We start from the raw sequence: 125,013 nt of genomic DNA, 5'->3' as shown, positions 1-125,013 counted from the left end.
GACAGCTACGGAACATAGTAGCATTAGATTATATTTAAGCTGTGAAAGTGGGCGGGGCTTAGGTTAAAGGTACGGTAGGGAGAGCTCTCCCTCCACTGCCTGGCAGTGCCTGCCTGACGTGGAGAGAGAAAAATCGTTGTGCGCTTGCGCGAGAACTCTTGGTTGTTAGAAACAGTGTTAAAGATCCGACTTCGCGAGTAGCGCGTTGGAAAATTCAATTGCACGAGTATAACTAAGTATACCGTTGTTTATAAAACAGGAAAAACAAATTCCAATGCAGACGCGCTCTCGCAAAATCCAGTGCTCCTACCTGCTCTTAACTGCCCCGAATACACCTCCCAGGAGATTATAATTGATAGAGCTTTTTATATAGACACCACAAAAACAAACCTTTCTGATATTCCCTCCAATAAAATTAGGCTTAATACACACATTGACGAAGCGATCCCCGCAGAAACAGACCCCCTAGAAACAGAAAGACACACAGATTACGAACTAATACGCATGAACAATGGACTAGGATCTATTCTCGCCCGTACAGTGGCGCCATTGGGTTCGGAAGGCCTGCCGAATCCGGTGCTGGTGTGCAAGACATCACCGAAGTCTAGTCCGCAACACCAGCTTAGAAAAAGTAGAGAAATAGGGAGCACCTGTGCTGATGGTTTGCCCCTGGTACTCAAGCTGGCACAGGTAGAAGCTCAAGAAATAAATGGAGCCTGGGAGCCCACAAAGGAACAGGGATCGCGTCTGAAGAAGCAAGAAACAATAAGAGACAAGAAAATCTTAAGTGTTGCGGGCAGACGATAGGTGGTAAGAAGGTGAGAATCGACGACGATAGGCATGACGATAGGGACGAAAGTGAAAAGCAAGTTTTGGTAATTGAGAATATTTAGTTTTCGAGAGATTAGTTGCTTATGCATTGTTTAAGCATATTGTTTATTATATCTTAACAATCAAAGACAACTTGACGAAATACTCAGACGCCCTCCCTTTACCTGATGCCACCACCGAAACAGTGGCCACCCACTTTGCCCTGGAATTTATTTGCCGATTTGGATGCCCTAAGATAATAAAGACAGGTCAAGGATCGAATTTCCAAAGTCAATCAATGCTAAGATTGACCAAGGTATTCAAAATTAAACAATTCTAATCCACAGCGTTTCGATCTCAAGTAAGCCCTCTTCAAACACGCCAAGAGGAAAACAGGTAAACGAAGTTTAATTCTTTTCTCCCCCGCCCCCCCCAGGATGAGCCTTCCTCTGAGTTCTCCTCCACCTATTATTGAAGCTGCTGCTCTGCACCGAGGGGCTGCCCACTTAGTACTCTCACCAATGAGAACAAAAGATTTCATTGGAGAAGCAAAAGAGAATCAGAGAGTATTAAAGAGAAGCTCAAGAATTTCAAATAGATGTGATTGGTAAGATCTCATAGAAAATCGCAAGAGTGGAACTGATAGTATAAGAGAACTACGGAGTATATGTGAGAGAATTAGGAGTAGCAAAGAGAAGTCGTGAGCAGAGCGAGAGTGAGGTGAGTTAGCGACAGTAGAGCGAGCGCTCGAGAAAATAAAGTTTCATGGTGTGGGAAAGCAGAAACTGTAGCTAGTCTCTTTCGTCACAGGCTTAGTTCTCTCTGTACTCTTTCTCTACTCCCAGCTTCTCTCTAAAACTCGCAGCTTCTCTCTATAGCACTCCCAATTTTTTCTGATTCTTCGAACTATTCTTCTACATCCTCTTTAAATTGACTTATATGCTAGTTTATAATATATGTTTATCGGTATACAATATTAAATGCTGTTTAGAGAGTAGTGAATGTACACAAATGATAATTATATTGCAATAAAATCTATAAAATAATTTTTTATTACATCAGACTATATGATTTGAATTACACTGAAATTAGCATAAAATATAGGTTGTATACTATGTATCAAAATTATAATTTATTCATTTCTTTGACAATATTCTAAAAGAGAGAATGTGTAGTTTTAAAAAGTGAACAAACTAAAAACGCAGGTATAAATGAATTACAAAAATTAATGAACACAAACAGATCCAAAAAAATTTTTAATTTTTCGAACGTCATATCTTTACTCTAATTTTTTTTAAAAACTCGTTTTTTAATGTTTAATTCGTAAAGTTTGATGAAAAAAAATTTTTAACTAGTTGAAATATTGATTTTCATTTCTTTGTTACTGAAAATAGTTTCATTTAATATGGCAGTCATAGTTGTGTTTAAAAATAAAATTGTATTTCTTACAATAAGCTTGTGCACGATATATACCAGTATAATACCCACATGTTATATATCTACAGTTAGACGTGATTTTGAATGGTTACTAAAATAAAATTGTCCAGATAAATAATTATTTAAATTGTAAAAAAAACAAATTTTAAATGTTATACTTACAATAGAATTCCCTGCATACATATGCACGCGAGCTTGAACACACACACACTTGTTTTAAATATTTTGATATTTTTCAGCAACGACAAGTATATGCAGAAGCATCTATTTTTTTAGTTTGAACCAAATAAGCCTCATCTCGAAGGCGTGCCCCAAAAAAAGTTTTTATTAAAATAATTGAAGACATATTTCGAATATTGCAAATTTGTTTTTGTTAATCTACTTATATATATATGTATATATATTTGATAAGCATATACTACAAAAGATATGTCTTAAGAAAAAATTTTTATTATTTAATTTATTTATCATTCATGCATATTTCAACAAAACTTGAAACGACTTGAAATAAAATTTAACGAGCTTATTTAAAGATTAACGATGCACTGTGGCAAAAAAAATTTAATTTTACGTTGTATTGTATACCTTTACATTGTTTGTACGTACATTCATACATAAGGATTATTAAGAAAAAAGATGTAATACGGAAAAATACTTTGACTTTTATTTAACTTTTACTTAATACATTTTAACAATCAATACTTTTTAGGACTCAATGTTCTTGTTATTAAGAGAGTATTTTCTTTGATATTCTTTGAAGGGGACTCTTTATTAATGGACTTTTTAACTTTCTTTCTTTTCTCCAATACTTCTTCTTCCACTCCTTCTTCGCTTACTTCTTCTACTTCTCTGTCTTTAGTTTCTGTGGATACAGATTCCGAGACAGATCCGTCGTTTTGAGCTACTTTTTCAGATAATTCACCATCAGTTGTCTTACTTTTTTTGTTTGTTTTAGATGATTTTAAACGAGAAAGCTTCCGTTTTTTGGATGTGTCAGTATGGTTGATAAGGTGTCTTTTAAAATTGTGAAGATTCCAAGAAATTCTCTGTTTAACTAATTTTATCTTGCGATTGCATATTGGACAAACGACATCAGCCATAGTCACGTTATCTTTTCGCGAAACTTCAACTATCACAGAATCTAGCAGGTCTTTTAATGTGGTCTCACTAAAATCTTTTTGCCTTTTACTAATAAACGATTTTATTTTATTAACTTCAGCGTCTTCGTCTATTTCTGGATTTAGTTGCAAGTTTTTTAGTTTTTTGGCTTTCCAAAATTTTATCGGCTTAGAGCTTACGAATTTTTTTACATGATTAATCAGATGTTTATCGCCAATTGTAAACTCAAATTCATTAACGCGTTTAAAATATATGCCGTAATATTGTCGTAAGACTTCTTCATTAGCATCATCTGGCATTTGAGTTCGATAAACATCTGATTTAACAAGTTTCGTAAGCTCTACGAAATCTTCTTTTACAAAATTTGTCAAACTGATGAAATTATCAAGAGTAGCAACTTCAAGAATTTTTTTTACATGACTGAGTATACTAACACACAAATTTTTCTCAATCAACGTCCAAAAAACAGAAGAGTCATTGTTTCTTGAATTCTCGCTCATTTTTCATGTAACTGTTCTCAGCTAAAACATTTTATGTGCATTGTAACTGACTCATATTCTTACGTATTCAAAAAATTCAGAATATCATTATCAATGAACCGCAGACTGGCAGCTGGGGTTACGGACTGGCTAGAGTCTAAAAGGTGGTGATACTATGCCCCATGACTAAACGAAACAAATATTTTTAGAGCCAGAGTTATAAACTACGTAAATCGCTAAAATATCGATTTTCCGTAAAAAACGTTTATAACTCGGCTAAGCACGATCCCGAACACACTGATTGTGACACACATACTGTTTATAAGCAGATACTAATTCTAACACGAAAAAATAGTTATGACAAAACATACAAACGAATTGAGTAGACAAAATACCGCTAGCGAATTTCCGTCTGAAGTTTTGAGCGCTCGCCCAGAGCCTTTTTGAGATTTGAAAAGATAATTTATTTTTAAAATAACGTTAAATACAACAAAATAATAACCACAGAATATAAATTAACACTAACAAATAAAATATTTAATGTATTATACAATTATGACTCAAGCGTAGCTAACCGTTAGGTGCGATTGTGTAATAAGATGGTCGATCAATTTTCAAAAAATTGGTTTCAAACCAATCACTTAATATTTAATAATATTATCAAGATTTTTTAATAAACGTGTCAATATTCCAACTAATATGCATCAAAAAAATTTGTTAGCAACAACCAGAAAACCGACTTTTTGCAATTTTTTCTTCAATTCTTGTTATGTAACTTAAAAACAATTACTCCTTTCCCTTTTTTTTTTGGTGCACAACATTATTCTAATGTTGAGAATAAAATATCATGATTTCAGCATATTTGGAGTTAAGGAAAAAATTTGGCAGTCGAAAGAGTTTCAATAGTTTAAGAAAAATAGTTTTTTCGGTGTTTTAGGTTGTGCGCAGATCTTTGAATATAACTTTGTATAAAAATCATTACAACAATAATGTGCAAAAAAATTAAAGGGGGAAGGAGTTTTTTCTACAGAGTTATATGCAAAGATCTGCGCACAACTGCTAAACACCAAAAAAAACACATTCCTTACGAAATATATATATATTCTTTCAAATGCCAAATTTTTTTCTTGTCTTACTAATATATAAAGCAAAGTCACTAAAACCGTTGTAATCGCTAACCACGAAAACTACTGAACCGATTTTGCTGAAATTTTGCACACTGATTCATGATACTTCCTAGATGGTTTTAGTATAGTTTTTATCCTAAAAAATTTCATAACAATAGCAATAAATGAGCTCGAAGTTTTGCCAAAATGCGTCAGCTTTTCACTTGAGTTCAGTAAAATCCGCTAGGTGGCGTCGACATAAAATCAAGGCTACCTGCAACAGAATTAAAAAAGTGTGATTATGATACGCTGGAGCGTCTCGATAGTAATGTAGTCGTGCTTCGGCAGTCAACGAGCTGCATAGTGAATGCTGATGATAGTCTCGCGGCTGGATATCCTGGTTACGGACGACACTCTTCTGTAAGGGGGACGGGACCTAGGTTTCCATTCACCCTGAATCTCGACGAGTGCAATCAAAAAAAAATTCAATTCAACCGATGACGTCTCTGGCATAATACCAGGAGACATATCTAGCCAGAGCACAATCTGCTCCAACTCTTCAGAGTTGTGTGGCAGTCCCACCATCCTGCCTGGTGCAGATAAAGAATTTTTGGCTACAAATGTAAGCCAGGGAAAACAGCTCTGACGGGCACGGGCATCCACAACGGCTACCTTCTTAGTTGTCGCGTCCCCAACGCGCTTACCCACATGTTCCCGTCTAACAATGAGCGGTTGGTTATCCGGGGAGTAACCCGAAGACAAGATTTTCTTTGGTCAGCAGCGTACCTCCTTCCATCACAGTCTCCGTACATCGAGACTCCCAGGGTAAGAATCAAGCTACCCGTAGCCAGCTCTTCATCATCAGGAATAATAATAAAGAATAGCCTGGAAGTTTCACCACTGGCGCTTTTTAGAGCCATTATAAGTATTTACGTTCCCTACTTAACCATCAATTTCATCAGTTCTTTTTAGGGGCCACCTAAGTGTAAACTACTTTGCCAACAAATACATTTTTACTACCATTTCCGGAAGCGATTCGTCGACTAAAAGACTGTATTAACTAAAGACGGGCACTATTAAACCAAGTCAGCCATTCACTAGCAGACGTCACCTGCGGAGTTGTTCTTCGCAAGGCTGGAAAATCCGGTGACCGACAACCCTATATTACCCTCTCGACTCTAAGCATTCAACAAGGAATCACTGATCATCTCCAAGGTCTGTGCTGGGCAAACCTATAACAGCTATGAAGGAAAAAAAACTTGAGCCAACGGGACAGCCTCCACTGAACAAGTATCACTAACCAATCTCCCCATCCAAGATCACCAAAACAACTGAATCTGCAAATAAAAAAGGTTCTTCAGACCCCAACGTCTTTGACGTTATACCGGAAGACGTTGGGAAAGAGCACTACAACTAGCCCCAAAGCTACGGACTTTGTAATTTTTCTCCCGATCAGTCTGGGTTTTCAACAGCAGGCCAGAGAAGATCACCCTGAGGTATCCAGGCAGTCACAATTGCTGTTAACTGCAGTCAAGAAAAAGTTAACTTAAGAAGCTCACTGGTCTTTTTTAGGGCCATCGGACGTCGAACTACCTTGCCAACAAATATATTAGAACTTAACAAAGTTGACAGAAAACAGCCTTTAGGGGTCACAAAAATTTTAAGCATGCCAAAAGTCGCAAGAGGGTGAATTGGAAAAAAAACTTCAAATGTATTTATTAAATACAATTTTACTTAGGCGTCAAGAAACTGACGCAGAAAATTTATCGAGATTGGAACCGCAGCGTAAAAATCGACAACTAAAGAGTCCATTACGTGAGAGATCAGCTTTTCATTGTACCCTCACAGCAATCTCTGAAATCTTTAAAGATCCTTCTTCAGATTTTTAAATAAAAAGAAAATGTATTTGCGTTTTTGTGGCAATAAAAATGTAGGGTTTAAGGTCCAGGACTCTGTTGCTCTGGAAATAAAGTTGTGAGATATGAGAAAAAAAATTTTTTTTTAATATAAATTTTTTGGAAGTTTAAAATCTTAACAGCTTTAAAAAATAGCCTTTTTCGTGAATTACACAAAAGAAACTGTAAATCAACAACTTCTTATAGCCATCGATTATTTTATGGCATAAATAACGCACGGTACTTTTCAACATAATTATTTTTTTGAATTCTTACACCTTATTATTTGACCAAATAAACTTTATAGATTCCGAAAAAATATGTTTTCAATAAGAAGATTTTTGTTCTGAGATGTGTCAGGAATATGTGTAAAATTTCTAATTGAAAACGTTTCACATTAAGTACATGTCAACACACTACGGTGTTTTATTTAGTAAGTCTCGGGCGAAGCCGAGATGGGGGGCTGCTAGTCTCTAAATATGCTAAAGTCATAATATTTTCGTGGTTAGCGATTACAACGGTTTTAGTGACTTTGCTTTATATATTAGTAAGACAAGGAAAAAATTTGGCAGTCGCAAGAATATATATATTTCGTAAGGAATGTGTTTTTTTTGGTGTTTAGCAGTTGTGCGCAGATCTTTGCATATAACTTCATAAAAAAAACTCCGTCCCCCTTTAATTTTTTTGCACATTATTATTGCAATGATTTTTATACAAAGTTATATTCAATGATCTGCGCACAATCTAAAACACCGAAAAAACCATTTTTCTTAAACTATTAAAACTCTTTCGACTGCCAAATTTTTTCCTTAAATATGCTGAAATCATGATATTTTATTCTCAACATTAAAAATAATGTTGTGCTTAAAAAATAAAGGGGAAAGGAATAATTGTTTTTTTTTAAGTTATATTACAAGAATTAAAGAAAAAATTGCAAAAAGTCGGTTTTCTGGTTGTTGCTAACAAATTTTTTGATGCATATTAGTTGGAATATTGACACGTTCATTGAAAAATCTTGATAATATTATTAAATATTAAGTGATTGGTTTGAAACTAACTTTTTGAAAATTGATCGACCATCTTATCACACAATAACAATTTTGCTCTGGCAAAACTATAAGGCACTCCTGAGTATTAGTCGTGCCTAATGAATAATAGTAATGGCATGTACTATTCTTCGTCGAAGAGTAATCGAGTGTACGATTTTTTGTCTGAAAGTAGTTGAGTGTATGATTCTTCGTTGGAAAGTAGTTGAGTATACGATTATTCGTAGGGAAGTAGTCAAGTGCACGATACTTCTTTTAAAAGTAGTTGAGTGTACCATTCTTCGTCGGAAAATAATTAAGTGTATGATTCTTCTTTGGAAAGTTGTTGAGTGTATGATTCTTTGTCGGAAAGTAGTTGAGTTGTCCGATTATTCTTTGGAAATTAGTTAAGTGTACGATTCTTTGTCAGAAAGTAGTTGAGTGTACGAGTTTTCGTCGCAAAGTAGTTGAGTGTACGATTTTTCGTCTGAAAGTAGTAGTGTGTACGTTTGTTCGTTGGAAAGTAGTTATACGATTCTTCGTTGGAAACCTCGAGCTGTACGATTCTTCGTTGGAACCTCTGGTGTACGTTTCTTCGTCAGAAGCATCGGACTATGGCATACCCAGTGAAGACAAAATGTGAAGCAGGACGTTGTTTGGACAATTTTGTGACAAGCGCACGAAACCTGTTGGGTTTTGATGCAAAAATATGCTATCTTCGAACTGATCAAGGCATGGAGTTTACAGGAGGCCAAACGGTAGAAGTTCTCCAGAGGTTGGAAGCAGAACTTCAGTTGGCCTGTCTAGACACCCCTCAGCACAATGGAGTCTCAGAACTGATTAATCGTACCTTGAAAAACAAGGTGCGAGCCTACATGTACGACTCCGGGTTCAGGGAGAGCATGTGGGACTTAGCCCTAGGCAGTGCAGTATATGCCTACAATCAGACATCTCACCGGTCTAACGATATAATAAGCCCCTTTAGAAAAGTTTGCACCCAATCTGAGGATAGACATAACCCAAATCAGAAGATTTGGTTGCGTCGCTTTTATCAAGATACAAAGAAACACTGGAACTAAATTCGGTCCACAAGGGATACGAGTCGTGCTGGTTGGTTGTACCCCTACTAGCTATTCTTTCTTAAGACCTGAAGATGGAAAATTTTATGAGAGTCGAGATGTAAAATTCCAAGAAAGACTCGTGTTCAGAGATATCTGGGGAAAGGACAAAATAGCAAACTGGGGAAACCACAAGACAGATATTAAACAAGATGAACGGTTCGTCAAGTTTGATAAGACTAGCCCTAAAGAGTCATTGGAAACGGAGGGAGAACCAGTAGTCAAGAGAAAGCGCGGTTGGCCCAAGAAAGTTGGAGATTTTGGTCGAGAAAGCCCTAAGCAACCCACTAGATTAAATGATACGAGCTTTGCAGGAGCCATCGACACAAACAAGTTAAATAAACTGCTTCAATCGAAGGGCGATGTTGACTGTTTGATCGCAGAAATTGATGATGAAATGTCACATGCCCTGATTTCTGGACTGAACAAAGATCCCGCAAACTACAAAGAAGCTGTCGCATCTCCGGATCGCGATAAATGGCTCAGAGCAATTGATAAAGTACTGGAATCAATGCGGAAAAACCAAGTGTGGAAACTTGTAGAAAGACCAACCGTGAACGCTGAAGGTGGCAAGCCCAACATCATCGACTCTAGGTGGGTTTTGAAGAGAAAAATAGATAAAGATGGAAACACGAAGTTCAAAGCGAGGTTGGTGATTTGCGGCTTCAAAGATAGGAACAAGTACGATCTGCAAGAAACCTATGCCCCGGTGTCTGGGCTAGCCCTGGTAAGATCAGTAATATCAATAATAAATAGATATACAATCTGGAGACTTGCCAACTTGATGTCAAGACAGCTTTCTTAAATGGATCTATCAAAGAAGGGATATATATGGAGATTCCTAAAGGCCTGCTTGATGGCGACAGTTTCAAGAAAGCTAAGGTTTGTAAATTGGAGATAGCCCTTTATGGACTTAAGATCAGCCCAAAAAGATGAAATGAGCGGTTTCGCGAGACTGCATCTAAATTGGGACTACGGTCACATACGAGCGAGCCCTGTCTCTATACATGGAGAGAAGCCGATAACTTTCTAGTCTTAATCCTATACTTGGATGATATGATGATAGCCAGCAATTGTATAGGCAAAATGAATGAAATTAAGACTGGTCTGCAATCTGAGTTTGAGATGTCAGATCTTGGCGAGGTTGGCACATTTCTAAGCATCAAAGTGGAAATAGATAGAAAACATCATACAATTTCACTAACACAAACACCATACATAGATAAAATGTTAGAAAGATTTGGATTCAACGAGTCAAAACCCCAAAGAACACCAATGGTGACAAATCAAGTTTTAAAACGGCAAAGAAAAGATAGAGAAGAGTCTGAAGATGCTGGAGAGTTAAGCACAACAATAACGAGAGAAAATGTGCCATACAGAGAAGCAGTCGGTAGCTTGCTGTATTTGGCCAATACAATTAGACCAGACATTTCATACTCGGTGAATGAATGTTCTGAGTAGACATTAAATTGGCCCAACTGAAGATGATTGGAAAACGGTCAAACGGGTATTTCGATATTTACAACACACAAGAACCCTAGGATTAACTTACAGAGGTTGTAAAGATGGATTAGAAGCCTATTTAGATGCGAGTTTGGTAGACTGTAAAGGCTCAATAACAACAGGTGGATATCTCCTAAGGTTGTATGGGTATACAGTTGCTTGGAAAACAAGAAAACAGAATTATGTTGCTATTCCAACCTGCGAAGCAGAATATGTGGTAATGTGTGACACAAGTCAAGAATTGATTGGACTAGAGCACTCTATAAGTATTATATTGTCTCGCACTTTATTTCCCACAGATCTATGGTGTGACAACAAACCCTACTGAAAAGCATTTTGTAGTTACATTTGTAATTACATTTGTAATTAAACTTGTCAAGCCATTTGTAATTCCACTTGGAATTACACATGGGGTTTTAGAATGGAAATTCCAAGTGAAATGCCAAGTGTACTTCCAAGTAGAATTACAAATAACGATTGGAGATTAATTTTTTTTTCTTTTTTAAATAGTTTATAATAGAATTGTGCACAGCGTAATGGCCATTACAGGTGTTATTATCCGTATAGTAGACCAAAACAGGGCGATTAAAGTATTTTTTCACGAACTTAGAGAAAATAGAATTTTCTATTTTTTTTTAAGTTTTCTTAAAATGAACTGAATCCCCCTGTTTTGGTGTTATTATACTGATGGTCACACCAATTATGGCCATTACGCTGCGTACGATTCTATTTTAAACTATTTTAAAAAGAAAAAAAATTCATCTCTAATTGTTATTTGTAATTCTACTTGGAATAACACTTGGCATTTCACTTGGAATTTCCATTCCAAAACCCTACGTGTAATTCCAAGTGGAATTTCAAGTAGCACTACAAATGGCTTGACAAGTGTAATTACAAATGTAATTACAATTGTAATTACAAAATATTCTTCAATAGGGAAAGCCGCCGGAGCAAGTGCTCAGATGGATGGTGGCAAAAGACTAAGACACATGACCGAGATAAAGGCTCACTACGTTAAGGAATGTGTATCCAGAGGAAAAATTATTGTTAAATGGATTCCATCCAAGGAACAACTAATAGATATTTTTACAAAACCACTACCGTTTGAACTGCATGAAAGACTAACGAAAGAAATTTTGAATGTTAGTTAGCGTAAATTGCATAATAATTAAATTTGAACTTGAGATAGTAGAATTAATAAATTGATAATAGATGGATGATTATAGTAGACATGCCGATTAATGTATTTTCTGTGTATTTTTTAGCTCGTCGCAATCAACCACAATGAGTGATCCAGAAGCCCAAGAGCTCCACATCATTAGCTGATTAGTAATAATTCATTTATACTCAATGTTAATGTTCAAATATATCTTTTCTTTTCATTTTAATAAATTCAGATACGAACGGGAGAGAGTGTTGGATGTATTGTTGGCGCTCGTAACTGAATTATTACGCATACGCAACAGCAAGAAGACGAGACGCCGTGACGCTGCACTTCAGCGTCAAGTAACTACGGTTTCGTTCACTCTCGCACAGTCAGCCAGTCTGTTCACACACGCTGTAACGAGGCAAATTGAGCCTCCCGGCTCATGTCACTCTCGCTGCCGCAACGCGTATGACATCACCGGCAAAGACTTACCTTCCCGGAATTCTTCTTTTGTTTTGGCTCCCGGAAAAGAAGAAGAAGAGGACGATGTGACGACGGGACACAGTAGCAACAGCGGCGAGAAGAATACACGTGAGCGCGCGCACGACTGTTCGGGTCGCGGCGGCGGCCCTCGGGTATGAGAGAGAGAAAGAAGGAAAGTAAAATTCGAGAGGTACGGGCTGTAGTTGCAAGGGAACGGAGAGTTAGTCTCGAGTCGAGAGCCTTCGCGTGCGTATTAGCCAGATTTGTGAGCGAGAGAGAGAGAGAGAGAGAGAGAAAGTGCGAGAGAAAGTTGTGGCAAATCAAGAGATAGAGAGAGAGAAGAGGAAGCTGCTGTGTCCCCGTCGTCGGAGATCATCACCACGAGGAGAAGACCCAGGACAAGAAGCAGAGCGACTGCAGGACGAGAGAGAGAGAGAGAAGACGAGAAGCAGAGCGGCTACAGGACGAGATAGAGGGAGTAGGACCGCCATCGTCAGCTTCACAGACTCACCAGCAGCCCGAGGCCCAGCCGGACGCCATACGCCGTTGTCGCGAGTCAGAGAGCCGAAAGGTAGCGTATTTTTCCTCCGTTCTTTTTGTGCGTCGTGCTAGGGCTCGCGAGCGCCGGTAGACCTCCGGGACTAAGTCCCGGAGTATACAGAGGACTGAGAGAGAGAGAGAGAGAGAGAGAGCCAGGTTACGGGAAGTCGCGGGTGCATGCTCGGGAGTGCCGAATCTTGGGGGTGTTCGCGCGTTTTCCGCTCTAGGTGTGCAGAAAGGACGAGAGAGAGAGAGAGAGAGATGACCGGGACTAGGGACTGAGGGGGATAAGGAGCAGGTTAACGAGGGACTGTGATAGTGTGAGAGAGAGAGAGAAAGACAGGGTGAGAAAGGTTGCCAAGGGACGAGAAGAAACGGGCGCGATAGTAGAGAGCAGGTGTGTAGTGGGCGGGGAGAAGGACAGGGACGATAGGTTACGTGTGAGGGTGCGCGTGTGTAGGCGTGCGTGATGTGGCTGGGAGCGGTAGGGCAGCGGCCCCTCCTGGTCTCAGGACCCCGAACGTGCGCTCGCGGTTCGCGCGGCGAGGCGGAACCGCTATAGCGCCGTCGAGGAGTTGTATAGAGCCGTGTGGAGAGTGCAATAAACAATTTCCTTACTTGACATGGTAGCATTTCCCAAAATTATTTCCTCTCGGTAGAACGAGAGGAGAAATCCCGTACAAACTCCCCTTTTCAGGAGCAGAATCCAAGAAGACGAGGGACCCGGAGGACGTACGAGACGAGGCAATCCACTTCCTGCGTACCCCCCCCCCTTTTTATTTCCAGGTACAAAGGCAGTGTGACAAAATGGCATCCCAGTGTGGGGACCGGTGCGGGACTTGGTGATTTCTCCCCATAGGAAGTGCTTCCCCCAAGCGTGCGGCAGGTGGCGCGAGTGAGTGATATAGTGGGAGCGTAGTGTAGGACGTAGATAGGGAAGTGTGCTAGTGGACTAGGTGTCACAGGCGACGGTGAGCGAGCCCTACAATTTTTAGTAAAAATAATTAAGCGACAGTGCGACCCTAGTAAGTAGTAACTAAATTTTTATAAATATATATAATAATAATAATATACAGACTAGTAGTAATAATCGCGTAGTTGCGCATTAGTGCGGGCAGCTGCACAATCGGGACGGTGAGCTCGGTCGATAACGCGATAGAGTCGCGAACGACCTTGTAGCTCCCAAGTGAGAAGCTGATAGTGGACACTATTGCGGACAATCAAACTATCCTTAGTGTTGTGACATCCCCGGACTAGTGAGAAGAGAACAGGACGTATGCGAGCCGGGTTGATCTCGCGGAGGAATCGCGGATCCCCGAGTCTCCGTACACGGACTTACGTGAGCCGTGCGACTGTGCTATCGCAGCTGGTCCACCGAGTCTCCGTAAGGCCGGTAATTATTAGACGGAAGGACGCTAGATGGCGACACAAGGTCAAGGCATGGACGAATTTGTGAGAAGATCTAGGGAGGGCCGGTTTATAAGGCGCACGATCCAGAATATCTCTATTCTGGAGGTTCAACGCGAACTGCGTGCACGAAGACTCACGGGCCGTGGGGACGAGGACGCCGTGCGAGATCGCCTACTGAGGCACCGGCTATTCGAGTTGTACCCACACAGCGAGGAAATCCCGATCTACTTCGGGGACCTCATGATGTCGCAACAGCTAGATGGCAACACCGAGGAGGAAAATGAGTCCCTACCTCGTGAGGAAGACTCCAGCCACACCAGCCTACAAAGTCCGGTCCGGAGGAACAGAAGTCAGCATACCGGACACTCTCCCCCAGGGATCGAGGACATAGGTTTTGAGGACGAAAGGGGTAATGTACCTCTGGGTGGAGGCACCCCTAGAAGTTTGAGGGATCCCTCAGGATCCAGGACAAGACGCCTTCCACCAAGCCTAGGCTTACCGGGATGGGAAGAGCCCGCCCGGGGACAGGGCCTACGCGAAGAAATAAGCGGGAGGGAGCTGCAGGGCCAACACCACGTCCGAGGGGAGTACCCCCCGACAGGGACCATAACCTCGTGCGCGACGTCTACCGCCACGACGACGACATACACTATGACCAGGCCAGTCACAACTCCTTCCCAAGGAGGACAGCAGATAGGCTCGTTCGGAGACCTTCTCAAACCCCCGGACACTCACTCTACACCGTACCCCAAACCTCGGGTGATCGGAGACCAGTTCCTGGTCCCTCCCCGGATGGAATATTATTCAATGCAGCACCTAAACACCGTGATGCAGAACACTGGGATCCCTGGATTGGTGGGCTCCCAGTTCAAGGCCCAGATATCGGTATATGCTGGAAGCGCGGCCTTTCTGTTGGATCCGCGTGCCCCACCAAAAGGAGTTCCGGACGTACCCGTGGGAGGGACAAGTGCGCGGATCTCTAAGGACGAACCAAATAGACCTACTCCCATGCCACGCCGGAAGATGGACATCGGACTGAGGGACTCGCGCCCCAAACTCAGGGAGCAACAGCCCAGGGATTTGTCTGAGGAGGAGTCGGAACAAGAGGACTTCCGGACAGCTAGAAACTGGAGTAAGTTTAACCGGGACTCCCGATCTAGAGCGGACCCGAGGCCACCCACGAAGTCCAAGGTGACCTGGCAGGACTTCCAGGCCGAAAGGACGCGGGTTATGGAGGACAGCCTACCAGCGGACCCACGTAACCCCAAGGAGGAAAATTATGGTGAGGAGAGCGACACTTCCAGCCGAATAAGTCTACCCCCAGTGGATCGCTTGCGGGGTAGCCATATGGGGTGGAACCCTAACCTCAGCTACCACGACAACCGCAGGGGTCCCGAAGTAGCAAGGAAGGAACGGTACCCCGAACCCCTTTGGCCCACTCCGGGTGGGGAACGCCGGAGCCGATCCCCTCCGCGACAACCGCAAAATCAAGGACCAAGGTACGCCAGTATCTTTCCAAAACATCCAGCTGACCTAGGCATGGATCCGAAAAGACCCTTACCCCAGGCTGGTAATCGTGAGGACCAAACGCGGCATGGTGACTGCAGAGAGGAAGCCACCCAAGCCAAGGCCGTCAAAGCCCTGCAGAATTGGGGACTGCGTTATACGGGCGAAGAACGCGCGGAGGACCCCGAGGAATTTCTGGACCGTTTAGAGGACTGTCGGGCAAGTGTGGGAATAAGCGACCGCGCTCTCTTAGGAGCGCTACCGTGCGTTCTGCTTAAGCGAGCAGCGCGCTGGTTCAGGACGAACCGACGAGACTTTGCGACCTGGGAGGTATTCTGCGAGTCGTTTAAGATGCAGTTTGGTGGGGAATACCAGGAGGAGGATTTACTCCAGGATTTGTACGCCCGGACCCAAGGAAAGACGGAGAGGATCTCTGTATTCTTGACCAATTTCCGATATATTGCCTCCAAGCTAAAAATCCCCCTGTCGGAACGGACTCTGGCCGACAGGGCCTATCGGAACCTCTTACCGGAGTACCGAAGAGCCATGGCAGACAAAGTGATCTGCCATCTGGAGGACATAGAAAACTACGGACGGCGTTGGGAAAGTCAGAAGGACTTGGATGGATGATACCGCCCGCCCCCGGGCATGGAAACCATGCACGTCCAGGGGGCGGCTTATCTGAACCCAACGCCACGGACCAGGATATCGGAAATAACTGAAGTGACTGAACGACTGGAGGGGTTGAATCGAACTCCACCTAGCGGTAACATTGAGAACGAGGACTATCAGGGGAGTATTCCCCTGAATTCAGAACAGGACGCGCTTTTGGCCACCGTATTACTCAACCCGGTTGATGAAGACGCCTATGCGCAATTGGCTGCTCTAAGGGCCCAAGCCCATGCCAACCGCCAACGACAATCCCCAGGACTATTCCCTAGAACGACCAAGCCGGATGGGAGTAACAAGCCTGCGTGGAGGCCAGCGATAAGCCCCGCGACGGGAACGGCCGCGCAATCCGGCGCCAAGGAATCCGATAGCTCGTTTCTTGGAGCATGCTTCCTATGTCGTGGAGTAGGACACCGCTATGCCCAGTGCCCCCTGGTGCAATGTTTTATATGCAGCGAGAAGGGTCATTTGGCCCGCCAATGCCCAACAAGGATTATCGGGACCTCGGACAGCTGTCAGAACTGCGACACCCCCGGGTACACGTTTAAGACGTGTCCGAATTGCGAGGAGTCCAGGAAGAAATTGGGAAACGGGAAGACGGGGGACTCGATTCGATAGACGCATCCACGTCCCCCGCAGTACTGTTAAAGGAGTTGTTAGGGGACTTGATCGGGACGGACGAGGACAAGGACCACTATATCCAGCACATCGGAGGGCTAACTCAGTCTGGAGATACATCCGATGCCGAGAGCTCCGGCTCTACATCGGGCAGCGAGCTGGAGGGCTTATCGGACGAATACAGGGAAGAGGCGGTACGTGTAATCCGCGTAGAGGACATAAGAGCCGAGGCCAGGAACTATATGATCGTCGTGCTCGGAGGACAAACATTTCGAGCGCTGTTTGACAGTGGCGCGCAATCTTCTATTGGCGGAAGCCGCCTAGCGAAGTTATTCCAGTCACGGTTAGTTGCAACTAATTTGGCGACCGAAAATGTGAATGGTGGTATTACCCCCATATGCGGACTGCTAGAACTCAACGTGGAGTTAGCCGGGGTGTCCAAACCCCTTATCCTGCGTGTAGTGGACAACATCAAAGAGGACATGATCCTAGGAATGGACTTTATACGGGCGTTTGAACTTGAAACTCGACTGGCCCAAGAACATTGGAGACTAATGGACGGGGTATGGTATGAATTCGAGGGAGAATCACGGACAAGGCTACCCGAAGTCGTAGCTGAATGTGCTGGCATCCACGAGCTGAATCTCAAGGAACGAGAAAGGGTAGACCAGCTTGTCTCGCACACATTGGCAAAATTCCCGGACGAGGTGGGACGGACTTCCTTGACGGAGCACATCATAGACGTAGAGGATCCAACACCCATAAGACACCGACTTCGCCGCATGTCCCCAAAAATGCTGGAGATAGCGACTCTCGAGGTTGATCGCTTGGCCCGGGAAGGAATAATCGAGAGATCTTCAAGCGATTACTCTAGTGCCCCGGTGATGATAAGGAAACCGGACGGCACGTACAGATTCTGCATAGACTACCGGGACCTGAATGAGGTGACTAAACGGGACGCCTATCCACTCCCAAGCATGGACTCAATACTGGACAGGCTGCGGAAGGCCAAGTACTTGTCGAAGATCGATCTGAAGCAAGCTTACTACCAGGTTCCCGTGGCTAAGTCGAGCCAACGGTATACGGCCTTTGCCATGCCTGGTTCGGGACTCTGGCACTTTACTAGGATGCCCTTTGGACTTACAAATGCCCCGATGACGTTTCAACGTCTTATTGATGCACTCTTTGGCCCAGAGTTGCAACCCCACATTTTTGGGTACCTGGACGACATTATTATTGGTACTGACTCCTTTGACGAGCATCTCCATTACTTGGAGCTAGTGCTTACTAAATTACGACAGGCCGAACTAGAGGTAAAACCTAGCAAGTGTGAATTCTGTGTGTCGGAAATAACCTATTTGGGATTTTTACTGGACAAAAACGGACTAAGGACAGACCCGGACAAGGTAGCGCCCATTCTCGAGTACCCTCCGCCTGTCAACGTGAAACAGTTACGGCGATTCTTAGGAATGGTGGGCTGGTACTCGAGATTCATAGATAAGGACTCAAACTTGAAGGTCCCGCTATCTCGCCTACTGCGCAAAGGACAAGAATGGACATGGGGGGACGAACAGCAAGAGGCTTTTGAGGGACTGAGAGTGGCCTTGACCACAGCGCCCGTGTTGGCTCGCCCGGACTTTAACAAACCCTTCACTCTACAAACGGACGCTAGTGACTATGCTCTCGGAGCCGTCTTAACCCAAGAAGGGGAAGACGGCGAACATCCCGTGGTGTACGCGAGTCGCGCCCTGACTTCGCCAGAGAAGAATTACTCCACCACGGAGAAGGAGTGTCTGGCAGTGGTATGGGCCATTAAAAAACTAAGGCCCTACCTGGAAGGTTATGAGTTCACCGTTATAACGGACCATAGCTCGTTAAGATGGCTATTCGGCTTGGCTGAGCCCTCAGGACGAGTGGCTCGCTGGGTGATGGAGCTACAACAATGGACATTCAGGGTGATCCATCGGAAGGGAGCGCTGAACCACGTGCCAGACGCCCTTTCCAGACTATATGAGGACCCAGAAGAGGTGGTGGGAGCCATAAGCTCCACCACTCTCGAGGATCCGTGGTATACTCGGATGTTGGGGGATGTGGCCCAAACCCCGGAGAAGTTCCCGGACTGGCGAGTTGAGGACGGACGGCTCTACCGGTTCCGGAAGGACCCTTTACTGGACTCAATAATCTTCCGGGAAGAAAGTTGGCGACTAGTCGTGCCGAAGGACTATCAGGAGCAAGTGCTGGAAGAATCTCATTGCACGCCCTCCACCGGACATCTCGGGATTGAAAAGACTTACGATCGAGTCGCCCGCGAGTACTACTGGAAGGGGATGTATCACGACGTGCACACCTTTGTGCGCCGTTGCGATACGTGCCAGCGAAATAAGGTGCTGCAATCCGGACCCCAGGGACTAATGGAAACCCGTATAGTGGAGCGTCCATGGGCTGTAGTGGCAGCCGACTGCATGGAGTTCCCTCCAAGCAAGCAGGGATTCAAGTACGTAGTGCTGTTTCACGACCTCTTCACTAGGTGGATAGAGGTCAAACCCCTGCGTAAGATTGATGGGAAGTCGATCGCCCGTGCGTTCAAAGAGCTAGTCCTCTTTCGCTGGGAAGCCCCGGACTATCTATTAACGGACAATGGACGTGAATTTGAAAATGACTTGCTAAATAAGACTCTGGCGGACTATGGGGTAAAACATGTTACCACCCCCCCGTATCATCCTCAAGAAGACGGACGAACGAAGCATCCGGACGTTCAAATCGATTATCTCCGCTTTTGTCGGCAAGGACCATCGTAATTGGGACACCCACTTACCCGAATTCAGACACGCCATGAACACAGCCGTGCAAGCAACCACCAAGGTTTCGCCGGCCTTTCTGAACTACGGACGACACCCTAAGCCTGTAAACAGTCTGCGCAACCAGGCCGAGGGACCGAGGCTGGTGAAAAGGGCCGATCCAAAGGACTGGGAGGACCGCATGAAACGACTTGACGCGTTGCGCGACTTGGTGTCGAGACATATCGATCGGGCCCGGGAAAAACAGGAGAGGCAGTACAATAAGGACAAAAAGGACATACATTTTCCTTTAGGAACGCTAGTTCTGCGACGCACCCATCCCCTTTCGGATGCGGCTAAAAGGTTCTCCGCAAAACTCGCGCCCAAGTATGAGGGACCGTATACCATTGTCGAGATCAAGTCTCCGACGGTGTACATTTTAGGCGATGATCAAGGACCCACTAGAAAAGTTAACAAGGCTCATGTCTCTGAGTTGAAGCGATACATTCCCCCTAGGGGAGTGTCCCCAAGACCTGGACCGGGGGGGAGGGACCCTACTTAGTCATCAGACTAATCTTCTTTTTTTAGTTTCAGGTATTGAAGCCGAAGGACCACCCTCAACGGACATGGCCGCCAAGGAGGCAAGGACATCTGATCCCTTTTTCCTGGAAGGGGATGCTTCGAAAGGTATCGTTTTCCTGGAGGTAGAGGTCCCAAGGCACGAGCTGATCGAGGTGCCTTCCGATGGTCAGTGCGGGCTTCACGCGCTGCGGGAGTCAGCGAGGAGCCTAGGCGTGGACGCGGTTATCGGGGGTACCTTGCAGCGTCTGGGCTGGACCAACGTACCCCGACAGCGGCAATGGACGGACGACGCTCTGGGAGCCATCGCCTGTACCGTGGGAGTTCAGCTCGTCATTTTTGACGTAACGGCTGGGACCGCGGTTAGTTATGGTTCCCTTGATGCCGTGACCACGATTTTTGTGCACTACGTTGGAAAGCGACTGCGGGGCCACTACCGGGGTGTCAGGCCCCTGGAGGGAGGATCGGGTTTGACCCTCAACTCGGCCCACACGACCTTCGTCGACCCCGAAACAGCCATGGCCAGCATGGCCGGGCTGACTCTTCCCCCAAGACGTTGCCGCAAGGAACTACCCCCGAGCCCTACCGTTACCTCATCGCCGAAGGACCGCCCCTTGGTACCCAGAGCCGCTCCCCAGGACCCGATTCCCCTGTCAAAGGAGGATGAACTGCTCCAGTCAGACAGTGAGGACGAGCTCTGGACCCTGGGGGAATTGGAGCTCACGGAGATCGAGGAGATGGCGACGGACGAGCTGGAGAAGCCTTCCCTCGAACCCACATTTAAGGTACCTCTACCCTGGACTACTAAGGACACCCTCATTCCCACTCAAGCTCTCTCAGGTCTGACGCTAAGAGAGGGGGTTGAGCGCCTGGTAGAGATCCCCATGGAGGTAGAATCTCCCGGTGCGCACTTACCTCTTTTGGCAGACGTGGAGATGCCGGGACGGACCGAAGGAGCCAACCACCTGCCTTCTCTTCGAGGAGATCGATGGAGAGAGGAGGTGAGACGATTGGAGGAGAGAGAGAAGCGTCAAGAAACCCTAAGGAAGGCAGAACTTCAAGGACGGCTGGATGCGGAGCTGATCCGCCGTCGCCTTGGGAACCGCGAGGACCCAGAGATGGTTGGCGAGAGGACCCCCATTACTGGATCCTGGGGCGCCGCCGGTAGCCGCACCAGCCCTGATGACCAGATGGTCCAGCCGCTGGCTTCTCGACAGCGATACGTACCCATCCAGAGCTCGTGGAACCCCCAGACTACAACCAGCCTGGGAGGCCCTGAAGGTCAAGCGGGGTGTGCCGCTGGTCGAGGAAGCTCCTCTGAGGAGAACCATGAGCCTGGAGACAATGGCGTGGGAGGAGGACGCCCAAAGAAGGCCCGACGGCTGCGCCGGGGAGGCCGCACCCACCCCAACAAACGACCCCCAAATCCCAGTGGGAGAATCTTGCGACTGGAGGACTACGTGGCGGCAACTCCAGAAGCTGATTTCGTAGATCATCAGTCGGAGGCGGGTGCCCCAATCCGGCCCAAGGACAACCCGGTCACGTCGCAACAGGCGCATCCCGCCCCCGAAGGTGAACGCCGGCCTCGCACCACGCGGGTGTTGTTCTCGGGATTGCGACCCATCCAAACTGACCCCGCTCTAGACCCCCCTCCTCGAGCCTGTTTTAACTGTTGGCAGCCGGGACATCGAGCCAAGGCGTGTCCCAAGCCCAAAGCCAACACCCACTGCATTAACTGCGGTAGATTGGGCTTGAGCGCGCCCGAATGTCCTCGCTGCGACACCGGCTATGTGCGGTACCGGGAAAGGCAACGGGACTCCGCCCCCTCGCCCAGAGCCGAGGACCTATGGGGGAGAACCTCTACCCCGATTGGAGATCCAAAGGATCGCCTGCCCCAAAACCATGGACGGAACATTTGGAGCCAGGCGACGAACCTCCGAGATCGCTCCGTCGAGGACGCACGAGACCTCTTGCGGGGGGCCCCATGGCATGGAGCCCTACACCGCAATACCAGAGAGGGGCGACACCGGGATGTAGCTCTGGTGTCTACCACCGTGCAGCTCTCTCAGGTGATATCCCCGAGCCGCCCGCTTGCTGAACGTCAGCTGGAAAGGGATAGGGCGCAACGGGCTCAGGACCACCCTAGCTGGCCTCGGGAGCGGGTGAATCAAGTAGAGCGCGTCTGGGGGAGTCTTCAAGACTATTCTCAGGACTTGCGGGAGCTGGTGCTCCGTAGGGTGTTCCAAGCGGAACGCGATGAGTAGGCCTGGGGCCTCCACCCGGACGAAACGGACAACGGACTGGGACAGGGGGGAGAGGACAAAGGACTAAGGGAGTAGATGGCAGGATAGGAGTAGGACCACCGGACGCGAATTGGGGTTAAACCCCCCAGGACTCACTCAAGGACCAAGGACTAGCGGACAACTACCATTGAAGATCATCCAGTGGGGGGGAGAGGACACCATGGACCAGAGAGGGACCACCCAGGAAGAGGCCACCGCTACGGAGCATCTGGACTCTGGGCCGCAAGGCCAACGTAAGTATTTTTCCATCTTCTTTCCATTTTTATAGTACTGCGTCAGAGAGAGAGACAGAGCGAATCAGATCGGCTTTCGAGCAGCTGGAAGTGCTCTAGCCTAGGGGGGGAGGGTTTGTAACGAGGCAAATTGAGCCTCCCGGCTCATGTCGCTCTCGCTGCCGCAACGCGTATGACATCACCGGCAAAGACTTACCTTCCCGGAATTCTTCTTTTGTTTTGGCTCCCGGAAAAGAAGAAGAAGAGGACGATGCGACGACGGGACACAGTAGCAACAGCGGCGGCCCTCGGGTATGAGAGAGAGAAAGAAGGAAAGTAAAAGTCGAGAGGTATGGGCTGTAGTTGCAAGGGAACGGAGAGTTAGTCTCGAGTCGAGAGCCTTCGCGCGCGTATTAGCCAGATTTGTGAGCGAGAGAGAGAGAGAGAGAGAGAGAAAGTGCGAGAGAAAGTTGTGGCAGATCAAGAGATAGAGAGAGAGAAGAGGAAGCTGCTGTGTCCCCGTCGTCGGAGATCATCACCACGAGGAGAAGACCCAGGACAAGAAGCAGAGCGACTGCAGGACGAGAGAGAGAGAGAGAAGACGAGAAGCAGAGCGGCTACAGGACGAGATAGAGGGAGTAGGACCGCCATCGTCAGCTTCACAGACTCACCAGCAGCCCGAGGCCCAGCCGGACGCCATACGCCGTTGTCGCGAGTCAGAGAGCCGAAAGGTAGCGTATTTTTCCTCCGTTCTTTTTGTGCGTCGTGCTAGGGCTCGCGAGCACCGGTAGACCTCCGGGACTAAGTCTCGGAGTACACAGAGGAATGAGAGAGATTAGATTAGATTAGATTAGATATATTTATTGGGCCATGGGGTAAAACCCTATCTGGCCAGTATCAAAATTACATTTGTCGAGTATTCCAATAACAATATTTCATAGTATTCATTAATACATCATGTAAATTTGATTTAAGGTTAAGAAGTTTAGTATAATAATATAATATAATTCTCTCTACAACAATAGTGACATGACAGCTGAAAAATATCACTCCATAGGTGAGCTGTTAAAAAGTGGCTTATTACAACTGACAGTATGGCGCTTTTAATAAGTAACAGTTTGGAATATACTAATAGTCGCTAAACAATAATACTCAGAATAATTATTTTGATATACGTCATTATCACTATATTTACAATTTTTCTAATTTTTTAATTTTTTAATTGATGATTAAAGATTAAAGATTAAAGATTGTGTGAACTATGAGCTGTCAAGCAGTATTACCTTCAGTGAAAAACATAAACATAATATGTAGCTATAAAGGATTTTTAATGTATAGGTATATTAAGCAAGCTAATATAATGTAAGACAGTATGGAATAAAAGCAAAATAAAATAAAACAAAATAAATATGCACGCGACAGTGTGACCAGTCAGAGTGTCACAGCCCGATTTTCCCACTCGCCAGTGTCACGGCGTAGAAGTTCTTGAGAGATATCACTTTTGTATTTAGGAAGGCCGTCAGGCGCAAAGTCAGGGCAAGGTAAGCCATTCATGAGGTAAGCTGCAGCGACAACAAAAGAGTTTGTCCAAGCCTGAGTACGATGGTTACCAATGTAGAAGATTTCATTTTGCCGTCTAGCGGAGTGGCGCAAATCAATTTCCGACCGAAGAGTAAAGCGCCGAGCGAGCGTCTCTGGATTTTGGTGAGTAGGTTCGGAGCGAATTAGATGTAGGTTACAAGAGTTGATGGCATTAGCTAGATAATTTGAATCCTGTGAAATTGAAGACATGTCTACATTGAAATCACCTACAACTACAGAGAGAGAGTAGAGGGCAAGGTGTTCAGTAAGCACATTAAAGAATTGAATAGGGTAAGCAGATTTTGGGCGTCGGTAGATAGTTGCAAATAATAATTTAATGGCACCCTGCGAAATCTCGATTATAAGGTATTCAGGTGTATTGTCGTAGACAACATCTGACCTTGCCAGGACTCGAACCTTCATAGCATCGTTAACATAGATAGCCACGCCCCCACCCTCTTTTCCCTCCCTATCAGTGCGATAAATCGAATAGCCGTCAATGGAAACTATGGAATCATTATCAAGATGGTTTAAAAAGGTTTCTGAGACACCAAGGGCTATATACTGACTGTTTAATAGTTTGTTTTCAAGCAGTGAAAAGTTTGTTTTTAGTCTATTGATATTAATATGGCCTATTTTGACGTTCGAAGAGCAACTAGATGATAGTGGACGGGATAGTGGATTTCATTGCGTATTAGTTGTGGCTGAATAGACAGGAAGTGTGGCAAGATCGGCCTCGGTTCGTACATAAATATGAGCAGATCTTTTTGTCTGCCGCATGAAGACCTTATAGTCACGAACTATTGGACGAGCATAGTTAAGGTTTTTTGCTGCTGCAGTTGCCTTTGACAATAGTTGATGCAAAGGCTTTGGCCATATAGTGCGCAAACTCAATTTACCCATGCCGCCAGATCCAAAAACGGTAGTGTTATTTGCTGCAGCAAGATGATAAGCCTGGGACAACAAACGATTCCTAGCAACCGGAGAAGATAACTCTAGCACAATGGCCCTTGAAGAAGATGTGGCTGCTTGAGTTGAGGATGCACTAGTCCGCTTATAGGCCCAATCACGTGTAAAAGTGATCAAAGGCAACATATGCTGCAAGTCAATGGCTTTTAATAAACATTTGACAATATCTTGGTGTGATAATGTTAAAATCTGTGAAATGCCTGAGAGTAAAACCTCACAACGATCGGTGGTCACCATAGACCCGTCCTGCAATGAGACAGTAGCAGTGGAAGTATTATCAGCATATGCCTTTTTTATAGGTTCCAAGCGCTGAGAGATCTCGGTCAGACAATTTTCAGCCGCCGTAATACGCCCGTCCAAAGACTTCTGCATCTCCTTGATCTCCCTCATATCAGCAGCATAGGTCACCATATATTGCTGAAACCATAGTGGTGGATCAGCCATATTTTCAGCAGAAAACTCTGCGACAGGACAAACGTCCGAGACAACCGTAGGTGATGTGTCAACGCGTGCTGCTTTGGTTGACTGCTCCGATGATGGTGACGGCGGAGATCTGAGTCGCTTGTTGAACACCGATGATGGGGTTAAAACAGGACGATTTAAATTTTTCAGCTCCGAGTGAGCTGAGGCGTTTGGTACAGGGCAATGCTTTGAACAACCAAGAAAAGAATAATCAGTGGGGTTATATGTATCAAGACAGCTCGTGTGGAATCTCTTTTGACAGACTGAGCACACTACGTCGGATTCACAGTCGCGCTTTAAAACTCTTTTACAACGTAAACAACTGCTTGACATACTCACACACCATTTACTACACTAAGCCCCATCTATAGACGTCATTGAAAGCTACGTAATTAAAGTAAACAGAGCAACACAGTAAGGCACTCTGTCGATAAAGCAGACCAACTTAAATGTATATTGTAGCCCAGAGGAAGGTGCACCACGTAGCCGCTCAGCCGAAAAACAGGGCACCACCAGACTTCCTGCAGGTTTGAATGGGCTGTAGGCAAACTAAGCACAGTGCGTGGCAAAGGTCGTCGATAGTCGTCCTGGCACAGCAACAGCCTCAAAGTAGCAGAGTTGAGGTTATGGAAACAGCAGTCAGCACGAAAACGGAGTTACCAGTCCCCAGGAGGCCGATATTATCCAAGAGTATTAGGTGAGTGCCTTCCTGGCTCCTGGTTTGACTCACCGCAGGAGAGAGAGAGAGAGAGAGAGAGAGAGAGAGAGAGAGAGAGCCAGGTTACGGGAAGTCGCGGGTGCATGCTCGGGAGTGCCGAATCTTGGGGGTGTTCGCGCGTTTTCCGCTCTAGGTGTGCAGAAAGGACGAGAGAGAGAGAGAGAGGACCGGGACTAGGGACTGAGGGGGATAAGAAGCAGGTTAACGAGGGACTGTGATAGTGTGAGAGAGAGAGAGAAAGACAGGGTGAGAAAGGTTGCCAAGGGACGAGAAGAAACGGGCGCGATAGTAGAGAGCAGGTGTGTAGTGGGCGGGGAGAAGGACAGGGACGATAGGTTACGTGTGAGGGTGCGCGTGTGTAGGCGTGCGTGACGTGGCTGGGAGCGTTAGGGCAGCGGCCCCTCCTGGTCTCAGGACCCCGAACGTGCGCTCGCGGTTCGCGCGGCGAGGCGGAACCGCTGTAGCGCCGTCGAGGAGTTGTGTAGAGCCGTGTGGAGAGTGCAATAAACAATTTCCTTACTTGACACGGTAGCATTTCCCAAAATTATTTCCTCTCGGTAGAACGAGAGGAGAAATCCCGTACAAACTCCCCTTTTCAGGAGCAGAATCCAAGAAGACGAGGGACCCGGAGGACGTACGAGACGAGGCAATCCACTTCCTGCGTACCCCCCCCCCTTTTTATTTCCAGGTACAAAGGCAGTGTGACAACGCATTCTTTGTCTTCGCATTTCCTTTATAATTCATCCTACCTTTTCTGTTCGTTTAGCTACTGTAATTAAGATAGTAAAGTATTAAGATAGTTCAACCTAAAGATAGTGTAAATAAACGTGTCCAAGTTTAATTCTATATTTTGAGTGTTGTAATGTTATTCGCCAAGTCACCTACTCAATCCCATACTGCTAACAATGACAAATTAACTCTACTATTAAATAATATTTTAAAGGGATTATTACTTATGTACAACAATAGTTAAAAAATCACAGAGCTTTTAATGTTTTAAAGGCTATTGTATTCAGTGAGGCTTTAAGCTGTACTTTTCTTTTAGTTGCACATCCAAGATAACTACATGAGATTAAATTATTTCTTGGATAAAAAAAAATCCTGTAAAAAAATACAGTGTCTCCTGTACGTATATGGAGTCAAATTTTTTTGTTATAACAGCTGATTTGAATAAAAAAAATTTATTTGTATCACCAGGGACGATTAAGTATTCTGGCTTTTTCTCGTAACTGTCTTGAGTGAAATCTACAGAGCATACCCTACCTACGATAGAAAAATGTTTGACTGTTTATTCATTCGTGTGAAAATATTTATATATAAGTGAACACGCTGGCATATTGTAAATATTAATTTATTATACCACTCGAGTTCTCAAGTAAGTGTCATGAGTGCATGTATATCTGAGAGTAAACAATGCAGACTACACAATTCCAATATGTCGGAATTACGGATGTGAGCAGGAACAGTCTCAATTTGAATCGGTTGGGTTACACACCTTATTTACTTACATCATGCCGCGTAACCATTTGAGCCCATGAGAGTGAGAGAGAGGTAAAGTACGCGAACCTCTCTCTCAGTCTATCACTTTTATGGAGTTTAAATGGTTACGCGGTACGCGTTACGCTCTTCATGTAACCGAGGCTTAAGGTGTGGCGTTGCGCATCCATTTTGATTGACCAATCAGGAACGCTTCCATTGCACCGCCATGTCTGTCTCTGAATTTCAAAAGCTTTTAAAATATAAAGCATATTAACATCCAGAAACTTGTAAAACAATGTATATTTTTTATTTCAATATTTTCATTCCAGTTGTTTCAGTGACTAAAAGTACAATTCATCAATATTTACACAGAAAAAACTGACTAGATAGTTAATCATTCATCAATTTGCGTACATGTATATTCATACGTACGTCTATATCTATATATATGTCTCACTTCGAGGTGGATGCGGGAAATAGGTTCTGATTTTAACTTTGGCCACTTCGTTTTATTTTATAGGCTCTTCGGCGCTGTAGTAGTCACATCTCCCTCAAATATGGCGTCGCGATGGAAGGCGCAGAACAGTACGAAAATGAGACCTCGGAACGCCACACCTTACATTCTTACATCATGGTTACGCCCGTATTTTTGTACCCATGTGACCCATGTGCACGACGACAAATTTTTTCGTGCTTTTACGCCTTTTCTGTGACCACAAAAGTGGCGTATCCTTAACCTTCCTTACTTATGCGATACGCGATACGCTTTACACTTTACGCGGTTTATGTGCCCGAGCCCTTAATGAACACGCAAACACAGAACGCAACCACACAATTTGTACAGGTACTTACACGACACGATAGTGCGATACACAAGCAGTGGAGTAGAATGGAATCCACTGCCACAGTGCCACGGGTGTAATGTAATCTGTAATCGCCACCAGCCAGGGTGTGTTCCAGTAACGCTCTCCGACAACTAAGTGACAACTTAATTATGTCTTACGATATCTTGCGTCATGTTTAAGTTGTTGGTAAGTTGTCGGAGAGCACCAGCAGTTACATATGTGTGTTATGACCATAGAGGTATAAGAATAGAGGGGAAAAGCGCTATACTGACCCATTAGCGGCAGCGACAGCATAACTAAGTGTAACGGGGCATCTGTCCTTGTTGCCAAAGCCACGTTATTGGCTACTTCTTCGTTCTGAATCCTACAGTTGATTCAATCTCATGTATGACTCGACCAATAACACAACTGCCAGACAAAGACAGATGCCCCGTTACGTAGCGAATTCTGCTGTCGCATATCACGCCCCCTTTTCTCCTCTATTCTTATACCTCTATGGTTATGACCAGGCTTACGGTCATAGACTACGGAGACATAGATAGCGCTCTCCATCCTCTGGCTTATTCCGGGTAGTGAGTCTGTTACCTGGTTAGGCACGGATATACTAGGACTACTAGGTCAATCGGATATTCCTAGGTCGGTCGCTGAATACCTGGGTCCTCGGTAATTGAAACGAGTAGAATCCTGATGTGGTAAACACCGAGTTTATCCCATAAGATGATGTTTGGGTATCCTGAACACACTAAGGAACGCGATTACTTACTTGGACTACCCTGATCGATCGCGAAACAACTACAGGGAAAATACTCGCCGTAGGTTTTAAGAGGAAGGCGCCAAAATAGAGCATCGAAAGCTCTGCCTGGAACAGAATCTCAATTCCAACTAACTACTGCATGAAAATCCAATGCTTTTCATACGCTGTAAGTCGTGTCAAAAGTCACGTAGGCCACTTGTTTGTCCTAGTTTGTTCTTGAATTTCTCTGATTAAAGCTGTTGTTTTGAAAATCCCTTCAAAGGTATGAATGGCAGTAGACTCAATGCCAAGCTTGTTTTAGTTGAAGTGAGTCATGCTGGTAGTCACGCAAGCCACTTGTTTACTCTAAAGGCCCATTATTTTGAGGGTCAGGCTTGTTTGTGCTGGGATGAATCATGCCATCAGTCACGCAAGCCACTTGTTTACGTTAAGAGCCTAATATTTTGAATGCCAAGCCCGTTTATGCCTGAAATAAAAGAAAATCGATTCAAGAATTCTCGGAAAGCTTAAAAAAATCTGGGAAGGTTCTTTTCTTATTGTTATTCATGATTTTTTAAGCTTGATCATCGCAATAGTTATAAACTTTATCATTTTTCTATAAAATAGGTTTTAGTTTTGCGCCAGGCTGAGACAGAGCGCTAGTGTTGCTTATATCTGTATGGATACAGCGTTGGGTAAAGAGGATTCCCGCAGTGAAAATTACGGTCAGTAACATAAAAGTTACTGTCACTAACATACCAATCTATAGAGTGTTGGAGAAGCGAATACGCACAGAAGGAGGGGGCATTCAAGAGGTTCTCACCGGAGCTCCCAAATGTGACTGGCAAACATGTGAAAAATAACACAAGCGCCAATCCCCACACAACTCGGAGCGCTTACTGGTCCCTTTATTTATTTAAGATAAATATAATGATAACACAAGCACCAATCCCCACACAACCCGGAGCGCTTACTGGTCCCTTTATTTATTTTTAATGAATCTAATGATAAGACAAGCGCCAATCCCCACACAACCTGGAGTGCTTACTGGTCCCTTCATTTTTTTTAAATAAATATAATGATAAGACAAGCGCCAATCCCCACACAACCCGGAGCGCTTACAGGTCCCCTAACAGTAGCTCGTCGCGTGAGCGCGGCAGCTCACCTGGTGTCTGTTTCTACCATCGTAAATACAAATCTCGTGCTTATCGTTGCGAGGGACCGTGTGCTTGGAGCTTCGCGTCGAGAAACTCGAAAGCTTCGCCTACAAGGGAGCAATAGGTGAAGTACGCAGTTCAAAAAGGCTCCACGTTAAGGATCGCGTCTCCAACTTAATATTTTTAATTGACACGGGGGCAGAAATTTCTCTGCTGCCTAAGAACAATAAAACTGAAGTGTCTGTGCCTTCGGAGATCGGTTTAGTCGCGGCTAATAACACACCAATCAAGGCTTATGGTAAAGTTGAGTTAACAATTGATTTGGGGTTGGGCAGAGCACTCAGATAGAAATTCTGCATTGCCGACGTCCCTTATCCTATTTTGGGCGCGGATTTTTTAGACCATTTTGATTTGCTGGTGGATATCAGAAACAGCCGAGTGGTCTGCCCGGCCGAACAAAAATGCGCGTACGGTTTTATGAAGGGGATCAATAAATTGCTCAAGTATTAACTCATTAGCTTCTAAGGACGTTTCAGATTTACTGAAGCGGTTCCCGGAAGTTATCGGCGAAGCTTCCCCGAAACCAATAACAAAGCCTGAAGTTTTTCATCATATCATTACAAACGAACCGCCTGTTTCTGAACGTACACGTCGGCTTGATGGTGAAAAATACAACGCCGCGAAAAAAGAGATCGAAAAATTAGTAAATGATGGGTATTGCCGACATTCGAGTAGTCCTTGGGCCAGCCCATTGCTACTTAGGAAAAAAAAGGATGGAACCTGGCGGTTGTGCGGGGACTATAGAAAGCTAAGCAGTGCAACAGTGCCCGACAAATACCCGTTACCTCACTTGCACGATTTTTCTGTGGCACTACACCGATGCACTATTTTTACCACGCTTGACTTGTGCCGCGCTTATCATCAAATACCTGTTGCATCGGAAGACGTACCTAAAACGGCCATAACCACGCCTTTCGGGTTATTTGAATTTGTACGTACCCCATTTGGGCTGAGAAATGCTTGCCAGACGTTCCAGCGATACATTAACCGTGCGCTCAGCGGTCTTAACTTTGTTTATGTGTATTTAGATGACATTCTAATTTTCCAAAAACCGCAACGAGCATGTTAGTCATTTTAAAAGTGTCCTGGAACGTCTTAAATCATACGGCTTGCAATTAAATGTTAAAAAGTGCAAGTTTGCCAGCCCGGAGGTTTCTTTTTTAGGTTTCACAATAAACGGCCAGGGTTCCAAGCCTTCTCAGGAGAGCATAGCTGCGGTGGTCAATTTCCCTAAACCAAAAACAGTGGTTCAAATGAGAAGATTTTTGGGTCTGTTAAACGCTTATCGCCGTTGCATTCCGCACGCGGTGGAGAACTACGCCCTTTTAAATGAATACACCTGCGGCAAAGTAAAAAAGAACGACACTCCTACGATACAGTGGAGCGAGGCGGCCAGTTCGGCGTTCGAAAAAGCGAAAAGGGATCTTGCAGACGTGGCGACTATATCTCATCCCTCTGGCAGTTCTGAAATGCGGTTAGTGACTGACGCGTCGGACTTTGCGATGGGCGCAGTAGTCGATCAACACCTCGACGGTGAATAGAGACTGCTTGGTTTTTTTTCGTGCAAATTTTCCCCGGCTCAGTCGCGATACAGTACTTACGACAAATAGTTGACAGCGATTTACGAATCGATTAAATATTTCAGACACATGCTCGAGGGACGGGATTTTTATATATTGACCGATCAGAAACCTCTGATATACGCATTCGATCAAAAATTGGAAAAAGCGTCACCCAGACAGAGTAGGCAACTCTTTTATCTCTCAGTTCACCACTTCGATCAAACACATATCAGGTATCGAAAACCAAGTCGCGGATTCACTTTCACGGATTGACCTCATTCGATTGCCCGTGGAGTTTAACTTGTTGGAATTGTCAAATTTGCAAAGGGCAGATCCCGGATTGGCCGAGTTGTTGGCAAACCCGAGCAAACATTCTCTGAATCTTAAAGGCATCGAATGGAGTCAAGATCATCACCAAGTATATTGTGATTTTTCCGTTAACGCGCTCCGACCGTTCATACCAAAATTATTACGAAGACGTGTTTTCGAATTGTTTCATCGACCTGCCCACCCAGCTGCGCGTGTGACCGATCCAGTTATACGACAACGCTACGTGTGGCCCTCAATGCACACCGACATCAAATCCTGGTGCAGAAATTGCGTAGATTGCCAGGCCTCAAAGATTGCGCGTCATACGAAAAACATGCCCCGGGAAATCGTCGCCCCCGACACACGTTTTTCCCATGTACATATCGATATCGTGGGGCCGTTGCCTAACTGCGATGGTTATATTTATCTCTTGACAATGATCGATAGATTTTCCCGTTGGCCGGAGGCAATCCCTTTAAAAGACATCTCGGCCAGGACCATAATGCGTGCATTCATGGAGCATTGGGTTTCACGTTTCGGCACTCCTCAGACGCTGACCAGCGATCGATAAGGGTCTCAGTTTGAATCGCAGTTGTTTAAAGCACTACTGAGTATGCTCGGTACCCAGCAAATTCGGACTGCGGCTTATCACCCAGCTGCAAATGGTATGATCGAGAGGTGGCATCGCGAATTAAAAAAAGCGTTAATGTGCCACAACGACAAAAACTGGTTGCGCCAGTTGCCGATTGTATTGTTAGGATTGCGCACAGCCGTGCGACTGGACACCGGGGGCTCGCCTGCCGAGTACCTCTACGGAACCATCTTACGTGTACCTGGAGAATTCGTCCTCCACGATGATTTTACCCCCGATCCAAAGTGCTTTCTGGAGGAATTTCGGGAGAGTATGCGGGGGGTTAGACCGGTTCCGGTCGCGCAAAAATATAAAAAACGCGCCTTTTACTATGCAGATTTGCGCACATTCGAGTACGTTTTTATGCGCACCAATCTAAATAAAAGAGCTCTCGAAAGGCCCTACTCGGGACCCTACAAAGTACTTGAGTGTCTGTCCTAGGTGAATTTTAAAATCGATGTAAATGGCCCGCCTAAGGTCGTGACCACAGAATTGTTAAAACCTGCGCACTTTGTATTCGAAAATTCGCAGTGGCAACCATTGCCGGACGAAATTAAGGTACCGAACCTACCCCCAACTATACGCCATGTACTCAAAACTTATTCAGAAAAAAACCTGCAATTAGTCAGAATAAAAAAGTGACTTTTAGCGAGGCGAGTGCAGATGGCTAGCGAACTTATGTAAAAAGTTGTACATATGCGTGCGTAATGTTTGTATGGTGATTAGGTTTAAAAGCGAAAAATCAACATCCGTATGTAAATATCGTTTCTGTCAGGCGTCATCCGAATTTACAGTGTTCAGCAATCTTGATTAGCCCGTATAAGCGTTTAAGCGCTTCAAAAAGAATTCATCGATTTTTTTTACTGGATTACCGGATGGTCGCCTCGGCAGGGACTATTTGCTAGTTAAATGTAAGCGGCCGAGTGAGCAGAAAGTTTTTGATTGTCGTATTGGTACTCAATCTTGTAAATTAATGTTTAAGTTGTTAAGAGCGAAAAAATTGCATTTAAATGTATTGTAAAAAAGTTTGTACTTACAACTACTCTCTCCTCTCAGTTAACATGGTAAATGTATAAAAATTTAAGTTAAATGGTTGGTACAGTATAAGTTTTAAATTACGTTAAAACTTGAAGGGGGCTGTATAGGGACTCCCCCCTACCACATAGCTCAGGGTAGGCTAGAATCACGAGTCTAGCAGAGGAGAGAGAGAGTGGGTTACACACTTGTAGTCAGTCTAACTGCGCCTACCGACTTGAACAGTCGGACCACAGTTCAATAAACGGGAGTACAGCACACGCAATAACGTCTATTTCTTTTGCCCAGGTCATCTCTCCCTTCCTCTCGAGCCAGCGCTCGGAGACAAAATATTTTTTCCGAGGATGCAAGGTTTAAGTTGGTAGCACCTTGCATCTCCGATTCCAGTTCCCAAGTCCAAACCGCTCCCATTCTAAAGCGCGAGAATTTGAATTACAATTTATAGACACTTGAAAAAAAAAAAATGTATAATCATAGGGAAGCCAGTGCAAATTGCATAAGAGAGCAGTAATGTATAATTTATAAATATATTTGTATTATTACTAATACATAACCTAATATTTGATTTCAATGAGGCTCTTTTACCGTCAAGCTTGAATCAGATGAAATCAGACATATTTATATTGTTACCTACGAGGTTGTATCAAAGTTATTGTTGATTCTGTTAATTTCAAGTAATATTTTTATACTTTGGTGTAAAATATTTTCCCTTTACTCAAAAAAACCCAACTTGTAGCGATTAATTTAAAACTTATGTGTGTTTTATAACCACACTTGTTTTCTTGGATGACAAATGGATTGATTGTACGTTTGTATATTAAAGCATATATATTTTTGTTATCAGTACAACAGTCACTGTACCAAATTATACGAAAAATTAAATAGCACAGCATGAAATTTTTATCAGATGTGAAACAAAAACCAAAATCATAAGTAAAGTGGTGTAAAATTTATTTTAAAAAAATATATACATATATAAATATTAGACTGTTACAGGATACGTATTCATGACAAACTGTATCGATTGTAGAACTTAATTGGTTTTAAAATTTTGCAAAGACTACTTGTGTTACTAAAGATGTACATCATTTTGGAGCAAAAAAACAAATTGCACCAAATCTTACATGTAACGACATACTTTTCAAAGAGTCTAACAATACAATTCAATTATATGACATAGAAAATCACATATTCTGTGTTACAAAAAAAAATATATACATATATTAAGTACATCGATCTGTACCGATTTAGTTCTCTTATATTTACATACTATACAAGTCACGCACAACGGGTAAAACGTAAAATGTCCATTTTTGGCAACGTAGTCAACAACATTGGGAGACCACTGCCTTGAAAATATCAAAAAAAATCGGATGCTGGGTCGACATTAAATCTACAAAATCCGGCTTATTGATGATATTCTTCGCATTAGTCGCGATAAACCGAATAGCCCTGTGCCTCAACCTGTCGACGTTGTGTCTATCCGCGAGGATCATGTACTCGACAACGTTGTCGGCGCTCACTTTTTTCACGAGTTTGTCCACACACATCTTTTTCAGCTGCTCGATCTGGTACTTGTCCGCCGCGTACAAAAGGTCAACGGCCACGTCACCCAAACCCTTGACCTCCCCGGTGTACATGAACCGCAGCATTTCCCGCAGAGTTTTGTACTCAATGTCATCGACGTGGATGGTGCTCGTCTTCTGCTCCACCATCAAAGTGCGGAACATACTGGCAAACACCGGACTCTTCACCGCCAGGACGCACCGGTGGGCGTACATCATTTTACCACCAGCCACGACAACCACGTCGCTGAACTGCTCGTTGTCCAGGAGCATCTTGTAGTCGTCGAACGCCTTGGCTTTTTGCCGCAACAGAGCGTACTTCTTCGGGTGTTCGTCCAACTCCTCCCAGTCGCTTCCCGAATCGTCGTCCTCCTCGACATCCGTCGTCAGATAAACGTCGACCTTGTGGAACCAAAACTCCACCATGAACACCTGTGGCCCGGCCCTCGTGTCGAAGCAATCGCACTCCAGCATCGTGGACTCGCTCGACCATTCGGTCCGTGAGAATTGGAAGCTCCGCGTGCCCGTGTTGTTGAGGAACCGCACTTCCACGTCGCCCTCGATTTTTTCCTCGTTTTTCAAATTACAATGCAATATCTGTTCGTATTCCGTTTTTTCGGAAGACTGTGCAAACGGGAACGATTGGGTGGTCAGTTGAAGCTGCCACTTGTAGCCCAGACAAGGGTCCTTGAACACTGGCGACACTACTCTCCCGTTTTGGCTGATGTCGCTCAGGAATACCGTCCACCGGTAGTGGTTCAGTTTCTGACCGATCACGCCGGACGTGCAATCGGTGTCCAAGTTGAATGATGCCATTTTTTTTCTTGTATTGAAGTCGCACTGCACAACCAGTCCTTGGTCAACTGTTTGTTTTGGTATTCTTTGACTGATGCCTTTGCGATGATTTTCAAAAAGTGAATATTCGAGGTGATACTCGTGGAACAGAAAACTATTCTTTGACACTAACTTATTGTGGAGAACATAAGCTACGACTGATGCCTTTGCAATGATTTTCAACGTACAAATGTAACGAAGTGAAAATGGATATTTATCATCGTTCATTTAGTTGGTCGTTAATAGCCAAGTCGGTCTTGGGATTGGTCAGCTACCTGATAAGCGCTTAATGAATTTGGCCCCGGGGCCTTTCTTTTAGACCTCCGCGTGCGCTTTCGCTATGAGGTGGCGTACAAACTTCATGCCATAAATTACGTCAACTGTTAGTCCGAATTCGCTTCTCGACTTTCTAAGCGTTCATCGACAACTTTCTTCATGGCTATACTGATAAATGCACATACTATGCAATCAGCCCAATCGTTATATAAATATAACCCAAATATAGCCCAATATTTGTCACTACTTAATGCAGTTGCTGGCAGGTATAAAAGGCATCCATTAATACTTAAAATAGTGAAAAGAAGTTTTTAAGTTAATATTTAAAATAAATATTGGTAATAAGTTAACGACACAATTTCAATAAATTACATAAACATATTTTTCGGTGTTTAAATGTCTAAATAAAGAGAAGCAGTACAAGTCGTTACTCATCGCTACTTTTGATCCGAGATTACTTAGTATTCAATATTAGGCAGCAACGTAGTGACGTAAAATGAAATGACTCATGGCTTGTTATAGACCACTGACGTTGTTAACACGTAGGAGAAGAAATCGATTTTTAATTTTAATTGTGTTTAACTGTGGTTACATGTAAAACGTATTTCAAGAAAAAAAAATTTCTTAAAAATATTTATGACAAGCCGTTAGAGGGGTTTTTATTAATTGTTGACAGCATCAATTTTATAATTGTAATACATTTATTTTAAATAAGTACAACCTATTTTTTTTAACACACGCACAATTTGGTTTGTGATGTTGTGGCTTGTTAAAAATTCAATGAAAATTATCGACTCACTGATTTGATTTTCTCAGTAAGTTATAAATGGAATATGATACTTTCAAAATCTGCAAACAAAAATGTAATCATGAATTTTATAAATCGAACAATATTGGTAAATACTACGGATGATTTAATTACGGAAATATAAGAAACGAGTGTCAAATGTATTAGGGGACCGCATTTTATTACAATGGGTTTGGCAGCACGCATCATAACTAATACAACACTTTTACGTGAAGAAGTGCTTAGATTTATCCACTTTGTATTACATATGGAACCTTGAAAATTCATACTCTGCAAGATAAAACAACAATCATCACTAAACATTTAACAGGATGGCACTTGCATTTTATAAGAAAAGTATTTAAATTTTATTTTACCATTGCAAACAATAAATTGACAATTTTTTTTTTTTCGTTTGATTCATTAATTTTTTTCTGAATAGTTCCCCCATGACATAAAAAAAGAAAAAAAAAAAAAAAAACTAAATTTATAAAATTTACGACAGAAAAGTAAAACAATTACTTTTTCCTTCATTTTATTTGGAAGAACGAAAAATGCATCCTAACCAGTCAAGAAAGCACATAAACAGAGTAATTAAGAATTATTAATTAATATTTTATCTTTAAGAAGTAGTTTTTAAATTGCAATTCAATAACACGATGTAAAACATATACTAGCCGCTCTATAAACTTCATTCAGTAAATGGCTCTAGGGCTAAACTGCCTAAAGCCTTTATGGTCCTTATAAGCTTGCACATTGGTAAAACTCTAGTTTATATTAATATCTTTTTCCATAAAAACTTTGTAGTGTTTCCTACAAGTAACCAGACCAATCTTTTGTCGACTACTCCATCAGTTGTACCAAGTTTTGCTAAAACAATTGACAAATAAAGGCCGTCAGATTCAATATTCTTGCGAAAAGTTTCAAATATTGGTAAATACAAGATATTCGAAGATAGGCGCATTGGGCTGTTTGCATAGTATGTGCATTTATCAGTATAGACATGAAGAAAGTTGTCGATGAACGCTTAGAAAGTCGAGAAGCGAATTCGGACTAACAGTTGACGTAATTTATGGCATGAAGTTTGTACGCCACCTCATAGCGAAAGCGCACGCGGAGGTCTAAAAGAAAGGCCCCGGGGCCAAATTCATTAAGCGCTTATCAGGTAGCTGACCAATCCCAAGACCGACTTGGCTATTAACGACCAACTAAATGAACGATGATAAATATCCATTTTCACTTCGTTACATTTGTACGTTGAAAATCATTGCAAAGGCATCAGTCGTAGCTTATGTTCTCCACAATAAGTTAGTGTCAAAGAATAGTTTTCTGTTCCACGAGTATCACCTCGAATATTCACTTTTTGAAAATCATCGCAAAGGCATCAGTCAAAGAATACCAAAACAAACAGTTGACCAAGGACTGGTTGTGCAGTGTGACTTCAATACAAGAAAAAAAATGGCATCATTCAACTTGGACACCGATTGCACGTCCGGCGTGATCGGTCAGAAACTGAACCACTACCGGTGGACGGTATTCCTGAGCGACATCAGCCAAAACGGGAGAGTAGTGTCGCCAGTGTTCAAGGACCCTTGTCTGGGCTACAAGTGGCAGCTTCAACTGACCACCCAATCGTTCCCGTTTGCACAGTCTTCCGAAAAAACGGAATACGAACAGATATTGCATTGTAATTTGAAAAACGAGGAAAAAATCGAGGGCGACGTGGAAGTGCGGTTCCTCAACAACACGGGCACGCGGAGCTTCCAATTCTCACGGACCGAATGGTCGAGCGAGTCCACGATGCTGGAGTGCGATTGCTTCGACACGAGGGCCGGGCCACAGGTGTTCATGGTGGAGTTTTGGTTCCACAAGGTCGACGCTTATCTGACGACGGATGTCGAGGAGGACGACGATTCGGGAAGCGACTGGGAGGAGTTGGACGAACACCCGAAGAAGTACGCTCTGTTGCGGCAAAAAGCCAAGGCGTTCGACGACTACAAGATGCTCCTGGACAACGAGCAGTTCAGCGACGTGGTTGTCGTGGCTGGTGGTAAAATGATGTACGCCCACCGGTGCGTCCTGGCGGTGAAGAGTCCGGTGTTTGCCAGTATGTTCCGCACTTTGATGGTGGAGCAGAAGACGAGCACCATCCACGTCGATGACATTGAGTACAAAACTCTGCGGGAAATGCTGCGGTTCATGTACACCGGGGAGGTCAAGGGTTTGGGTGACGTGGCCGTTGACCTTTTGTACGCGGCGGACAAGTACCAGATCGAGCAGCTGAAAAAGATGTGTGTGGACAAACTCGTGAAAAAAGTGAGCGCCGACAACGTTGTCGAGTACATGGTCCTCGCGGATAGACACGACGTCGACAGGTTGAGGCACAGGGCTCTTCGGTTTATCGCGACTAATGCGAAGAATATCATCAATAAGCCGGATTTTGTAGATTTAATGTCGACCCATCATCCGATTTTTTTTGATATTTTCAAGGCAGTGGTCTCCCAATGTTGTTGACCACGTTGCCAAAAATGGACATTTTATGTTTTACCCGTTGTGCGTGACTTGTATAGTATGTAAATATAAGAGAACTAAATCGGTACAGATCGATGTACTTAATATATGTATATATTTTTTTTTGTAAAACAGAATATGTGATTTTCTATGTCATATAATTGAATTGTATTGTAAGACTCTTTGAAAAGTATATCGTTACATGTAAGATTTGGTGCAATTTGTTTTTTGCTCCAAAATGATGTACATCTTTAGTAACACAAGTAGTCTTTGCAAAATTTTAAAACCAACTAAGTTCTACAATCGATACAGTTTGTCATGAATACGTATCCTGTAACAGTCTAATATTTATATATGTATATATTTTTTTAAAATAAATTTTACACCACTTTACTTATGATTTTGGTTTTTGTTTCACATCTGATAAAAATTTCATGCTGTGCTATTTAATTTTTCGTATAATTTGGTACAGTGACTGTTGTACTAATAACAAAAATATATATGCTTTAATATACAAACGTACAATCAATCCATTTGTCATCCAAGAAAACAAGTGTGGTTATAAAACACACATAAGTTTTAAATTAATCGCTACAAGTTGGGTTCTTTTGAGTAAAGGCAAAATATTTTACACCAAAGTATAAAAATATTACTTGAAATTAACAGAATCAACAATAACTTTGATACAACCTCGTAGGTAACAATATAAATATATCTGATTTCATCTGATTCAAGCTTGACGGTAAAAGAGCCTCATTGAAATCAAATATTAGGTTATGTATTAGTAATAATACAAATATATTTATAAATTATACATTACTGCTCTCTTATGCAATTTGCACTGGCTTCCCTATGATTATACATTTTTTTTTTTTTCAAGTGTCTATAAATTGTAATTCAAATTCTCGCGCTTTAGAATGGGAGCGGTTTGGACTTGGGAACTGGAATCGGAGATGCAAGGTGCTACCAACTTAAACCTTGCATCCTCGGAAAAAATATTTTGTCTCCGAGCGCTGTCTCGAGCACGCTTGCCCTACAATCTCTGAGTTCTAACGTCATCTATCGTCACTGTCATGCAAGCCGGAGCTGAAGACTTCCGTCTTGATACTCGTAGCTCGTAGACTCGGCCCGATTGTATTGATCGTTTGCTCCAAATTCGCGTCCGCGCTACTCTTACCAGAATTGAGGAACTTATTGATTCGTGGAGATCCGAAATATTTTGGTCATATTTTATAGTGGTAAAGAGTAAGTTATGTGCTAATTATAGCTGTCGTTCATACCTCAGCGAGGTCAGAACCTTTAAAAAAAAAAAAAAAGAAAGAAAATTATAGCTGTGCCATTTAATTTTTTTAATTGACCAGCCGCAACGTACACTAATGAATAAAAATAAAAAGTGGTGAATTAAAAGTGCCAATTGCGGCAAGATCAGAATGTATCTTGTACCCGAAAATCGATCTTCAAAAATATAGACCCTCTACCCGATCTTATCTATGATACTTGTCTAAGATCATAGATGAGACATTATAGATAACATTATAGATAATAATACTTTATCTTTACTTTTGGAGGTCGATTTTTGTGAAAAAAATGGATCATAATCTTGCCACAAATGACACCTCCAGTTGACTACTTTCCACTTTCTATCCATTGATGTAAGTTGCGGCTGGTCAATGAAAAAGATTGTATGGCACAACTATAATTACCACATAACTCTTTACCAAAATGAAATATGATCAAAATATTTCGAACCGCTACGAATTATGAGGTTCCTTAATTCTGGTGAATGTGGCGGCTGGTTAAAATTTTGACTACCCTTTGGCCACAGCTCTTGGTCCCACAGCGCTTTACCCTTTACGCGGTTCCATGTGCCCGAGCCCTAACTTTGGTCGATTCACCAGCAGACGATCACGATGAGTCTTGTTCTTTTGTGTTTTGCAATTTTGCGTTTTGTATCGGAGTATTCGGAGTTCGTCGACTGTAGACCCACGGGTTACTGGGTATACATGACATGAGGCATGAGGTCAATGAGGTGTATCAGTCAGCGTGCTCTGTGCATAGTTCGGATTAGGATTCTGTTTCATAGAGCACTAAGGACTTGATTGTTGCAGTTAAACAGTTGTTACTTGTTACACGAATGATTTTTTAAGTTCAAAGGATAAAGTACGCATAAACAAAAAAAGTTCAAGAGACTCATTTAAGGGAAAGTGACAATTGTACCAAAGTAATTAAGTTTACAGTCGTAGAGCGCATACTTGAACGTGTGCTACAAACCGTTGAACACTAACTGTAACAGAGATTAAAAAGCTATAACTGCAACCCTAAAGTAAGTGTCAATCGCCAATCTTGTCCCATGAAGATTAAACATGAAGCTGAGATGGTCACGGATAGCGCGCGGAATGCTGACGAAGCCTGGAGCGCCTTGGGGGTGCCTACAGTCATAGCTAAGGCTCTACTAGAGCAAGGCTTCCGCGAGCCAACGACGATTCAAACTCTAGCCCTGCCGCCGGCTATCCTGGGTCGTAGGGATGTGCTAGGCGCAGCGGAGACCGGCAGTGGCAAAACCCTGGCCTTCGGCATACCCATACTACACGGTATCATCGAACTCAAAAGGAGGCAAGGTAAGCTGGTCCCTAGTGCCAGTGGAAAATTCAGAGAGCGGAGCTTGGACGAGCGCGAGTCTTCGAGTGATGAGGAGGATAGAGAACAGATGAGCGACCGCGGCAGCTCTGGTTTGCGTGAAAAATTGCCAGATTTGCGGAAGAGAGGAATCGGCTTGGTCAAGGTTATCGACAACGTCAGCATCGAGGGGTTTGAGGATGACGCCCCGAAGCCGACGAAACCCTTGTACGCTCTTATTTTGACCCCCACCAGGGAGCTAGCCATCCAGATCAAAGATCATTTGACCAAGGCAGCAAAATATACGGATATCAAGGTGGGCTCATTGACTTGTTTATCCTTGCTTATCTACTCACCTTCTTTTCTAACTTGTTCGTTTTTACATTCAATGGTAAGATTGCTGTTATTGTTGGCGGTATGGCAGCAGTCAAACAGGAAAGAATACTAAGCCATGGCCCTGAAATCGTTATTGCGACTCCTGGTCGACTGTGGGAACTGATAGATGAAAGAAATCCTCATCTTAGTCAAATTAACTCAATCCGGTCAGTGTATACAGGTTAAGAACAGCAAAACTTTGCTGTTGGTTCTCATTTCTTGCATTATCTTATTTTTCAGATTCCTTGTCATCGACGAAACTGACAGAATGTTAGAGAAAGGACACTTTCAGGAGCTGCACAGTATTATAGAAAGGGTAAATTCTAAAGATTCCGGTAAACGACAGACGTTTGTTTTTTCTGCCACACTGACATTGGTGCACGAGCTTCCTGATTATTTGCAAAGGAAGAAAATTCGTAACTCTAGAAGTAAAATTTACAAATTGACGCCTGGCCAGAAGCTTCAGAAAGTCATTGAAATGCTACAAATTAAAAATCCAAAAGTAATTGATGTTACCAAGGGCACTGGTAAAAAAAATTTTTTTTCTTGTATTTTTCTTTGGTTGTTCGGTATAAAATGGAATTGTCATTCAGTTTCCATTTGTTACAATTTATCTAGGTACTGCCGATAATTTGACAGAGTGTCGCATAGCGTGTACCATAGATCACAAAGATTATTATTTGTATTATTTTTTAAAGCGACATACTGGACGTACACTAGTTTTTTGTAACAGTATAGGATGTGTAAAAAGATTAGCAACTTTATTTGGTATTTTGAATTGCGAACCCTTACCTCTTCATGCTAGCATGCCACAAAGACAAAGGTTGAAGAATCTTGAGAGGTGAGGAAATAACAAATTATGCACTATCATTACAAAATATTTCATTTAAGGCAATTAAAAAGTTTATTGATTACTTGTATTGATGCTTTTTAAAATTTAAAGGTTCCAAGCCAACAACAATGGGCTATTGATAGCAACAGATGTAGCTGCTAGGGGATTAGACATACCTAGTATTGAGCACGTTATACATTACCAAGTCCCTAGAACTTCTGAGGTAAATGTAGAAACCAGACACATTTAATTGAAGAATTGAATGGAATAATACTAATTATCTTATTTCAGGCTTATGTACATAGAAGTGGTAGAACAGCGAGAGCGCAGAAAGAAGGCATCACTGTATTAATGATGGAACCTTCTGAAAAGCACCATTATAGCAACCTTTGCAAGACATTGAACAGAAGTAAGTAAACACTTTTAGTATTAATGTGGTCACATTGTTTGAGTATTCAAATTTATGTGAAGCGTAAGTTGTACAGTGAAAAAAACATTATGACTCATTAGAAATTGCTCTTTTTACATTGTTTTTGTGCTCACACCTTTAACAGAGTGAACGAAATAAATTTTCAAACAATTTTGTAATTCACTACATATACTTTTTAAATTTTAGCTGAAGATTTGCCAACTTTTCCTGTCATCGATCGCTTATTGATTGCTGTTAAAGAACGTGTAAATATTGCAAGAGAAATCGATAAACTGGAACTGACATGTCGTAGAGATAATACCAAGAAGAGCTGGTTGCAAAAGGCAGCGAAGGAAATGGATCTCTTACTTGATGATGATGAGTTGTAAGCAGAAGCTTTTCAAACTTTTTTATTGGTAAACGTACTTACTAAAGTAAATTTTAATTTTTAGCGATCATCCTATGGAAGAGATGGAAACAGCTGATACAAAACGACAGTTGAAAGCTAGAAGACATCAGTTGGAAAAACTTCTGAAAAAGCCGTTTTTCCCAAAAAACTTTTCTGGGAAATATTTGGATTCCTCCTTGCAAATATCGCTAGAACAAAATTCTCATAAAGCAATTGACATTATGAAACAAGCCATCGAAGAACGTCCCTCTTTGAAGAAAAAAGTTACTACTAGTGTTTCCAAAAGAAAAAATATCGCAACAAGGAAGGGATTAAGAATGGTTAAAAAAAGACGTGAAATAAATTTATAATGAATTTTCAACCAGTTGTCTGGTTTCCTTTATTTCATTAAATGCGACTATCGTCATGTTTTTCTCGTTATCTTACCTATATTGTTACAGATAGTAGAAATTAATATCTTTTGTTACTTCAACGTGGTTAGTTTGTATTACATAAAACAACGTCCAAGTATGTACAAAGCAGTACAGCACCACTTTGGTGTTAAAGAACGCGCTCTGACTATATCGTTTTACATTTGCATTTTACATTCGTCGCATAAATAGCAAGGACAAATCTGGCACATCACATTATGGATAAAGTACTCTAAAATATATCGTTACTCTCTTAAACTCGGATCAACTAAGAATTACTAGTACCATGTACATAATTACACCGGCGCTCCATCATGCAGGTAGATGAGAGGCGTCGCTTCCTTAAAATATTTTTCGAGCTATCGTCCCCCTTTGGGCGTCGCACAGTCAATCCACATGTCACAACTGGACGGAGCAAACGACCGTGGCCCAGAAGGGCAGGATAGCGCGAGCAATCGAATCACAACGAAAGAGAAGTCTTGGATACTCGAGTTTCGAAATTTTTGGCAAAAACGAAAAAAATAATAGTAATAACAACGATAGTCGAAAAGCCCAGCAACGACGGGTCGCTAGCGAGACGGACGACGGTCTGGGTCAGAAGACCGTGTTGTAAATAGCCTCGCTGTCGTTCTGATGCACGCTGGCGTCGTTGCGGTCGGCGGGGGACTCCGGACTGCTCCGCACGAATATCTTGATGCGGTCGACCGCCGGCTGGAGCTCGAGGGACTGTTGCTCGCGCGGCTGCTCGTCCCGCACGAGGATCTTGACGCGGGCCATGACGTGGCTGCCGGGACATTGGCGGCCCACCACAGCCGGGCTCTCGCAGATCTCGGCGTAGATGTCGTCACCGGCGTGCCGGCGCTCGAGGGACTCGTGGTCCGGCGGGGCCGGGGTAGGCTGGGGTGCTCCCGCCAGGCTGTCCCGGACCCGCGAGTAGTTGGGCTGGAGCTCCACGGATGGCACCTCGAGGACCGACGTGGACACGGATCGTTGTACGGGCGACTTGCCAGGGGTCGGCTGTTTGGGATGCTGGAGGGGTTCGGATGGTTCGAGGCTTGAGTACTTCTGGGCTTGGACGGTCTTCATGGCGATTTCGGGGCGTACCGCGAAGGTGAAGGAGGCCGACTTCTTGGCGGGGTTGCGGCTGCGGCCGGCCTTGCGGAGTTTGTTGATGCGTTCGAGGATGCCGGCACCGGGGGTGGGGCCGGGACCGGCGCTGGCGCTGCGTGGCCGGGCCTCCGAGTCTGGGCGGCCGACCGCCGCTGTTGGCGGGCCTGGCTTCTTTAGCTGCTCCAAACCCTCGCGTAGACTTTGCAGGATGGGTTTGCTCTCGGGCTTGGGTTTGATCTTTTTCAGGTGCATTTCCTTTAGGTTCTCATCCTCGGAGTGTAGCTTTTGCGGGGCCACCCGCGGTTCCGTCGCGCGATCGCCCATCGCTCTACTGAAAGAAAGCATAATGTTTCGTTGTTATCATTTTCATATTTTATTATTCAGTAAGTTAACATGTACCATACTTCTTACTACATACAATAAAATTTATTCATATTTTTTTCTTACATGTTCTTTTATCTTTTCAAACGGTATCAAATTATGCGTGTGCAATTTTTTATGTAAATACAAACAAAAACAATTAAAAAATTTTTTTTAGTAAACATAATCATGTTTATACGTTGTATATTAAGGGCAATATTAAATAATAACTGTTCATAGATTTTAAACAGAGTTTTTTGCCTTCAGCCGTTTCTTGTAAAAAGATAAACAAGTATAATCAAATACTATCACTGTAAATTATTTTAATGGAATATTGTAACTATTAAATGCATCTAAACTTTTGAAAACACTAGTAAACAAACCACGTTAAAAAAAAAAGACTTCAGTTACGGGATCATTTACCTTTTTAATATAAATATAATTCACGGCAATGACAGCTATCATGATAATTTATTCAAAAATATTATGATGCATGCCTACGGAGTTTTACTCCCTGAGTTGATGAAAAATTTTAACTTTTCTGATGCTAACGCTTCTGTGACATTAAAGACGGCAATACCTGAATACAAATCAAAAGTATTCAAAGCATGGGCAGAGGACAGGGTAACACTGACATCGTAGATACGCGATGTTCCCTTTCACTAAGTGTGGATCTAAAATCGGTCTATAAGCTCGGTCTAAGCCATTACGCATCCTTGAGCTCTTGCGTTTTACGGATGTAATAGGTGGTAGGCAGTCGAATACAAAAAAATTTGTATTACCATTATGTCAATCAAATGAATCATTTAAAACGACACGAGACATAAAGTAATATTTTTGATTAATGAAAGGAACCACCCAATCTTTAAACGAGCGGATGAATGTATGAAAAACATTATTCGTCTTGCATTTAAAGTATGACCAATCTACGGATAACCAGAGCAAAAGTAACAATTTAAAGGATTTCTTTAGAGACCACTTTTACAGCCCAATATCATACCCAAAGAAGTTTGATATTTTGTTATGTATCTTATGAAGAAAAAATTACAAGTTAAAAAATCTGTAAGTTTTGTGATAAACACTTTCTCCGCAAAGGATACGCTAAACAGTTATAATATGCTTAAAAAACGATTTTTCAGATGTTTTAGTACAATTTATTTGTTTAAATTATTAGGATGACCATAGACGAAAATTGTCGCAGCAGAAAATGTATACTTTTATGAGGTCTCCAACTTTTATACTTAACACTTTTGCCCACAAACGTAATGTAAAAAAGTTTGATGCTGTATATAACAAACTTTCGGCCTTTTTGAAACGAATTATACCGTTTAGAGTGTCAAGATGATATTATGGAGAGGAATTTACTAAACGATAAAGCTTTATTTTCATGAATTCTAGAACTTTCGTATGGAAAACTTTATTGCAAAATTTTGATTCCTGTCTTTCGTGGGAAAAAATGATTTCTTCCCTATTTTTGTACCTACTTTGCATTACAGAGCACCTGTATTGCGATACAGAAAGTTGTACTTTATTTTGATTTCAAAATACTTCTATCTAAAACTTTGTATTTGAACGCGAACATGTTGAATGTATATGCAAAAGTATAGTTATCGCAAAAAACTGGTTTTTTTCGTAAAAATATAAAAATGCCGGCATAATTTCTTTATCCCAATGTATGTGCCATCGAATTTGCATTGATATCAAACCGACATAATAACTTACAAAAATTTGAGCCTATCCAGGTTATAATAATACATGAGTTAGACAAAAAACTTTATTACAAAAAAGAAATAGGCAATATTTGAAAGAGTTTAAATACTCTGAAATACTTTATTTCAGCTTTAATTCAAGTTATCCAAATATTCAATTACTTTATTTAAATTAAATATCTGAACTACATATTGTAATACAATTATATTTGAAATAGTAGTTCAAATCAAATACATAAAGAAATATTTTATTTGAAATCAAATATTTCAATTGTTATTAAAAATTGTTAAAAAAATATTTAGTATTTTTATTTAAAATAAAGTATTTAGATTTAAAAAATTTTGTTTTCGTATTCAAAATATTTTAGTTAAATCATCATCAGTATTTTCTAAAATAATTTCATATACTGTAATTAAAATCTCAAGTAAATAGTACTTTATTTTTCAAAAAATTTTATTTTATTTATAAAACAGTTATTTTTCATTAAATAAAAAAGTATATTTTTTCATCTATCAAATACGACTTTTCCCAAGCTGTGTGCATGTATATATGTGTGTACGTATAGTATAGACTCGGGCAAAGTCGTATTTATTATATGAAAAAAGTTACTTCTTTATTTGGAAAAAGGCAGGCTTATTAATAAAATTAAACTTTTATTAAAATAAAGTAACAATTATTTAAAATTTAATTAGAGTATTTAAAATAATTCTAACAAATGCAGCTGGTGTTGTAATTAAAATATTTCAAATACGATAAACAAAATTTTTTTTAAATCTAAATGCTTTATTTTAAATTGATTTCAAATAATAAGTTTTGAATACAAAAACTTTAAATACAATTGTATTTGGTCAATGAATTTTAAATAACGTATTTAAACTAAAAATGTATTTAATAGAAGTATTTAAAGTATTATTTAATCAAATATAAATGTATTTCAAATAATTGACTCCAAAAACAATTGTATTAAAAATTTTCGAATTGAAATACTTAGTCAATTAATTGTACATCAAGTATTTTATATTAAATATTTTACTAAATAAATTTTGTATTTGATAAAGTAATGGAAATAATTGAGTCGAATACAAGTATATTTTTTTAAATCCCTGGTAGAAACGTAAAAATGTTACTATATAAACTGGCTAGAAACTCGTCAACATGTTATAAGCCCATTTACGCATGTACGTTAACGAGTTTCTAGCCAGTTTATGTAGTAATTTTCTACCAGGGCGTCTTTGAATTAAAAAAGTAGTGGTCCACGACAAAGAGCGTTACCATAAAATTCAAAATTTACATTTTTTATTTTATTCTATGGCCATATATACATACAACATATAATATTTTAAAGCAAAATCAGCACTATCATGTATTATCATGTCTATTGGTATTACCCAAACCCAACCATATAAAATTTTTGTAAAAGAACACAAGGTGAATTTCTCGTGCAAAAAGCAGCTGCTACAAGATATATGTTGTACATATGAATACAAACGTGTATATATACACATTAATTTTAGGTTCCAAGTCCTGAGAATGAATATTGATAATTTTTTATTTTTACATTCAATTTTTGTCTTGAAAGCATTATAAGGAGTTTTTAAGCCGAAAATTGGATGGCGCTACTTCTAGTCCTGGAGCTTTTGTATTAAAAAAAAAAAAAAAACTCGTACCTGGTGAGCAACCATTCAGTTAAAAAACATTTCATCAACCTCAGTGCTTGTGTACATACATTTATATTGTTGAAATTATACAGGGAGCCGCTACGCATACCGAGAGAAGGTATTGTGAGTAAGGAAATCACTCGAGAACAACCCATACTCATGCGGTTCCGAAACGCTTTGATTTCATACATTCGTATTTGAAATACAATATTTAAATATATTTTGTAATACCATTGTAGTTTATCAAAGTATTTTAAATAATTAAATAAAATACAAGTTTATTTAAGCAAATTATTTCAAAAACTTCATCAAATACAATTTCACCTGAAACAATGTATTTCAAATAATAATGCATTTCGTATAATTAAAAGGAAATACTACTTTCTGCTCTTGTATTGTATTTAACATTTATCGTACAAACGTATTTAATGATTTTATTTAAAAAAAAAAAAATAGTTTAATTAGTAGATTTCAAATAAAAATAATAAATATTCTTTTAAATATTTTTTAATGACTGAACTATTTTATTTGAAATGAAATGTTAACTTAAGTATTATATTTGAATTACTTTTTTAAATATAATTATAAGTAGAGTATTTACTTCAGATATTAATTTAAACAAAGTAATTGAGTATTTGGAGAACCTGAATTAAAGCTGAAATCAAGTATTTCAGAGTATTTCAACTCTATCGAATACTGCCCGTCTCTGCATTACCAACTCGGATCACCTTCATACTGAGCTTGAAATTTGTTCAACATCAAAACTAGACGATTTATAAGTGGTTAAACGTTTTGCTCTAACGAACGTATTCAGCACTTCCATAGATTGGTCAAGCCAATGCAAAATAAAAAATAAAAATCCACGTCACTTTTTCAGGGGGGTAGGGAGTAAATTCTATGAATTTGATTGTCAACGTGGGAGTTAGGGGGGGGAGAGAGGGGCGTGTTGAAACGGGTAAACGAGCAATAGATTGTTTTTATTGGTAAATTGTGATTGATTGGTGTAATATTGAAATTTTTTTATATCCCTCGCCATCATCGGTCTTCAGTGAACAGGCGGACATAAATAAAAAAAAAAAAAAAAAAGGACAAATGATCCAGGAGAGGAAAACTATTTACATTCTTATATTTGTATACCATATACTATGTACCTGCAGGCGGTGAGGAGCCGTTGCATCTTGGGAGAGGCAAGAAGGCGAGCCTCGGAGGGGTAGCCCAGCCTCGCCCGGCGAACCCTAGGAGCGCCACTGCCCGCCACCAGAAGCTCGAGCATCTCCGGATTGTAGACCGGCGTCTCGGGCACGAGGCAGCCGAGAACTATGGGCCCCCGCGTTGACAACTCGAGCTGCATCAGGCCTCCGTACTCCCGCGGTAGTGGCACCGGCAGCGGACCGGCTATCAGGCGCACACGCAGCGGTAGTTGCCGCCTCGCAAGCTGGTGCACCTGTACACGAACAGTGTGAAATCTTAGTTGATTCAGCAATTAATACTGTAGCTGCAATCCATTTTTTCTTTTAATCAGTTGATTTTTATATTCATTTCGAACGTATGTGGCATGTGCGTTGAAAGTACGATCAACGTCAACATTCACTTTGCATTTGATCCCGCAACACCGTGTACATTATTTAATCCGATGCACGTCGACGTATATCAAGCTTAATTGGAAAGTGAACTGTATGATGCGCTAAGCCCTCGAGTGCGACGTTAAATTGTTTGATAAAAAGGGGAGAAAAAAAAAGAGAAACAATACAATAATACGAGATGGATGGCATAGTGATTGTTATAACGGGTCACGACACCGGCTTTTGTTGTTTCCTCAACACGGGTGTATCAAGGCTTCCATTCTCCGTTCATTCCAATAAGCTTTAAATTGCCCGTACAGGTCGAAACAATGGAGACAAGTGAAGGCGGTTACCAACCGTCAGGGCACGATGGTTGGCAAAAGGAGGCCCATTATCGATAGGAAGAATTGTTTATCAGCTTATATTCGGCATTCGTGCAGGTTTAACCGTGCTCAGGGCTTGGGGCTGTTGTAGGTGTTGTTGAAACCATTAGTATTTGTTACCAGTGAAATTTGAACAGGAAAACGAATCGTTCGACGAAATTAATATCAAATTCGAAAACAAGCGAGTCAAGCAATAGGAAATCGTTTTAGAAAGTAATTACTCTCAAATTATATCGCGCCCAACTCCAATTTTCCACCGTGAGTTTATAAAGTGTCTTGTCAATGCTATGAGCACTACCTACTGTGTATTTTGATAAGCGATAATTAAATTTTGAACACAACATGTTACCACGGTACGTATACACCAAACTGATCCCTGGTTTTTTCTCCATTGTCTCGGTAGTCATAAAAAGTTTTGTAAAATATTTAAAAGACAATATTGCACATCGATCTTACGGATTTGAATGGTTTTTCACTCTTCGTATATTACTTATGATTCGTCAACGAAAAACTAAATTAAACTTGTTGAGAGTAAATATAATTTTAATCTATTTAATTATTATGTTACATACAGCAGGATATTATTTATCAAAGTATATAATGTACTTATTTTTTCATAATTTGTTGCACAAGTTGTAATTTTATTTAATGTTACACTAACTTACGTGGATAAATCTAAATCGCTTTTTTTTCGTTACGTAGAAGTGGTATTTTTCAAGAATTCCTTGATTCATTTCGATTGATTTTTCTACATTTTGATTTTATAGTTGGATCAATTTTATATTTCATAATGAAGATGACAACGCTTTTTACGTTAACGAAAATTGAGCAACTTGATGTGACGCTGGTATACCTAAAAATCAATGTACAGGACTTGAAATTTTTGCTCTATTGAAAATAGAGGAAATACTTTAAAATGTATAAAGTGTTCGATAAACAGTTGGTTCTTGTTGGTTTGAAAATCAAAGATTTTCTCGTACCCCGAAAATTGGAGAAGGGCGAGAAGCACAAACCTTGTAGAGAAGAGCGTCACTGCTAGTGTCGAGGTTGCCGCCGGCAGAGCCATCACCGAGGCAGACGGCATAAAACTCGCCCCGGGCGGACAATGGTGCAAACACTTCTCGGCCGTGGGCGTCAAGGCATTGGGCGTACTGGTCGCGCTCCGAGAAACCACCCGTTATGTTGAAGGCCACCGAGCTACCGCGCCTCATGTCTTGGAAAACCGCCAGTAGCCGCAGCACTTCGCCAGCTCGGATCGTCGTTTTCGTGTAGTGAGCCCGCAAATTGCCATTTTCTGCAACAGTAGTAATGTAGCATGTAAGTCTATTTTCAGACTTGGCCAAAGTCGTATTAATTATTTAAAAAAAAAAAAAAAAAAACTATTTCATTTGGAAAAAAATAACCGTTTTATTAATTCAATGAAATTTTTTTTCAAAATAAAGTAACAATTACTTGATACTTTAATTACAATATTTAGAATTATTTTAATAAATACTGATGGTGTTGTAATTCAAATATTTTAAATACATTAAACAAAATTTAAAAAATCTAAATACTTTATTTTAAATAGATTTCAAATTATATGTTTTGAATACAAAAAAGTTGAAGTACAATTATATTTGGTCAATGGATTTCTAATAACGAAATACAAATGTATTTGATGAAAGTATTTTAGTTTATTTGTTGAAAAACATTTGTATTTAAAATCATTCACAACAAATAAAGTTGTATTTAAAATTTTTTATTTTGAAATACTTCATCAATTAATTGTATTTCAAATATTTAAATTAAATACTTGACTAACTATATTTGTATTTAATAAAGTAATTGAAATAATTGAGTCAAATAAAAGTATAATTTTTGAACGTGTTTGATTAATTTTCCACGACAAAGTGCGTTACCATGAAATTCAAAATTTAAATTTTTTGTATTATTGTATGGCCATATCTAAACATAATACACAATGTTTCAAAGCAAAATCAGCACTATCATGTATTATCATGTCTATTGGTATTACCCAAACCCAACCATATACAAATTTTGTAAATTCATAAAAATTTTTAATTTGTTTATGAAAACTTTGTTTTAAAACCATTATACAGCGTTTTTAAGCCGAAAACTGGATATAACTGTACGTATAGTTTGAGAGCTTTTGTGTTTTGTAAAAAAACATTCTGGTACCTGGTGAGACATTTAAAAATCTCTATCAACCTCTGCAGCGCTTGTACATACATACATTACTGAAATTATATAGGGAGCCACTACGCATTTGCTAGATGAATGTATTGTAAGTGGGAAATCAATCATTCGGGAAAAACCCATACTGATGCTGTCCCGAAACGATTTGATTTCATACATTAGTATTTGAAATACAATATTTAAATATATATTGTAATACCATTGCAGTTTATCAAAGCATTTTAAATAACTAAATAAAATACAAGTTTATTTAAGCAAATTATTTCGAATATTTTATCAAATACAAGTGTATCTGAAACAATGTGTTTTAAATAAAAATGTATTTGGTACAATTTATTTGAAATAAAGTGTTTAAACTACCTTCTATTTAAATGTTTTATTCATTATTTATTATATTTAAATACAAGTTCCTATTTCAAATAAAATAGTTTAATTACAGTGTTTTAAATAAAAATAATAAGTTTTTTTTAAACATTTTTTAACGACTGAACTACTTTATTTGAAATGAAATATTAATTTAAGTATTTTATTTGAATTACTATTTTAAATACAATTGTAAGAAGAGTATTTAGTTGAGATATTTTATTATAGTAAATTAATTAAATTGTTGGAAAACTTGAATTACAGCTGAAATAAAAAGTATTTCAGAGTAATTCAACTCTGTCAAATACTGCGTACCTCTGTGTATTTTTATGCACGTATGCAGGGTTTCCCAATTTGTCTTTGTGTGTCACCTTTAGTTCATACTTTATGCTTGTATAAGATCACAAAATACCCATTACAGTAATGAACATGCTTACAATCAAAGTAAGTGGTACACGTGTATATTCACGCGCAGGTAGGCATATGAACCGTATATGCAGATGCTATAAGGGCTTAACAAGCATTATTCATTCATTATTAAAAAAAAAAAATCGCCTCATACCATGATGGATTGTTCACGTTGTACCGATATGAAAATCTACAAGCTTACATGTCATAGCGAATGCTCAAAACATTTGCAAAATTATATGCATTGTTCTAACGTAATTATAATTCTTAACTTTTGTACCTTCACCGTTTATTTGAGTCTACTGAAGCTTAGCAAAAGATGATTGTAAGTCTTACTGACTTAACAGTGCTCAAATTGGCTTCACATTCTCAAATATTTTAAAGGTCCATTCTTATCAAATTTTACGTCTTTTCGGAAAGAGATTAACCTCAAACAAACTGGTATATAACGATTTATAACTTTTTTCAAAGGTCCACTATTTTAAGATTTTTTTTTTTGTTCGTCAAATTTTATTACAATGAGTTTGCCGTAACGCACATTACGTTTAATCATTATTTAGTTAACAATTTAATTTTATCAATTTAAAAATAAATCCTTGAAATGTTAAATTCTTTATGTGATATCTTTACTTATTAAATTTTTATAGTCTATTAATTTTTTTCAATTTTGTATCCTATCCAGCCCTTTTTTTCACGACACTCCTTCTGTTATGAGTTTTTTATGCTATACAGCGTTTTACCGTGTATGCTTAAGATCACGATACATTGATAAACCTGTATATGAGTAATGTCCACACAAAACTTGATTATCATATTCTTCTCCCAGATGAGGAAGGTCATCAACTATCTCACTGATTTAAAATAAAAGAGTTTAATGTTTGACGATTGTTAAGTAATTTGTGTTAGTTCTTTGACCGAGGCATCGGTATAATGTTATCACAAGAAATAAAGCAAAAACAAGCAAACGATTTTTGATTGCCACTGTTGAAGTACGCAAAGTTTTGTGCGGAAAAGCTAAAAATTTCGAGATTTTTTTTTTTTTTATTATAATTAATGTTCCGTCGGATACCTTTAAACAAAATATTTCGACAAGAATTATGTGTCTTTGGAAAGCTCATAATGATTTTTATGCGATTCTAAAAAAACTATGACCTCTAGATCATTATTTGAAGAAGTCTATGCAATATTTTTTGGACTTAATAAATTGCGATCGAACAAGTGAATCTTGCATGCTTTGTAAATGTGATCGATGCATACGTAAATTTAATAAAATTAAAAACGTATAGTGCCTTATTTGTTTACCTACAATTTATTTTTAATCAGATTCGAGCCCAGTCTTCGTAAAGTTAAAAAAAAAGCACGTTGATAGACAGTATACTTAAGCTGTTCGTCTTAAAAAATTTCAGTTTAGGAAAAGTTTGACAAGTTGTACACAGGATGAAGTCGTGAGTATCATTGCAGTCATCTCTAGTTAATCGTGAAAAAAATCTCAGCGGATCAATACAGTGTGAGGTAGGGTAAAAATTTATAATGAGAAACGGGAAGAACGAGCGATGACAGGAGAAACTTTTTGGTCAGATTTCTATCTAGGTACTATAGGTTTTGTGGCAAGCAGATAGGCAGCTCATATACTAATAATAAATGCTGAAAGGGCCGGTGGGCAGAGGAGCGAAAGGATAACAGATAAATAATGCGCGAGCCGGGAGCCTTTGTTCGAGACTTCAACGCCTGAATTTGTATTACCTTGCATATACCGTAAATCACGTGCCCATGCACTGCTGAAGTAATCATACAGCTGAGCTAACAGGGTGCGATGGAGCTTGCGTGATTAAATGCACGATGTCTGTGTAATACGTGTGGAAGAGTACTATTGATGATGGCAGCAGTGGCTGAATGGACTTACCCATTTTCGAATGTGTAAGGCTGTACGCCCTGAGTGGGGCGGCTAGTAGGAACGCCGGTACTCCGGCTCGTACCAACGTTTCGACCCTCCGGTAAACTCTGGCTCCTGCTGCCGTCCCGTTTCCAGATATCACTGAGAACCATCCTGAAACATGTGCAACATAGCAATACGTCAGTCAGTAACAGAATTTCAATAATTTTAGTCATAAGATTAACAGTTGGTGGTTAAAATTATTAATATTGTACTTGTTGATTGACGTTGTACTTAAAATTTTAATGGTAATATTAACAGTTTGGATATCATTTATGGTTTCATACTTCTATGTATAGGAATAGCTTTAATGACACTTAGTGGTTAAAGTGCTGTAGCCTTGTACCAGCCGAAGGAACTTGAGGAGTCAACAGCTTAGATTCGGTAGAAAAATATCCGAGTTTACCTAACTATCTAATCCTGATGATTATCAGTAAATTTTTCCGGTGCTAACATCATGAGGAAGGAAGCTATATTATGTCGGGCCAAATAGTCTCTAAAATCACAATGGATATTTAAAAGGCCCGTACGGTGGGTTAGATGGTTCATTAGGTGGTAGAGACGTGGGATAGCATACGTAAGAATCTAGCAAAGCGTATTGCACCAGCTTCTCTATGCTTACACGTTGTGGTGTGATTCCAAAGTTTCGAGAGAAGGTTCTCAAGGGCCGATCCCAATAATTCATGGAATCTCATGTTATTCGTCATGAGACGCAAGAAAGAGGTTTTAGTTCCAGTTATTGCCACATGATGCTTTTTTACATTGTAGAATGTGTTTCCATCGTGCCGCCATGTCTGTCTACAAATTTCAAAAGCTTTTAAATTATAAAGAATATTAACATCAAGAAACTCGTGAAACTATTTAAATATTTTCATTCCAGTTGTTTCAGGGACAAACGTACAATTCGTGAATATTTACACGGAAAAACTGACTAGATAGGTAATCATTCATCAATTGACGTAATTGTATATTCATACGTATGTCTATATATATATATATATATATATATATATACGTCTCACTTTGAGGTGAATGGGGGAAATAGGTTTTGATTTCAACTTTGGCAACTTCATTTCATTGTATAGGCTCTTCGGCGCTGTAGTAGTCACATCTCCCTCAAATATGGCGTCGCGATGGAAGGCGCAGAACGGCACGAAAATGAGACCTGGGAACGCCACACCTTATATTCTTACATCATGGTAGAGGTTTTAGTTTCAACTTCAGCCACTTTATTTACTTTTCTAAGGACTCTCCGGTGCTATTAGTCGCGTCTCATTTCGAATACACTGAAATATTTTTATGCGCCATTATTATCGATAAAAAAAATTCTCAACTTTTTTAAAGAGTACTATGTTAGATGTTCAAAGCTTTTGATTCGTTAAATGTAAAATAAAATGAAAAACAAACGTCTTGCAAATACTAACTAAGTATGGGAAAATAAAAAAATAAAAACGTTAGGTACTTTTAATCCACAACTCGTGGTGGTTAAATACAAAATCCTTATTTTCAACCGTTATTAACTATTGAAGTGGTCATTGGCAATTCAGTTTTAATCTTTAATTACTAGTGTGGTAATTTGCGGTTAAAATTATATATTTATTAATCATCAATAATAAGTTGAAATAAAAAAAAATTTTTGAAACTAGCATTTATAACTCATTAGTACGAGGCAGACAACCAACTTCCTACGTAGTTCAAAATTATTTGAATCAAATACTCAAATATATATTTTTTCAATGCCAATTTGTTCAGGGTTGCATAAGCTTTTCTCTGTTATTTCTTGCATTTCAGATAAAAGTAAAAGTATCCCTATCCCACAAAGAACATAAAAGATTCACTGCTTTTCGTACAAGTTTTTTTGTGGGTTTGCATGCCAGCCCAGTATAAAATTTCTCGTAAAATTTTTCTTGGTAGTAAGGCCTGTATACTTTAACAAGTTCCACATTATCCACAAGACCTATGGCTCACTGCACCTAAAAAAATTACCTGTTGTATCTAAAAGCATTAAAAATCTATTGAAGTAAGATAAGGATGTTTATTTTTGCCATTGTATGTTTGTGTATCAATGTACGACGAGAATGAAAAGGCAATGCATATTTCGGAAAAAATGCAAATCTGCATCAAAACCAAAAGTCAGATCACCAAGTCATGTGGTGGTGACAAAAAAGGAGGCCAGTGTTTCTCATTGATAAAGATGTTTTCTTCGATGATTGGACTTTTCAAGGATGAGGTGTTCTCCCGAGTCATCCCATGCTTTGCAGGCTCTCGATCTTTTCTTGATAAAAGCGAGTGAGACGATCGTGCTCCGAAAAGAAAGTGCAAAAAGAGGACGCTCCAAGCTGTACTCATGGTTGTGTAACTGAAGCAGCGAACGGGGTGCCCGAACAAGAAGAAGAAAAGCTGACATCTTAAAAAGTGCAAGTATTCCGAGTGGCGGTATAGAAGAACCGAAGGTCGCCCGCTTCCTTTACGTCAGAGCTAATTCATTGGCCTGTAAAGATGCAGCGAGATATGGTCGTTTCTGGATGACAAGTGGTACACGCATACATATTGTGGTGGATGAGCTTGGGCTTTGCGAAAAAAATCTTTAAAGCATCAGCAACGCACCATTAAATCTGCTGGGAATGTATTTTTATGTGCTGCTGCTGGTGCATTGCAGCAACATGACAAGCTTTTCACCTGTTCTCTCAGCTTACAACTGCTTCTACGGGAATGTTCGCCGGTTTAGTTGTTTCTTTATTTATACTTTTTTCATCTCTTTTTTTTCTTTATCTCTTAATACATGTAATTTTATGAGTGAATGAACGAGGGAAACGCAATTTGGAGGTAAAGATCATCGGGTATTTAGATAAGAATGCAAAAACCTTAAAGCAAACCTTATTAATTTTAGTATAAGATTATACCAATAACAGTCTGACTCCGCGTTAAATTATGAAATTTTGGATGTTACAAATATACATACCTAATAGCTCTTATTCAAATTAAACGAATATTTAATTTTTTGCGTGTGGCTTGGGTGGGTGTCTTTTTTCCGAAAAGTTATAACTCCGAACCGGTCATTTTTTAGAATTGTATAATAATGATAAAAATTTTATAGAAATGTCAAGTGTCAGAACACTTCATGTAAGATAATCTTTATTTTTATATGTGTATTTAAAATAATATATTATCATAATTTATATTTAATGAATTGTTGAAGTTAAAAAAATTATTATTTAAACAACTATTTTGGCAGAAATGCTATAATTTTGAAATTTTTCATTCACAATACTTATTCTTAGAAGGTTTATATTTAAGAAAAAAAATTTTTATGGTAAGTGCAATCAAAGAATACGTATACGTATACGTATCATTAATCGTATACGCGACTAATTGTAAGAATGAGTGTGTCTGTGTATGTACCTGACAATGTTTTGAAACAATAGGAAGACTCGATGGAAGCGAGCACTCTTGTACTGGCAGTACGTCATGCCATGGTTAAACTCTAGACTTTGTACATAATATCGTTTTATAAGAGGTATATCTATACTTATACATTGTCTGCCATAGAATGTTTTAGAAGTATAACTTCATTATTGTGTGCCCAAGAACCCACTGTTTACTGGTTTCTGTGAATTAGTGTGAATCTTAACGTATACTTTACATATTAAGCAGACTTGAGTGCGTCAAGAAACAAAAACAGATTTTGGTTTGATTTGTAAAACACCACATTATAATTTTAATGAAAAGATGTGCGACTGCATATGAGAAATGATGAAAATTGAGTCCACATTGTTGGTGTAAATAGCGAGACGTGTATAACAGTCATCAACAATTTCGGGGTGTAAAAAACAACTCCAAAACATTTTATTTTAATTTCTCCTTTCTCAGACTCTTTACTCTTTTATTTAAGATTTTAAACCATGAACTCTAACCCAAACAGAATGTGCATCCTCTAATGTGTGTTGTAGGTAGCCACTCTTTTAATCGCAATATGGAGACTTATACAGTTTAAAATCAACATGGAAATTAACCAGTTTATACTTTATATTAAGCTTAGAAATTAATCGAGAAGTCAGACATTTTGCATAGAAACTGAAAATAAATAAGGTATAGGGTCTTAAAGTACAAAGATTTTCGATGCACAAGTTGTTTTCAACTCGTATGGAGTCAAGTTTTCAGAGCAGTCCTGATGGAGAGCCACGAAGAATCTTCCAGTTAAAGTCGCTATATTTTTTGTATCTCTGTGTCGAGTAAGGGGTAAATGTATAAAAGTTGCGGAGTCTTTGCGAGGATGATCAGCCAGACCCTCTAATTAATGGCACAGTTGTGCCATCGCCACTTGTACTCGTTGAAAACTGGGTAGCAGGGCACAGTCAGATGCACCTCAGTACAAGTATACCAGGTAAGTAAAAGTGTAGGTTGATGTATTACCTCACGACTCACGACTAGTGGCATGCATCTCGGTGCGTACATATTCTACTTGAAAATGCACTCTTTTCTCACACCTTCACTAGGTGCCTATAGGTATATGTACAGTTACCTATCCGGCCGTACGAAACAGAGGAAGAAATCACACGGTGCAGGGCAGTTCACGCAATCGATGTATCAACAGTCCCCAAGCCGGCTTCCCATATTGTTCTCTCTCGAGTATACGTGGGTATACAATTACGCGCTTCTCGCTTGTTAACACGCCGAGATGTAATTGCGCGCATCCTTCCACGCTTTTGCCATCATACTCTCACTCTGTTATACAACGGATTTCAGAGCTGCAGCCGTGACTGCGTAATACATTTTGTACAGTGCGGGTGATTATGAGGATTCTTTTGTCTTTGGCGGAACCCGAGACTTAAAATCCCATAAGTGGGTCTGTAAATCTATATACATAAACGCACGCACGCACCTGTACCAACTTTTTGCACGCAGACTCACTGGCGTATAAATATAAATATACAGACGTTACCAGTGTAGCTTTGGCTTGGGTATCTATATGGCGTTTGGCATGTAACACGTACAACACACGCGTAGGTACCCAAGTAATGAGAAAATGTTTCAGTGGTTTGTGTGAGGCATTATGCCTTGAATTCTTCTCACTCGTTAGTCTGCTTTCCTACTTGCATAAGCCTTTTGTTACTTCTGAACGATGCTTCTCATTCAGTTTCCTGGAAAAAGTTAATTTTTAACTTGCTTTTACGGAATATTTGTCTTTAAAGTTATCATAGTCATTCTTGTTTCAAGCGATGGTAAGTAAGTCACCAAATCATGTTTTTTTTTTTTTGTTTGAAGCATCTTGTATGCTATTTTGGGACAAAGAAAGTGAGATGCTCGTAATACCATAAATTAATTACATTGTAAAATCACTCTATTGTCACAGTTTTTAAATCTGCCAATAAGTGGGTAAATCTAATGAAGATAAAAATTCTTTGTCACTTTGGTATGTAACTATTATGCCGCTGCCTAAAAGAAAGCACACCCACTTGATCACGCTTTCGAGCTGAATTGACACTATTAAACTTTTTTTTAAAAAAGCGTAAAATTTTTTGGCGCGTCAGAATATAAAAATAATTTACGTGTTTTACGGGTATGCTCATACATCATTTGATTGAGCAGAAATCAGTGTCTGTCTATATTTTTATACAGTTATAAGCAAGGCAAAATGGGAAAAAAAAACAACATCGTTTTCTTCAAATGACACAATTTTTATGCGCTGTACGAATAAAAACTCGATCAGCCGGTTTAGCATACTACAAGAGCTCACTTGAGAACCACGACGAGGAGGAAGGAGAATTGGTAGTGTAGGGGTCTTACGGGGGGGGGGGGCTCATGAAATTCCACGAAATCAATTTTCCTGCAGTCTGCGTTGGTTCTAATATTGAAATTTGGAGATACAAGTAGAGTAACTGCTTGCACGGCGAATCAACAAAAAATGCATAATGAGAACACGCAAGAAAACCACGTATTATCGATTACTCAATTGGGGGAACATGGTATCACTAGTTTTATTTTACAAGCTTATTTCACAGAGCAACAAAAGTCGTACACGCGCGTGCGACCAAACATATGCAAGGAGATAGAGAGAGAGAGAGAAAGAATGAAACTAATTTCAATCATCGACTGCGAAATCGTGGTCCAATTTTTCGAAACAGCCCAAGTATAGATTAAAGACGTAGTACATCATATTATCGACGAGTCAATACAAAACAGGATATTATTAATTGGGTAACAAAAATTTAGGATGATAAGAAATTGAGAAAAAATTAAATTAAATTTGTTCAAGGAGTAAACTATACATGGATTCCACTTGAATAGTCGAGATGTAATTGTACGGTAACCCATGGAAAAAGAGAGAAAGGGAAGCCGAGGGAAAGCGGGAGAGACAAAGACTCATTGTGCATAATACGTACATCAGGGATCACTCAAATGTCAAAAAATTATATGAGATCCACCGGCTTTCAAAACACGTGGAAATGAAAGAGCTGCTACTTAGAATTTTCCCAGGTGATCCGTCCCAATCAACTCCCAGTTTGATCTATGTCATCGAGGCATGCCTTGCTTGGTATCGGTTGCGACGCGACGTGATCAGCGTCGCACGCAAGCTAGTCTCCCTTTCTATTTTTCTTCTCCTTGTTTTTTTTTTCTTGCTTTCTCATCCGCACTTGTCAGCCTTGCAGGTAATTAATAGCTGCTCTGTTTGGGTGCTGACCAACTCTTGAACTGGTAGCTCTACAATTCGAGCTCAAGCTCAAGGCTGGACTCTTCCAAATCGGGGGAGTGATACGAGTAGGTATACGTGATTGAAATCTCCAAAAATCGTGAGATGGAGGGGAAAAAGTTTTGAAAAACTAAATTTTACACTATCTTTTTTCTCTGAAAATAAAAATACGATGAGAAATCGGCAACATAAAAAAAAAATTTACTATTTCAGATTTTGCAAACTCTGATTTTCTGATTCAGACAAGAGATAGGGGTGAATTTTAGTTAAAACAGAATTCGTATTATAGATTGTGTTTTATATTTATTCCAAAGTGATTGACACACTTTTATTACTGTACTCAGTAGAAGAAAATAATTTTAATACGGTGCATAATTACACTAATGCCATAAATGTTGATTAGCAATATACTTTTAAATATTTTGGAGCGATTCATTACAATAAGGCTCGGAGTTATGTTTTTAATCATGATCGTCTTTCAGAATGGAGCATTAAACGTTTTGTGGGGTTGAAATATGGATTTTTTCGTACTTAAAGTACATAACAAAAAAATGTAAGCAATGATTGACAGTTTTGTTCTATTGATATTCGATATCATTTTTATCAAGGAGGTTTGGGAGTATCATTAAGGGTGCGTATACATGGGAGTCCCGAAGTCCCGAGACTGACAGACTAAAGCTCGAGAAATCCCGTTGGCGGTAAAATGTAAAAAGTATAAGGTGCCTCTTTGATTTCATTCTCTGTTTGTATACATAATGAGCTGTTCCTTATGAAATTTAAGTTTGAAGCGTAATAACAGTTGAAATAAAATTATTGTGTTACACACCTTGAATAAAAATGAGCAATAGTATCATATCAGTAAGTACAGTAATGTAGTTAAGTCAATTAAATTAATTAAAATTATGTTAAATATAAAGTCATAACAACATAACCATTCCATCAAAAAGTTCTTTAACTTGTTCATTGTAAATTGAGAATATGAATGTTTTATTTTAGTCACTAACCTGTAAATACTGCAATGAATCTCTAAACATTGCAAACAATGATTGGAATCACAGGTGTTTCAAGAAACTATCATCAAGTGAATATGTCTTGGTATCAAGTGATAAATATAAAGTTTTTCCAAGTAAGTTGTAGTATATTAAAACAATTAAAGGACCACTTATGCTACTTCTTGAAGTATATATGTTTTATAACGATTTAAGCCTTAACGTCAAATCTGAAAGCTGCTGAAGATGCTGAGACCAATACAACAGATGAGTTATCGGACTCTCCTGTAAATAATGATTCAAGTAACAAAGGAAGTGAGAAAATAAGCCAAAATAATCAAGACTCATTTGATGAGTCATTGATTGTAGCAGTTCAAAAAAGACGACCCCTGTGGGATCACAAAAATATTCCTCCAGAGGAAAGAACCCATTTAAAGAAAAACATACATTGGCTAGCAGTTTGCAAAATGATCTCAACATAAGCCAAGTGGAGCAGCTGCTTCGGGCAAAAAGCACCCATCCGAAACATTTAAGTTTTATGCACTTATGCAGTTTTTGAATGATTCTACAGATCCTGTTCCGTAAGTAATAACTATTATGTACATAATGACACATAAGAGGCATATTAGTCTATAAAATATTTGTCTTGAATATAGTACGATTTCATCAATGGATTCAACAGCAAACACAACGATGTTTGACTTAACTGATAATGAAGTAGCTGGTCCTCAAGAACCAATCATTCCAGATTTTTACAAAAAAAAGTCTAGAAAACGTACGTAATAGTATATAACTAAAATACCTTAACAATACCTTGAAAAGTTATTTTTACGGCTTACTAAAATCATTGCAGGTCAAATGGCTGAGGTTAATGACTTCGATACCCAAATTTTGTCATGTCTTAAAGACAATAAAACTTTAGACGGTGTTGATGGTTTCTTAATTCAAGTCGGAGAAATTATTCGCCATCAAGTACCCGAAGAATCAAGGCTGCAATTGCAGATTGAAGTTTTAGTGTTTTTAAACGAAAAAAAAAGAATTAAGTTCATAATTTATTTTTTCTTAAAGTTGTGTACATTATAGATAATTATAAAAAATCAAAAAAGATTGTGATTGAATACATAGAAGACTGCGTTATAGAGATTGTACGTACTATTATTATTAAGTATAAAAATACTAAAAATACTTAAGTACTGTCACGTTACAATGATATAAATGTATTAAAAAGGATCATATAGAATATTTTAAAGTGTAAGATTCCCATTATGATTACAAAACATCAAAAAAGGTTGCGAATGTCTTACAAGAACAGCTGTACAAAGATTGCATTCTATACTTATTATAAATTTAAAAAATAATTGAGTGTTTGCAAAATAATAAACGTGGTACATAAATAAATAAATAAAAACTATCTTCAATAATTTAATGATTCATTTTTAATACTAACTACATATTTCTCGTCATACATGCCCATGGTTTTTTAAAAGTTGTTTGCATACATAATTATGATTGTTTGTGTACACTATTCCTCAAAAATCATTATTAAAAGTTTTGTTCCACTGAAACGGCACTGCTCCCTCGTTGAAAAAAAATTTGCATTCTCATCTCTTATATTTACTGCTAAAATTCGTCTAGCCCTCTTACGATTCCTCATTAATGTTTTGCAAACTCTGATATTCTTCATTTACTTGCATGTTTCCAAATTAATCAGAATAATCAGAATGTTCCGGTCTCTGCATTAATAAAAAGTTTTGCAAGCAAACACAAGCTTTTACTGCTTCTAATAAGTTTGGTAATGAAATTTTAACACTATTTCTAAAGAATCGCCACGTACTTGTTAGCTCTCCAAAACTACATTCAACTATACGTCTTGCTCTAGACTGTCGGTAGTTAAACACTTTTTTTTCCAAACTTAAATTTGAACTTCTGGGATAAGGAGTCAACATAAATTTGCTCAAGCCAAAAGCTTCATCTCCTAAAAACACATGTGGTATCTTCATACCTCCTGGTACCAAAGATCTCGGTGGGGGAATATTTAATGGGCGTTTTTGATCATGTTACCTATCTTACTATTATGAAAAACTCCTCCATCACTTTGACGCCCAGCAGCTCCAATTTCAACAAAAATAAACTTTTTGTACGCATCTACGTAGGCTTGGAGGTGAACACTGTGATGCCCCTTGTAATCATAAAAGTAAGAACAACTGTTTGGAGGAGCCTAAAAAAACACAATAAAATGTTTATTTTTCAATACATTTCTGTACTGATAGATACATTTTATTTATTTAACCACCAAGTTATATATTTACCTGCATTGTAATCAGTTAACTGTCTACGCAGCCTAAGCAGTTGGAAAAGTTCCACTCTGCCTCGAATCCTGTTTCAATTTTTCTCCACACATTTTGGGTAAAATTACTTACAAAAACAATGGGTTTCAAAGTATTCCACAGTTCTCGGCAAGTTTCTTCTACAATTTTAGACGATGTAAGGTAAAAGCATCAGTACGTGAACACTTCCTAAAATTGCACCAGTAGATTGAACAGCTTGAATAAACTATTTTCAATTTAAGTGGATAAAAAAAAAATGTTTCTGATATCCTTTGATCGTTCTTTAGATAAAACAAAATTTATATTTCAGTAAGTCTTTATACTCAACGAGAAAAAAATTATTTATTTGTGCAACTTGTATGAGGTGGCTTGTGAGACTGTTTAGGTACTGGTACCATTATGTTTTACCTATACCCAGTACTCGAACACATAAAAATGATTGAAATCACTGTTAATCAATAATAATAGTATGTCAAGCCAGTCGTTATAGTTTTCATAATATGTCACCAATGAAATTAGAAAGAAATTTTTCGATTTGGTTATTTGCAATACATAATAAAAATAGAAATCAGTAGAAGGCAGCTAACATAACCTCTCTCCCATTTAATTAACATGGGATGTTCAAGTACTCGGTCAAAAATACGTATCGGTACCAATACCTGAACACGCTGTTCATCTACTGGGTCATTGGTAAAAAAACTTTAAAATTAATTTATTAATTGTACACATGACCTAGAAAAACTTTTTTGTTTTTTTTTTAAAGGAAAAAATGTAAACTTACTGGCGCAATGACTGTTTTGTTGTTATGCAAATCAGAAATTCAATAAAAATGAGAAAACAAAGACTTTCTGGAAAAAGTGTTCACGTACTGGTGCTTTTACCTTACTTGGATGAACTCTGAACATCAAAGACAAAGTCTCGAGCAAAGTCTTTAAGTTATCACCCGTTGCAAGATATCGCAAAGTCAATTGTAAACGGATTGTAGCAGATATTGGATTCCGAACAACAATTTTTTTTGATATTTTAGGGCCTACTATAGATAAAAGATTATCAAATACTTTTGGCGTCATTCGGAAAAAATTAAGAAAACCTTCTTTATCATGCAGTCTTCAAGTTATTATTAAATTGTTGCTTGCTCCTTGAGTTATTATGTTCACTTCTTTGTACACTTCAGAAACCCACACTCACTTTACCTTAGACTTTTTTTCGTGATTTAACAAAACGCGATTTATTACAAACAATTTTTTAATTTTATTTTTTAGCGCAATCTTGTCATGAGTATTAGCATTTTTTTTCAATAACACTAAAATAATGTTTTTTAGATTAGAAGATGTGAGGTGCATCGTTCTAGTTCGATTCGCAGTCAAACAATATAATTTTTTTCAATTAATAATACAAAGTAGTACTTCAACTTGTAAGACGTTTACAAGAGACCAATCAAAATTAAACCCCCAAGTGATTTCTCGAGCTTTAGTCTGTCAGTCTCGGGACTTCGAGACTCCCATGTATACGCACCCTGCGAGGAACGGGGAGTCCCCGCGGCTCGCGCAGATGTACCCCCTTTACCGCGCACCTCCTCTTGCAGTCGACAAACTTGAATCTGTCTGACTGTAATTGGTTATATTTTTGAAAAATGCCTGGTGAGTCGTGATTTTTTTGTTGAGCTTCTTTCTTTTTTACTAAGGTATCTATACAAACGTTTTTTTTTAACTAACACATTTATAATGTACCGTAATTTTTTATTAAAAGGCAAGCTAACCTTGCTCTCTCATAAGAGACCGTATTCAGGTGGCTCATAACATGTGTACTATCTGATTGCGTGACATCAAACCATCAAAGCTATAAATATCCGGTCATGACGCTGCCATAGCACAAGTAACCTGTGTCTTTTCATACAAAATCACCCTTTCGATAGCCAATACCAAAATATTACCTGGTACACCCAAATTTTTTCGATATCATTGAGAAGCTTAGGATTTCTACTTTCAATTCCTAATTTTATACAAAGAGTTTAGGTATATTTTGGAAAATATCGTAACATTTTTAATCAATATTGTATGGCCTTCCATAAGAGCTCACGTTAAACATGAATTTTTAAGAGATTTAATTTCAAAAAATTGCGTGGCAACACAGCTTCAAATTTTTAGAGGTGATTCAGTTCATATTCAAGTATAATTCCTCCAAGTTTCGTTGATGCTTGAGTTATTTCGATTTCGTAGTGAGCCACCTTCAATATTTCATAATTGTTTTCTCGAAAACTTCCCTGGTAAAAAATCTGAAAAAATTCATGTACACTCCTGATATGCTCAAATATAGCATACATTTTTTGGGCACGATTCTACATTTTGAACTTTTGTCCCAAACCTCCTTAAGACCAGTGTAACGCTATTTCTTCTTCTAAAAGAATAAGTATCACGTGACTGTCACCAGAATACGCCGTGATCTGATTGGTCGTGAGTGACGAAAGGCGGTACATTTAAATGTACATATGAGATTGAGTAGATAAGCGCTCTACGCGGACACCTAGCGCCCTCAAAGACTAATCGAAGTCGTTTTATCGCTTGGATTTATTTTTAACATTTAATCATTCTATTTAGATTAAATAAACATTAGAACTATGTTTGATAAAAAAAGTTAGGGGGGTTGGCGCGCGGAGCGCGCAGGGGGCGAAGCGCCCTAATGTAATAAAAAATCCATTAATTTAACTTTATAGACAAGCATCCTGAAATAGGATATTTCATATTATACTCGAAACGTTTGTATTGAAATAACTGATCATATGCAAGTAACTTTTAGCACTGTTGAAATTTGCGATTCCATTTTCAAATCGGAATGAAATGTTCCTGCAATCTCAACTTGAACATCACCACCGCCAATTTTATACTTCCACTTCTAGTCAACAGATTAAAAACAAAAACTTTTTGCTGCGACAATCTAGCTTTAAGTATCACCAACTCCGTACACTTAGAGAAATTTTGAATAGAAAGTTCCTGCAGCTCACGATCTGATTGTCATCAAAAAGCACATAAATCTGCGTATCACACCATTCATCCAAATAAATGTTTGGAATAAACAGTCCACTGGTCATTGTCACCCATTTCGATTCTTTGATCTAAATCTGAGCAACTTTTCAATCCTGAGTTTTACCGAAATAAAAAATTATATGAGTGGAATTCCCTTACACAAGCAATTAACGACAAAATTTCTAAGTTCAAAAAAAAAAGCGTAGTATACAAAAAATTTGTACAATAGTTTTAAAATCAGATTAGTCGTTACATAGAGTTATCCGAACAAATCATAGGATATTTTTAGTAATCAATGTCATGGTTGAAATTAACAGTGTTGTAATCAAAATTTAACGTCCGAAATACACAATTTTTTGGATTCAAAATGCATTTGGAATTTTTTTTTACAATCCAAGGAACCTTTACAAATAAATAAATAAATAATAGTATTTTGAATAATACACTAAAGCTTTAGACTGTTTTTTCAGACTTTATTTCTTTAATTTTCAATTACAATAAAAGGTCACAAAGAATTTTATTAGCAAAATTTTGAACTCTTTTTATAGTGATCATACTCGGAAAGGTCGTAAAAATTCGCTGCATAGTAGTATCTCTAGAAGAAAAACAAAGAAAAATTCGCAAGGTTCATCCCAATAAATGAGTTAATGCTTGGTACCATAATGTACATGTATTGTAATGTCTTTATTATCCTTGTACACACACACATACACACAAACACGCACACGCACATACACCCGTATATAATGTACACTATTTCGACGAGAGTTAATATTTGGAACCATCAGAAATCACTTGGGACCACCAAAAAAGGACAAATTTTTAAAAAAATCAAAAAAAGACTGTAGCACGTAAACAGTTTAGCATACCAATTTACACACAGGCATTCTGGTAAGTGAGCTCCAATCGGAAGTTCAGCCGAGTAACTGTGTCACCACGTATATAAGTAAGTAAGTAATACTTTCGCCCGCGGTTAGGTAAGCACAATATCGCAACGACAATAATTATCGCCAGTCGCCTGTGAGAGCACCACGGAGGAGGGGAAAAAAAGGCGCGCAACACGGCCGAGCAAAGGACGTTCCAGAAAAGGCCAAACGAGGAGCGCAGGCATGAGTTGTGCAACCCAAGAGAATTTACACCTATATACGCGTGAGATGAATATAATACCTATATACTAGTGCACGCAAGACGAGCGAGACGATAGCTCCTTGCACTTGTAAAACTTGCGTCCTTATCTGGAATCTGCGAGCACATTGGAGCCCCCTCCTTTCATATATATACACATGCCCTCATCCCCCGATCAGATAAGGTGGAAAGAGTGAGAGAGAGAGAGAGGGAGACATTCAATTGCGAAGCAGCAGGTGAAGCCGATACGCATCGGCAGAGACTGGTTCATAAGTCCGGGGAGAAGAGCGCCTCGGGATATTGACGCACGTACTCGCAATGCAGTGCGTGTCACTCGTCTCTTCTTCGGTATAACACTTATATGTATACCTATTAATGCTCGTGCAATGCACGGACTTATCCATCGATATAGCGCAACTGGTCGGACATATTGGCTGTAACGCCTATAGATGTACCTGACAAGCGACGCGGATTGCTCTTTCGTCTCGTTGGCCCTTCGACCTCGCGAGTGCGGTGGACCAGTCTCATCCCGTGCGTTGAAGTCTCCCTACGTTGCGTTACCGCGTTACGCGCAATCACCTATAAGACAATTATGTATATCTACGTGTGCGACTCTTCAACTTTTATCTCTTTGTGTCCTTGCTTATGTGAAAAGAGAAAAAAAAAATTTGTGATGCATATTTTGATAATCTATCTGGCGAACCTGATGGGCGTCTTGGTATTAGTCCCTATTTCTATATCATTATTATCTACAATGGCATTGAACGTGATCGAGTAAACTAACGTTGGACAAGTGATTGAGTTCTGAAGTGTATTGGCAGAATCGTTATACCAACGAGATTTCGCGAAGACTCTATAGCGCGATGCGAATGAAATGCAAACGTCGGTGCAGCGGTAAAACTGCATGCATGGTCAGGAGACGAGCACTCCGCGCATGAGGTGTATCGCCGACATCGATACCTATTCGACAACTTATAAATGCCGGATAAGTAGGTGGATACACGGGAGAACGAATGAAGGAGGATGAGGCCCACGGAGAGGATAAAATTATAATCCATCCATGAGCGTAGGTACACGTGTGTATATATATGTATACGCGGCGGGACCCCGGACTTTTCTCTCTCCGATGGTCGCGTACAGGCCAGCCCATTCGTACGTTTGTAAGTATAGGTACTGTAAGTAGCTTAGACACCTACGTCGAGAGACACCCACTTTCCCGGACTGCATCGGTGCTCGTATATGTATGTATGTACATGCGCTGACTTGCCTACTCTGCGCGCGTAAGTATATAATTATGTATGTGCTTCTACGTATCCTCTCCGTGCACACGCGTAGGTACATGCAGTTACAGCTCGCGGCTCGCCCGTAGTGCCTACGTAGGTATGTACGCCCATGCGCGGGTATTGGTACACGGAGCCTCCTGCGCTGATGCACCGGGTAGTCCGGAGGAGTTCGCCAACTCGCGCGCGCGGACAATGCACTCTCTCTCTCTCTCTCTCTCTCTCTCTCTCTCTCTCCTCTGGGCGCTCCTCTCTGCCGCTTCACCGTTCCGCCGAGCACGAGAGCTCACCCTTCCCCCAAGGGTTCCCCCTTTGGACGGATGCTGCGCGCCACGATGCATCCATGGAGCCGTGGATGCAGCGAGCTGGCGATCGAGCCGCTCGGTGGGTCGTTGAACTCGCAAAACTTGGTTTATACGTATCCTTGTGTACCTCGGGCAGTCCGCGTGGAGGAGAGAAAAGACGCGAGGCGCGGCGGTGCAGGTATATACGTACATGCGCCTACTCCCGTGTGTGCGCGTACGTGACAGCGCACACGTGGTACGGCTCATGCGAGGAAAACCACCACGGCAACGGACCTTCGATCGGCTTTTTATCGTACGGGCTCGAAGACGCGGCCGGTGGCTTAGTGGAGCCCAGCGTTACGTAAGGCTGTGCTGCCCCTGCCGAAAAGAGTTGGGAAGAAAAAACCGAGAGACGATTGGGGCTGAGCCCCACCTCCCCCCTCGAGGAGGCGTATAATTGCACCCTAAGCGTGATCCGGTACTTTTTGCAGATTTTTACGGGAACTTTTAACCCGCGCGCGCGAGGGACGGAGGTACGTACTTATAGGCATTCCCGGCGCGCGCAGGCCACGAGCGTTTTTACCCGCAGATCGTATCGGTGCGTGGGCTTCGGGGCGTCAGCTTCGGTTTCGCCGGGCGTTTCAAGGGTATGAGTGATACGTGCGTCCCGATCTCCCGGCCCGGAGGTTAATCGACTGATTTCGCGTTTGGAACCTCGTTAATGAGGAGTATTTTTCGCGGGAGCGACCGCGGCACAAGTCGTTAAGACGTGCGATGAAATCCATGATGAAGGCGAGTTGCTAGAGAACCGATACTTGTTGAAGCAGGGAATTCGCATTGAATATTAATTTTATGGTAAAAACGGGAAGTTATCAGCAGACCAGGAAGTTACTTCATGCTAAAGATTGAATATCAGACCACAAGTTGTATTAGTCGAGTCTTTGCAAGAAATTTGTTAAAAACTATGAAAAAACAATTCACCCATTCGCCGTCCAGAAATAGTACACGTAATATATATTTAAACCAGAAAACTTGATGATTTAAAAAAAAGAAAAAAATTTTAATGTCAAATGAATGCTCAAATTAGTACAGATAATGCATAGTTTAGTAATAACTTAAAATTGCAAAACATACTGTGAACCCTTCGACAGTCGTGAGCTGCTCGTCTAACGTCTATTTGTTTGAGCTGATTACACATAAGTATAATTTCATCCATATAAGCAAGAGTTGTTTATAGCTTGGAGCCTAAGAAGAAGGAAGCTGGAGGTGGTAAGCTATTATCGCAACATACCACAGCAGTTCTCTACGTAAATGCGTGCATCGATTTACTTTTAGTTAAAACTGTTTGGATTCGATTGAAACGTATTTTTTAAATTTCAGAAAAACTTTTGTCATGGAAACATTTAAGGAGGTTCTGTCAATAAGTATAAAATGTTTAGTAACACTGAAAAAAATTACTTTTTGAGAACGTAATACGTGCGTAAAAATTTTGCATGAACTTTTCCGTATAAAAGTGGCAAAAGTTTTGCAAATTTGAACTAATTTTTCAGAAGTAATCTTCCAGACTTATGATTGTGCAGTCGATCAATTGTGTCATGTCCTTGAAAAACTTGAAATCATTTGTTTAAAAGTTCATTATTCCGTTGGTACATGTTCTTTTGTGGGAATAAAATATATTTTGAATTAAAATTTATCTTTTTAATTTTTAATGAAATATAAATAAAAACTAAATTTGCAAACGGTTCCATAATTTTATGTAAAAAGTTGAAAATAATTTTATTTCTGAAAAATTTGAGGAATTGATGTTTTTATATTATAAATACACGGTGTTGCTTGTCCAAAAATGATGAAATTAGGGCCTTAATCTTAATGTGATACTTGTGTATGTGCTTACTCAAGTGTTAGTAACACATTTTTTTATGGACATTGAAATAAATTCCGTTGTCAAGATAGATTTTTGTTTCACGAATTAAATTGTCATGTCAGCACATGAAAAGCTTCTTATTTATGCAAACAGCACCTGAAGGCTCAATAATATACAAGTTACAATATAAAATATTTTTATCGAACCATTTACTTGATTTACAATAAAAATTCACCCAGACAGCGCAATCCCACATAAACGTCAAAGCATAGTATACTGCACTCATGATTTCTTGGACGTGTATAGTGTGCGAGTGTGTGTATTGGGGCGTGTAGTGAACATGAAGTATAAGTACAAGCGATAGCTCCGCTCCGAAGGTCTTGCTACATCTCGTCTTTTTCTTCTTCCATTGATACTCTGTGAGCTTATAGGTACCGTGAGCAGTGCGTATCGGGTTGAGCTGTAGCACGGTTGGGGAGTATCAAATACCGAGACGTTTTAAGGCACCTACGTAGAGGTACCTACTGTGGAAATATAATGCAGGCTCGGCTCATGGATACAATGCAATATTCTCCGAGTAATGAATTTGAGACCTCGACATTGGCCACCAGCGCAATCACGAGCTACACCTTACACCTCACCCCTTCAAATTTTTTCAAGTAGACGATACTTAAAAAAAGTTTGGGAATAAAAAAAAAATAATAATAAAAAAAAATAAATAAAAGATATTATTTTGTAACAGATACAAATATAATGAAGTAAAAAGCACAGTTGTAAAGCTTGCGCGTCTCTTACGGTTAAAAATAATTTCGATTCATCGCTTGTATGAATATAACAAAACTTGCTTTTCTCTTCTTTCTCCTTTTGTTTTTGAATAAATAAAAATCTTATGTGTATTCATTACTCTATCTTGTGTGCATATACTTATCAACAATAAGATCTTTATTCCTACAGTTTTAACTAACGCTATGTTCCTTTTCATAATGCGTGTCACAAATGTGCAATCCTCCATTAAATTTCAACGTAATAGGTTCGTATTCACGAATGGCCATCGTGCCACGCAGTAACACGAAAATGAACAAAAAAATGCACTTGGTGTACTTGGTATGCGTTAAAGTTGATAGCAATTTCAAAGCAAAATTCATGGAAGTGTCTATTTTTTGTGCAGCGGGAAACAATTCGCGTGCACAGCAGCAATAACTTGTTAGCAATTAATATTGGCAATAAACTGTATCATAAGCGCACATGCTCGTGATTTGCCTTATTATTTGTTTTTTGTTTTTCTTTCCTGACGTGTTTTGTGCAGTACAAAGGCCTACAAGAAGACGCGAAAGGAACACGCACGCACGGTAAGTTTTTTTTTTTTTTTATATACTCGGCGGTCTTCGACGTGCGTGACAGAAGTTTGAATTTTTTTTTTCAAACAAGTGACAAGAACTAAGTGCGCCACTCAAGGTTTCACGATGCCAATAACATTCTTTCATTTATTTCACAGTAGCGAATTCCTGAGATGGTGAGAGTTTACAATCAAGTTTGGCACAGCGCAAACATTCGCCAAGCGTAAGAACCTCTGCCAATTTATTGACACAAAGCTTCTTTCAACTCTTGATTTCCGCTTTTTTTGTTTGAATTTGACACCTGTTGTAGTTTTATCAGTTGCCCAACAGAAATGATAAATTTTTTTATGTACACTCTTGTAGTCTGTCGTGGTTGTATGGAACACACACACACACTCACACGCCATATCGAATACCCAATGACAATTATGCTATACACTAAAATATTAACGAAGGCAAGGTCTTAGACTTGAAAATAATAGCAGTAAAATAGCTTCAAAAATTTATTTACCTACCCATGATTTGAAAAGCTGAATTCCAAAAGTATATAGATAGGTAAGACCAAACTCATAAGTTTAATTTAAAATTTTGATAAATACCAAGTTATCAAATATAATGTTGAAATCCATTCTATCGAATTCTTAATGGATTAAAAACTTACTTTATTCATACTAAATCATAGTGCATACACTTGAAGCAGCGATAAATCAATCTTTGTTTATAATCCAGGTTTGAAAAAACTAAAATATTAGTAAAAAGCCATTTGGGTTATGATACTTAATGTAAATGTTTTTCTGTATTAGGATAAAATTTATAAAAAAGATCTAAAAATTGTTAAGTTCATTAATAAAAATTCTGAATTAAAAAAATCGTATTTATCAACACACGTGAACACAAAAAAATTTTTGTATCTATGGCGCCTGTAGAAAGATTAAACTGGGTTCATAAGCCGTTCAATTATGTCTTCTTATCTTTTAAGAGGGTGCTTTTAGTATGTATACAAGTTATTGTATGGTAATACAAAAATGTGACTTTTTCAAAAAAGTTGATTTTCTTAAAAATCAATAAACAAAATTACCATTGATGGTGCTTAAAATTTAATTATTAATAATAAGGTAAGTAAGTTTTGATTGTAGAGTTCTTATGAGGGTACAAAAATAAAAAGATGGAAAGCCCTGGATAATTGAAATCTGTCCATGGATTCCCGAGGTATGACTGATAGAATGACCGTCAAGTGACAATGCTACAAAAAATTTGGTTAGGTAACCTAACTGTAATTCTATTACTTTTGGGGAACCCTGTATATGATTGATTACTTTAATTACACAATAAACATACACACTCATACACACACTCACTACAAGACATTTTCCAAGAGGACGTATTTTAATTACTTATTAAAATTTCTTACTTGTTCTAAAGAAACCATACTTTCACCTGACACGTATTTTTCTTCTCAAGGAAGCGGTATTCACACGTAACAAAGAAGTAAAAAAAATAATGATTAATTTAATTATAGAATAAATTAGTAAATAAAATAATAATATTGAAAGTTACATTATTCAGAGGATTTGTTGGTACTTCCTGAAGATTCATTTGTAATAACCTGAACTGCAGTTTGTGTTAAATTCTACCTTTATTTTTTTTTTTGATCGAAGAAAAGTCATTATTCGTAAGATGCGATGAACACGTGTTCAGATTTTATTACCTAATTTTTTTGTGGTTGCATACATCGTGATTGTGATAACATCTGCGCCCTGTACAGGTGATAAAAATATAATTGCATCACGCTATCTTATTTTGCCGCACGGCGAGTTCTTGGGCTCCGAAAAGTTTTAAAGGGATAAATATCTTGCGAAGTATCTACATCATTCTTGGAAAGCCCAAAAAAAGGTCCAAGTCGTTAATTTTACCATAAATATGAAATTGCAAGGCTTATCTTGCGCATTCCTTCGAAAAAGTTATTATATACGTCGATGTTATAAGCCAAAAGGAGCCGTGAAATAATTTTAATAAAAGCATTTATTTAAATTTTGTATTTATAATTTTATTTGAATCAAATAATTCGTTATTTGAGTTGACAAAATGTTTTTTCAAATCAGTTGAACGATTTATTATGTCACTGATACAATTTGATCCATAAAATATTTGACAACAAAAATGTTCAATAAAATACAACAAATAAGAAAATTTATATTCAATACAAAAAATTTGTCACAAATAAATGATTCATAAGACTATATTTAAGGAAATGATGTATTTACCTTTAATAAGTTATATTGTAAAAAAAATATAGTGTTTCAAAAACGTTCATCACACGTAGCGTTATCTATGGGATCTTCCTGAAATTTTAATAAGATGTTTGTAATGATGTAAAAAAGTCACATATAAAGTTACAAACCATTTTACGGCACCTTTTGTTAAATATTAAATTGTGAAAAAGCTTCAATTTGACTCGTAACCTTAAGGAGGAGTAACATAAAAATGGAATTTGTAAAAAAAAGGGTCTGTAGAATTTGTCAATTTTTTGCGTGATGCAATACCAGAAAACCAGTGACATTAAATTTTCGAGGGATTTACAAGTTATTTTTGCAATGAAATAAAAAACCAGGTTCAGGTGCATGTACATATAGTATATCGGTGTACTAATGCATGAAAAACAGTTAGTTGCCAGTACTGCCGCAAGTTTGTTCCCCCCCCCCCCCTCTTCGCCGCTCTCTGGTTTCTCCACATTAACTGTGATGAACGTTCTTCAATCAAGCATATTTCGTAGTTTGAAGATCAAAAAATTTATGGAATAATAAATAAAATTGTTTCGTTTGTCAGTTATATAAATCGTACACCAATCAATGACTTATTTAATTCATAAGAAATACATTGTATATTTGCAACAAATAAATCATTTATAAAAATAATTTATAATAAACATAAATACTTGTTTATTTTTTAACTAAATGAATTATCAGAAAGAACTTACAGTTTTGGTACTTGAAAAAATCGTTCACTTGTCAATATTATTCGGTTCGTTCAAATTTATTTTATGCTTCACTTAAAAATATTGGCTCTATTGTATTAGTTATTTTATATACAAGAACATGACAAGGTCAAGGTTTATACATACTACCGTTTCACAAAGGAGAATGGGGTTTGGTCTCAGTATTTATCGAGTTTTCTTAAAACATTTCACCTCACTATTAATTAACAGCATAATTAATACACAAAATATAAGAATAAACTAAAGTACCAGATAATAAAGTTATAAACAAATGTACCAATAATTAGGTGTCACGGTATGATAATTACATAAATAATTGCATCCCGATAAATAAATATGTATATATATATTTTTTTTTCAATAAAAAGCCCATTGTAGTCGTGAGTAAATGGGGAGCACTAACACTTTATAAACATCATTTTATACTAGATAAATTCTCCATATAATTATAATGAAAATTCATATTAAAAGTACGATAAAATTTTCAGCAATATTCATTGCTTACTTTTTAAGTGGCAGCTGCTAACGTTAGACGTGTTTTTGGAGCTCAGCGATTTTCGTTTGTGAAAAAAAATGGATCAAAGAATTTGTATTCAATTTTGCGTATAAAATAAAATGAAGTGTAGTGAAGTTTGTAAAATGTTAACAAAGGCATATGGTAAGTCTACTATGAGTAAAGCAAGGATTTACGAGTGGTATAAGTGTTTCCAAGATGGCCGTGAAAACGTTGAAGATGACGAACGACCCAGACGCCGAAGCACATCAACAACCGATGAAAATGTGAAAAAAGTGGTATAGTGCATCATGAATTCTTGCCACAAGGTCAAACAATCAATAAGGAGTACTACCTACAAGTTCAACGCCGTTTGCGTGAAGCAATCCGAAAAAAACGCCCGAATTTGTGGCAAAACAATTCATGGCTTTTGCACCACGATAATGCACCTGCTCACACTTCATTGCTTGTTCGTGAATTTTTGGCCAAAAACAAAACTGTAACGATGCCTCAGCCTTCATATTCGCCAGATATGGCTCCATGTGACTTTCTTCTTTTTCCAAAAATAAAGAGAACAATAAAAGGCCGTCGTTTTACAGGCATAGATGACATTAAAAGCGAATCGCTGAAAGAGCTAAAAGCTATTAAAAAGATCGAGTTTCAAAAGTGTTTCGAGGATTGGAAAAAGCGTTGGCACAAGTGTATTATATCCGAGGGGGATTATTTTGAAGGGGACAAAATAGATATTGATGAATAAATAAATATTTTTTTCATAAAACGAAAATTCTCGTTATTTTTTGAATACACTTCGTATATTTATACGTATTCTTATAAATGATACATATGATAAAAAATTTTTTATTTAAACTTACTTGTTTTTCAGCATACAAGTTACTTCTATCGGATAATATGTTTGTCCCTCTGTCTATAGAGTTGTAGTGTATAGTTTAACGCGCGTATATTACGGTTCAAATTATCAAAAATTTACAAAATACTCAACATCAAATCTTTCTGTTGCTGTAATAATATCATTTACGCTGACAAGTTCAACTTAACGACCTCTCTAGCGCATGGAAAGGATCCCTTAGGACCAAGACTCTTGCACCAGATCTCCCGCAAAATTAAAAAATGCACTTTAATCCAAGTTCTTTAACCCAATAGCCCGGTAACTATGACACTTTTAATATACATGTACGGTTGTCCATGGAATATTAGACTTCATGATTACCTATTTTGAGCCCCTGAGTTCAATGGTGTAAGATGCTTTTTTTTTTTTTTTAATTCATTGTTAATTGACTGTTACTAACTATTTTTCTCAACAAAACCCTTAATTTTGTGGTACAAAATTTCTGAAGTTCGAAAAAAGCCTTTTTTGCGATTTTCAACTTCATGAATTACTCAATTGTTACTGCACTATTTTAAAGACACTAGAGCTTAAACTGTACATTACAGTGTGTGTGTGTGTGTGAGCGTGTGCGGACGGTAATATTGACTTCTCGGACGCCAGGAGGCGTAAAATCGTATATGCACCACGTTCGGAGGTTCAGAAATGTCCTAAAATTTCTGTTAACCGTACAATAGATTTCACGTTTATTTACGTGAAATCTGGGATATTCTTAACCTTACTCACTAGGTGCGTAATATACTATTTTTGCATAGAACTAGAGTATTATTGGTTAGCGCATAGTCATTTTCATACTAATTCAAACGAATAATCAGAGATCAATCGAAAAATCAAAAATGGTTCTTGTATTCGCACGAAATTCAAATCCCAAGATATTAAAACTTAACGATCCTATAAGGTAAATGTCCCTATTCGTGGAATATTAAAATTCATATGTTTGTTATACAACTTACTTAATAAAAAAAATGTGGTAGTTGTATATTTTATCTATCTTTATGAATTTACAAGAAAAATTTAATTTTACATACTATTATAAATAACCAATTTTAAAGATGATTCCATAAATAGGGACAAAGTTGTACATAACCTATCTTTTGAACTATACATATTATGGCACCAAACTTCAACTTCTAGTAAACAAATAAAAGATATAATTATTTTTATTCAATAAAATAGTGTTATGCAAATGAAAAATCTCTAATTGTCTTACAATATTATACAAAATTTCCGTTTTTAAGAAAGTTTCATAAATAGGGATATAATATGAAACAATAGTTCATAATTATGTACATTTTAGTCTTATAATTTTTTGATAAAATAAAGTATTTTAACAATTAAGAACCATATTGAAAAATTAGAATAATAATGGTAAATTTATAGCGCACCAGCTAATACTAACATTTTTACTGTTAAGGGTCACAGTTAAGAAAAAAAAAAATTAAAGAAGCAAGTATGATGTAATTTATTGTCATAATAGGGACATTTACCTTAACCTAAGCTCGCTAACTTCAAGGTGGCTCATTATTTATGTAATATCCGTTTATGTGATATGATACTATCACACCTGAGAACTTTGAGTAGCAGGCTCAATATGTATATCTATAGATACAAACCTGGTTGTTTACGTGCTGAGGTTATCCTTCAGTTTCAAACTTTCAACACGTCATATATTTTTATTTGCTTGGCAACCTTAGACTTTCACGATTTCATTGGAAAGAAGATAATTTAAACAACCTGCTCTTAGTTTTTGTAGCATAGGTTTCAAACTTTAGGCTAAAAAAGCTAAAGTTTTTGGTGAAATAATCAAAATGCCTCATAAGACCAATGCTAAAATTTCGAATTAATTTTTTTTTCGATTTTGGTCGGCAACATGCTCTGAAATTTTAACTGTATATCCATTAAGGGATACTTGAACCATGGATTTCAATTTGGGTGCAATTTAGTTTCAAAAAGGTGATAAGCCACCTTAAGTCTATAACTTTGGTCATTTGGTTTTGATGGATTAGGCATTGAATTTGGCATCCCTTCTCATGTAAGAGCCACTTCTGAGATCGCTACCAGTAGGTAATGTGCGACGGAACTAATTTGGATATCTACTCAATACGAAAAAAAGAGCCACGTATTACAAATCTGCGTGAGTTACCCTTGCATGAACCCTCAAGTGAGTCATATAATAATATCTAGTGCTTTGAAGCGTACCAACAGGTATGACAAAAATAGTTAAAGTGTGTGATAACAACAAGCAATTATTTTCCTTCTTTATACACTTACGAACACACGTGCACATGTATAGACATATACGAAACTAAAAGATTCCGGATTCACAATCACGATCAACTATCGACTTGTACAATATACGCGTTCGTTTGCATGGTGTTTTCGAATAAATTAACAGTTTTAATTTCTCCCTCAAAGATTTAATCACTTTCACGAGGCTGGCAGTTTAATCTTACAGCAAAATCCGAAGAAAAAATAAGGGAGAACGCGGAAAAGCACAAATTGCCGTGGCAGCCGCTGCCGCAGAGTAGACCCTTAAAAGCAAAGAGAAACGAAGTGGAGGGATCGATAATAGCACGTCAGGTATATATAAAACCTATATGGATCAATGTGCATGCATATCGGCACGCGCGTACGTGCATGCGTGCACGCACAAGGGGGGGGATTACATAACCTATACCTTACTCTTCATCGTCGACCACGAGGATGACGACCGAAGAATATGAATAAAAAGATAATAGCGTCGTTCGCGGCCGTAGAGTACGTCGACCCTCGTACCAGTTTTACGTGTCTAATAAATTTCCGTTTAAACTGGATCCAAGCACTGAATTCCCGTCTTACTTCGCACGCCCTTATTTGCTCTTTTTACTTGATGCCACATTTTCAAGCAAACTAGTAGATACCTGTACCCACCCTACTCTACATTACTTCACTTTCCAAGGGCTGTACTGGTTAAGTAGGTATAGTCGAAAGATGAGCATGATCGGGTGCATGATGCTACACGCGTCGGTGGTGGTGGAGAAAAGGGTGGGGTAAACGGAGAAGGATGAGCAGGCGAGCCCAGAGGAGAGCCTGTGATTTGCGCGATACTAGATGTATATATATATATATATATATATATATATATATATATATATATATATATTCAGTACGTTCGCTCATATCGCTCTCTGGAATCGGATGCTCGTTTAAGTCTTTCCTCGGTAATTTTATCCTCTTTGCTGGAGGGAATGGGAGAATAAGGTAGAAAAGAGGGGGGGGGGAGAAAGAAAGAATCAGCGAGACAGCTACGAGGTTGAGCTGCTTGGAGATTTCATTTCGTGTGGATGACTACTATGCATGTTATAAATTTTGCATTTGCATCACCGGTAGAGGAAAACAAAATATTGGAGATGAGCTAGCTCTTCTTCACACATTTTTGCAGTACGCAGTGATACGGTCAGGACCTCAACTACTTTTATTTTCTTTGCTTTGTTCGTAGAAAAATGTCAAGTTTTGAGCAAATTTGTAAGGTATCTTTAGCTCCTTAAGGTCAGCTAGGCTTGTTTGAGAGTATATATCATCAAGCTTTAAGAGGAAGGTCGTATGAAATTCAAAGAATTAAGAAAGTAATCTTTGCACTTGCAGAAAGTAAGAGATAGGGTACTGCGCAGGCACCAATTACTGCGCACTCGACGGTAACTGAAAATAAGAAAAACAGACTGAAAAATTTGGGCGCTTGGATATTGTAACACGTACGGACATTAATAACGTTCAATCCAGAATCTTACTTTACATCATGACATGTATAATTGTTTAACTGAGTGACTCTAAACGAATCTAACCTACAAAACTTTGTAGTCGTGCGTAGTGATTGGTGCGCAGCAATTGGGTCTAGGGCTTCAGCATGAAAATCTTATGGGAGATACCCGCGCAGTAATTGGGGGCGCAGCGACTGGTGCTAATTTTATAACCGTGTGCAGCAATACCAGCAAGTGATATCAGCACTAAAACAATTATTTAAAAAAAAAAAAGTTACTTAACAGAAAAATGTTTGTCGTTTTAATTGCACAAGATGCTGCAGATAAAGATTAAGTAAAACTGGTTCAATTTACATCGAAAAACATTGAGAAATGAGAAATTTAGTACAATCAAAAATTTCAGTGCGCAGTAATTGGGTCATTTACCCCTAGTTATAATATTTGAGATGCATCGAGAGTATTAAATGCAAAACTAACAGCTATTCGAAAATGTTCGACATTCATACTTATTTTCCCAGTCGACGAGTTTCTCTGTGATATTGTGCATTACGTATAGTTATACAAGCATCCTCTCCTTCAACTATCGTCGGTGACGATAGCTATAAGCAAATAGGGTACGGGGGTAGGGTAAGTTGATTTGTATATTTATACATGTAGGTACTGGGCATAAAAGAATTTCATGGCAAAAGATTTCTGCACGCACCTCTAATTAAGCTTATCGAGGGGAGCTTGTGTACATTGGTGGAAGTTAGAAGGGAGGATGAACCACCCATAGGAACTGGTTTTTCCATTCTATCCATTCTTTAGTTAAAATTGTTTCCCGATAAAAAATCCTCCTCTTTGCTTTCCCAGTCTTGCTAAACATGTATTAGACAAAAGAGATTTACATTTTTTTTTTCTGCATGATTACATTTATTTTTAGCTCTTTATCCTCTAGTATTTACTTTATTATGTTTAAACGCATGCGAGCCCATATTTGGGGTACGATATGGGTACTTGTATGCATAGAATATTAAGAATCCGAAGCTCAAAATATGAGAGACTATGGCTTCAGTCGTGGTCATCAGACAAAAAAACTGTTTAATTAAAATAAATTTTATCGACGTAAGACCTCTCTTGAGTTGAGTTTAAGTGTGCTCGAGGCACTTTTTAGCTGTTGTAATGTTTCAAAATGTGACGTGTTTAATAACAGCTAGTTTTCATAGCACCAAATGTTGTACAACGTAACCCATTATGATAAGGTAGACAAATTTTTTCAACCGATAAAAACTGAAAACAGTTCTATGCCAAAACAAAAAAATGATAAGTATCTGCAGGGTTCGGACTAAAGGTAACTCAATCGAAAAATTACATTTTACGAACCAGGTAGACGTCTGCTTTAATGCATGCATAAAAAGGAAACCTAATATTAGTAGAAATTGTATTGTACAAGACTAACTAAGTGATGGCATCATTGTACATTACTGGAGGTTAAAAAAATTGTGCCATAATTTGTAAATTATACGTTATTATAAATCGTTTCTACACAGATGATTCTCAAGATATGTGTACGGCGTAAGTATATGTATACTCTGTAGAAATTGTAGTATATAGAAAGACTCGTAAGCAATAGCGTAAAATTTTTTAATACTATTTGAAACAGAAACACGGTATAAGCATCGTGTAATGGCACCGTGTGGCTGAAGAGCACGCAAGAGATGGACGAAATGATTGCCAGCGAAAAAAGTGGTATGTAATGCCTGAAATAAATGAACAGTTTGACCACAGTTCTCTTTTATCCAAAGTTGGATCCGTTTAGTGATATTGATTCATCAAGTGTTTGTTGTTTCAAATTATTTTCCTTCAATTGTTATTTTGAATTTCTCCATCGATTTTGTACATACTATGTGTGATTCTGGAGAATTCAGACTTGCATCCGTTGGAAAAAATCGCTTCCTCGTAAAATTCAAACGACCTACGGCTATGAGCGCACTCCGTAGTCCGTATGCCGGGACTCTTGAAAATAAAATTCGCAAGGTAGAATCATGGGGAAAAAAGAGAGGAGGGAAGAAGAGCGAGCGATGAGGAGTAGTAGTTCGGCAAAAAATGATGTCGGGGAATCGCCATGCCGACTGATCCCTGTAGGTATATTTCTTGGAAGAGCCAAGCATCTTGGTCATAGTAGTGTGTTGGCTGGCATTTTGAGAAAGAAGAAGAGAGAAAGAGAGTTCGATCAAGGTCGGAATTCCGCTCTCGAGCTCGTGCCAATACTTATCGGATAGAGCACTGGGAGGGGGTCAGCGTCGTTGGCTGCGTCGCGGTTGCTATCCTCATCTGAAGGGACTGTGGTGAGCAGAGGGGTAATGTGACTATGTGGAGCGTAGAGCAGGCAAATTGTCCGAGGTGACGCAAGTACCCAGCCCAGCCACTTTGACTCACGAAGCCTCGCGCGCAAATGGGCAAACATAAGTGGTAAGTACCTGAAGGACGCGGAAAAAGTAGCAGCAGTAGCAACAGTTACGTCATTACGTGAAGAATGCCCCAGATCTTACCTTTTAAATTTTTGTACACATGCAGTTTGAGTCTTTGATTCAACCATCAATATCGTCTATACAATTTTTCACCCTTAAGACATTGCTACGTTTTGACCGCATGTGGTGTCAGCTTGTAATCCATGGTTGGTCATTGTATTTCATTTTATTTGAAAAATTACTTTTTTGAGCAACATTTCTTATCATTTTATCCTATAGTAGTGTTCCAAAGAAAATTTCTACAATGAAAAATGGTAATATTTTGTGAAAAAAGTTGTACCATTTAGCTAACCAGATCAGATAAATTGAGCTAAAGACCAGCCAACATAATTTCTTAGCATAGAAATTTTAGTTTTCTCTTATGTAATAAGTGTGCAGTGACGTAAAAAATGGGGTTACTCATAAGAGTATTAAATGAGGAATTCTCCTTTCATTTTTCACTGTTCAGGGTACCCAAACGTGCCAAATTCAAATTTTTAGCTACATCTTTTTGATAATTTTTTTTTATTGATAGTTATTTTCATAGATACCTAAATAGTGAAAAAAATTCCAAGAACATGCAATTCATGTTTTTGCAAATTTTTTTCGGTGTTAAATGTGAAATAATTTCAATTTTTGTTACAACAATAAACATATTTTAATCTTTTGGACTAATTAAAGTTAAAATGTCCGTACAAAAAGTAGGCAGAACATCTTTCCCACAATTTTCAAGGTCGCTCTTTTCAATGGTGCAGTTTACATGTTGCTTATATCCCATTTGTTGCAATATTTTTGCAAAATAAAATAAAAAACACCAATTTTCCTATTTTTTTCGGATTTTCGGCATTTCTTAAATACTTTATATTATTTCCCAATAGTAAAGTACGTCAATAGGGTCTTCAAATAAAATTTTAAATAGTTAGTTAAGCATTTGATATGTTGTTTGCAAGTAAAACTTGTAAGAATAATTTTTTCATACAAAACATGGCGAAAAATTAAACTTCTACAAAAATTATAGCCAAATTTTGTAATACAAAAAAATATGTTAAGAAACAAAAGTTTTGCATGTATTTTAGATCCCAAATGAAAGTAGTGTTTTGAACAGTAAAAAGTTGCAGTAGTTGAATAGAAATAATTTTGTACAATAAATTAAATTTAAAAAATATACTTGAAATAAATAATCAGGATCTAAAAAATCTAACTACTGTAGCCAATAATTGCTTTATGAATTAATAATAATACTGTTATATGTTTTAATAAAATAGTTTTACAAAAATAAAATGCAAAGCTTTTATTTCTCAACATGCTTTCTTGTGTACTGAAATTTAGTACGAATTTTTGAAGAATTTCAATTTTTCGCTATAATTTGCATAAAAAAATATGTCGGCATAGTTTAATACGTCCTATTTACTTGATAAGCTTCCGTACTGTAATTTTTCTCGTTCTTGTGCACATTCATCTTCTCTTTAATAATTTTTTCCCAATAAACTATTCTAATGTCTTGTAAAAAGTACCGGTTTCATAAATTACCACATGAAAGCAGAATTGCTATTAGATTGAAAAGGAACCATTCCCGTCAGTTGCTTCTATGATCGCAAATTTGGTGCCAAGTTCCGGTATAGGTGGCGCTACCTGAGACATGCTCGAACAAAATTAGTCATGTAGTCATATACAAGTCACCACCCAAATAATCCCACTACTGACTTTTCCTATTGAAGACTAATTACCAATAGTGAAAGGGCGTGAACTCATTAGTGCACAGTATGGGGATGTTCTAGAGTACTATGAGACCACCCTCCCTCAGTCCTCAGTAATTCTCTCGTAAAATGCTCTAGTGTCTACTTGTGGTTACTTCTTGCATTGTTAACCGAAGGGTGCGAACAGTGAAACCGGAATTTACCTCAGAAAGGAAAATGAAGAAGGCCTTTCCTAACTGGTGCAGAAAGGCTAGAGCGTCTTTCCCGTCCCTTCGGCGTGGACCAAATGATTACCAGCCGAGTAGTAAGGTAAGTTTTTATTTAAATTACATTGAATATATTTTTGTTGCATGCATTCCCATATCAGTTAGTTATATAGATATACATGAAGTAAGTAATCGGATATTAAAATATCGCTACTACGCACTTTTAAATTTTTCTCACGAGTGTCACCAGTGCGCCCACAAGGCAGCAGCACAGGAGAATCACATTATAAGAAAATCATACATACAAGTAAAATTCCTCTATAGGATATAATATAAAGTTGGTCTGATGTTCAAGGAAAATTATAACTGATAACTTTGGACAATTTCCTGTGGAAATTTTGAAGAGAAACGAAGTCCAAAGCTGTCGGAAAAATAAATTGAACTTTTGCCTCAAGCACCGGACAAAACGTTAATTTTCCTCGTACACAAGCTATAAATATCTACATTTAAAAAACGGGGCTGGGGTGCATCACAGAGCTATAGTTTTGGTACTTCTGATGTAGTTTCAAGTCCGATTTTTGAGACGTTGGTGTTTTCGGGCGCAGCTGCTTTTTTACACCATTTTTTTTTCCTGCGCGCTTTTTTGTTCTAAGCTGTACTTTTACGCTGATTGAAGCGAAAATCTTGTAGCAATGTACAGCATTGCTTTTTTTCTCGCACGTGTTCAAATAATTTAGTGGATTCGGTGCATATGCGATTGTCCCATTCAGAAAAAAACACATTAGAAAAGCTCTTGGAGAGGCATATCATTTCTAGTCCATGAAATCAGCGCGATGAAATCGAATCTCCCTCTCGGGACCGAATGACAGGCGTGGTGCCTACTTATTTATTACACGTGGCGTGTACTTGAAGTAGAGAAAAGGAAACCGAGAAAGTCGAATTTTCCTGCTCGTGTGCGTGACGCATCTTACATTTAGAATTTCGGTGATTACAGTTTCAGGGTGCCGGGAAGATCTTTGTCCCCAAATCGCCGGTAGACTCCAAGAACTCGGCTGTCAAGCTTCAACAAGCCGTGAAAGAAAACGCTGAGAACCCCAAGGAAGAAGTCCTGTACTGGCGGAGGATCATACAATTCTCGGACATCATAGTGAACTAAGCAAGAGGTTGGCACAAAGACGCCAGGCTGCACGACTTTGGCAAAAGAGACATTGGCAGCGACAATAGTAGTAGTAATGTTAGTAGTATAATTGATGACAGTGAGGATGATGGGCACAAGCAAATGTGGCCGGAAATGCCACCACCTCCACGATGCCGGCACTCAAAGCTCATCCACCTTAACTTCTAGGGTAGGTGCGAACTGGTCACTGCTACCATCTCAACCCCCTTATTTTCCTACACTGTAACCTTGGGTGTTTATTGCAACTATAGGCACTTGAGATGCGTCGTTTACAAAGAAAATTACGTCTGGTTTTGGATGCGGGTGCATTCAGGAACACGTAATAGGACCGGTTTCTTTTTTTTTTCTTGTGTTCTTATTCATGGGACTAAGTGGTTATGAATCGAGTTGAGATGAAGAAAGAAAAACAATTACATGCGCAAGAATAATTATGATAAAAAGTGTACTTTTAGCTAATAATCGGGCTGTTGAATATAGTTTTTTTTTTTTTTTTTAAATTATAGTGCTCGACGTCCGGCTCCTTTAATAAGGGCACTACTATGGGCACTTAGCACTTTGGAGAAGGAAGGGAAGAGGGATGGGAGGCCTCCCATTACTGGAAGGGGGGTAGGGGGAAATTAGGCAATTTTTGCTGCGAGAAGGTCGCCTAAACCCTCCTCGAGGAGCATTGCGTGGTGAAAAAGCACATGTGAAAAATCACAGAGGTACTTGCCCGTAAAGTCGCACTGGCCGGGAATCGAACTACGGTCTCCCCGCGTGCCAATCCACGACCTAGCCGACTGAGCCACCGCGCGCTCTAGTTGAATATAGTTATGAGTGAGTGCCTATAGCCGAACGGAGAAACTCTCAGGCTAAGGGAGGCATTAATATAAAAAACCATAAAAGAGATTCGACTTGTTTTTGTGAACTTAATTTGTTTTTGTACCTTCTTCTTTGATCGAGGAATGTAGTAAGACATTTTTGATTAAACTTTATTAAGTGGTGAATGTGTTAAAGTGAACTGGCTGTTTCATGTGATGTTAATTTCAAGTTCATTGTTAATATTTACAGTGTATAGCGATTAAATGGAAAAAAATATAACTTGTATCATAGCATTAAAATTTTCAAGTGTGATTTAGTTTATAAGTAGATTGTATCATAGTCAACGGAATTTGTAAATATTGTATAATTAATTTATACATGGTATTTGTACATATTAGGTATATCTTTTACGTCGTTGAAGTTTGTTACTACAAATGTAATTTAGCGAAAATTAATTACTTGATTTTATTATCAAATAAAATGACATTTCATATTTTGTACGCAAATAAGCTTGGTTCTTTTTTTTCGTATCCCATAAAAAATTGCACGTTTCTTACGGTAATTTTATTAATAAGTTTTTTAATTTATCTTTTCTTTTATGGGGATCTATTTTTATTATAGCAAAATATTATACGAAAAAATATGTTGAGAAATAAAAGTTTTGCATGTATTTTGGATTTCATATTGAAGTAGTGTTTCGAAAGGTAAAAGAATAGAAATAATTTTTAACCATAAATTAAAATGAAAAAAATTTACTGGAAATAAATAATCAAGATATTGAAAATAAAACTTCTTAAGCTAATAATAAATAAATTGTAATGTTATTATATAACTTAATAAAATAATTTTACAAAAATAAAATGCAAAATTTTTACGTCTTAATATATTTTTTGTACAAATGAATTTAGCTATAATTTTTGTAGAACTTCAATTTTTCGCTATGGTTTGTATGAAAAAATAAATAGTCATAAATATGTCAGCATAGCTAATACGTCCTATTTACTTGAAGAGCTTCCGTACTATTATTTTTCATCAAAATTTACTTTTAAGACCCTATTTACACACTTTACTATTGGGAAATAATACAACGTATTCAAAAAATACCGAAAATCAGGAAAAAAAATAGGAAAATTGGTGTTTTTAAATTTTATTTTGCAAAAATATGGTAACCAATGGGATATCAGCAAAACGAAAACCTCACCATTGAAAAGAGCGATCTCGAAAATTAAGGGAAAGATGTTTTGCCTATTTTTGGTACGGACATTTTCACGTTAATTAGCCTGGAAGATGAAAATACGTCTATTGTTTGAACGAAAATTGATATTATTTTTCATTTAAAGCTGAAAAAAATTGCATAGACCTGAATTGCGTGATCTTGGAATTTTTTTTCTCTTTATAGGTTACCAACAATTAAAAAAAAGTATCAAAGAGATGTAGCTTAAAATTTGAATTTGGCAGTTTTGGGTACGCTGAAAAGTGAAAAATGAAAGAATTCCTTATATATGTAGAGGAACTCACTCTCACAGTTAGCCTAAGCATTTTATATACAGCATGTAAGATGAAGTAGGGTATATCTGTACAGTTTTTAGAAAAAAAAAAAAAGACTAACAGCCTTTTATTCTTACAAGAAAAAAAATCGTTTTTACTATGAAACAACCTTTTTATATTGATAAAAAAAAATAATTTTTTTACTCAAAAGTAATTAAATAGTTAGTTTTCAAACTTAACATCATTTGCGGCTGAATCGTGTGGGGATTTCACCTTGATGAGGTTATGTACGCTTTAAAGATAGTTACGCTGCTTGTAACTTGATTAATAAAATTATGACCACATGATACCATTGTAAAAGTTACGTATTGTGACCACTCCTAATGCAGTTTAAGTACTTGAGAATTTTTTATGCCTTCATTCCGTAAAAGGAACCACGCATTTTGTATTTTTATTGTTTCCGACTACTGCCTCATAAAAATTTCAATGCTATTTACAAAGTAGGGTAATCTTGGGTGGTCCAGAAATTAAAATAAAGAAGAGTGACACACCAAATCATTTATTTATTTAATGATACTTAAGTTTCACACTAACAATTTTGATCATTTACATGACTATTGATCTGCTAAGTTCAAATATATTTATTATTATTTTTGCTATTACTTATCTAAATTACTCTGCAGTAGAACTTTCCTTTACAGCTCTCCGACTATACCCTCCAATTTTTAAAAGCCCGGATATTCACCCTCCTTTGCCTTACATACGTGTATGTGTTAAATAGATATGCTATACTATTACTTGCTAGCTATATGAAGTTACAAGATCAATGTTTTTCTACTGCTATTTACTGTTGTTGGTCAGGATGCCTGAATTGCAGTCTACTGTTGGGTGACGTTCCAGTAGTTTTAATTAACGAATCGTGTGATGACTCTTTTTTTGCTGTTAGCTTTCGTAAGACGAGCTTCATAATTAGCTGTATTTTTATCGCACGTACCGGCGCCCAGAAGCTATATCGGCGTAAGTTGCCTCATTCAATTGCGTCTGACTGCACACGGATTTCTGCACGTATTTAAGAGTATACATGGTATATGTGTATTTTTGATCGTCTCTTTGTCTTTATGATAGAGTATTAAATTATACCAATACGCCACCATACGTGTACACTTATCTATACATCATTTTTTCTCCACTCTTATTACAAGGAATACGACTGACACTAAAAAATTTATGTGAGAAAGTTTTTTACTACTTTAGGTATTTTTTGTGATTTTGGAATTTATTGGTCCCTTGGTGGGAGCTTTTTTAACTCGTGCTTATTTAACCAATCACAAAGGATCTCAAGCCCTGTTTTGTAGAACCCTCGAGCTTTTGTAAGGTTTTGATAAAAAGTTATAACTATAGATGTAATATTAGGTATTAAAAACTATTCTTGTTCGTTTCAGTAATATGGCTAGTTTGTTTTAATGTCATAAAATCTTAAGCCGATAATGACCCTGTGAGTGCACTTATTAATTATTGATGCCTAAGAGTTAAAAAAAAATTAATTTGATGTTCTGATAGTTACTATTTGAATGATGTTATTTTAACGAATAATTGAAAAAACATTATTACGTACAATTTTTACTAGCTTAGCGTGATTTTAAATGATCAAGTTCTTAGAGCGATTTTAAATGAACATCTTTATGGTATCAAAAAAATTTTTTTCTCATTTAAAGAAAAAAAAAATTCTGAGTTCAAAAATTATTTGTACCCTCCTGTTTTGGTGTGACCATCCAAATGGTCGCACCTTTAAGGCTGATGAATGCTTTCAAACCATCCTTTGTAAAACAACAACATAGGGGTAAAGGGTATAGTTATTGACACCTTAAGGTAGTGATTGACCCCTGTATAATTTGTATTTCTACATGTAAAGACTCCATTTAAAAATGCATGTGGCGGTCAATCACTATCGGGGGGTCAACAACTGTACCCTTTACCCCTACCAAGGACGTAGATAGTTGCGTCGTTAGATACGTCCTTGGTGACGTTATCTGAGACATCCTTAAATACGTTTCTGAGACGTCTTTAGTAAGGTCACCAATGACGTCATAAAAGTCGTCTTTACTTTTGGTAGGGATTTCACTACTCAACGGTTTCTACATATTGTATACTCATAAAACTATAGTTTATTTTATAAATTGGTATAGTAAATGCTAAGTATCAAACGAAAAGGGATACAAAAAAAGGTTTTCAAATCAGTAACGTAGTACTAGGATAATACAAATAGAAAAAAAGTGATGTATAAAAACTATGAAAGCCCACAAAGTGTTTAAATAGAAGGACAAAGAAATTCAGCTTGTAAAGACAGATACCAATAAAGGCTCAAATAAAGATTTAAAAAAAATGTATTTTACAGTCATTTTTGAGAACTGTGCTCAGTAGGCTCTGCAATGCTGTGTTACTGTGCACATATATGCTATCATCATTGGCATATTAAAAAACCACCTCAGATTTTATGTCATCAATCACTTACACAGAAAAGGGGACCTCATTTTACATGGCTTCCGAACCATCGGACCAAATTTTGAATACGCACATGAGAAAATAGATTCTCAGAGGTGAAAGCCAAGTGAGAAAAGGCCGGGTCTTGACTCTGGTGAACCATGCGTTACTTAACCCCCCGAACTCATTTATATAGATAAAGAAACAAATGTGTAGCACAAATAAAAGGACAAAAAACGGAGACTGGAAATAAAGACATAAAAAGATAGAAATTATATAGAAGCAAGTAATAAAGATCTACTAGACAGACAGACAGGTAAAAATAAGCCCAACATCATAACTAAAATCATAGACTTTTTGTAACGAAAATTCAATGACTAGAAATACAAATTTCTGTGCCCTTAAGAGACACAGCTCTATGGATAGAGACTTGGAAAAAGAGTGAATAGTCTAATATATGATGGGTACATAGAAAAATTTAAATTTAAATGTATCAATTTAATAACATTATTATTGATACGGAAAAGCAGACAAGCCTCAGAGATTCGTAAATATTAGATAAGACATTGAAAGACAAAAACCAAGAAATACTGGGACTTAAGTGTATATACACAAATAAAAATAGATTTGGAAACTTAGAAACTCAGACGCAAAAATAAAACCAATACAAAAAAATCAACTTAAACTCATCAATTATAGCACTTGATTATGAACATAGATAGATATGGAAAAAAACACACGCATAGAGATATAAAAATTGATGTATAAGTATTAAAAAGTAAAGGTACATAAAGATAGGCAATTGAGACAAAGACGTAAAGATAAAATATTTAAGACAAATGGATACAATATCATTAACTGAGAAAAAATACTATACACACTAAAAAGCAGAGACATTGAAGCGTATGATCAGGTCAGAGATAAAAATGTTCTAAACTCTTATAGGTAAATTTTTTTACTTCTGGGCCATTTTGACAGTCACAAGAAGTTTTAGCGAACATAAAGTCCGACAGCTTCACCACACAAAGAGCAATTAACTAAAATTCTTTTGTTAAAAAAATTCATTTTGCTTTTTAGTTCGTTACAAAAAATTAAAAACTATATCATTTGTTTAGTCAGCTATTTGTTTACTTATAAGTTGCACAGATGAGGTTAGTCCTGTCACACTAGAGAAATATAGCGAAAATAAAGGAAAGAGTTAAGCACACAACTGATACAAGTAGGTGATCAAATAAGGTACGAGCATGATATAGATGATATTCCAAGTCACGTGAAAGTGAATGAAGTGGGATGAAAAATATGACGAAAAAAGCTTATATTTACTTTAGTTTAACTGTTTCAAGAGATATTACCTAAAACCTTTGTTTTCAAACCACCAAGACTACGGGGCTACAAATATTTCTTTTCTGCCTTAGGTAATCAAAGAAAAGCATAACATTTAAAATATGGTTATGTCAAAAGAGTAACTCGGTCCTTGTTTTCAGTCACACTCTAGTCATAGTATACCTAGAATACGACTGTCAACAAACTTTTCACTAAAATTTTTAGGTTTATTCTGGATAGAAGACTGTTAAACAGCTATAGTCAGTGCTTGCACAGTCACATCGACTTAATTAAATTACCATCCATCCAGCGATCAGCTCATATTCATCGACAATTCTATGGGATTGCAGGCGATATTTCTAAATAACTGTACACTTCAGCCCTCATGATACATGATTGTTAGTATATACAAGATCCTTGGTTGATTTTTACAAATTTATTTGAATAAAAAATGGTCACTCATTATAAAATCCGTTGGTTTAGCTTATGCGCAGAATATAGACACGCAAACATCTGAAACACCGCAACACCGTGTACATTACGTCCAGAGTTTGTTGTTGGGGAAATTTGTAACACAAAGTGTGTGGGATGCGCAAAAATGTCAATCACACAAGAATTCCAACGAAATTTAGCAGAGGCAGAAAGCATCGATGTTTTACTTGTGCGCTGTCAAAATTTTTTCCGTTAAAGTTACAGCAATGCACACACAGTTACGCACACACGAAAGTTTTGTACGCGTAATTGCCTATAACATCACAAGTATTCTGGTGTGTGTGTTTTAACGTTGAGCGAAAACCGGAGTTTCGACTCATAATCTTGCGTCAGCATTCCATACTTTTCCTCCTCTATACCGGCTGTTTTGTACAGATTTTCAAAATTCTATTCAAATCCAGTCATCGGTGCACGCATGCACATATACGCGCACTCTGATCTAACGGTCCTCTGGAGTTAAACTATACCCTCAGCTCTGCTTGCATAATTTTCTCGAATAAATCTAAACAAACTAGTCTTCCCTCCGCAGCCACGACATATATAAAAATAAACTATCATAACGAACGTATGTGTGTGTGTGTATTTACGTGTATATATACATGACCGTGCCAATGAGCGTGTGCACAATCAAATGATAAATCGAATAAACAGGCCAAACTGCAGCAGAGGTACGAATGTTGCTGTTATTAAGTATAACATGCTCACGTTCGAGTGCATATGTATAATATATGAAGCACGAAGTGGAGTGCAAAATGTAACGAGCGTTGAAAACCGTACGAAACTCTGGAAAAACGCGAAGCGAAATTGAAAGGCACGTCAGCTGCACACTTCTAGTGCAAGTATACGGCGCGGTATCACACGAGGCTAGTACCAATATATACTATAGGTATGTATGTGCACGCGTACAGCTACGTGGCACAGCGTCTACAATTAGTTGTTGCGAGTAGGCTGGACGAGCGTATCTCTCTACACGTATACATGCACGGGTATATGGGTAAGGACGCGTGCGGGTGGCTATAATGGAATGCCGTCGCGTCGCCAGCCGTTCGCGCCGCTCTTCCCGGCTCGCGAGAGTTTCGACCCCAATCGGATCCTTGCGAGCGCGCCTACCGAGCGACCTATACTTTTATCCATATCCTACCTACCTCTTTTATTATATACCACGTGTTCTGTGTACTGCAAGCTGCTGCGTGGCAAATACTTGCGCGTAATATAAATACGCGACGTGGCACGCCTAACAATTACGATTCGCCGTGCTTTCCTTTCTACCACGTCCACAGGTATACGAATACATGTATATATATGCATACTCTTACACATTGACATAAACCTTTACCGACTTCTTTGGTATGCGCGTGCACGGCTCCTTTGGCTCGTACGCCAAAAAGCTGCGCTCGCAAAGAGGAGAAAGAGAAAACGTGTCAGTCAGCTAACCGATCTCTATTCGTATGGTACTGTTATAGGTGCGTGCATGTAAACCTATATATGCACCACATCAATTTCACAATGAATTGCAGAATTTGGTACTTTAATCGTCAGAAATTCGTGGCACTTTATGTGAGGGCTTTGTGTACTAAAATGATTATAGTTGAAATGAAAGAAGAAAACTTGTTAAAATGATCGCTGCGTTTCGATAAAAAGTGACTGCAAATTAACGCATAATGAGCAACGTCAAACTTCTTTAATTTTATTACAACTAGTTGAGTATATTGTACACGCTTCGTGCGATCTAACTTATGGTGACTGATTTTATACTCACTTTTCTATTGGTAAGCATTCTACATTACAAGAGGAGAACATAATTTCATTAATTTTTTTGAATTTCTAAACGTATACACATACACTCTAAATCTTACTCTTGTACCATTTATCTTGTTACTAATATCATAAATCCTTTTTCTCTTTAAGTCAATTTTCAGTTTAAATACCATATCATCACATGAATAATTAAGAAACGATTTAAAAATATTTATTACAAGAAAAATCCGTGGGACAAAGTACACTTACTGTAAAAAATATTTGAAAATCTCGTGCAATATTATTTCATCTCAACTCAAATCCAATGTATAAAGTTTTTTGTAGAAATGTTGTCTTAAACTATAAAAAAATTAAGTATAGGGTTACTCTTGATTATACTTGTAGGGTAAAATAACTCTATTTCAATTTTTCTGCAACTAAAATTGACACGTTTCAACCAATCACTCAACGAACAAAAAGGCTTTAGTCACGTGACAGTCAATCTTTTAAGGTAATATATAATGATAGATAGTCTGAAAGGAGAAACACGGAAACGAAAACGAAGTCGTACATTTTGGAACAATAAAACTATAAGTAATAATAAAAACTTGGAAATTCTATTCTATCTGAAAAGGTTGTAATATTGGTTTGATCACTTGGTTTGCTGGGCGGGGTTTTAAAAAATCAATTGTGCTAATTGTAAAAATATTTAAAACAGTATGAGTGGATGCTGTGACAATTACGTTATTTCACTTTTTTGTTTTTTTAAAAGAGACAACTAGACAAAAAACCGTTATGAACGAAAAATAATTCCAACTTCAATGGCACGTAATGCATCGTTATATTATATCAATTTATATAGTGATCTTCGTATAAGACGCGATAAGTTTTTATTTAAAAAATTTCTAAATTAATGATTTATTACTAATATTACGTTACAGTATTTTCATTATAAATTTTTAAAATTAACATTAACAGGAATCAACGGGAATATAAATATTATATTGTTAAAATACAGTAAGTAGGTACTCATAAAAATATCATTTAACAAAAGTAAAAAGTTATGTAAATCTAATGTGTTGTGTTAATATTTTGCAAAGAATTTATAAAGCCTTTATACACTGGCCATGAAAAGTATTATTCCTAAAACTAATTTCTCAACATTTTCTAAGTTGGCAAGATACTTAGATGGCCCTAAAAAGGACCGGTGAGATGAATGGTGGCTTAGTAAACGTAAAGATTTACGATGGCTCTGAAAAGAACCAGTGAAATTTCTTTCAGTCAGAGGCTAATACTATTTCCTGCAGATGTTACTACCTAAACCCCTTACGATTATTCTCCTTAATTTTTTGTTGTTGTCAGAGGTACTTTGGTAGCACCAGGTTGGTTTGCAGAACTGCCACGACGCCCTTAAATATTGATACCTAGATATGCTTTAGCTAGACGTGTCCTGGTATTATGCCACGGACGTTAGGGTTTGCAACGCCTTTGTTTTCATGGCACCTCGGTCGTCTACGTAATCCAGCGATTCAGGTCGGAAATCAGCGTACGTCGCCAGTTCATTGCTGTCAAAGTGTCGTCGGTAGCCAGGATACCTAGCTGCACGACTAGAAGCTGTTTTTGATGTCCTACCAGTGAACGTCAATATCCTGTCGTCGATATCCTGTTTGGAATTATTATAACCAGACTCACTGTCTTTGATTGCAGGTAGCTTCGGTTTCATTTAGATGCTACCTAGCGGATTCTACTGAACTAAAGCGCAAAGCTAGAGTTTTTGTTGCAAAACTTAAAGCTTAGTTATTGACGTTATTAATTTTTTTTAGAAAAAATTATTCGAAAACCCTCTAAAAAGTTCAAAAATCAGTATGCAAAATTATACCAAAATCGGTTGAGTAGTTTTCGTGGTTAGCGATTACAACGGTTTTGGGATCTCGCTTTGCATATTATATTTGGTTTCATTGTGTTTTTTCTTTTATTTCATTATATCTATGGTATTTTGCTAATTGCTCTAATTATTTTGTACTCAGATGCATATTGCGGGTGCTGTATGCTATTTTTGTTAATAAATGTTTAATTAAATAGTATGTGCAGAACTGTACTTTATTAAGTAGTAGATTTTACGTCTGTACATGTGTTGCGCTAGGAAAATATCATCTAATTTGTATTTTCTGTAATCAGATTCCAGGCCCCTTAATTGAATAAAATAAAATAAAATAAAATGAAATAAAATAAAATAATTACAAGCGAGCATTGAGATCGAAAAAAGTGTTTTACCCTGAATTTGGGCTACTTTTTTTGATTAAATATTTCATTTTTATTAATTTGGAAGGTAATGAATGTTTTCGTTTAATAATACATATAAATAAATAAATAAATCAATAAGAGGGTACTTTAACACGCTTGGGATTATAGTACATTCTATTATACCTAATAAAAATTACTTAGTTAAAATTAGAAAATAAATTACTTTCTCGATTTAACTTTTCGTATAAGTTCCTGGTAGATCTTGAATTCTTCTATGTCGAAAAGCTCATGATTTCCACTGTTAGTACCTGTATTTTTGTAGTAAGATTAACCTAAATTGACAAGCTTTGACAATCAATATATGTAAAGTTTAAAATAAAAAAGAATTTGAGATTACTGTACACGGTACACTAATGATAAACTGACAAAAAGAACATCAAATTAATGATAATAATAATAATAATAATAACAATAGTAATAATAATACTAATGATAATAATAATAATAACAATAATAATAAGAATAATAACAATAATAATAATAATATTGATGTTTATATTCACACAAAGACTCGATAACTTACATGTTATGATTTTCATTCCAAAAATCTGCATGATGTTAAAGTAAGTCATAAGTTATGCGCAACACCAATATGTATGAAAAAAGTGTGATTAAAAACCGGATAGTTGACTCACGCTAGCTGAATTATACACCCAACGCTCCTTCAAGCTTTACTTCGACTCGATATTCTTGATTATGCAGGCAAAACGATTAAACATACTTTTTTTTATGAAATCATCTAATTATGACATTAAATCTATTTATGGATTCTGTAGCATCAAAACAACAGTTTAAGAGCCTTGCATCATTGAAATTCCAGGTGTCAACAGCAGTCTTGGGAACCTCGTAAAAGTCGGATTTACTGCTCTAATCATTAAAAAAGCTACAAAATATACTACTCAAAAGATGTCGATGAATCCTACTCTCAATGGCAGGCCAACAAAGTATGCACGATTTTGAATAATGTTGATCATTGCGAAAAAAACTTGATGAAACAGGTTGTAAGTGTGTTTTCTATTAAAGATTATATTTGACAGTTTTCCAGTCAGTACAATGGGATATATTGTGGAAAAGCTGCTTGAAAAAGTAACAAAATAAGATACCCCGTCAAGTATGACGTTAGACGGTCAGACGAAGAATGTGATTCCTTTGCGCAAGGCCTCAAGCGGCGATGACGACTCTTATACATTTGCTCTCTCCATGTGAGAAGAAGAGCCTACATGTTTAGGAATTCAGGCTGAACACAAGGTTGACTGTTTGCGTGGACGAACATTAGCTAATTAGAGTCCGTGTAAACCCGTGCATTGTGCTGTTCTGGTATTTGTTGATGGTACTCAGACTTTTTTTGCAAAAAAAAAAAAAAAAAAAAAAAAAAAGAACCATAGAAAGTGTACCTCTACAAAACTGACACCTGCTCTGGTGTGTGGTTGGCTCGTGCAATCTTATTCAACTATCAGGGTTGACAAAGAGCATTACTGTCTGTGTACAGATTTCTTTGCATAGTGTACACACACAATCTGTCCTATTGAAAAAAAAACGATGGGTCACGTGATGAAGTCTATTTATTCGTTGTGTGATTGGATGAGACTAATCAGGCGCGAGTAAATTTGAAAATAAGATTTTGAAAAATCAGTGAAGAGTCATTTAAATTTGTAAGTTGATAAGGATGACAATATCACGTGTTACGACAAATGTATAATTTTTTTCTAAATATATTTAAACTTGTATGTTTGGTTAAATTTTAGGGGTTGGCGCTCGGAGCGCACAGGGGGCCCAGCCCCCTAGTTGGTCGAAAAGGTTGATGGCTCATTAATGAGCTCTGATCAGTTGTAAAGTGAATGCTTTTACGAGCTACACTTATGCAAGTGTACATCAGTGGTTTAATTCTTTTTGTCTTAAAAACAAGACTGTTATAGTATCGCGAGAATTTATTTGGTACGTAAACTCAATAAAAATTTTACACGCAGCATGTACTAAAAAGCAGGTATATTGCAAAATGTATCCCTTCTCCTTGCTTAAACTAACGATGCTTGAACAGATAGCATCGATATTGATTTTAAACTGAATTTATGTGCGCAGGTATTATAAACATAGCTTGTATGTGCTTGGAAGATTTAAATATAGAATCACCTTTATTGATACTACTGGTTTTAAATGCGTATACTTTTATTTGCCATGAAATCTATTATCTAGCATACCAATCACTGTCCTTGAAACGTTTGTACAGAAAAAATGTACTCGAATCTATATTTGGATACAAGTTAGGTAGGCTGATACCTTCAATGACTTAACTGGACATATGTGAAACGAATAACGAGGCCATGCAAGTAGTATTGGAATTTTTGATTTACCAATATCGCATTAGATACCTTATACTTATGAAATCATTGGGTTTTATTAGAAAAATATGCTTTTGCTGAAGTAAAATAAGCGTTTATGTAACTTTAGTTAATTGTAAGGAACTATTTTAATTAAATTTTTCATTTAACTGGTGACCAAAACACCATACTTTTTCCGTATCTTAAAATTATTTGTACACTACCAATTGCGAAATTAAGAGTTCAAAGTAATATGATAAACGTACAAATAAATAATTTTAATAAAATATTACATCATTAAAAATATAACTGTATAACATTTAAATGTTAAAATGTTTGATAATGAATACATTTTGATGCATAGTATAAAATACTATGTAGATATAAATTTCAACAATAAGCACTTGTCTTAAAACATTTTTTGGTCTTATTTAAATGTTATTTCTTACGACTTTCCAATTTCTGGGTTAACATTGTTTTAATGGTAAAGTTATAAAATATTTCGAACATATTTTTAAATACGTTAGTCATTTCCACTGTTTTACGGACGTGGAAACTAGCGGCTGTTGTAGCAAATGGATACAGATGATTTTTTAATGGAGGTTCAAGGTTAAATATTGCAGAAGAGCAGAAAATTAGTCTAAAGTGAAGAAAAGAGGGTATTTAGGAGATTTTCATCCCCTGAATAATGTCTTTTCTTACTGCGGAATAATTTTATGCTATTTTGTAATGTTGAATCCTGGAGCTCCAAGAAGAATCACGTGGATCTGTTCCCTAGACATAGGTAAGTGAGGGTATTGGTTGCGATTGCTCCAGTTATTGTAGACCCCTCGAATAATACGTATATTTTAATTGAACTCATGAGTTATGGTGAGTTTTTACTTGAAATCATTAAATTAAGTTATAGAATATCTGATTAATCGAACTTCAGTTCCAAAATAGTCTTAAAATCTTTACACGTGTATCACAAAAAATCATGTCCGCAATAACTGTTACTACGATGGTATTATTGCGGATACCCGGTTGATTTGGCATTGAAATTGGCCATAACATTATGTGCACAATAATACACACAGGCCCGCAATAATATCAGCACTGGCAACTAAATTTTCAAACCTCTTTTTAAATTGATATTCATGAGTTTATACTTTTGTAAAAGTAGAATTTAATAGTTTTTGAGTCCAATATTAATAAAAAAAAAAAAAAAAAAAAAAAAAAAAAAAAAAAAAAAAATTACAATGGTTCGATGAACAGAATTTCTTAGATAAACGTTTAAAGCTAACCATTAAAAAAAAAACGGCAATAATACTCTTATTTACTCCTACATGGCAGCAGCTACTTTATCAATTCGTATGAAACAGCATTCGTCCCTTGAACTGCGCGGCACCCTGGCAGAGTTTTGAAACTTTGAATTCTTGATCAAGGTTTTCCTCTCTACGCCCATTGGGCGATCCGAAGTGCTAAAAGTAAATCGAGCAGCCCGGTAAAGGATATCGGGTCGCATCTTGCAACTCGGGAGAACTGATTCGCAGTGGCTGCCACCCTATACAGACAACTGCGCACACTACACAGTACACTCCCGGTATGGCTGTGCACGCACGCGAACAAATAAACCAACGAACGTGTGGCATACGTCGCTTATCCGAAAGGGTCGGGGCAGCTCTGAAAGCTAAGGTTTGCGTAATTGCATGGTCCGTAAGGAGCTGCCGTGCAAGTGGTGTACACTCACTTACCGGCAGAAAGGTCCGAGATGGACGGTCGAGCTGCATTTACGAGTATGATATTGTCCATTGGCTCTCATTATACTTAGTTTGGCAGCTCACACCTCGCACTACTCCATGGAGTACATCAGTACCGTAAGGTGCTGCAAGCACAAGGGTAATTACTATATCTACGCCGTAGGCATTACAAGTGGTGCCAATACCAAATACGCATCTGTACGAGCTCACACCGTGAATTTCTGCTAATGGACGTCGATCGAGCGTGGCACACGTGGACGTGCCTGACATCCCACTGCTGCTGGAATGCATTGGTGTACATAGAAACGGCAGATCAAGGAGTCTTTCCACCTTTTCCCTGTCTTTCGGAAAGAAGATGGGTACGAATAAGCTTCAAGTCTCCTTTATAAGGTATTTTCTGCAGTTTCTTGGGTGTCGAGTTGAAAACGTTATACATTACACGATGCGTTGCAACAATTTTAGAGTTAAATTTCAACTTGTTAAAATAACATACATATTTCGTTTTAATGTAAATGAAATGAGATAAGGTTCGATTACTTCTAGTTTCATCGCTTGTGAGAAATTATAGCTGCCAACTCGGAAATGCTCTAAGAAAGGTGCCAAACCGATCGATCGTGCATCGTCTGAGAGATTCTATGATTTGAGGTACCATGCATTTGACTATAGTAGTGTGCAGTCAGCAATACTTCGATAGAGTGAGGATTACAGTCCTTAATTATGTAAGGAACTGTTTCCTTTAACAGGCAGCAGTTTACTTTTAAAAGAAAAACCAAGATGACTATCGGTTAGACGGAATGCTGTGACATTTAATTTGAACCCTATACCTAAATGCGCCATCGTATGGTATACCGTACCTAAATTTATAAGATGCTATATGTTATGTGCTGTATATACCAAAACTTTTTTATAGTCATATAAAAGTCACTCATCAATGATGTTTCCGCTGGTATTCCGAATAAATTTAAATGCCATGAATTATAACTATCTTTTTAATTAAAAAAGTAAGGGACAACACTTGGGACTACAATTTTGTTATTTATGAGTGAGGAAATGAAATTTAGTTGACCTGTACGAACTTATGTAAAATACAAGATTAAAGTTTATTTGAAATCTAGTTTATGGAAAGAAATTACACAATAATGTTTTGGTCCATCGTATAGTACGGAAATTCTGATTAATTGTATGAATACTAAAATGAATGTTGAGACAAAAAAGGGACAAGTGGTAGGGGTAAATTTAAATTAATTTGACATTTTCACATGAAAATGTCCAAATATGTTTAAATCAACTACCTACATAAATGAAAAAAAAAAATTCCATTATCTGTAATGAAAACTCATTTTTCTCTGAAGGAGGTACCGTACCAACTACGTTAGTCAATATGAGTGTGCGAGAGAGCGAGAGATCCAACTTTTTGACACCTTCCTCCAGGGGGCACGCGTTCATGTCCTATCTTTTAACGTTAGAGTTTTTTTGGCTCTTTAGCATTTTGATTACTTTCTCTTTAAAAAATCAACCAACAGATATTCTTCTTTCAGAGACATCATAAACAGGTTTTATACCACTTAAGGGTGCAATTTCATCGAAACTTATCAATTTATCAATTTATTAATTTCTCGGTCCAAAATCAATCAGAGGTCTTCAAACTTTGCACGTATACTCTATTGATTAACTTATTTACTTGTGGACTGAATTTAAATAAAATTCTTCTGTTGATTCCTTATGCTGCGCCCTGCGGTGCCTCCTTAAATTGGCCTGTTTTAAAAAGAGTGGATATCTTCTGAATTTTTTGAAAAATGCATTATAAAGTAATAATTGTTTTTAAAATGAAAAATTTGCTTTTCTAATAAATTAAAAATTTACAAAAAATTGTGTTCATTATTAGTGTTACTGTGGTTATTTTCAGCTGTTGTTGATGCGAAATATAATTATATAGTGATATCGTTACGCTTTTACACCGCACGCTTCATTAAGGCAAGATGTGTATTTAAAATTTTTCAATTAATTACCTATCACTAACAATTTTTACAACATTATTGTTAACAGATCTTGAAACTTCATTGTAGCAGATGCCTTGCGGGTAGATTTTTAACTGTACATCTTGCCTTAGTTTCATATTTATTGTAAGCGTCATAGAAACATTACATTCATTAAGCTTTAATATACCAACTAACAATAATAAAAAATACTATCACTTAGTGATAACTAACGAAGAAATATACACACAGCAGTACGATTTTATAAATTAAAAAAAAAAATCATAAGACCAATATAGTGGCCAATTTTTTTAAGTTAGTTAAACAGGAAAACTTCAAGGCTTAGAAAATTGATTACTTTCTCTGACACAATTTAAAAAAAAATTTTTAACAGACATTTTACTCTTAACGATGGTCGCTAATGGTCGCTAAACAAAAAAAAAAATTCATTGTTGTACTAAAAAAAAAAAAAAAAAAAAAAAAAAAAAAAAAAAAAAAAACCGGTTGTATGCCCAAATACACCAATAGTAATCATCGTGTTTTACTTGTTAATTCTGTTGTTGCACACGGGATTATACTCGGACCCAGAATATTTAAGATAATAATTTAAACAATGAGTTCTAAGTTTTTGAAATGATGTTTTACTGTTATGAGAAAGTACGTATTACAACTATACAGTCATGTTAAGATTACTTAATATCTAACATAAAAATTCACGATTTGAGACAATCAAAAACAAAAACGGTTTCCATCATTAACACTTATTTATTTTTAGTCTGTATATACCATGATTATTTTGTACAAGGTCTCGTGAAGAGATGTACCAAATTTCAGATCATAACTGATAACCTAAACTATTCTAAGTATCAATCTTTTCAGATTTAGAAGCTTATATATGTTCAATTTATTTTTTCTTTTGTCCCTGTACTTGTTGTTTTTTTCGATCAACACAAGCTTAAATTTTTTGCTCTCGATGAGATATACAAGAGCCTATGTTGAGCGCTTTAACTTTATCGTTCCACAAATGGAAAAGTCATTTGGTATAAAACATTCCAAAAACTCACACAGCAGACCCTAAAAATATTTTTCAAAGTTTAACTGTATTATTTGCATTTTTACAAAAAACAGTAAACCTCCTTTTGATGCTGTTTTTGTACTTTCAATTCGTAAGAAAATTACGATGACTATGGTACACAAACAATCGTCTAGCCGCGGCTCCGTTGTCATTTCTGCTGTCAGTCTCATCCAGATTCGTTGTTGTGAGCATTATAATCCGTTATAATCCAATCGATAAAACAAGATCACGAATCAATAAGTGCCAGGAGGGACAGCTCGCGTTCCACAAGTCAGCATTACCGGTACCAGCCCCAGAAAACAATCGGGTGCTGGAATCCTTACTTTTAGTATCTCCTTCCTACATATAACTATACTGCAATCGCACGGTTGGTACACGATATCCATCAGAGTAGTTTATAATCTTCGTGGTAGCTGGTACACGGTGTGCAATCCCGGCCAAAGCGACTAGCATCATTCACAGCGGCCCTCGTAGCCCGTCACCGATAACTTATAATTATCTAACAAGTAAGAACTGGCTCGCTAGCTGACTGACCGATTGATGTACGCGTATAGCTATGTTACAAAGCCTTTCCTCGATCATACACGGACATTTGGATTGCTAGTCCATAACACATTTATTCAGCGCTGCTTGGAAAACTTTCTGGTCGTCGTCGTCGTCGTCATCATCATCATGATCATCATCCTTATCCCAGGCGCGAGCGCATGCCATGGCAGCGGTAGCTGCTGTGTGGCGATAATGATCGGCTTTTTCAGCACGCAAGCCCGCCGCTGGATGTGGCATTGGTATCGAGAGCTCGAGAAAAGTACTTGTATGCACACACGCACCTAAATCGCATCGCGTGGTGCTGTAATCGATCCTCTTCATCTATCGCCTTGGCTCGCCCCGTGCAAGTGACGTGCCGTGCCGATACTTACTTTTCGATCCTAAAAAAACAAAACTTTGTTGCTGCCATGCATGCACGCTCTGTATACGCACTTACCTCCTCGAGTTTATCGAGTCTCCATAATCGGAGTGGGACTTTAGACGGGTCGACTTAGCTGAAAAAACGTTAAAATTGTCGGTCATTCCCATTCGCACAAAAATATTTTTCTTTTAAAAGATCAGAGCAATACAAATACAGTAAGATACTTTCATAGCTCAATATTGTCAGGTAAAGTGCCAAAACAATGATTAAAATGACAAAAACCAGTTATTTGCGTTAACAGCAATGAATACAGCTCCTACGAAAAAAAAGTTGTGCATAACAAATGGGCGAAAAAAAAACGAAGAGTATGAGCCCAGAATGAACAAAATCGGACCAGTGAATAGCACGCAAATTGCGAAAGTCCCCTTTTTAGCCGAAATTGTTTATTAAATAACTCGTGTTCTAATACTGCTACAAAGCTTAAATTTGAATTTATATTGTCAGTATTGCGATCCTGACGCTACGTTTCAATTCTAATATCAAAGTGTTGTAAAATTTTTGCAATTTTTCGACATTTGCAAAAAATTTCCTTTTTTTAATGTGACTGGGGGGAGTTAACATTTCTGAAAAAGGTTATACATTCGAATTTTATATATGTTACGGAAGAGTTAAACTGCTGATATCTAAATTTTCAGGTCCACCTGACAAATTCACCTTTGTTTAATCAATTAATAAAGAACTGATATTTTTGGCGCAAGTGGCAGTGGTACGTGGTACGACATCACCGTAGGCCAGTGAATGGAGGCTATGGATGGATTGTATTGATTGTATGGATTTTTTTATGTTACACGTGATTTGGATCTCAGGTTATGGGAAAAATAACAAAAAAATTTTTTAATATGTTAGAATTGTTTTATGAAGCTGAAACTAGCAGACAAATTCCAGCAGTGCTATCGTCAAATAAAAAATTCTACTTGGGTACCCTTAAAAGAAAACCAGGTACCTTTCTAATTCAGTGAAATAAAAAGGTACCTGTCTTAGTTTTAAGGATACTCAAGGTATAAGTTGTTATTCGACGGTATCGCTGCTGAACTTTGTCTGCTAGTTTCAGCTTCATTTTGTTTTATAAGTTTTTTTTACCTGTATCTTGTTGACAGTAGCAAATATATACTTACTAAATAAAAAAGTACCAGTAGGTAGGGTGGATTTGTACTTGTATTCATTGAATTACACCCATTGCAAATTTTATAATATCATTTAAAAATCATTTGCATTAATTGCAACAACAACAAAATAAGTCTGCGGGAAATTCTCCGCTCTACCCGCTGGTACTTTTGAATATATTTCATGTGCTAACGTTAGCGGTATACAAGTGACAAAAACTTAAAAAACAATTTTAAAACTGTCCAAACAGTTAAAAAACTTTTGTTATTTTTCTCGTAATCTGTGATCCAAATCACATGTCACATAAAAAAATCTAAGGACAATTAATTTTATTACGTAGCCTCTGTTGACTGGCCTACGGTGACGTCGTACCACGTACCACTGCCACTCGCGCCAAAAATACCAGTTCTTTATTAATTGATTAAACAAAGGTGAATTTGTCAGGTGGATCTGAAAATTTAGATATTAGCAGCTTAACTTTTCCGTAACACATATAAAATTTGAATGTATAATCTTTTTCGAAAATGTTAACTCCGTCCCAGTCACGTTAAAAAAAGGAAATTTTTTACAAATGTCGACAATTTGCAAAAAGTTTAGAACATTTTGATCTTAAAATTTAAATATAGCGTCAGGATCGTAACACTGATAATAATTAAAACTTCAGTTTCGTAGCATTGTTAGAACGCGAGTTCTTTGAAAAATTTTTGTAAAAAAAGGGGTTTTTTTTTTTTTTTGCAATTTGCAAGCAATCCAATTTTTCTCATCCAGGACTTATTCTCTTTATTTTTTTATTGCGCATATTTGTTGTGCACAACTTTTTTTCGTAAGAGCTGTATTTATCGCTTTAAACGCAAATAATTGGTTTTTGCTATTTTTACCATTTTTTGGCACTTTAGCTGACATTGTTAAGCTACTATAAGTATCTCAATTTAATTGTATTACTTAGATATTCCAAAAAAAGTTTTTCCGCGACAATAGGAATTGTAAGGAACAAAAATTCTAAAAAGCTAACCTACAATGCTCATTACAAACATTTTACAGAGTAATGAAATTGTTACTATGTATCTCGTTAATTGGACCTCTTTTTTAATAATAAATTTCGATATCAGCATGTTTCTGGTGAATAAAAAACTCTGCCAGATCGTAGGACAACAAACTGCCCCCTCATAATTAACCCTCAAATCAAGCTTAAGTCTAACGTGCTCATAAATGGAAACGTGCATGGAAATTGTGCGCTCACCTATTCTTCTATTCCATTCTGCTGTACTGTGAAACAAAGCAGTTTAATGGAGGGACTGGCTTAAGCTAGTGGAGCGTACACGTATTTATTATTACAATGAATGAGTAGTAAAACGTGAATTTATTCTTGAACGATGGAAACAAATGGCCGTGCAGAGTCTGCTAATTTTCTAAAGTAATAATAGACATAAATCGTCGAGAGTTATTGAATATTTACAACAGCAGCAGCAGCATCAGTACCAGCAGAGGAAGGAGCCTTGTGCATATTATGTGCCAAAGTCATATGGCGCTCTTTTTTCTTTTCTTTTCCTTCGAAGCGTATCCGCTCGATGACTCTTCGAAAAGCGCTTTCGTCGGCTCCGGCCGTCCCAGGACGCGTTTCGTAATACTTTCACGTCGATGTAAATAACGAGATCTTGTAACTCGCTGTAATCGTAATTTAAGTTTCTCTTCTCCGTCGGTCGGAAGTACAAGTCTGTCAGCAAAAGTTTTCGGTCAAGAAATCGAAATGCCTCGGGTACTCATTTGTGCATTTTGCGTGTGTACACAATCACGTGTGCGTAAATTTGCATACCATTGATTCGCCCCTTCCATTATATCCCAGTTTGTACAAAAAAAAAGCTGTTATTGAAAGAACATACAACGCACTTGTACTTTGTATAAAAAAATTTCGTACGATTCGGTAGTTTGAGAATCTAAATGGAGTTTACATTGGATAATAAACAAGTATCGTACATGTATTTTTTAAATTATATAATATGCCTGATTAACTCCCCAAAAATCCATACAATTTCTTTTTTTTCTTGCTAAAAAGTTTTTTTCAGATGTTTGACCCTTTGACGTTAGAATTTTTTCTAAAAATAATGTCATAACGTTATTTTGTGACTAGAACACAGTGCAGCACAAAAAATCAATTTTATAAAAAACTGTAAGACCCTCGTTGAGGCCTGTTTTATTAAATTTCGTAATTCGTTACTCGTTCTTTCAGTGAACTCGTAACCAAATTTTGAAGTTTTTAAATAGTCAATACCTAATCTCATATTCATTAATATACAAAAAGTTAAATATCCCTTGAGTTAACTCTCAAGTTGAAATGTATCCTCCTTTTGTCCTAAAATAATTATATATTCTTTGTACGCTGATCTAAAACGAGTAAAATTACTCTTGGCAAGTAAGTTATTCCTAAATATCGAGAATGCATGTGTACATAAACGTATACATAAATATATACAGAGACACACTGACACACATCTTGAAGCAGTAATAGTGTGTGGCATGACAATGCAATGATCAGATCACTTCCATATCCTAAACTATGGTAGTATAAATACTCATGTACGATAAGTACTAAAACCTAGGCAGCATTACAGTGGAGACTGGAGCTCTACCGCGCGTTGTACGGTGTTATACATATTTATGCTATCGTCTTACAAGGCATCTATACTATGTTATATACCCGTATATACTTAGTATATAATACGTACGTTCAAGATACGGGGCTTGTGCTTGTTTCGGCGTACCGAGGCGTGAAACAGAGGTCTTGCTAGATATATTTCATTACGTGCTCGCATCTGATATTTTATCGTCCAGACTGGACAAACTGTACTGGTAATTTATCGCTAGCCTATCAATCTCTACGCTTTTCTGCACTAATCTCAGCCCCCACCGATATTCCCGGTCCCATTTGGTTTCGTAATTTCGATTTTGCGCGATTTAAGGCTCAAACTTTAGACCAAAAGCGGGTTTTCCAAAAATTTTTCAAACTTGAATCGTACCGATTATTGATAAGTACTACTGCCACACGTAAATGGGACGTTTATAGTTTCATCAATAATTTTTATAACTGGTAAGCAATATACTTAACATAATAATTATTTTTCGCGGCCCTCACGATGCAAAGTGCGTTTTTACCCTAGCAGCTTGTGAAAGTGGTGTTTTTGCATACTAGGTAATGCGCTAACAAGTCATTTTTCTTTCTGAACGATGAATTGGAATGTCAAAAGTTAAGTATTAAGGCATATAATTTGGGTACTCGTCTCGTGCGCGCGTTTATTGTGACGTTTGCGTGATATCCATTGTTATCACTCTTGAAAAAATCATACACAGTTATGAGGTACTTTACTATTTGGTCACATCTTCGAAGGGAGCGTACTAATTTTTCCGTAACTTGAGTTGTTTAAAATTATTACTATTGTTTTAGACCTTTGCTGCGCATGACACTCGTAGTAGAAATATATACATTTACTCGGGGTGCAAGGAAATCAGAGAAAAAAAGACAAACTTACCGGGGTATCCCTCAGGGATGACAATCTCGGGGCCCACCTTGACGTCGTGTCTATAGCGATGCATCAGCAGACTGGCAGTGACGCGGAGTGAGCGCTGCTGCTGTTTAAAGAGCAATACTGGTCTGCCGGCGCTACCCTCGAGTCGGACCACCCTTGGCAGTGAGAATCTGTCGAGGAAGTCCCTCAGGGCCATGTATGCCCCCGCGGAGCTCGAATTACCCTCGGCTGTCGCCTCGCGGGACGACGGCAACGACTTGGGCAGTGATGGCACCTCCTCGCTCGACATCGTCGAGAACTCGCCGTTCGACGACATTCTCCCCGGCGCCCCTGCGCCCTTTTATCCTATCGTGGATAAACAAAGAACCGCGAGGATTGTGCGTCGCTCTGACTCTCGAGGCGCTCTTCTCCCGTACGCACTTTTTCACTCGACACTGTTGCCCTCGACCATCCGTCGACCGACGACCACGACGCCAGTGGCTGGTACGTTTTCACCGATACCGAGCGGCATCGCGTCACGCCCGACGACCGATATAGCTGACGAGTGGTGAACCGCGTCGATCTCACCGATTTTCCACTCCGCGCTAATGATGAGCACTCTCTGAAGCGCTGTGAAAAACGCCGCGAGGAAAAAAGTAGACGACACTGTCACTGTTGCCGGGGCATTGCTAAATTTGGTCGCTGGTATGCAACGATTCCGAGTAATAAAAACCAAGTGGAAGCCGAGCGGCCGATCGGTGGCATTCCACTCTAGCTACTACCGGCCGCACCCTGCTTCGAATCACTTTCGGATTTCCGAACAGTCGGCCGATATCGTCGGGCCGCCTGGCTAAGAGCGTTGTCGGTGGGGGCAATTGTTGCGCCGAGCCGTCGAAAGAAATCGAGAGTTTGGTTTCACTTTCCAATTTTTCCGCGAAGCGAGGCCTAAAGTGCCTGGTGTGACGATAGTCCGTCACTCGCGCAAGCAGATGGGTACAGGACCAATATTTTGCAAGCTATACAACGATTCCATCCCACCGATCGCCCAGTCGAGCGGATCTTAGTGCTTTTCCTCGGTCCGCTACAGTTGCTCTTTTTTGATCGTCACTGCTCGATTCTTTGCTGATGCTTGCGAGGTTTGCTCATTCTTAGACCGGTGCTACGCATATTTTGCTGCCTTTTTACTTTCTCCCATGAGTGCTCATATGCGTGTATGAGTATGTGTATACAAATATTCTGCATCTACTTTACATACCCCACGGACGCACGATACCCGGTCATACCGATGTTTCGCTCAGGCAAGTATAGGCAGATATTCCGCTGCGTGGCAAATTATTCTGAAATTGTGAAGAAAAAGTGCGTACTTGTAAGTACACTGTAACTGAAACCTCGTCAGACTGTTTGCTTCGAGCGAGAGCTGGTGGTTAGTAGTTTTTTGTTTACTTATAAAGAAACGCACGCAATGTTAGCCACTAGAAGAATAAAGCCAACCGAGAATCTATAGTTATTAGATAACACGGACAAAATTAGTAGTCGTTTTTGATTTTCAATTTGCCAAATAGATAGAGGCTGATCAACGTAATTAGAAAGATGAAAAAAACACTAATGCGCTAAATTGCCCCAGTGATTAAAAGAGCAGTCGCGTTATAAGTATCATGGATTTAAATTCGTATCCGAGCAAATATGCCAAGGCACACTCAAAGGCTGCACATCTACGGATGTACGTACTTAGGGCCACTACTTACACCGCGCAGGAAGGCTAGATGAGATAAGAAAAGGAAAAAAAGAGAAAGAGAAAGATAATCGAGAAGGAGCGAGAGAACGAACCTTCTGATATTGCGTCGGGCTGGGACGAAGTCATCCGACCAACCGAATCCACGACTCTCGAATATAAGTACAGCGTGAAAACCTGTATGGTGAGTACAGGTTACATAGCGCGCGGAGTCCCGGAGGAGTAGGTAGGTACAGGTAGGTTGATATCCGTCTACATGACAAGCGGTCAACTATTGATAGGTATGATACTCGTGGATTGTCGCGCGCAGAGTACAAGAGGCACTAGTAGAGTAGGAGAGCGGCAGACTACTAGCAAGAACCGTAAGAGAAGGCGCACCTCTCACGCTCGGCGGCTCGTCGAGGACTGCCGCAGCGTACGCTCGCGCTGCTCGACGAGCAGTGCTCGTAGGACGGGCCCGCCCGACGTAAGGTAAAAGTACCTATTAGTGGAATGTGTCCCTATTATGAAAATCAGGAATAATTTATTTAATTTCTAAGAGCTAGTGATAAGTATAATAAAATAAAAAATTTTAACGGAAATCTACGACATATTAAAACGGAAGAAAATTTACGTTATTAATAATATCTGAACAGTTAACAAGTAAAAAAAATAGTTAACAACAAGTTTTCGAATCGCTTGGAACTGCGAGCGCATTAAGGTGGAGGGAGTACGTTATATGGCCATGTATAATTCAAATGTTTTTACTATAGTAAGAAACAAAATCGTTTTAAATATACTGTACAAATTAGTGTACACCTTTAAATATGATATTAAATTAAAATTATAGTGCTTATTCATTATTTTATATTTTTAAATAACGATTCCAAATTACATACATAGTTTTAGTCTCCATGCCGTATTTATGAAATTGGGTGGGAGAAATTTCATAATACGGCAGCGCCGTTTGAAACCCAATGTACGTATTTATGAAATACGGAGTGCAGATGCGTCGCTTGAATACTGTTGAAGTTACAAACGTGTTTTAAATAATTTGTGGCGTGAGTGGTGCAAAATTGTTTATTAAAAAAGAGTGCCCGTCATCGCCAGCGGTATATGGAATAGTTAGTCTGATACGTAAGTAGCTGCTGCTTCTATGACGGCTTTATTTCTGATTGACTGTAATTCTAACCTCAAACAATAACAAACGGATTCTTTATCATTCTTGACTGTCACTCTGAATTAGGTTTTTATGTTCATTTTTTATACTTACTTTTAGATTTGTTTCAACAAGGCCCGAAGAACGAAAATGGCAAAGCAAAAGAAAGAAAAGGCTGAGAAAAAGATGTGCTTGAGAAGTGTTGATAATAGAAATAAGAAAAAAACCAAAGCTGCATCAAAAGTAAAAAAAAATACTCCAAAAAAATCAAAAGTGAAGCGAAAACGGTATTCTGCGGAAAATTTACTTAAAGCTATTGAGTCTGTTGGTAAAAAAACGTCTTTGAAACAAGCAGCAGAAAAATATGGAATTCCAGTGACAACTTTATTTAGAAAATTAAAAAATCCAAGTCAGCGAGAATGTAGAAGTGGTCCACCTACTATCTTGTTGGAAAATGATGAGCAGCAAATAGCTTCATGGATTAAATATAGGGCTGAACGAGGGGCTCCTGTCACAAAATTACAACTTCTTGATGCTGTTCAGTCCTACGTGAAATCTTTAGAAACTTCAACTCCATTTAAAGATGGTAGACCAGGCCGTCATTGGTATGAGGGGTTTCTGAAACGAAATCCTGACTTGTCAATCAGAACTCCGCAGAACTTAACTATGGACAGAGCTTCAGTGACAGAGGCTGATTTAAGGAACTGGTTTGCAGAAATAGAAACCTACTTAACAGGTAAAAATTTGTTGCACATCGAAAGCTCACGTATATTTAATTGTGACGAAAGTAGTATACAGCTTTGCCCTCAATCGCATAAGGTGTTGACGGAGAAAGGAGCTCGCTCTGTATACAAAATTGTTGGTGGCCATGAAAAGGAGTGCCTCACAGTCCTTTTTATGTACAGTGCCGATGGAAAACGTGCTCCCCCGATGATTCTTTACAAGTACAAAGAAAAAGTACCAATAAAAATAGCATCCAATTGTCCGAAAAGATGGGGAATTGGTGTCTCTGAGTCGGGTTGGATGACATCCGTGACATTTTTTGAATATATCACCAACGTTTTTTATCCCTGGCTACTGGAGAACACTGTCACTTTTCCTATTGTCGTTTACTTGGATGGACACTCATCCCATATGACAATGCCCCTCGTTTCTTTTTGCCGAGAAAAAAGTATAGAGCTTATTAGTTTGTTCCCGAACTCGACCCATATACTGCAACCCTTAGACATCGGCTTTTTTCACCCTTTGAAAGAGACTTGGAAGAAAACTCTCACCCTTTGGATAGCTCAAAACGAAAAAATGAAACTTGAAAAAGAAGAGTTTGCTCGTGTTTTAAAGATTGCTTTGGATTCTATGAAAGAAGAGCAACTTACTATCATAAACAGTTTCAAAGCTACTGGTCTTCACCCTTTTAATCCCAATATCATTAATTACAATGTTCTCAAAAAAGGAAAAAAACAATCGAGCTGTCATGAAGAAACCTTATCCACTGATACGAATGCTCTATCTCAAAAGCAACATTTTTTGTTAGAGTTTGAAAAAGATCTGGACTCGGATTTATTGGAGAAATTTCGAACTAGTGAAACTACAAGAATCTGGGAGTACGACAATATTAACAAAGGTTTATTTGAATACTGGCTGAAAAAAAAACAAGAAGCAACTGGTTATTATTTTTTTATTGTACGGACGTAAAGTCAGTATTAATGAGCTCAAATTTATTCCAATTTTCAATTACATTTATTATTTACAAGATACATTTTGATTTGCACTTATTATTTACAAGATAAATTTTTATTTAAATTTATTATTTAAAAGATTTATTTTTATTTACATTTATTATTTACAAGATAAATTTTTATTTTAATTTATTATTTACAAGATACATTTTTTTACATTTATTATTTACAAGATCAATTTACAATTTTGTTATAAATGGTTTTACCGTTTCGGTTGTAACATTTTTTAAAACTGTTGTTTTGATTTGCAGTCTTGAGATTAATTGGTTTTTTTTTAGTTTCTCTGCAAATTTTTTTTTTTTTTATATAGATAATACCACTTGTCCGAAACCAATAATAAGAAGTATTCAAAACTTAAATAACCATAAGGTGATACTTCAAGAACTTTCCCCTGATTTGGAACCTGCTCCTGATACACCAATAAATTCACCTTCACTAACAAGGATTAATTTGCCAATTAATTTCCACCACGACGAATCCCATCGACAATTATTCGAAGCAGATAATATCGTTCCTGCTAATCTCGAAGCTGATTTCTACTCAATATCTGATCTTGAGATTGTTAACGATCCAAATACATTATTAGATCATGAAAAACAAGATGTTTCCGTAAAAAGTATTGAAAGCAGCGGGATGATCGTACTTGCTAAAAATAATGGACCTTTAAATACTTTTCCGAATGGTAATGAAACCTTCAAACCCACTTTAGATTTAACTGTACCCAAAGCGATGAACTTGGAAAAAACAGGTCATTATTATTACTATTGTAAAAATTTTCCTATCGATTAAAATTTTTCTTAACTTAAACATTTAAACATTTTTTAGATTTTGCTGGGACTGAAATACCTGTAATAAATCCAGCTCAAGCGGCAATTAAAGAGAATTTTCCTTCATATAATGAAAATTGTACGTATTAAACAGTTAGTATTACGAAAATTTTCATCAATATGAGTACATTTTTTTCATTCTTATATGATTATTAAGTAGGCAACTCCCAGAAAAGTTTCTCTCAAGCGTTCACTTTCCCTGAAAATTTCATGCCGAAGAAAAAAAAAAATCTACCTGCAAAAAAAGGGAGACCCAAATTACCTGCAGTTGGCACCTCCGATGAATGGGTTCAATGCAGTAATGAGAAATTAGAAGAGCAAAGGCTCAAAGAAGAAACTATGTTAAAAAAAAAAAAATTGACAGAAGAGAGAAAAAGATTATCGGAAGAGATGAAAAAAATAACTGAAAGTATTAAAAATGTTCAACGAACCATCAAAAAAGAAAAGTCTTAATTTTCTTAATTTACGGTTGCATCGTTATTTAACTTATTTATTATTATCATATTTAAAAAAATTAAGTCGCTTAAATTATTCTCATTTACCTTTTGTACGCATGCAGTATTTTATTCTCGATTTTATTTGATTTAAATGGAAGTAAAATACTGGTATTAAGATCAAATTTCAAATAATAAAGTATTTTTTAATAATTAAAGTACTTACTTACTAAACCTGAAGGTATGACCTTACAAATTATAAGCCTAATTATTATTTTTATTTATATTTAAGCCTGATTTCATAATACGGACATACGTTATGGAATATAGGGACATGGTCCAATATTTCATTTCATAATACGGACATTCCGAGTCAGCACATTTTTAATTATTTAATTGTTATAGTATTATATACTATGGTTTTTTTTATTCGCAAACTAATATTTTAAGACCTTACTACTATTTAATGCTAAAAAGTAATCACATGCATGCTCTCTAGGCTTACATTTCATAAGTAAAACATGTTATCCGAAAAACCTTTTCATAATAGGTACTTTTACCTTATCACGTATCTTTTGTTATTATATAAATACCTGTATACACGTCCTGTGTCTATACCAGTCTGTAAGTCTGTACTGTATCACCAGCAGGAGAACCTATACAGTGGTATTTGGCTGCCCGCTCACCTATACGACGCTTATATATATGTTTTGTCCAGCAAAAGCGGTGGCAGCGCCACCAACGTTGTCTATGCATACAATAACAAATCTATATACCTTTTCTATATTATAGTGCTCTACGTCCAGCTCCTTTAATAAGGGCACTAAGGTAAATTCAGGTAATTCGAGACACGAAAAATATTTAAGGTAACTTGGAACAGCATCGAAAACAGCGTTAAACAAATTATTATTTAAAACAAAAAATTTCTTTTTATTCTACTAGACCTTTTATAAGAAAAAAAAAAAATGTATTAGTTGAAGTGATAAATTAACAAAAATTAATTATTCTCATGTGGTGATCAAATCATATGTGTCCCACTTTACCATAAAATTTAAATCACTTCAGCTTTAGTGTGACAGAATTGAGTACGTACTTTTTTTCGAATAATTCCACAAATTTGAACATTTTCTCGTATTTTCCAATGTTACTGGAGTTAGACATATCACAAACATTAAAGTTTAGTAGAATTGTCAATCTAAGTTATCTGTAATACGAAGAATTTTAATTATAACCTCAAATTTTTCGTGCGTGATTGTCGTCTATGCGGTGGCAGAGAAAATGTGGATTTGAAATATAAAAACTATTTAAAAAATTGAATCTCACACTTTTTGACTACCTATCACTAAAATTTCGATTCAAAATGTCACAATACATAACGTAAGTGAGGATACATTCTCTCCATTTCAAACAACTTTTATCAGTTTGTAGGCTAAAATAAGCTCCAGTTCTTATTTTTTTATCTATAAATAGTTAATTTATCTAGGAATAATCACTGTAATAGCAATAAGGAAGCCTCCCATTACTGGGAGGTGAGTAGGGGGAGACTAGGCAATTATTGCTGCAAGAAGGTCGCCTAAACCCTCCTCGAGGAGCATTGCACGGTGAAAAAGCACATGTGAAGACTTACAGAGGTACTTGCCCGAAAAGTCGCACTGGCCGGGAATCGAACCACGGTCTCCCGCGTGCCAATCCACGACCTAGCTGACTGAGCCACCGCACGCTCTCACTATATATACCTATGTGTACTAACTTGAGTCCTCGAAGAATTTCACTTGCATGAATGTCTATAATACTCTAGGTCCTTATCTAGAATTTTTCGGAAAAAATGTTTGGGTTTGATTTTTTCCAGGATTTTATGCAAAATGATCCGTCAAAAACAAATATGAATATTGTTTGGTTTAAAAGTTGGTCCAAAATTATATCAAGAATTATTTTGCAAACAAATATTGACTATTGTTAACTATGTCCTGGAAAACATTTTTTTAGTTCTTTAGACTGTTAACAAAAAAAAATTTCTTACATTTTTTCTCTAAATCCGATACTTTCTAAGATAAAATTTATTTAAAGATCGGAAAAATGCGAAAATAATCATTTTCATCCATGAAAAACAATATGAGAAAAACTAGTAATTTCGATGTTGCCAAAGTTGTTAGTTGTTTTAATTTTTGAACATAATCTTCAAGCGTTTAGGCTATTACTGTATGCTAACCTCTTTATTTTTCAACCCTCTTCTGGGCTTTCCCAAGCGACTAAAAAGTATTCTCCAGTTCATATATATGTATACTTTTTAGGAAAGCACCTATGACAGGGTTTATGACAATCAATTATAATAGTCTAAAAAGTTATAGATATATATTAAATTTTTTTTTTAATGATTTTTATAGTATTGTTGAGACTTTGGCATCATTAAAGTTGTTGGTTCTCATAGTGTTATGAATGGATGAAAATAGTTATTTTGGCATTTCTTTGAAATTTGAATAAACATCTCGTAAAATTTTTACTTTGATAAAAAGACGCAAGAGATTTTGTTTTTTGGACCGTAGGCTAAAAATCTAAAAAAAAAAATTTCTGAGGAGGTGAAAGGGACTCTGAATAATAAACTTCACAACATTCTTTATATGCGACATTTTTTAAATATTATTATTATTGTTATCCTTATTATTTTTTTTGTTATTATTATTGTTACTATTATAGTTAATATTATTATTTAATTTATTTCACACACAGACAACCAACCAACTGTATCTATTTTTGTATATATATATATATATATATATATTCCTATATTATGTAGTTAACTCAGTAGGGCATTCAACACAAACCCCCCACCGCCCTCCATTTTCCCCCCACCGCCCCCTCACCAAATAAGATAAAAATTCGTTATTTTCTTGCTTATTTTGACATATCGTAGTTTTTATCAAAACCCCCACAGCCCCCCACCGACCCCCCACACATTTTTTCGTGGCCCCCCACCGACCCCCCACAAAATATTATATGAATAGTATAGAAGTATGGTATAAGTCTTTATTCAAGCCAGGGGGTTCGACCACGTATGGCTTCATGGGATAATAACAATGTATGTTTTAATATTTAATCAAATAGTTACAGATTACTGCACAATACTATAATCAGCTAAACTTAAATACAATCAATTGTATTTCGATTTACTGGATCCCTTGGTTTCTTTGTAAGCAAAAAGTTTTTGGTGGGCTGACTTTTTTTGTTAGCATTTTGTAACGTTGCATTATGCCAGCCCTGTCAATGTGTTAAAGTCTATTACCACATTGCTACCAAATCACATGGAAATATTGTATAGTATTTTTTCTCAAAACATCCCAAATTTCCCCACCTACCCCCTATGGCCCTCCCACTGACCCCCACGAATTTTTTCATGGCCTCCACCACCTCCCCACACCACTTTTTTGGAACCTGACCTTGATCATACCGCCTTTACCTATCTTTGGACAAAACTGTCTTATTGCCATGATTTATTTCATCGTCAAGAAGAAATTTAAAGTCATAAATTGATTCATGGGGGGGTTGTTGCGCAAAACATCATTATTATACAACTAAGTATGTTTAAAAACCAATTTATATGGAGTTAACAATATTTTTAAACCAAATAATATATACACATATATTGGTGCGCATAATAATTATATCATCATCATTTATATAGTCCTTTATTACACAATTCTTCTTTTTACGTACATAAACTTAAGTTAAATTAAGAGTATCATTAATATAAACAATGAAAGTTTCGCATCACTTTATGAGTCATCTTATAAAGCCTGATGAAACCACGAAGACTTACGTCTATTTATATTTTGTTTTAAATTAATGCTTAAAATGGTTCAATAGATGAACACAATATACATTTATGATTTGTATTATTAATTAATAAATTTTACCTATACATGAAAAAATAGTAATTAAATCATGTTATGAATATTAGATACATTATTATATTCAAAAATTTCTTTCCAAACTATATTTTCAATCCCTAAACTGTTTTCTCTATCGACTTGAACAAAAATTCCATTTTTATTTTTGCATCTTGATAAAGCCACGTATAATTGACCATGAGGAAATAAAGGTTTTTTTAAGTATAATCCCACATTACCAAAACTTTGACCTTGAGACTTATTTAAAGTAATAGGAAATGCTACAACTAATGGGAATTGTTTTCTATATAAAATAAAATATAATGATGAAGTATTTCCAGTATTTAATGTAATTCTTGGAATGAAAACTTTATTACCAATTTTTACTCCCGTTACTAGTTCACCTTCTACGTTATACTCTAGTAATTTAGTAATTCGCAATCGCGTACCGTTACATAATTCGTCTGATATACTCAAATGTCGAATTAACATTACTATTGTAACTATTTTTAATTTAAGTTCATGAGGTGGCAAGCCTTCACGAATGTTGTTTAACATTTCTACGGGAAAATTTATATAAATATTATCATCTGATTTATCAACACCTTTATATGTTGCAGTATCGATGCTGTAAGAAGTTTTGGTTTCCCCATGTAATTTACTTAAAATCTTATTGTTTAAAAAAAAAGTATATTCATTATGTGAAGTTAGTATCACGTTATTGTCAAAACAGTTGCTGTAATTACCAAATATTTTGGTACAGACATCATCTGTTATCAAAGATTTAGGAATGTTAAATGTTTTTATGTCCCCTTCTCCAATTCTTAACAATAATTTTGAAATTTCATTATTACTAGAACGGATATTATTTTGTAATCTTAAAATTTTGAAGAAGTTCCATAAAAATGATGATTAAATAGTTTCTTCTATTATCATAGTTCTATAACCGTTTTTCATAACTGGAAGAATTTATCAAGAATCTCCTCCTAATACTATTAATTTATCACCAAAGCAAAGTTTTGTATTACACAAGTCTCTCAACGTTCTGTCAACGATTTCTAAAGCTTTTTTTGGAATCATAGAAGCCTCATCCCATATTATTAAATCAACTTTCCTTAATTTTTTTTTCCAGTTTCAAATTCTAAAAATGCACTTTCAATATTATCTAAGTCTCGAGGTAAACGAAAAGTTCTATGACTGGTCATACATTTTGGTAGTAATACAGATGCAATTCCTGTCTAAGCCATTGACAAAATATTTTTGCCTCTAGAAATAAAGTAATAAATCAGTGTCTTATATAAGTAGGTTTTGTCGAATCTACCAGGACCATCTATGAAATATACTTTTTCATCTTGTTCACAAATAGTTTTAAAAATTTTTCTTAGATCTTCATTTAAATTTGTATACATTATATCGAACATTTTTTTAACTGAAAGATATTTCCTCAATATTGCAATTATTTATATAGTTGCTAATGGTTGGTGTCAGTAAACTAAAAGACTCACATGATTTACCTTCCGATACCTAAATATGCAATACATGATCTTTTGGAGAAACTATGTTTAATCTACCTATAGCAATGTTTTTCAGTGTAACTTTCCTTTTTTTCCAAATTTTAAGTTTATTGTCAAAAATGCAATGTTCTGAAAAGTTAACATAATTTAGTGATTTTGCAAAATCATCTTTTTTATTTAATTCAAACCAAACTGTAAGAGGTGTTTGATAATTTTTTATTACATTTTTGATATTATTTTCTTCAAATGTGAGTTTTTGTTTATTTTCAAGATGAACAGCTAGATTTTTAATTTGCTTTGTATTGATACTGCTTTGTATTGATGCACAAAATTCGGAAGTTGGGGGGTTGGGCGTGAGCCCCACTAGTATATATATATATATATATATATATATATATATATGTATGTATGTAACAAGCATTAAAAAACATAATGACAAAAAGCAAAATACAAAATTAAAAAAATGTTAGTCTTGGAACCCATGATAGATCTGAAATATTAAAGAAAATGTAATTGAACTCGGTGTTAATCTGTATGTAGTAGTATACTTTTTTTCCTATCAGTAGCCTTTCTTACTAATATATAAAGAAAAGTCGCTAAAACCGTTGTAATCGCTAACCGCGAAAACTACTGAACCGATTTTGCTGAAATTTTGCACACTGATTCATGATACTTCCTAGATGGTTTTAGTACAGTTTTTATCTTAATAACAATAGCAATAAATGAGCTCAAAGTTTTGCAAAAATACGCCAGCTTTTCACTTTAGTTCAGTAAAATCCACTAGGTGGCGTCGACATAAAATCGAAGCTACATGCAACATAATTAAATAAGTGTGGTT

General features: G+C 37.8%; 2 protein-coding genes across 2 annotated transcripts; one reads left to right on the top strand and one right to left on the bottom strand.

Annotated features, from left to right (window-relative positions):
* Window positions 1–42,151: 42,151 nt before the first annotated feature.
* LOC106638930 (ATP-dependent RNA helicase DDX24) lies at window positions 42,152–45,252 on the top strand. Its single transcript, XM_014352323.2, has 8 exons — window positions 42,152–43,182; window positions 43,263–43,408; window positions 43,482–43,768; window positions 43,860–44,082; window positions 44,185–44,296; window positions 44,365–44,482; window positions 44,690–44,867; window positions 44,935–45,252. The coding sequence occupies exons 1-8, from the start codon at window positions 42,601–42,603 to the stop codon at window positions 45,239–45,241; spliced, it is 1,953 nt and encodes a 650-aa protein (XP_014207809.2). The 5' UTR covers window positions 42,152–42,600; the 3' UTR covers window positions 45,242–45,252.
* Window positions 45,253–45,266: 14 nt separating this feature from the next.
* On the bottom strand, window positions 45,267–113,324 carry LOC106638931 (uncharacterized). Its single transcript, XM_014352324.2, has 5 exons — window positions 112,935–113,324; window positions 56,958–57,101; window positions 53,098–53,378; window positions 51,291–51,583; window positions 45,267–46,742 (listed from the first exon to the last, which is right to left on the bottom strand). The coding sequence occupies exons 1-5, from the start codon at window positions 113,245–113,247 to the stop codon at window positions 45,896–45,898; spliced, it is 1,878 nt and encodes a 625-aa protein (XP_014207810.2). The 5' UTR covers window positions 113,248–113,324; the 3' UTR covers window positions 45,267–45,895.
* Window positions 113,325–125,013: the final 11,689 nt, after the last annotated feature.

The sequence above is a fragment of the Copidosoma floridanum genome, unplaced genomic scaffold (genome assembly GCF_036245765.1).
Source record: "Copidosoma floridanum isolate Cflo_tuat_1 unplaced genomic scaffold, Cflo_Japanese_pri ptg000031l, whole genome shotgun sequence".
Lineage (NCBI taxonomy): Eukaryota > Metazoa > Arthropoda > Insecta > Hymenoptera > Encyrtidae > Copidosoma > Copidosoma floridanum.
Note: the sequence above shows the minus strand (reverse complement) of the source record. Positions and strands in the feature narration are given on the sequence as shown.

Bases quoted from the DNA above. Each gene is read 5' to 3' on its own strand.
- LOC106638930 (XM_014352323.2), top strand. From the start codon at position 42,601: ATGAAGATTAAACATGAAGCTGAGATGGTCACGGATAGCGCGCGGAAT. The intron at 43,409-43,481 runs GTCAGTGTATAC...CTTATTTTTCAG, and splicing joins AGTCAAATTAACTCAATCCG to ATTCCTTGTCATCGACGAAA. The intron at 44,868-44,934 runs GTAAGCAGAAGC...TTTAATTTTTAG, and splicing joins TTACTTGATGATGATGAGTT to CGATCATCCTATGGAAGAGA.
- LOC106638931 (XM_014352324.2), bottom strand. From the start codon at position 113,247: ATGTCGTCGAACGGCGAGTTCTCGACGATGTCGAGCGAGGAGGTGCCA. The intron at 57,102-112,934 runs GTAAGTTTGTCT...CACATGTTTCAG, and splicing joins CATCCCTGAGGGATACCCCG to GATGGTTCTCAGTGATATCT. The intron at 53,379-56,957 runs GTAAGTCCATTC...CTACTGTTGCAG, and splicing joins CCTTACACATTCGAAAATGG to AAAATGGCAATTTGCGGGCT.